We start from the raw sequence: 122,125 nt of genomic DNA on the forward strand, positions 1-122,125 counted from the left end.
CAGTCAAACTCACTGTTGAGAAAGAAGTCAGATTTAGTTTGAAACAGATGCACCAAGTACTTTGCTTTAACTGGTTAATATGTTAGATCTGATATCTAAAGTCTAATGTCAGCTTACCCTCTTAAAACAGTAATCAAAACCAGAAATCAAGACCAGCTTTCAATAGGGAAAATTTTGCACAACTCTGCCTGTGCACATCCAATGTCATGTTGTCTTCTTTTCCCACAGTGTAATTGTTTTTCCAGCCTCCTGCTTCCTTAGACTGCTCACGAGGAGGCTTCCAAGTAGATGCAATAATAGTGCAATGATATCACGTTTGTGCACTTCAGAATCTTTCACTTTGTTTGGTTTGCATCGTGTACTTCCTACTACTGTTCAGCAGACCTCTGGATTCAGCCACACAAAGTATTCTCAGGTGATTCCTAGCAGAGTTCCTGAGTGATGCATGGTTAAACAAATCACTTACTGTTGTCTGTGGAGCAATGCTTTCAGCATCTCATTGACCAAATGGTGTTTTTTTCTTCCCACTTCTTATTCCACAACTTGCCTGTTGGGATTTTGGTCTTGTGCAAGAGTTTTTATGGGAATAAAGTCTTATCTCAAGGAAAGATCTTGCTGTATTTGGATGAAATTAAGCAGATCTCCCTAACTTTCCTCCTCCAAAAATAATAATTAAAAAAGGTTTATTCAAGTAATAATAGCCTAAAAGACATACCTAAGATGTAGCTAAGTTTTCCATACATAACTCCAAACCTCTCTTTGCTTTTACACTGCACTGTTGCAGACATCCTACAACTTAGAAATAAAACCACAATGTTATCTGCATTGGAAAGGTATGGCAATTATTTTTCTGGTTAAACCAGTGCTGGTTTTGAAGATGTCTCAGCTGTAAATGAATGAGGTCGAGTTACAATCTGTTCACCAGCCAAGCCCTCACAGCTCTCTACACCTCTCCTTGCTTGTGAAGAAGTTTAAACCGTCTTCATGGGACAGAATAAGACTATTTCGAGTTTCATTAACACAATATCCTAACTAGAGGTAATTTATTTGAACACAACTCTGTGGCAACTGGTCCTATCCACCTTGTTCTGTCTTGCTTTGCAGAGCTCCCAGATGGGCTTCTCAAGACCCCTGGTCTCAAGAATGAGGTTACAAAACCTGGCAAAGTTTTCCAGCCAGACACTGTGAGAGAATTGAGAGCGGATCTAGCAGCAACTGGGAAAGGTGTGACAAATGGGACCTTTGCAAAAAGGTTATGACAGTTGGTTCACAGTAGATGGGGGAGAATTAAAGCATATAAACAGAAAGGGAAATTCTGAATCAGCAGAGAAGGAAGAAACACATAGAAAATATAAGTCAAATGTTGGGTGAATTTTTACAGTCTCACTGGTGACATAGATATAAATATCTGTTTGGATCAATTTGGAACCCACAGAACACAGAAAAGTCACTTCTTTGAAGAGGCTTTATGCAGGGGGAAGGGAGTGGATGCTTTCCTATCAGTTTGGACTTACACATACTGAAATGCTAATTATTCAGGACTTCTGAGTTGACTCTAATTATCCCGAACGGTTTTTGGATCAACTTGAGTGCCTGAATCCCTCATGTTCCATGAATGAAAATTGTCACAGAACAATTAAACCAGCATAAGCAGGTTCCTGCTTGGAAGCAACTCTTTGGCAGGATAGTTTCATTCACACCAGCAAAGGCAAGCTTCACTGGTGTTCACCTTTTTGCTCTACAGACATTTTACTCTACCAACATTTATGGGATTGGTGATGACAATAGGTGATGCTCAGCAGGTTCAATGTATCCAGCAATTTTTTGGACTATGCTCAGAGAACAACCTGGGTGAAAGCCAGTGACACCATTAAAAGTGAGGTTTTGTACAAAATAATCATTCTTTTAAAGCATTTCTTGCTTTTTCTTCCCCAGCTGTTCTGTTTACTCCATCCTGACCATTGACCCCTCCCTCTGTTCTTCACTGGATTCCTGCCATCTGTTTCAAGCTGTCTGTCCAAACAGGACATAAACTCAACAAAGTTTGATCCCAAGCAGGACATAAACTCAACAAAGTTTGATCCCAAGCTAAGCTTTTGAACTGTATCATGTTTGAATGTACTGGAGATTATGTCAAGGGAATTTAGGCACCCATATTTCATCAAGAGGTGAGGCCTCTCTTCCTCGTTTATTATTTCTAGAACATTTACATTTTTAGAAATAATATTACTAACTAGAAAAATAATCTGCTTTAATAGAAACAGTCATTTCAATGCATCAAAATATTATAGTATATCAGTCAAGTCTGTGCTCCAAAGGATGAAGGAAAATATGAATTGGGGGTTGGAATTTGAAAAAATGCAGTTATTCTCAAAAATAGGATGCAGACGAAGGCAAAATGGTGTATTGTCTTGACTGCTCATGGTATAGGCATAAAAGCCCCACTGTAGTTCTGTTGAAAAGGTGGAAGGTCAAATCTTCATGGGGAAAAAAATTTTATATATATGTTGATTTCTACAGTGAAAGGATCTGGATCACCAAGAGCTGAAAATATTTTTTTTCATCCAACATGTCATGAGTGTGTTATCCGTAGCACACGCAGAAGACTTCAAAGCAGTAACTGATCACTTATAAATTTGGAAAGTTTAAGCCAGATTTTTAATCAGAACCTTAATTTAATTCATTTGTAAATCAATACACTCTTTGAACCTAAGTAGGGAAAGAAGAACACTTTTTTTGCATTCCTGAAGTGAGAACTTGTCCACATTACAGTCACACTGAGAGTCCTGCAGGGATCAGGACTGCACTGTGTTACCTGTGTATCAAAATATGTCTGAAGATCTTCCAGTCAAACTCAACCAAAAATGGTTGAAGACAAGCACAGCCTGGCTCCTTTCACAGGTGGGAGTACCTAAATAAGTGCATCCAAGCACACAGAACAACTATACAGGGTGACTCCATTTGGAGCTTCCTTATGCAGTAAATATCTACTTGCACACAGTTCTCACCCTGCAGCGTGTGTTGATAACTCACACACCATATTTGCAACCAAATACGTTTTGCATTGTCCAAGGACTAATTTGTGCACAAGGCAGGGGCTCTGCACTAACCTCAAGGTATCTTTACTGAATTTCTTTGCAACAGCCATTCCCCATCTCTCCAGATCCCCCTGGGTTAGAAACTAAACTTGAGGCTTTCAGGTTAGCAGCCGGACCAACAATCTGCTACTTGGCCAAAGCTCCGTTGAATGAGACTTCCCTGTATTGTTCTTCAATCCAGATTGCTGCCTTCCTCCTTCCCTTGGATCAGGAAAACCCATGTGTGGCTCCCAAGAGGGATCTGGACCCTAGGATGTTGTGAGAGGGATCACCTTTCTGTTATTTAGCAACACTTAGATAACATTGAAGAGCAGCTCCACATGACAAGACAGGAAAGGAGAGCCCAGGGATCTCAGCAGCAGACTTGCTGCCTTTCTAGGGTGCTTTTGGATACAGCAGTAGGGAATAAATCAAGCTCTCGCCAGACCAGCGCTACTTGGTGCTACTGTTTTCCTTTCTTGCAGTAACAAGTATCATAAATCATGTCTTTATAACTCAACATTATATCAGGCTATGAGTACATTCCTCCATTAAGGAAACAGACCCTTGAGGAGAGTTGCTCTAGACAAGTCCTGTGACAGGGAAAATGCTTCTGGGGAAAGGCATTGGACAGCCCTTACCAGCAGCTCCATCTTTGACCTCCCCAAGGGTACATTAACACGGATGGGTGTAGACAGCCGTATATTTCCTCCACTCAGCTGGTTGGCCTCATTCCAGCTCTGCTTGGGACCTCCACAGCTTCATGTGCTTGAGCTCACAGCTTCCACCAAGGAGCTTTCATGGGCACAGCCCCAGATAGGTTGGCTCACGCCCTACCATGTCTCTCTACATTGACAATCCCAAAGTGAAATCAAAGGCTGAAGATCCAGGAGGTAAGGTAGCTGTCGTACAGTATTCCTCTTTATTAAATTATGAAGACTGATAATAAAACTGTTGCTATCCAATCCCTTGGTCCACTTGAGCTGGCAGCAATGACTCCACTAGGATGTGGGGTATGAGTACTTGCTATATATGCTACATGCATGATTAGTCAACACAAGTAGCTCATTTCCCTTTAGGGTCCTGGAGAAAGCTGTGGCACTTGCAGCATAGAAATGCCCCAAAGAACTAGGTTTAGTGCCTGTGAAGTAGCAAGTAAGGATGGAGCTAGTTTTGCAGCCTAAGGACTGCACTGGGTGCAGTCCATTTCTTCCCAGTGAGGAAGAGTGGCCCAGACCTCGCCAGGCTTTGCATTGTCTCTGCAATATTATGGTTACACTCCAGCAAACCAAAGAGGTAGATGGGACAGACTTAAGCACTCCCTGGGAGCAGATCATAGCCCTTTGCTCACTGTGTCCTGGAGAGGGGAAATAGGCTGAGAGAGATGTAGAGGGGCCATACAGGAGCCCATGGGAGGGTTTTTTTGGCTGATGCAGCAATGTTACTCATGCAGAATCTCTGGCTGCCCACTCCTGACTGGAGTGATTAACAGATAAGCCATTCCCTGATTATCAGCTGCAGAAGTGATAGCCAATTTAACAAGTCAAATACTACATTTTTCTCATAGTGGGAGGATTGTCCCTATTGAGGTGGCTTGGAAAATATCCAAATGGGCATAAGAAAAACAGCCAGGGTGCAGGCAGAGGTCATGTAAGGTAGTAGATCCCCTTTTCCTGGAGTACTTTTAGGTTTTCATCCTCTACTTCCAAAGCACCAGCTAGTGCACAGTCAATCTGAGCAGACTGGGGTGCATGTGGACACAGGGGGAAGGACAGTTTTTTCCCTTCTTTTCTGTTGTCACCATTTTTTCTCTACCCAATCATTGGCAGTGATTGCAAGGCAAAACAAACAGCCTTCCTTCTGGCATAGCTTCCCTCTGGCTGTGTCCTCACTCCCTGTTCAGGTGGGTGGCTCTCCCTGAAGAGCAGGATCTGTGTTATTAATTTTTCCCATAAATTCTGGCTTGAATCACAGTTCACTTAAGTTGTATTGATGGGAGGACAGAGGTCTGAAGGAGAGAAAGTAGCTGTCATTGTAAGAATGGAAATCACAGCCAGCCAAATAATCACCATTATTCCTTGATTTACAGTATTTAAATTAATGGTCACTGATTGAATATCTAAGCCCCTTTCTTCTAAGGTTGCCCAAACCACCACACTCCTATACAATTAGTGGGCTCTTGTAAAGTGTTGGAAATGAGCCTTTGAGGAGTTAATTGAGTGTAGCAGTGTAGGTGGAAACTGAATGTAGAAGCTGTGACTCAGCCGCTTGCTTATATCCCTGTATGGTTTGTATTGCTTGTACTTTTTTCAGAGCTTCAGTTTCCGAAAACTGGCAGCTTTATCCAGCCTAGTAGAAATAAACAAATCTAGAATTAACATTAGAGAAATAAATACCCTAAAGACTAACCAATACATATAACTAACAATTACCCTACATCCTCAGTATAAAAGGTTCTGTTTGTTGGCGAGCTGCTCTTCACAATAAGGTTAATTAAAGGGATAACCATAAAAGGGCCACTGGGGGTTCTGGTTGTGTATCCAAACAGAGGGTGGCAAGAGTCCAGCCAGGGCACCACTGCCAAGTCAGACAGGAAATTTGAGAACCCATTGAGGAAGCTAAAGGAGCAAAAGGGAACTACAAATTAAAACCAGACAATAGGACACTGTTCATGCAGAACGGGGAAGAACAGTGCTTGTATACACACAGTACTTAAGATCTCCTAAGCCACTCATGCTGATATGGCATGGAAATATATCACAGAATGGTTTGGGTTGAAAGGAACCTTAAAGACCATCTAGTTTCAACACCTTCCACTATACCAGGTTGCTCAAAGCACCATCCAACCTGAACTTGAACACTTCCAGGGATGGGGAAGCCACAGCTTCTCTGGGCAGCCTGTGCCAGTGCCTCTCCACCTTCATAGAGAAGAATTTCTTCCTAATATCTAATCTAGACCTGCCCTCTGTCAGTTTGAAGTCCCTTGTCCTATCACTCCATGCCCTTGTCCAAAATTTCTCTCCAGCTCTCTTGTAGCCCCTTTAGGTACTGGAAGGGGCTCTAAGGTCTCCCCAAAGCCCTTCCTTCTCCCAGCTTTCTCAGCCTGTTTCCATAGCAGAGATGCTCCAGCCGTCTGAGCATTTTGATGCCCTCCTCTGGACTTGCTCCAGCAGGTTGACATTCTTATGTTATGGGCCCCAGAGCTGGACACAGCACTCCAGGTAGGGTCTCACAAGAGCAGAGCAGAGGGACAGAATCCCCTCTCTTGATCTTCTGGTCACACTGCTTTTGACGTAACCCAGGACGTGGTTGGATTTCTGGGCTGCCAGCACACATTGCTGGGTCATATCAAGCTTCTTGTTCATCAATGCAGCCAAGTCCTTCTCCTCAGGGCTGCTCTCAATCCATTCTCCACCCAGCCTGTATTTGTGCTTAGGGTTGCCCAATCCAGGTGCAAGACCTCACATGTGGCCCTGTTAAACTTCATGAGGCTCACATAATGAGTCTGTCCAGTCCCTTTAGATGATATCCCTTCCCTCCAGTGTGTTGACAAGCTGTTATGGGGACTAGAGAAAACAGTTAGATATCTCCCATTCCATGTGAGATAGAAAAATACAGTTTCAAAAGACTTCAAAAGCTTTACATCCTGAACTCAAACTGCAGAAGGTAGTTTTTAGTGGGACAACTGTAGTATTGTATAGGAGGTTTTTGAACATGACATCATATGTAATGGTGTTGCATATGGCCTTTGAGCATTTGCATGTGGGTAATATGCATCAATTTGTGAGAGGATACCACAGAAATGAGGAGAAATAACAGCCTCAGTCATCAGCTCTACTGACTTACCTCAACCCTACATGCCAACATGATCCCAGAACCAGTTATGTTGCTTCACATATGTGTCATTCAGCAAAATCAAGGGAAAGGTCACTGTGCATTATCCTTCTCAGCTGGGACAAGAGGAAGTAGAATGGAGCTTTGATCACACACCCTTGCAAACTTGAGAAACCTCAGTGTACAGACACTGAGCTCTAACAAGGCTGAGGAGATCTTATTTCCTTTTTCTCTAAAAAAAACACATCAGGCTGACTCAAAATCATGGCTCCACCTGGGCTTTATGTCCTACCAAATCTCAACATGAAAATTTGCATGAATAGCCATAGGGAACAAGCATAAAGCTGCTGATATCACTGATGACTGTAGATGACACATGTGACAGTTTCCCTGATGCTACTGATGGAGGTGCTGTCATGGGGCTGCCTGGTCCAGGGATCCAGATCCAGTGCCAAAGAATGGCACAGGAAAGCAGACACAGCATTTCGATGCTCAAGTCTCATCTCCAAGCATAAACCCAGACTGCTGTGCACAGCAGGAGAAGGAGAAGACTCCTGAAGGAGAGTTTTTTGAAGGAGGTTTTTGAAGGAGAAACCAAATAAATAAAGCAAAACTTGGAGCTGTAGTTACATTCCAGAGGTATGTTACCCATGAACCTCCTAACCAAGATTATACAATGGGGAAGAGGTTGGGATGCTGCCTGGGTCCTCCATCCAACTCAGCACAGCGAATGGCACTTAGCACTGAGTACACACCCAAAACTTTGGAGTGGGGATCCCTTCACTGAAAGTGGCTTGAAGGAATTTGAATCATTGTTCTCTATTCCAGGGATATTCTTTTTCCCTGGGATTGATATAGAGCTGTTCCTAATCTTGTGTTTCATGAATGACACACAATCCTTGCCTTTGTTTCTGCTGATTTTTGATCTAAATATGTCAAATTTTGCAGCTCAACCCAACTGTTTTATTTGCCCAAGAGAAAATGGCTTTAAATTTCAATTTGATGTAACTTACCTGTTTAATTTCCAGTTTGGCAATTGAACCAGCAATGTGTATGATAGGATTAATTTTCACCAACCATAGTTCCACCAGCTCTATTCTAGAGGGAATAGAGTCACCCTTCAGAGTAGTACACACAGTCTTTGCCAGATCAAGGAATTATTTGTTTGCTAGCAAGATGACATTTACATCTTCCATTTTCTGAGAGGGAAAAAAAGGTCACTTTAAATTTATAGCTGAAAACAATTTTGCAGTAGTCTCAATGAATTATAAAGCAAATGCCTCCAAGTAACATAAACAGAGAAACACCTCCTTGGTGCAGACTACTTTGATCCATATTTCAAAGACTGAACTGTGCTTCCAAAATTGGTTTGTGATTCTTTTATATAGGAGATACCCAAAACATTGTATTTGGATTTGTTTTCTTATAAACAACGCAAAAACCCTACTGATTGTTCCTTATAATAATTTCTCTTTGACTTATTGTCTGTACTTGGAAATGTTTGTTCTGTTTTGACTCCTAGTAGATATGTCTTTGACATTTTCCTGAATGAATTCAGATTTATTTCATTCTAGTTTTGGTGTTCCGTTCTCAAGATGTGACATTTTATGCCTGAAATATCTCATTTACTTCTATAGCATTACCTGAGATATGAAGGAGATCCTGGACTCATACAAGCTTAAATATAACTGATTGAGGACATGTAAAGTGCTAACAGTCAGTCTTAGAAGGATCCAGTATAAATCATTGCACCATTACTACTGGAGAATATATTCAGTCTCAGAGTTTCCAGAACATACAGACAGTGTTCTGATACCGAGAGACAAACATATTACATATTACATATTACAAACATGTTTTGGCTTCTGCAGAAAATGTGAAAGTATTAGAAAACAGTTGTTGGGAAAATTATTTTAGTTATCAAAATTATACTTCCTATTACAGCAAAGTGTTGCCTGTTTCATGATGTGTTGAGCTGGGGAAAACATGAAAAAGGAAAAAACTTCATTAATGAGTGCAATGCCAGCAAAAGTAATGATGTACTGACACTAGTAATTAGAAATATCACCAAGCACAATAAAATGGACTATCAGCAAAAGACTCTTATATTATAAAAATATGCAGATTACAAAGAGGGACTGTTAATGATATATAAAAATTGCATAATAATGTAATGTTTAACGAATGGTCCTCTGAAATCCTGTTTTAGACACTTGAATAATTTCCTTATTTACATAATGGTTGTCTTCTTATTCCTTTCCACAATATTTACTTTCTTTTGCCCTTTGCATAGGTAGTGATGTAACCAAAATTCAAAAGGATTTTCTAATTCAGCTTACCCAAGTAGTCCCTTTAAGTGCCCATTAAAGTTGTGATATGACAGTAGCAGCACCTATAATCCTGAGAGTCGATAAAATATCCTAGTGTCCACTGCAAATGACAGAAATGCTCTTCCTATTGTCAGCGGAGTGGAGTGCTGAATTTTTAACATGTTTTTTGTCCGTCAGACCCTGATTGAAAAATAATAATAGCAGGTAAGAGAGAAGACTAATGATATTCTATCATTTAGCTCTTCCCATTTTGTTTCACTGTGCAGGAATTTTTATGTCACTTTTGAATCAAATTAATCATTAAGGAACTCTGATCGCAGATTGTCACTGACAGGTATTTTTCTCATATAAAGCTAGTCTCTTGCACTTAAGCTGTATGGGCTCACATTTTTCAGAAACGTGTTTTAAGTCATTATTTTGGTAGAGGCTACTTTAAAAAAAAACCAACCAAACAAACAAAGAAACAAAAACCAAAACAACTTTGCAGCAGTTAGGTCTGTAATCTGAAGATCTTCAGGGACACCTTATTAAAATCTTTTTTCAGATCTGAGCTCTGAGTCCTGGTCTAATGATGTTCAGATTAATCCCATCTCACTCCACCATGCTTAAAGCTGGGCAGCTAATTTGAGGTGTTTATCTATAACCAAGAGAGAGACAGAGGCACCTCCAGCAGTCACATCATCAAGAAATGATATTCCATATTTTCAGGCAGAAAGGGTGTTCTTCAGATTCTTTTCCCTCTCCATGGCCAGTAGTAGAAAAGCAGTTTAAATCAGGTACATAACTTTCCAGAAGGTGAAATAAAGTGTCAGATCCAACCAATCATCAGTTAGTGTGGGATTAAGCCATCACTGTGTGTCCTTTCTACTGAAGTCAACACAGCACCTGGTCTAGCAGCTCAGACAAAGTCTTCCAGCGGAAGTTTCAGGAGTGCCTGATCCACCCTAGGAGACTGAATGGGGACTCAGATGACTTCTTCCAGACCCTGGGAGGAGCTGTTAGCTCCCTTGAAGGCAGGGAGGCCCTGTAGAGAGACCTTGACAAATTAGAGGACTGGGTAATCACCAACCATGTGAAGTTCAACGAGGAGAAGTGTCGGATTCTGCACCTGGGTTGGGTCAACCCTGGATGTTCGTACAGACTGAGTAATGAGGAGCTGGAAAGCAGTGCCGTGAGAAGTGACCTGAGGGTCCTGGTCAACAGCAAGTTGAATATGAGTCAGCAGTGCCCTGGCAGTCAGGAGGGCCAACTGTGTCCTGGGGGGCATCAGGCAAAAAGCATCACCAGCCGGTTGAGAGAGGGGATTGTCCCGCTCTACTCTGCACTGAAGCGGCCTCACCTTGAATATTGTGTGCAGTTTTGGGCACCACAACATAGTAAAGATATTAAGCTATTAGAAAGCATCCAAAGGAGGGCAATGGAGATGGTGAAGGGCATTGAGGGGAAGCCGTATGAGGAATGGCTGAGGTCACTTGGTCTGCTTAGCCTGGAGAAGAGGAGACTGAGGGGAGATCTCATCACAGTTAAAACTTCATTATGGAGGGAAGAAGAGGGGCAGGCACTGATCTCTTCTCTGGGGTGACCAGCGACAGAACCCGAGGGAACGGCCTGAAGTTGCTTCAGGGGAGGTTTAGGTTGGATATTAGAAAAGGGTTCTTCACCCAGAGGGTGATTGGGTGCCGAAACAGACTCCCCAGGGAAGTGGTCACAGCAACAAGCCTGACAGAGTTCAAGAAGCATTTGGACGATACTCTTGAACAAATTATGTGACTCCTGGGATGATCCTATGCAGGCCTAAGGGTTGGACTCGATGATCCCTGTGGGTCCAACTCATATTCTGTGATTCTGTGTGATTCTCAACCTGTATCTCTTTAATATTACATGGAATAAAGACCCATTGCTGGATCACAGCCCTCTGCAATCAGTCTCTAAAACTGCCTTTTTCTGTCCAATGGCAAAAAAGTGAGCTCAGACACAAATATTAACATCACATATGTCTCTATTTATTCTGGCAAATCCCACCAATATGGTTCAAACAGAAAGCAATCTAGTGTGCAATTTAGTCTCAAATATTTACAGAGTTGATAGAATAATTGGGTATCTCCTACTTTCTAGCAAAGGAGATACATCTCTGAAACCATTACAATGCATACAACATTTATTAGGAGTAAAACTTCTCTGATATCTGCTATTGAGTGATCAAGTGAGAAGCTGAAAAGCGACCTCACAGTTTATATTTCAGTACACTTTCTGGTTGTCCAGACACCAGATGTTTAAGCAAGCATATGATTAGCACTGAGTAGGCAGAAGGTTTGAGGATGATAATATAGAACTGAAAACTGCACATTGTCCAGAATCTTATGTGACTATAAATCAGAGTGGGCTTCTTCAAACTGCATCAGAAGATAAATTTCATGTATGCCGTCCATGAAAATGAAAATTTGTAGAAGTAAGAATAGTTATGGTCTGGCTTTGACAAGCAGTAGTTAAAAACTAGTGGGATGAAAGCAAATATATTCGAATTTCAAGGTAGCATGAATTTAAAAATCAACTGGAGATCACCTTCTACCACATTGTTACAATGAATTTAAAAGGATAAATGAGTGCAGTACCTAATAGTCAAAGCAATTCATAGAATTAGTCTTCAAAGAAGGCAAAGATTTCTTCCCGTGTGTATGCAAAAGGAGTTAAAACCCTGACCACCCATTCATCAAAATGCCAAATTAGGAGTTAATACAGCATACTTCTTCTGCCTTTGTCCTTCACAATATTATGCTAAATGGACCTCTCCAACAGGAGCAGGGATGGGATAGATCAGTCTCATCCAAAAACGGGTGACCACTTGCACAATCTCAGGCACCTGGTACCTTTTGAATTACAAATGGCAACCATTTCTAGGAACAACAATCTACACTTTGACATAGTTTCAAAGAAATATAACTCCTATTCCACCTCATTGCTACGTTTGATGACATATTAACTTTATCCTACAAGTTGGCAACTTGATATACATTTATCTAACAAGCTCAAAGCCAAATGCCAGTGGTAGCATTCTGCTGTCTGTAGGGGCAAGACTTTTGATTCAAATGTCACAAAAGTTTTCCCCAGTGTTAGAACTCTGGACACTTCTTCCTCACTCTGGACATTTTTGACTCACCTTTAAAGGTTGTGGAATGAATTCTACCTAGGACTGGCTGGCTCAAGCCCTCAGACAGTGTCCTCCAGCAGTCCTCATGAGCCACAGCAACAGCAGCAATGATGTGACAATAGCAAAATGATGTGACAAGAAGAGATTTTCATAATGACTGGATTTACAGACAACAGATTATTTTCCTTTAAAGATATGGAAGATATAAACAGGATCAAAACTTCCTTCCTGCATACATTTACGTATGTTCTATGCTTCATTTATCAGACTGGGCCAATTGACATCAGACATTTGTATACATAAATATGTGTATGAATATTATCAGCATGGGGGTCAAAAAGTAAAAGAAAGCCCTTAGGCAAACAGTTATATATAATCAGGTGGGTAGTTAAGAAGTTACAGGTACTCAGCTTAGCTCTGGTACTTGGCTTGTGCACATCTTACTTTGCAAGAGCACAAGTCCACTTTGACACAACCGGTAGAGGAGTGATTTAAGCACCGGTATTTCATGGCGCAGTCGAGGTAGACTGAGCGCAGGAACAGGCACAGTGGTGGCAGCTCAACAGCAAGCAGTGTTTTGGTAAAGGTCAGTAGAGATGTGCTGTCAAATCTGTGAACCATCTTTCTTCAAACCCACTTTTCACGGGGCATTGTTGCAAGTGATAGGAGAGCTTGTACAGAGGATGAGGAGTGTATTTCCATTTTAGCTGCACTAATCTTGCTGTAGGTTTGGGGAAAGGTCCTGTAAACACTTAAAAGATAAATCTTTCTTCTATCTCAACACTATCTCTTTCAAGAAGCAGCAACACTGGAGAACTGAAGTGGGTAAACTGATATTATCCATAATTTTAAGCACCAGACAAATTATTTTGTTCATCTCTGAACTTATCCCAAATTTTGGCATAATTTGCCAAATAGCTTCAGTGGGAAGGTTTAGGGCAGGTGTTGAAGGTAATCTGACCTCAACCTACCCACCTTCAGCTTAAGATCATTCACCCTTGTCCTATCAGTATTTGCCCTTGTGAAAAGTCCCTTTTCAGCCTTCTTTTTACATACTGGAAGGTGCTGTAAGGTCTCCCTGGTGCCTTCTCTTCTCCAGGATTAACAGCCCCAACTCTCTCAGCCTGTCTTTGTAGGGGAGGAGTTCAAGCCTTGTGATCATCTTAGTTGCCTCCTGTGGACTTTCTCCAGCAGGTCAATGCCTTTCTTGTGTTGGGGGCCCCAGAACTGGACACAACACTCCAGGTGAGGTCTCACAAGAGTAGAGTAGAGGAGAAGAATCACTTCCATAAATCTGCTGGCCATGCTGATTTTGATGCAGCCCAGGACATGGTTGGCTTGAAGAAACCAAACTTTGCTCTCCTGAAGTCCAGGGAAGGGAGCTTGCTTCTCACCCTCCTCATTACCCCAAGGATCCTGAACTCACTTGGTCACACCTAACACAGTTGTCATCTCTACTGCCATCCTATACCAGTGCCAGGCTCTGGCACTCCCTGCAGCCTGAGAACTGGATGGCTGCATGTTTTTGCATGACCTCTGTCTGTGTCATCGCATCTTTTCTGGTGAGTGCTGAGGACACGTCTTCCTGTCAAGCCCCATACCTGGGCTCCTCCTGAGAGGGCAGCGAACACCAATTGTGCTCTGGATCAGCAGGGTGACTGTGGCCTCCCTATACACCCTTTATCGCAAACTGTCATGCAAAGTGGCACACCATGCCCTGCTGACGCACCAAGTCCTGTTTACCCAACCCATTTGCAATGTTCCTGGTCAGTTCCACTTCCTGGAGCCATTTATATTTTCTACAGTAGCCTTTGGCAATGCCTTCCCCATGTCAGCCTCGTTCACAAGAGCTGCTGGTTCCTAGCAGGTCTCTTGGCTCTTACTCAGGTTTCCCTGACTCTGAAAACCTCCTGCTCGGCTCAGTCTAGTGCTCAAATCCCAGAAATTACTGTGGGCACCACTGATGTCACTGCTGATGCTGCTTGCCTCACCATCTGACTGGTGACTGATGATTTGGTAATGTCATAGGTGGCTGAAGACAGGGCAGAACCTGACCGCTGGCTTGTACAGCTGCTAGTGATCACAGATTCACAGAATCCCAGGATCACAGAATATGCTGGGTTGGAAGGGACCCAGATCATTGAGTTCAACCCCTAGACCTGCACATGACCATCCCCAATACTGATGTTCAGATGGAAGTTTAGCCACTTGGGTATGAACGAAAATCCCAACATTGGCAGGTGTTAGTGGTCTAACTGGTGACTCTGTTGCTATTATGCAGGAGCAGGAAACAGGGATCTTCCGTTTTGGTGATGTCATAGTTGATTTGGTAGATGGCAGGGCAGAAGCAGGTCACAGTCTTGTACAGCTGCCTCTGATGTCTTAGTTGGCATAGTAGCTGCTTGGGTATGAATGGAAATCCCAGCTTTGGCAGATGTTTCTGATTTAACTGGCATCTGTTGCTGTTATGTTGGAGTAGGAAGCAGAGATTTGCAGTTTTGGTGATGTCATAGGAACTGAATAAATGACAGAGCAGAATCCTGTCATAACAAGCATAACTTGTTACAGCTGCCTGTGATGTCCTAGCTAGCATGGTAGCTGCTTGAATAGGAATAGAAGTCCTGGCTTTGGCAGGTGATCTTGATGTCACTGGTGTCTCTGTTGCTATTGTGAAGGAGCAGAATTCAGTGATATGCAGCTTTGGTGACATCCTAGGACACTCAGTAGATGACAGTGCAGAAGCAGGCATCTTTCTTGTGCAGCTGACTGTCACGTCCTAGCTGGCATAGTAGCTGCCGGGGTACAAATGGAAACCCTGGCTTTCTCAAGTGTTCTTGGTGTCATTACTGTCTCTGTTGCTATTATGTTCAGAAAATGCAACTACACAAAACGAGCCAGCCTGAAAGCTGTCGCTGGTGTTCACCTTCCCCTTGAAGCCTTTGCAACACAAACACTGACGATATGTGGTTTCCTTCCCACCTAGATGTGCCATCACATTATTTACTTGCGGCAGGTTCCAAAACGTACAGCGACTGCTCCCATGAGACTTTCACGACCGAAAGTTCTTGCTGGGGTTTACCGTACCCTTGTCACCATTCAACACAACCACTAGATGGGGTAAGGCACTTGCCTAACAAACTACATGTACCCTTGATGTTCTCCGACCACAGGGGCAGCTTCAAAACTGAAAACATCTGGCATTGCTCTCACAGAAAATATCCAGACAGAAAGCAGTTCTGACCTTCACTTTTCCATTGCAGCCTATAAACTGCTCTACCAACACTAGGGCTACGTGCTTTCCTTCCCACCTAAATGTACCATCGCATTATTTACTCTCAGCACTTTCCAGCTCAAAAATTGAAAACATCTAGGGACTGCTCCAGCACAAAAGATGCCGGTACAGAAAGCTGTTGCTCACATTTTCTTTCCCTGTACCACCTATAAACTGAACCACCAACACTGGGGCTGGGCTCCTTCCTTTCCCCTTAAATGTACTATCATATTCTTTTACTCTAGTCAGAGCTCAGTTTAAAAAGTGAAAGTGTCAGGCATTGCTCCTGCACAAAAGATGCCAAGACACAAAGCTGTTGCTGCCCTTCACTTTCTCATTGGAGCCTATAAACTGCACCACCAATACCCAGGCTATGCATTTTCCTTCCCATCTAATATTACCATCACATTCTTTCTACAGAACCCCGCTAAAAACTGAAAATGTCCATCAACTGCTTCCACCAAAAGGATACCAGGACTGAAAGCTGTTGCTGGCATTCACATTCCCCTTGCAGCCTATCAATTGCGCACTAGGGCTATGTGCTTTCCTTTCCACATAAATGTACCATCACATTATTTACTCGTGCCAGATTCCAGCTCTAAAATTGAAAACATCCAGTGCCTAGTCCCACACAAAAAGTACCAGTCTAGAAAGCTGTTGCTTGCTCTTTCTGTCCTCATGCAGGCTATAAACTACACCAGCAACACTGGGGTTATGACTTTTCTTTCTCACTTAAACTCCTATTTTTTTAATAGCCAGCAAACAAACTTTCAAACTGAAAAAATTCATTGATTGCTCCTACACAAAAGGTTCCATGTAAGAAAGCTGTTGCTGGCTTTCATTTTCTTATTGCAACCTGTAAACTGCACTACCAGCGCTGTGGCTATGCGTCTTGGTAAACTACACTACCAACACAGACTAAGATCTCAGGTGAACTCAGCCTGCAGCTGTGTGAAACAGTGAAAAAACGAAGTGATTGTACATTTCATTTGGTAAGGCAAGCACATAGCCCCAGTATTGGTGCTGCAGTTTTCAGGCTGCACAGGGAAAGAGAAGGCTACATTAGGAAGGTAAAGGCCAGCAACTTTCTGATCTGTCACATATTGTTTTGCAGCAGTCACTGAATATTTTCAATTTTTGAGTATATTTGATGTAGATAGAGCATGTGATGGTACATTTAGTTGACTAGGCAAATGCATAGCCGCGGAGTTGCTAGTGCTGTTGAAAGGCAACAGGAGGAACACAGAGTCAAGCAACAGCTCTCTGTCACCTTTTGTGTGAAAACAGTTGCTGCACTTTTTCAATTTCAGAGCTGTACTTGGTATTAGTTAGTTTGTCGTGGTATATTTACTTGGCTGGACATATGCATAGTCCCATTGCTGGTGGACTTATTGAAAGGTTATGGGGAAAGTGAACACCAGCAACAGTTTTTTGTCCCATTTCCTTTTGCATTAGAATAGATGCTGGACATTTTCAATTTTGGAACTGGGATCTTGCTATTGTGAGAATATCATGGTAACTTTCATGAAAGGAAAGCATATAGCCTCAATATTGATGGTGCTATTAAAAGCCTACAGCAGAAAGCTGTCTACAAAAGTTTTCTGTCCTGTCACCTTTTGTGTGGGAGCACTTGATGAGTGTTTTTGTTGTTGGAGGTCTATCTCTGATAGAGTAAGAGAGTATGATGGTACATTTAGCTGGCTGGGCAAGTTCATATATCCTTCTTGATACGCTGTTGAAAGGCTACATGGGGAAGGATAAGGCTAGCAACAGCTTTTTGTCCTGTCACATTTTGTGTCAGAGCATTTACCAGACATTTTCAATTTTGGACCTGCACTTGGGGTGAGTTAGAGAGTGTCATGTTACAATTAGGTACTTCACCTTCCCTTTGCAGCCTTTCAACAGGCTCAGGTGATCATGATGATTAGATGTTAAAGACAGAGCTCTGGTTTGGGTGGGACTGGGAAGTAGACTGCTGATGTAAGTTCATGGCCAGCAACACTTTTCAGTGCAGGTCACTTCTCTGTGGAAGGCACATCTGCTGGGTTTATATTTTGTTACCATGCACTAGTGCCAGCCAGAGCTAGCCAGTGGTACATAATGAAAGTCTCAGTGTTAGTGGGGCTTTGATACGGCCTGCTAAGTGAAGGTGACTGGCAGCAATACTTTTTGGCCCTTGCCTATAGTGTGTGATAAACCTAGCTGTGTGCTCTCCATTTTTGTGCTGGGCTCTGGCAATGGTGATAGTTAAGTATTTAGAGAAAAGTCTCGGTTTGGTGGGGCTGTGAAGGGGTTGTGAATGGAGGTGAGGACCGCAACAACTCTCAGCTGTAGACACTTCTGTGTTGGGACCCTAACTAGAGGTTGTCTGTTTTCTTGTTGGGGATGATTAAGTGACAGAGCCCTAGTTTTGGTGGCACAGTGAAATGGCCTGACAAGGGAAGCTAAGCCTGTCTTTGCATCTTGCACCACACCCATGGCCACCACTCCCAATTCCTGACAGTCCCAGGATGGCTGGGGACATCCTTTAAAGAGCAGTGCATGATTGCTGATTAACTACTGGGTAATCATTCCCAGATATAATGACAGTACTCCTGCACACCTTGTGTGGTTCAGCCTGATCTGAGAGAGCCATGTGAAGATTTCATGGCTGCAGCATCCTCTCCAAACCAGCTCTGCTTTGGACTGTGGTTGGAGGGCCTCCTTCCCTTCCGTGCAGAAGAGTCCTGAGCTGTGTGACTGGACTTGTTCTCGTATTCCCTCAGGAACAGCCAATTTTATTACCTCCTATAGAGCCTGAACAAGGGTCAGAAGTCTGCAACACAGCAGTGTAATCCAGGATTATAGTGAAAATACATCTGGCATTGACAGGAGCATGTAGAAACACAGTCCTTGTACTGCAGCACCAGTGCCAAAGGAGACTGGATGGAGACTGGAAGGTGACATAGCCCAGTTTTCAGGATATTCAAATTTGCTAAAATTTTTGCCAGAAAGCGTTTGCTTTTAGCATTGATAAAACTGTATTCACTGCTTTGAGAGAAAGATAATTTGTTCCTGTCAGATTCAGGCACACAGATAATTAGAGCAATTACTAACCTAGGTGAAGGGTTTGGGTCTTGTTTATAAGATTAAATATGCTAAAAGTAAAGATGTATACAATAAAATGTAGGTTTGGGCCACATCTAGATTTATTCTCTTATTCTAGCTGTTGCTGCAACAGGTCTGAGGTGTTTCTCAGCTAAAAAAACGTAAAGCTCCTACTTTGCAATATGCTGCTTCCAGAAACATGGTTTTCAGTGTAAGGACTCCCTGTGTTCAGTCATGCATTACGTGTGAGGATCTCTAGGAAGACTAAACACAAACTGTATTTCAAAGCATTTATTTGCTAATTTATTAACCTTTTTTTGCATTATGGCCTTATTTTTAGGATCTCAGCAGTTAGGAGTGCTAATAAATTTCTAAGATTTTCACTGTGAATAGAGAGAGACTGGGACACTGGTGCTTCTGCTCATTTTTTTTTCATCTTGGGAAAAGACCTGAGTAATGAGTTCGCCAAGAAGTAGTTATCAAATAATGTAACATGCTTTTAAGCTCTGTTCATGTCTTCAACATGCTTTCTACTGAAATGCCAGATAGCAGATAGAGCCCTCTGCTTGTGCTTGAGTCCTTAAATGTGTCTTATAAACGACAGAGTGCAAAAGATTCTTAGAGAGGGCTGAATTTGTCAGCCCAATAGAGGTGAAATTGCTGCAGCTCCTTGTTCCTATATGCAACCAGCAGCAAGACTGACCATGTTATTCCCAGTAGACACATGCACAGTCACTCCACAGATACAAATACACACCACACAGATCTACTCAGACACACAGAGCACTCCCATGATCCCAAATGACATCAATAACTGTCAGGGCTTTGTAGCATCTAAAATGGTTCTCTTAGAAAATGCAAATTCCTTAAAGGAATGACCTGCTGTGTGATCTTACTGGTTGGAAACAATGAGATGACCATGCAAAGTGATTTGATCAGCAGAGACTTTGATCCCTGGCCGCTGGAAGAATAACTGGCTCTTCAGACAAAATGGGGAGGAATACAAAAGGCTTGTTTGTGCTGACTAAGGAGTCACTCTTAAAGGCTTCTCCAGCATCCTGTTGCTTACAGATTAGTTCATTGAGTGCTACCCCTTGCAAAATTACAGTAGGTACTACAGCAGGTGCATGGCCTGAAGCTGCATGTGGCAGTTGTTTCCTATCACCAGGAAGAAAGCCTATAAGCTTTTGTCAGATGAAATAACACACCTGAAAAATGTTTTGCACTACATAGAAATCTTGGAGTTGCAAGGCGTGTCTTGGAGCTATTACTCATGCATTGTTCAAAAGGCAGAGAAAATGACGTCTTAATGTACAAAGAGGGATCACATCACCCCATACAAGATCTCTTCTGTCTTTGAACTACCGATTCTCCTGAACAACAGGAGAACATGGCAGAACATAAGACCATGTTAATTAGTTCTCAGGTTATCCATGAAATCATCTGGTCTTTGTAGTGTTTATGGTTTGAAGTTTCATGGTCAAGATGCCTGGCTACCTGCATGTAGGAGTCCCCTTGTCTTTCTGTTTCATTGGACCATGCAGCTGGGGAATAGTTGCTCATAGGTGCTTGTTCCAACTCAATTCTAGCTGATGCTATAGAGTGAGCAGTAGGACTTTTTCCTGTCTCATGGACCAACCACAGTTTCAACCTGAGCTGATCTTTTGAAATGTCTATTGACAAGGATGATACAATCATTAAGGTTAGAAAAGACCTCTGAGATTATCAAGTCCAACTTTTGACTGATCACCACTTTGTCAACTAGATCATGGCACTAACCGACATGTTAAGTCAGTTCTTGAACACCTCCAGGGATGGTGACTCCATCACCTCCCTGGGCAGTTCATTCCAATGTTTAACAACCCTTTCCATGAAGAAATTCCTCCTGATGTCCAGTCTGAATCTCCCGTGGCACAACTTGAGGCCATTTCCTCTTGTCATGTCAGTTGTTGCCTGCAAGAGGCCAACTTCCACCTTCCTATAACCTCCTTTCAGGCAGCTGTAGAGAGTGAGAAGCTCTCCCCTGAGCCTTCTTTTCTCCAGGCTAAACAACTCAGCTCTTTCAACCCTTCCTCATAGATCTTACCCTCTAGATCCTTCACCAGCTTTGTTGTCCTTCTCTGGACATTCTCCAGCAGCTCAGTGACTTTCTAGAAGTGAGGGGCCCCAAACTGGATTGCTTTAGAGAAGTAAAAGCAGCAATATTTTGGGGGTATCAATCTCACTTTCCTATGATTGCAAACTAATGCTTTGACTGTCAGAGTGTGGATGTTTACAAAAGGGTAAAATGGGAGGCTTTTAAATGAGCTAGTGTGGAGGCTTGTGTATTGCTGTCATCAGAAAACAAAAAGATATGAAACGCAGATGAACTCTTTTAGCCACAGGGACTGGGAGGTTATTCAGAATCTGAATCTGAAGTGAACTGACTCTATTTTCTTTGTAATAAAATCCAAAATTTGAGATGCTAACATTTCAAAAAGGAAGTTCTCAAATATGTTTCTTTATTTTAACTCAGTTACTTTCTGACTGTTTTAAAGCCCAGGGAGTCAGTCAGCCTAAAGTAGCAGAACAATAAGAATAAAAGAACAAGAAAAATAGTGACGACAAGAAAATTTTTCTACTGAAGGAAAAATTATTTTTACCCTTTAAAGGGCTAACTAACACATATTTTTGTCCTTTTTGATAAGGTGAAGTAAATGTTCATGGTTTCTCATGGTAAAGGTCTGTAACAACCAAATCTCAGAGCTGAATCAATATGGCATTTTTTTCAGGATTTTGAGCTAATTCAAAATGTCAGCAACATAATTGCTACATAAAAAATACCTTGTCCATAGATTGTTGGGCATTTTATTTTATTATAAATGAAATTTTTATATCAAGTGGTTAATTTAAATACAGTAATATTTAATACTACTTAGATTAACTAAAACAATAAGTAAATATACTGATTGTTTGCACTGCTCCTGCACTCTTCTTGACCTCATCTTCTATTCTTCTTGTTACTTCGCTCTGTGGATTCTCTGGCAGACTTCCTATTTCTGTTGTTTCTGAAGAAAGACTGATGATAGTTTTGATTGTCTTTACTAATCTTTTTTAAACTTTTTTTTTCCTTGCCCTGCCTTGCTATGCTTACACCCTCGTATATTCATCATTCAGACCAGCAGGTTTTTTTCAAGGATGTCTGTATATATTACACTTTATAGATAAAGAAAAATGGTTGGTATTTCAAGTGTTTCATGACATATGAGGTTGCAATTCTTAATTAATCATGGGCAGGGCTAAAATATGTTCAATAAAGTTGATGTTGAGAGCATACTAGTCAATTTACTGTCAGTCTATCTGTAACAAAGACCTTTCAGGGACTGATTAGTGTGTGACTTGCTCTTCTCAGTATAACAGTGTTACAATGTTTAATATTGCCTGATCTTTAGTATTACAGAAAATGAGTAATATCAGAAAAATATTCCATCCATTCAACATGAAATGATATAGCATACTCTACCAAACACACCATGAGCTTGCTGTTGCCACCAAACATTCTAAGAAATACTTTCACTTGCAAACTTTGCAGATAAGGATATGCGTTGGAAGAGTAGAAGTCTGTGTGGGCAAATTCATCCAAAATATGCAAACTCCAAGACATACACAACACTATTCAGAGATATGTTGGCTTTTCAAAACAAGATGTTTTCTCACAGTGCATTTGATAAATGTGTTTTGGGAAAGCATATCTCAGATATCAATTTCTGAGAAAATCACAGGATAGTAATTAGCCTGGGACTGTTGCTAAGGGCGTTTGCCTAAGTGAAATGGGAGCTGGGGTTCTGCTCCAACATCTACCTGTGTTAGATAAAGAAATCAGGCAATGGAACACGGATTGTGGTGTGTGGGGTGTGGTGGATTGTTTGCACGTCATCTCAGGTGAAGTCATGCCTTAGAAAGTACTCACAGTCCTTGCAATGCAGTGTTATGCAAATATGAAGGGAGCCATAGAACAGAAACAAGTAATTATATTACTCACTCATCTGGAAAGTCCAAGGCTTCTCTGCTAAAAACTGCTCATATTTGTACTGAACTTCCTTTTGACAAAAAGGGAAGCAGGTATGACTCAGATCAGTATTGACCAAGAATCTGAACGTCTCAACTCCACATTCAGGCTATGCAGAATTCTGCACTGCAAATGGATATTATTTGATGGTTTTATTTTCTAATTTGTGACTAAAATAAGTGTCTAAATTCTGCACATACAGCTATACTAGGCATTTTGGGATTGTGTAGGGATATTTGAGATGATCTACACAACCTAATTGGGATACTGGATGTGGATTAGTCACAACCTCATGGAAAGCTCTGTTGTTAGAGCAGTGTATGTGATAAACACTGAAGTGCTCACAGAAAGTGAGTGGGATAAGTTTCAGCTGAAAAACTTCACATTGCCTTGCCAAGTGTGTGTGCCCAAAGGAAAGAGAAGAAGAGGGCAGGTGCATCTAATATAATAAAATGGAGTGGCAAATTCAACTTTATTTGAAAGAAAATTAACTGTTCCTCATTTCATTAAATTTTTAGGCAAACTGTGATATTCAATACTCCTTACGCCAGTACAAAGCAGGAACATCTTAAGGTCCTCAGATGAGTTTATGACTTCCAGGATCAAGGTACCTTTGGTGTGTCTTTCTTGTAACCGCTGCTCAGTGTGAGGTTCATTGTCTCTCCATGTCAAATGCCAATCTTCATGCTTCTAGATGATTAATCCCCTCTAGCTCCTAGCTTCTTAATCATACAACTGAAAGTTTCTTCTTTTTCCCTCCTACAAAAGATAACTGGAATAATTTTCCCCTTGCACTGGGATCTTAAGAGCTATCCCTGACATGGTACTGATGTGTTTTTATCACAAAATTGCTACAATACCAAGAGATCCTCTGAAATCAGTATTTTCACTAAAGTAATGAGTTCAATAGCTTTTTTTCCAGAGAAATGTGTACTTTTCAATTGATCTGAACATAATGTCTTCTAAGATTTCAGTTTTTCAAATGCTTTGTCTTTTTCTTTTCTGTGTCTGTTTATCTTTTTCTGTTCCATTATCAAACAACAAAGCCCTCTTATGTTCATGCTAAAAGTAAACTGCACTTAAATAAAGAGCGAGCTTCCAGAGCAATTTATACCAGGACCCTGGAATTGCTTGCTGTTTCCTTCTCCCTCTTTACTTTCTTTTTGACTGTAATTTCATACCTGCTTAAAGCAAGAGATGGGGTCGAGGCACTTCAAAGCTGCAAATACAAACAGGTCCATGACGTATTCTTAACTGTTTTCTGACATCATTACAACTAATGCAAGCAACTTCCTTTGATATGTGACTGCCCTGTTTGCACAACAACCACCTGCCACTCAAGCATTGGCACTATAAGCTCAGGTCATTCCAGGAGGCTTTATGCAATATTTCTCACTAGTAATGCAGTTGGAAAAGACTGTCACTCCAGCAGCATCCAGGGCAGTTTTCTTTGTGTCCCAATTTGGTCATCAGAAAGCTTTTGGGAAAGATGGGTAGGTAAGCTGGTTAAGCATGAGTAGTTTAGTGCCTCCATGCTGATGGAAAAAATTCCCGTATGACTGAATCATTAGCTACACAGTTGCAGGAATGTATTATATCATGAAAAGTGTAATTGATAGAATCTGGCTTTCAACAGGCACACATCTATTTGTACACCATGTTACTATATAGCCCTCATTTCCATTTCATACTCTTTACTGCTGAAATAACTTTGGGCCCACTCTGCATTGCCCAGTAGTTTTTTCAGTACCCCTAGCACTCTTTCATGTTCCTAATTACTCCTATATTATACTCAGCTTCCTCTTCCCGTTCATCACCTGTTTAGCTGAGGAAGACAAATGGGAAGTGAAATTGCCTGTTACATCCCTGAGGTTGCAGTTACACACTGCTGTTGATTGGCTACCTTATTTTGTTTCAGGTTGGCTTTTTGTTCCATTTCCTTATTAAGAGTGTGAATGCAGTTCCCAATTACCATAGATTATTTAGTTTCCTTGGTAGTATTACCAATATTTTAGTCAACGCATCAAGGAAATTGATTCTTCCCCTCTATTTAGCAGATGAAGTTCTGCATCCAGATTTAGCTCCCCAGTGCAAGGAAGGCATTGATGGACCAGAGTGAGTCCAGTGGACGGTCACTGAGATGTTCAGAGACTGTAACAAACCTACAGAAAAAGACAGCCTCGTTTAATTCAGCCTGGAGAAAAAAAGGGTTGTGGGGGCATAATTTTAGTCTTCCACGATGTAAAGTGGGATTATAGAGAAGAAAGAGACAGATTCTTCACAGAATTGCACAGTGAAAGGGCAAGAGAAAATGGACACAATTTATAATATGGGAAATTCTGATATAAGGGAAAAAATCTTCACTGCATGGATGGTTAAGCAAGGGAGCAGGTGTCCAGAGATGCTGTGGACTCTCCATTCCTGAAGGCATTCAAAACATGACTGCTTAGAAGGAGACATTGGACCACATAATGTCAGGAGGTCCTATTCTGTCTAAATTATTTTGTGATTCTATACCTTGATAATTCTGAAACTTCTTCTCAGTCATATTTACTAAAAATTCACCAACAAACTTACAAGTTGTTTAATGGGGGGAGCAGGGATCAGGGGGAAAAGCAGACTGACAGACGGATGAGTGAACAAATGAAGTCATGTTATCAGATTCCTTCCCTTAGATATATTCTTGTCCTGACAACTGGTGAAAATGACAGACAACTAGCCAACACCATTCCTTGCTTAATGTTAGTGTCTGCAGTAAGAAATCCAGATTACAATTAGGAGTTTGCTTTAGTGCCATTCTGAATGCAGGTATAGCTGTATTCTAATTGATGCTGTATTTTTAACTGTTGAGGACCCCATGTAGACACACAATAGCACTATGTTATGGTTATGTGACATCTATCTGCAGGAGATTGCTGCAGAATAAGGAAATACTTAGGCAATGGCAAATACTGACAAGTTGAAACATTAGGGAACCTTCAGCCAATGACATGACAATCAAAGAGGTAAGCTTCAATGAAACAATCATATGAGCAGGAACCGGTTTGGCTTGCAATACCTCACAAAGCTATGTGAAATACGAGAGCTTTCCAAAGCTGTTGTTTGAGAGTTCAAGGAGTGTGAGAACAGGCAGTAGGGAGGAAAATGAACGTATGCAAATTTTATGTAGATGTCTTTTGTGAGAGTGTGATTGAAGCCATGGAGGCGGAGCACTGTTTCAGACCAATTTAAAAGCCAGAGACAAGCTGTCAACTTGAGATCAGTCTCTCTCCTTTCTTCACAGGTAGAGATGTGGTCAAGGATTCTTCTGAGTATTCTGTCTTTGAACTGGTTTGCCATAGTGTCTTCCGAAACGTAAGTGATCATACATTCTGTGTTTTTATCATAGCATATTTTATTATATTTCCCACCAGCTTATTTCTTCTGGGGCACTGCTATATAATAAACAGGGTGTTGAGAACTAGTTCCTTAAATGTGTCTGAAATGGAAGCAGATGACAGCAAAGGACGGTTTGGAATGATGCTCTCCATCATTCTATGAGGGAGACTGCTATGAAATTTAATTTGAATGACAGAAACTGAAACTGAAGTAGACAAAGTCTGACATGCATGGGTAAAGTGGGAAGGAGATTCAAGACTAGACTAGCAAGTAATACTAATGATGAGGATTGATATAATCAGTAGCACAGAGGGAGCGTGGTGTATGAGGAGGTGCCACAGGCCAGGTAATGCCTGGTGGTAGGGACTATGCTGAATGGCAGTCCTAGCATTATTAGTATCAGTATTTATATTAGCACTGTCAATGTCCTTGTCTTTATACAAACAGAAGATTTCAGCTGCAATTTTCAAAAATGCACCAACATTAGAGCTTAAATCCCCTTATCAAAAGTTCTAAATGAAAACACTGTGAAAGAGAGTTTAGCTTTCTCAGATACACTGTTAATTTTATTAATTTTATTTTTGGTCTTTGCATTTCATGCAGCCTGAACTAAGCAAGTGGAAATAACAATAAAGGCAATATGAGCTAGCAAAGCTGTGGGAGAAAAAAAGGGAAAGGATCAGATTAGAATGAAAAGATTGTGTGGTTTATGTTGTGCTACAGAAGTTAATTCAGTCATACATTATTTGGAAAGACCAGTTTGGGTAGCAGACTGGTGGACAGCAGCAGAACTTTGGACAAATATAGCAAATATGAAGAAATGCTTTTCAGAGGAAGAATTTGGGGAAGGAAGACTACCTTAAATATAGGAAGCAGTATAAATCAAATAGTTCAATAGAAGAAAAAAAAACAAAGGAAAGAACACAGGGAGAAGTATGGAAACAGAGGCATGGAAACACAATAGAGCATAAAGATTAGATTGAGTATTCTCTGAAATATTCTGTGAAATGGAAAAGCAGGATCATTTTGTGTGCATTATGTGAGTTGACTTACGTCAGTTCTCACTGAGAGATACCCAGAGAAAAAGAAATTTAAAAATTGTTGCAGCAAGCAACCAGTATTTTTGTCATTGATCGCAAGAAGAAGCTAAATATCACTCCTCCTTATGGGATGTTACAGAGGGAGGATAAATGCAGATATGCTTGTCAGGTGTTTAGTAATCGGAGATGCATAAATATGTGGAATGGAAAGATGCAGTATCATGCTGGATAAGACACTCCATAGAATGATGCCAGTCTCTCAGATCAGAAAGAACTGTGAGGGGTTAAAAAGTTGGCATTTGCAGTATTTTAGCATATTATTTAAAATTCATCAAAAGAAATGGAGATCCATCCACTGATTTGAGCAAGCTTCGGATCGTGTCTTCCTTCACACCTTTCAGTGGTGTTTTCCTCTCCTGTTTGCTCTGACTTTCCTCCATAACTGAACTCTCTGATCTGGTCTTACCTTCTTACAGACAGTATGTGCTGCTGGTCCCATCAGTTGTGCGGAGCGACTCTCCACAGGCTGCTTGTGTGCAGTTCCACAACCTCACTGAGCCTCTCTTCATGGACATTGTCCTAGAATATGGCAGTATCCGAAAGACTCTCTTTGAGGAATCCGTGACAAAGAATAATTTCTTCAAGTGTGGTGAATTCAAGGTATTTTCTCTTTTGAAACTACTGAAGAGGGTGTAGAAGCTGGAAATACTTCTGATTGTGACTCTCCTTGTCAATGAGAGAAAGAATATGAAGTGCGTTAAAAAAAGATAAACTGCTGGAAAGACTTATAAAATAGGAAAAAGAAAGACATATGGACTGTAGGAGTAAGATAGAAAAAGACTTTCCATTTCCATTCACAGAGTGAATAGAAAAAAGCTTTAGATTGTCATCACAGGTGCATGCTCCATTTGGGACTGTCTAAGGGTCAAGCTGGAGAACCCAGATAGGTGATGCTCATTCCCTTTCCTGTGACTCTGTAAGATCTATGCAGATAAGACAAAAAAGTCCCAAGGTTAGGTCTTCCAGAATGGAGCAGGAGAAAACACTTCAGAATTGAGGTATATGGCTGCATCAACCTGTATGCAAACAGGTAGCTACATGAGCTGAGGAAATTCACAGGACAGAGAATAGCTACAAATCTTAGTATCTGGTGACAGGTTATGGGACTTCCACAGCAGAAATTATATCACTGCCATGATGGGGCTTCTCATGACTTTGTATAAAGTATTTTTGACTCAATTGACTGTCAGTATCTTACTCAATAACCCTGGGCATCAGGGAACATCAATATATCTCATTTACCATTTTTCCTCTGGGGTTTTGTTCCTCTCCAGGTCCCACCAGCTACTTCTGATCCTCTGGCATTCATTTCCTTCTCTGCCAAAGGCAACACAGTTGACTTAGCTGAGAGAAGATCAGTGGCGATTCAGAATGTGGATAATGCTGTCTTCATCCAGACGGACAAACCCATCTACAAACCAGGGCAAACAGGTGGATGATGAGTTTGAGTCAGCTATAGAAGTGAGAAATTAAGTGCAAGGGCAGGTCTAGAACAACAAAAACTTCCTCCTGTGGAATAAAAGACCTCATCTGATACTGAGATCACCAAAAGTTAGTGAAAAATAGAACCAATTTACAAAATTGCCACAAATTAGTAGAGTTCATGTATTTTTACTGAGTTAATTTCATTTACAGGACTTTGAGTTCTGTCAGGTTTACTTGAGGCTAGTCACATAAAAACTATCCTTAAAAATGCAGAAAATAACAGGTCAAGTTTGAAACTAATAAAATTAACATAAAAATGAAGTAAGCACCTTGTTTCCTGTCAACAGCTCTTTCTACTTAACTGCTGATCTATTACAAAGTGCTGATTCCATCACAGTTTTTAAATGACAGTACTAGCCGTAGTGTAGTTAGCTGTTCTCTCTAGCATAATTATACTTCAGTGCTCCAGAGAGTTTACACTTAGAATAAAGACAAATTCTTCCTTCTCTATCTATGAGTTTTATATTGAACTGGTTTGTAACACAGTTTTTTAGGAAATGCTCCAAAGAATAGAGTCCTTCAAGAAGGATTGAAGGCAGGATAGAGTAATTGTATTTACTATAGAGGTTACTTTAGTCCCAGTGGGTCATAATTAAAGATATTTCAGCTGACATTTACTTTGGGTTTCTTTTTTCACTGGCTAAGATAATCAAATCCTTTCTAGTTCTCTGGGGACTCCTTAGTTCTCCCAAAAAGCCTGGGTAAACTTTGTTTTAGTTGTATATTCAAAGTGATTTGTCAATACCAATAAAGCAAATGACAGAAGCATCTGGATATGGCAGTTAGGGATATGGTTTAGGGGTGACTATGGTGGTGCTAGGTTCATGGTTGGACAAGACAACCTTTGAAGTCTCTTCTAACCTTGATGATTCTGTGATGCCTTTTTGTTCTATGTCTTTTTCAGTGTTGTTCCGTGTAGTTGCTTTGGACACCCAGTTCAGACCTGTTCAGGAGACAGTAAGTATGATTGATACTCAAGATTTTTCAAGCACCTTCTTAAGGTACCTGTTCATTGAGGCTCTACCACTTAAAAATTGAATAAGAAGGGCATGGGATAGGCCTTCTGTTATTTTTTGAGAACTGTTTTAACTCCTTAGCTTCACACTCCATCCTTTCCCTACCTTTAGAGAGGGTAAAGGGTCTGAAAGCACTTCTGGAAATCTCTCACAGTACACAGGTTTTGTAGTCACTTTACCTGGCCCAGGTATGTAGAAAAAAAATTGATGTTTTTGTAGAAAAGATGAATTCCAAAACGGTTATCCTTTTAAAATTAGAGACATGAATTTCAAACTATTTGCTTTGCCCAGTTTTCTCTATCCAGAGAAAGCTGTTCAGAGCCTTCTTTATGATTTAGCATTTCTCAATCTCCACAGTGAACTTCTTGATGTTTTGATAATTTTTTTCTCTTCTTTTTTTCCTCCTCCAGTATCCAAGAATCATCATTGAGGTAAGAGATGCCACAAATTGCTTTGGAGAGAATATTTCATCATTCCCCATAGTCAATAGCTGAGGGAGGCTCATCCAGAGCACTCTTTTAAAAGCCAGTGGACTTGGAATTGAACAGTGTCAGTATCCGTTATCAAGCACTAGAGGAGAAAAAGTCAGCACAACTGGAGCTGTTAGTCAGAAACAGCATTAGATTGTTGCTGTATCTGTCATTAGAATTCAAACAAGAGTGTTCAGTCCAGTCTTACTTTGGTAGGACTACAGTAAATGGGGTGGTGAAATAGCCTCATTCTCATACAGGCATAAGAATAATAACTTTCTGCCATGTTCTGCTAGGAACAGGCTAACAATGAATCAAGCTGCTGCCATTTTTCACATCACTAGATCTCAAAGCGCTTTCTGAAGGTGGCCAGTTTAACAGAAGGAGTTGAGTCAGAAAGATTTATCCTGGAAGAGTTACAAATAAGCAACCTGTAGCAACCTGTGTCCCAGTTAGGGAGTATTTCAGTTTAGCTGATTCACAGTTAGACTTAGGGTTGTTTAATCCAGAAGCGGAGATGGATAATTAATGGGAAGTCAGAGCACATGTCACCAGCCCTGAATCACATTCAACCTGTGATGCATTTAGCCAATATATCAGGAGACAATGCTTGAAAGAAGGCAAGAAGACAAGAAACAGGATGATAAAGGCTTGGCTACATCTCTTTCTTCTCCTTTCCAGGATCCAGAGCAAAACAAGATCTTCCAGTGGTTGGAGGTAGCATCTAAGCACGGAATTGTCCAGCTCTCCTTTCCACTAATCTCAGAGCCTATTCTAGGGTCCTACGACATCACTGTGGAGACAAAGTCAGGTGAAAAAGAGTATCACTCCTTCAGAGTGGAGGAATATGGTAAGCAAAGGCTTACAAACTACCCTGTGCTAGCAATAAGGTTGACTCTACCTAAATCAGACAAGATGTACTAGTGCAGAGTTTAAGTCCTTTGAATTCTCCACCTCATACCTGGAAAAGAAAGACATGGAGAGAACTGGGTGGACAAAATGAAGGCAGAAGGGTATTTCATTTTCAAAAGAAATCTGAGAAAGGCAGTATTTGTCAGTGATTAAATTAGAAGTCTAATTCCTCTCTGGCCTTGGCACAAAGTTACTGTGTGACTCTGGGATCCACATCCTATCACTCAAGCCTTACACCCCCCATCTGTTCAGAGGCAAAATGAAAATCAGGCCTGTCCTCCTTTGTGGATGCCATCACTATATGAAGAGCACTCTGCAGTAGAAATCTGAAGATACCTATAAAACAGTTTACAGGACAGGTACCTGTTTGTTACTGGGGGAGGGTGGATAGCCAGTGGAAGTGCAAGATAGAAAGCAGGGGGTAGCGTGGGTGCCAAAGCCCTTATAGTGATCCTGGAATCGACTGTATCAGGGAGTTGCTAAAATCACTTTGATCTTACAAGTTTTCTCATCTTTCAGTGGCTGGTTTTCCTTAGTAGTCCCCAGAGAAATCTTGGACAACTCCCAGTTGTGTGGGTTTTTTGTAAGGGCGTTAAAGCAACTTTCCTGTTTACCCTCCAGAGTACTTTCACACCTTCCAGTGTCCTGTGCACAGGTGCACAAGAAAAGGGCCTTTTCTAGATATATTATCAGTATTGCTGGTGACCTGGGATAAAAAATAAGCTGAAGAGAGGCAGTGTCAGTGATCTTTAATATTCCACTCAATCTGTTGCATTTCTCCTTCACTGGGGCTGGATTACATAATAACTTTTGTTCTCCAGGGCTTAAGTAGTTTGAGACATCAGCATTACTCCCACCCTTTTCTTTAAGAAAAGAGATTAAAGTGATTTATCACAGTTTTTACTGTGTCTGTTATAATTATTAGTATGATTATTGTTTAATTTTAAAGAAGTTATTCCTCTTACCACTGAAGGTTATTTTTTCTACTATATTTTCTACTGTAATATTCTACAGTTCCTAGTTAAACTCTTCTTTGAACCATTTCCTCATCCTTGTTGGTGAAAATGTCTTTGGCAACAGTTTTTTTGCTGTCTTACACACACACACACCTGCCTGTGGCATGCAATTGCTGATTAGTCATATTCATATTGCATTCTCAGTGCTGCCAAAATTTAAAGTGACAACGGCTGGGCCAAAGAGGATTTCTTTCTTTGATGAAGAAGTCAGTGTGAACGTTTGTGCTTCGTAAGTATCTGAAAACAACACATTAGTGCACAACAAACTTGGGATAGAGGATAGTGTGCTGTCCTGGCAAACAGAGATTCTGCTGCCAATTCAGAGCATGAATTAGAGCAATTCCTTTAGTTATGACTTCTGTGATGTAAAATATGATAACTCTTCTCCTGCTACATAGCAGAATAAAAACTGAAAGGGTTTGTCTCTGTCTAAATCAAACATTACATCCTTGTTAGCTGTTGGTTTTTTATTAATACAGAAGAGTCTACCATTAAAATTGCTGGCTGTGACGCTGCCAAAGTGCAGGGTGCTATGAGCTAACAGGGTGAATAGGGATCTTTCTGCAATACGACCTGCTGTGTGCAGCAGGGAATGACATCCCAACCCTGAGTGCAGCACCACTTTCCAGCTTCGGACCTTGAAGAATGACTATGCAAAGACAACAGCAAAGCAGGCTTTTTTAACAAGATGTCAAAAACAACCTAAAAATAGTAGAAGAGACTTCTGCTAGGGCTAGGAGGTCATAATTCCCAGCTGACCTTTCTGTGGTCTGGGCAATCCTGAGGGGTTTAGAATTTGCACTGCTGTGCAATTTTTGCAGGTTTCATGCTAAATCCACATAATTGAATTCTTGTGTCTCTTCTTCTCCTAGGTACACTTATGGCCAACCAGTACAAGGGAAAGCCCAAATCAATGTGTGTCAGCAGCACTTTTATGGTCCACGGTGTGAACAAAACCAGAAGAAAACCTGTGAAGCTGTCACTGGATTGGTATGATACATGATAAGTCCGTTCTTTCCAGTCAGCTTTCCTACCTAACATGTAGCACAGTATTTGATGGCCTTATTCATTTCCAGGGGAACACCAGAGAGACAATCTCAGAGGTGTGTTTCTTCTCACCATCTCACAGGGAATGCTGAAAGACCATGAATGTATCTTTTACAAATGACTTCATCAGAAAACTTTGATTTTCCCCTCAGAAAGAGTCAATAGGAAGGAGAGCAACATGAAACTGTAAATTTGTGATCATTCCTAAAATATCAGAGCTGTATTCTTACCAAATCTAATCAGGAGACCTCTACTGGGAGTCTTTGAGGGTACTCAAACAAATTATTAATTTCTCCTCTAGTTTGGACTCAAAGTGCTGTGGTCATAGAAGGCAGGCATCATGCAAGATGGGTTTAAGAAGGAGCATGACCATAGAGAAGACTAGGGGGGATAAGGAGAGAAGTTTCCATGTGCTGGAGTAAATGGTACTGAAACAGTGATCTGAGAAGGGAGCTGGGGAGTGAGAAATGTAAGGCAGGAGGGGAGTTCTTCGGAGTCCCACTAATACAGATTTAGGAGCAATTTTCCAAACCTTGAGAAAAATGGTGTTTCCCCTTTTGCTGCTTTTTCAGCTGGGGAAGGATGGCTGCCTCAACACTGTCATCTCCATCAAAAAATTCCAGCTTTACCGCAGCTATGCCAGGATGTATGCCAGCCTCAACATAGAAAGCATCGTCACTGAAAATGGGACAGGTAACACCAAGTGCATATTGTGAGTAGCTGATTAAAGCTAATAAATGGAAATTCCTGAGAGGAATCCCCTGGATCACAATCTGTGTGGCAAATAATGAACAATCGTCATTTTCTTTGTGTAGCTCTCCCTCCTGAGCATTACCCCTCCATACAGCTTATCAAAAGGAATAGCTTTCTTCCCATGACTGATTTCTGTTTCCTCTTCTTTATACTGGGTGTGCCTCACAGGTATCCAGATGAAGGACCATGACTATGTTGCAGTCAACAATGAAAATGACGAAGTGCTGTACAGGAATATGGATTCCTATTACAAGAGGGGAATTCCTTACTATGGTGAAGTGAGTGCATAAGAGTGCATTTAGACCAAAACTCTCTGAGGTCCAGCATGATGATCTCCATGTTGCCCTATTTATGACTGTCCCCTAACTGTGCTGTCAGCTTCCCATGATAATGCCAGATAACAGGGACTTCATAGTTCCCTTGTTACATTAAATACTCCTTGAGAAAAAAATAAAATTATATCATACCTGGAGTGTTAGGGTCTCACTTCTACCATAGTCAAAGGATGCCTAAAAGGTAACTAAGTGAAAGGTCATATGACTGGGGAAGAGGAGTCTTCAAGAAAATGCTTCAGCAATAGTTATGCCTAAACTGATGGTAGAATTTACCCTGTGTTGCATCACACAATCCCTGGGATGTTTACTTAAAGAAGTAGAGGTACTGGAGCACATTCTGACTTCTTAGTGACCTACACATGAAGGATAAACTCAAGCACAAAAAGGAGGATGACCTGTACAGCATCATTCAGACATGCAATGGAGACAGTGGGTATGCACAGATGCATAGGAGCTGAAAGATGCTGCTGTGTTCCACAGGTTACCTGTGGCCATGAAGTCATCTGGTTACTTTATGTCTGTTAAACATTGTTCTCCAAAGAATATTCCTCCTCCCTCTGTAGCATATATTTTGTTCTACACTGACGGGAATTGCCTGTCTTTGCCTGTCACAGAACTGGTCCCTCAAAATATTGAGGAGTGTTTGCCTCTTCAGTACATTTCACTCTTGATTTCTACTCCCTGCAATTGTCCTCAGTGCTTGAGTGAGCATCCTCTAGTAAGCAGAGTATTTCTTTGTTGTTGTTAGGTTTGGGTTTTTTTCTGAATCCCTTGTTTGTTGGTTTTTTGTTCAGATCACCGTGACAAATATGAATGGTGAGCCTGCTGCCAACAAGACTGTCCTGCTGGAGCTCAATGAAGAATATCTGGCCAACTATACCACTAACAAAGATGGCACTGCTGCTTTTTCCATTGACACATCCAACCTCTTTGATCCCAGTTTTAAGCTGACAGTAAGTAAATACAAGCTACAGTCTAATTCATGAAGAAAATACTTTGTTGGAGAGAGGGATTAGAAGCAAAACCTGCAACCTGTGTGAAACTAATATGAGAAAACACCAGAAACTCCAGTGTCTGAGAAGAGGCTGTCTGCACCCCAGCCATGTTTTTGGGTTGTAGTGATCTTCAGCACCTCCCTGCTTTTCTCTCCCAATGGAAGCTCTTTCTGCCTTCATCTTCCTTCTCTTCATTCTCTGTGCTAGAGAACCTTCCTCAGAGACTGCACTGCCTTCTCCATCCAGCCTGGATGCATGCCAACATCTTTTTATAGCTGCTACCTGCTTCCCTGGATTTCTGCTCTCAGAAACTCATGCCTATTGCCATCACATGGTCTTCTTGTGTTGTCATGCCTTTGTTCTGGTATGATGGGAAGAGCTAAGAAAAAGCAAATTGTTTGAGAACAGTGCCATTATAATTCACAGTAAATCCTAGCAGTTCATTCAACTGGTCCCAAGCCTGAAAGAGTCTGAAATAACCTCCCTACTGCAATAGGCTGCTCTGCACTGATGAAGCACAAATTTTTCACACCAGCTCTTGCTCTTGGCTTAAACAGTCCCACAAAATCAGCTTGCCAACAGAGTACTTTAGAGGAAAGGTGTCTTTGCCTCTCACCTGCCTCGCTTTTTTTTTATTTTCCACACTGTCGATTTTCCATGTATGATTCTTCTATTTCACAGGTCAGACAGGCACCAGATGACTGTGCAGACTTTATCTGGGGGAGTCATAATGAGCCCCAAGCCTCATTCTTTGTCCGGCGTTTCTACTCACGGACCAACAGCTTTTTGAAAATTGAGCCAGTGCCAGAGAAGCTCACCTGTGGCCAGCAGCGAACAATCAACATTCACTACGTCCTGAACAGAGAGGGCTACAGCAATACTACGCACACAAACTTCTACTACATAGTGAGTGCTAATGTGACTCCCAAAACATCTCTTTTCTTTCACCTTCTCTTGAACACCATGTAAGGCAGAAATCTCCCAAACAGACAGTGGTTACAGACCATGGATCGACCTCAAGGCCTTTGAGGCTTCTCAGAATACCACTCAAAAACAATTATTTCATTGTGGAAAGGAGAAGGTGCTTTTGATCCAGTTTCATGAGATTTTTTTTTTTATGCCCAGGTGATGACAAAAGGAAAAATTTCTCTCAGTGGCCAGAAGCAAGTCAGCATTTCTGGTGGTAAGTTCTAGACCATATTACTACTCATACTTCAGAGCACCATTCTGAATACCAGAAGAAAGTAAGTTTTGTAAGAACTGATGAAAGCAAAGAACTGTAGCTAAATCAGGTACTAGTTCCTAAATCCCATAACCTGTTACCACACACAGTGTCATTTGCTTTTGCTGCAGCAACTAGCCAATCCCTATATCATAATCAAATTTATCTTGTTAATTAAAACATGAAAATTTTGTTGTGATCAAACACATAGGATGTAACATCCATCTGTTTTATTTCTTACCAAGGAGTATTTATGGTTTCATAGTTATTCTGTGACATCTTACTCTTCACCAATTAGAATAATAAAACTTTTTAAAGGGATATTTAGCAGTTAACTCTCAAAATTCATTGCACTTTCAGAAGTCTCCAAATACCCACAAATGGCAGTAATCCTATCCTTCATTCTTTCATTGTTTAAAATAACTTTTCTTGCAGAACCTGGCCTATTTCCAATCTTCAGGAGGTGGCTTAAGTAAGCCTCACTCCACATACAGGACTGGTTTCATACTTACCATCTTTGGTCTTAAGCTTAACTTCCTGTCCATGCACTAGTAGTTTTCATCCATGTAGATAAGAACTTCATATTTCTTAGCATTAAGAGAATTGTCCTTTAAATTAGGAGACTGGTCTCTTTTCTCTGGTGTAGGAAGTTCCAGGTTTGAGACTGAAAGGCAATATTGTGCTCTTCTCATAACAATCATGCATAGATTTCCATGTTCAACTTCTTTTCAGTTTAGACCCCTCTCTGCAAAGCACCTTGGTCTCAGAATCCCCTGTATCTGTTGTCTTGCTGATGGAAGCTGTTCCTCAGCCACTGAGAGATGAATCTTCCAATATCCAATTTCCCTGGGTTTTATAGGTGCTAGTAGGTTATGAAGAAATATGTGGTCCTTCCACCAAAGCTGAGGTTTGCGTAATCTCTTTTGCTGGCTTGTCTTCCTCTGGTCCATCTTCCTTCCACAGCTTCCAGAGGTATATTCTCCATCACACTGACTGTCACTGAGAAGCTTGCCCCCAGCGCCAGACTGCTGCTCTATACAGTGCATCCCCATGGAGAGATAGTGGCTGACAGCTCTTGGATACACACTGATGTATGCTTCAAAAACAAGGTGACAACCTTTGCTTTCTTATTAAGGGAGATATATATAGATATAGATATATATAGATATATATATAAGCTGCCTCTCTGCTAAGAGAGCAGTTAGGAAATTACTTCATGAAGAGCCCTGCACAAGGGATGGCCTTTAGGAATGGAAAAGGTGCAGATGGGGCTGGAATTGTGAGAAGCTGTCCCTGGAATTGACACATATGGTCAGACTTAGACAATAGAGTGGGGAGAGGGAGGTGGCTAGGGGATTACAGAGGTGGGGAATTTTTCCAAACAGGGATTCAGAAGGGCCATCTAGCGGTGGGAGCTTTGCTCCACGGGGAATAGAATGAGTGCTGTTGAAAAGTAAGATTTAGATCTATATATCAATCTGATTCTCCTGCTTTCCATGTAATTGTCTTGGATTTATTAATTTCCAGGTCCAGCTCAAGTTCTCTGAGAAGAAGAGTCTTCCAGGCTCTAAAGTTGGACTCCACCTTGAAGCTGCTGCCAACTCTTATTGTGCCCTGCGAGCAATTCAGAGTGTCCTTCATCAGTCTAGGCAAGAGTTTTCTGCTGAGAGTGTAAGCCACATCCACAGTCCTGTGTTCTTTTGAGCTAGGAACATCCAGAATAACATCCAGAGTTCCCACCTGTGATCTCTCTGCTGCTGACTGTATTTTTATTTATTTTTGCAAACATATTTATTTTTGCAAACAAAATATCTGTGATTAAAGAAATATCTAAGGCAGTTGTACATATCAAAGACAAAAATTGATAGCAGCACACTGCCTTTGGAAAGCATAACAGTGTAACACATATCCCAAGAATATGCCTAATGTAAATCCTTGACAGCATATTTCCTCACTGTGGAGTGATTATGTCAAAATTGAATTTTTATGGCTCAAATAGGCCTTGGGTCGAGAGCAAAAGTGGTAGATGTCATCCAGTATCATGTAAAACTCCAGTCTCCCCTTGGCTTAGCTAAAGAGTGTATCTCCATGCTTTTTGGCTCAAGTTCACTCCACAAAGCCATTTCAATTCAGAAGAAGGAGAGTACAGTCCAGTCCTTCTTGTGTATCACCAGCCAAATTGCTTATTCCTCTCTAGGTAGGCATCAGTAGGCAAGCACACCAAAATCAACAGGATTGCTCAGGGAACACCACAGGCTTAGAATATATGTGATTTTGCACCTGCCTGAGACCCTCCTTGTGTTTACACTCATCATTCTCATCTCCTAGGTGTACTACCAACTTCGTGTGAGGGATTTATATGGTTATTACTACAATGGGCTTAACCTTGAAGATGTCAAGCCAGAGGGGTGTACCCCAACCAAAACCATCTTTTTTGATGGCTTGTACTTTGAACCTGTGAATGTCAGTCGTGATGGTGATGTCTACAGTATTTTCAAGGTATGTGGTCTCTGTGGCTCTTTAAGTGGGAGGTGTTCCAGAAGAATTCGTGTACACTAGCATGCAGCTTTCTCAGGTTCTTACTGCTAAGAGAAGGCAGCTGATGCCTGAAACTGCCTAAGGTCTCCAATCACCCAGTTTCTGCTTTCTTATCCACATCATTTACTCAGGAGGACTGAAAATCACTACTGGATACATTCACTGGGATCCTGCCTATGCTTCTTAGTAGACATGTCTTAGTAGACATTTCCTAAGCAGGACCATGGCCTTGGCTCATGACTTCAGACATTCCTTGTAAAGATTTTTGTCCCTGATTCAGGCCACTTGGTTCCTGATATGCTTGATTCCACCTCCCACTGGTCCCATGGCCTAGGACATAAGGCTAATATTAGACCAATTATTACTGCTCTTCACAGAACACAAGGTGTCATTGCTCCATAAAAAATGCACAGAAGGTTGGGGAGGTAGAGTTATGACATTCAGGGCTGAAAGGATGGGATGGGATGGGGTGGGATGGAATGGGATGGGATGAGGGAGGAGGCAGATAAGGTAAGGTAACCAGTGATATGCACTGGTAGCTAGTGTGTGCCCCGAGTGACTTGACAGATTCTTTCACATTCAGGGTATGGGTCTGAAAGTCTTCACCAACTCTGCGCTACGGAAGCCAGTTCTGTGCAGTGAAGAAAAATTAGATGTGGAAGATTACCCTCACCTTTATGGTGCCCACGCCAATGCCAAGGTCTCAGGTAAAAGAAAGTTAATTCCATATCTTCACTCTCAGCCTACTTGGTCTTCAAAACTGTTGCCTGTATAAAATAACAGCCAGTATGCTGGGGGGTTTTTTTTGGGGAAAAAGTCTATGCGTTCCAGTTTGCATTTAGTAATCTCTTTCTGACAGTCCTTGCAGTAGAGTCAATTCTCTCTCGCTTAAGTGCACAGCGGATGTAGAAAAGACATGGAGTACTGGCATGCTACTTCTTTCATAAACTGATATTAGTTTTCCAGGGTTTTTCAGGTCAGAAACTTTCATCAAATCATAATTCAATTATGTATTTAAAACAAAATGTCAATTCAGAAACATAATGGCAATTCCCAATGTCAAGACTTCACACAGCACATAGCCTCCAAAGCCTTTATAGGACAGCAAGAATTATGATTATCTTTCTTCAAGTCAGAGTGCTCAGCAAAAGAGCAAAAGTAGCAAAATAGGTTGCTACAGGTGAAAGTATTACTCAATGCTAGGAAAAAGTTCTTCCTCATGAGCATTGTGGTTCACTAGAAGGTGTTCTCCAGGAGGTTCCGGAGTCTCCATCACTGCTAATCTTAAAAACTGAGCTGGACAAGGCCCTTAAGCAACCTGATCTGACTTTGAAGCTAGTCCTGCTTCAAGAAAATTGGACTAGAAAACTACAGGGATTGTTCCCAACCTAGATTGCGTTCAATGAGTCTGTGGTTCTGTGATTCTAGGTCCAGCAGAATGAGAAAGTATTGTTATTTCCATGATACAGCTATGAAAACTGAGGTACCTCCATACTAAATTAGTTTTCAGGCATCACAAGTGAGTCCATAGAAAACTGGAGAGATGACCTTTGTTCCTAAAATCAGACCTGTAGTACGATTATAAGAACAAAAGTAGTTTTCCAATGGACTTGATAGTCAGCTCCAGTTTTAACTACTGAATGGAGTAAAAATTAATAAGTTTTCAGGAAGGTTTTTAAAGCATTCTAAACTTTGGTGGCAATATTGGCCACTGTTGCCCATTTGCAAATCAGAGAGCTACTGGTAGAGGATGCCTTTCTAATTGGATGATGAGACCTTTCAGTACAAAATGAAGTGAAATGTCTTGTGAAATAGCTAATTTTTCTAGGTTTTTTCCCATGGGAAAAGAGAATAATTAAGAAATTGTTGCTTCCCGTACCCTTGATCTGTTAGAATTTTCCTTTTTTTGGTGGGAAGAAGAAAGAAAAAAAGCTCAAACAGAATACTTGGTGTTCATTTTTATGGTGTCAAGCATGTCTGACCAAAGTTTAGATTCTTGTGTTCTGACCTCTCTAATATTATACTTTAACCATAGACCCACTTCTAGATGAGTCAAGGATTGTTGGGGGTAGTGTTAGCATTGTTCGGAAATTCTTCCCTGAGACCTGGATTTGGGATCTGGTTCACACTGAGTGAGTATGTTCATCTTCACTGCTTTCCTCCTGTGTGAATTTTTGAGTTGATTCATGTAGCTAAAATGGATTCTGTGAAGAAACCATGGAACATATGCTTGCTTTGTAGATGTGCATCTACTTTTCCCATGTTGGTCAATGACCCCCGAACTCCCAACCTTGTACACAGTGACAAACCTACTTGAACTGTGAATGACAAATATTCTGTGCTCTGTCCCCCGTCTTTCTGTTGGGGAGAAATAAGGCTGAAGAGTAACATAAAAGTGTTTTTTAAGGAGAGAGCAGGAGAGAACCTTGTTATTTTTCGACCAATTTTTAATTCAGCAGCAGAAAACTCGGGTTATTTTGTTTTTCTTTCAGGCAATCACAGCATCTGGAATGAGAATATCTCCATCTTAACTGCCTACAGGCACTTGTCTAGAACATTAAATTTATTGGCTCCAATCTGTGTGTTTGGGCATTCTGGTTTTTCAAAAAATGATATTTCTAAATTTAAAAAGTTGAGTATTTGAGTGCTTTTTAACATGTAGTTCACCAGCACCTTGATCTTTACTTCAAGAATTATAATTTTTTAAAAAATTTGGAGAAGTATCTTGCAGAAAGTGAGATGAAAATCGAAGTACTGACTCCAGTAGAAAGTCTATTCTATAATTTGTCTTGAAAAATTCCTAAGCTTATTGCCCATTCCATTCTTTTTATTCTCTTCAGTTCTAGAGGAGAGGTCAATGCCATTTACACCATTCCTGACACCATCACAGAATGGAAAGCCAGCGCTTTCTGTGTGCAGGATGATGCTGGATTCGGCATCACCTCACCTGTTTCACTGACAGCATTCCAACCATTCTTTGTGGATCTCACCTTGCCATACTCTGTCATTCGAGGGGAAAAATTTAATTTAATAGCCAACGTCTTCAACTACCTCAACAAGTGTGTCCAGGTATATCAAGTTCCTTTTTACTTCCTATATGTTTTGCCTGTTTCCCAGAGATCCCAGAATTCCCCTGCATAATACACCAGAAATGCAGAAGTGTTTAACTTCCACTATATCCTCTGCCCGGTCCGTTCCCTCTGTGGCTGGTCCATGGATGATAAGAACTTGCTCTTTATCCCTACATAACTTAGCTCTTCTTTTTGCTCTTGAAGGAGGAACTTGAGCAGAGGGTATGGACATGTACTTGCAAAACACAATAAATACTGAGTTATGCAACAGTCTCTCAATAAGGCAACTCAGCTGATGAGCACAGACACCTTATTGTACTTCTGTCAAAAACAGACCCTGACAGCAGGCAGAAAAGAGATGGATTTGCCACTTCCTCAGAAAAATGTCTCATCCCTCTGTTCTGGTACAATCTCGCAGATGCAGATGACAAATAACTTCTTCAGCAAGTTTCCCTTGCTTTGCAGCCTAAATTTAAGGGCAGTTGATTTCATTTGTAATCTTGCTCCTTCTTTCTTTGTCTCAGATCAGTGCCATACTAGCAAAGTCGAGTGACTACAAGGCAGAAATCCTTTCACCAGAGGGTAACACAGCAAGGGTGTGTGCCAATGAAAGAAAAACCTATATTTGGGCTATTAGTCCCCACAAACTCGGTAAGATTGTCTTTTCATCACCTTGACTTGTCCCTGTTTGATCTTTCTACTTCCACCCTTTAATGTAGCATCAATAATCCACAAGCAGGCTTTTCTGGACAACTCCTTTGCAAATTTAGTACTGTACTTCTGCTAAAGCTTCCTTGGATGCACTGAATGAGCAATGAATTGTTCCGGTATTTTCTCTTTTCTGATTTTTGGTTAGTCCATTTCCTGCTCATTTTGGGACAAACTCTTCACTTGCCAGATGTATGAAACACTGACAGTTTTTCATGTGCGTATGATCTTTCACCTAACAGTTTTGTATCTAACCAAATGTATTCAGTAAGAATATAATCTGCTAATAATTTTGGATTGGATTCTCAATGGGCAAAGAAGAAATTGCTCTTATCCAATTCTACAGCTGTGTTACTTCACACTGCCTAAAAGTCAACATTGCCTTTTTTTAAAAAGCAGTTACAATTACTTGCATGTATAAGTGCTCCAAGAGATGAAATACAAATAAACTTTTAATTAGCAAAGGTTTTCTCAAAATGAACCACAGATGGACCTTTTCTTGAAAAGATTGTTTCTGAAACCCTGTATGACTGAATTATTTCAAACTCACTGAGAAAGTTGCGAAGTTACAGGGAGATGAAAACTGGATATGCATAATAATACTGCAGAACTGAAAAAAAGAAGGCTGCTGTCTCACCGTGATAACTCATAATAACACATTTTGCTCCAAGTAAAAAGCTCCTTTGGATTTCCAGTATGCAATGATAGCAGGGGTGAGAGAGCAATTCTGCAACTTCAGGGTTGGTCCTCAGTGCTGCTGCAGCACTGAGGCTGCTCCTCAGTGTTGTCCCTCGGTTAATCAATTCCATCTGAAGGAAAGAGGCACAACTAAAGCAGAACAGAGCTATAACCAAATTACTGCAACATTACTCTAGGCCAGAAAAAGCTCAGCAAAAGGCTAAGAAGAGGTGGAAACTAGTAGTGAGAACTGTCAATTTTTTTGGCCAGGATCACCCCTATTTTTTAACTCATACTATGGCCCAGTGGACTATGCCACTAGTGGACAGATACGGAGTCTTCATGCACTTTGTTTCTGCTGAACTGTCTTTAAAGAAAATACATTTCTCAGTGGTTCATCAGCCTAGAAAAGACAGTGAAAACCAGGGGTAACTGTAGACATTTGAAGATAACTTCCTTTTCTTGCGCTGGTGCGTGGCTTTCCAGGTGAAGTGAAATTTGTGATTACGGCTGAGGCCAAACTGAATACCAGAGGTACTGAAAACAGCACATCTTCAGAAGAGGAAACAATTTACAGGGACACTTTGATTCAAACCCTTCTTGTTGAGGTATGGTAGGAGATCTGCATGTGCTTTCTGCCTCATGGAAACTGTTATCTATAGCTGTGGACTAGAAGCAGTCAGCTAGTGTAAGGAGGCAAGGCATCTGATGCAGATGGAGCTGTGTACAATAGGGTTCTCCTTATGAAAATGAGACTAAAAAAATCACAGTGGTAAGTGTCATCCACTGTCCTCCTTCCACTGTCTCCTTCTTGGGAACATGAGTGCACATACTCTGACAACCCATGGATGTCAGTAGAGATGTTGCCGGAAGGGAGGAGATTCCATACCTGCTTTTAAGTACCTTTAACCTATGGCTTACAAACTAGGGAGGGAGTTGGAGGGAAGACATAATAGGAAAAGGATCTATCTTGATCATCGTAAAGCAACAGCTACATACAATTAGTTGGACAGAGTCTCTCTCAGAGGCTGGAAATGCCTATTTTATAACTGCTTTTTAAGAAGGAAGGTGCTCTGGACAGGATGTTGGATAAGAGAGAGAGAGAGTCATGGACCAAGAGATAGTGTAGTGGAGATAGGGTAGGACTGGGTACAAGAGGTGCACTGTTTGGATAGTCACATTTGCATATTGATTCACATCCTTGAATTGTTGTGGTTTCATGGTAATTTTCTACACTTTCCTTCCTCTTCCTGACCACTTCCCTGCAATCAAACAGCCTGAAGGTGTTAAAAAGGAGTTGACTCAGAGCTCCCTCATCTGTGCAAAAGGTAAGGCAAGTTCATTCATTCGTTCAGTTATTCATTTATTCATTCATTCATTCATTGCAGTGAGTCAGTGGAACTACTTCACTGTCTTGGAGATCTTGTCTCACAAAGCCAGAGACCCTTCCAGGAGAGGAAAGAGGTTCTCAGGGTCATGGTGCTAGGCTAAAATTCAGGGTTTTCAGAGATACTTTTGACTCTTCGGGCAAGTCTCTGTGGCATTTTCTTTACCAAGACTGCAGATTCTAAAAGCCATTGTAGTTATGCTTAGAAAGTGAAGACTTCTGGAAAAAAACCATGGGTTTAACAATTCTTGTTGTTACCTTTTCTCATCAGGCATAAAGATTTCTGAACCAGTGCCTCTCAGCTTGCCGAGAAACCTGGTGCAGGGATCAGCCAGAGCTTATTTTTCTGTCGTTGGTAAGTTTAGTCCTAAGAATAAAAGTGAATGGCACTCCTCTTGTGCTGCACGAAGTGCTATCATGTATATATATGTAAACTTAATGTAAAGTTGAGGAAGTAATTAATCTTGATTTCAGAGTATAAGTTTTCTTCTTTGCAAAATGGAAGTGAGAGGCAAAAGTTGCTCAAAGTCCTCTCATATCAAGAGAAGACAAAATAGTCCAATTATTTCAACTTATATTGCATTTCAGATTATACTGCTTTAGCATATCCTGTTCTGTAGAGTAAAACAGCTAATTCAGCTGAAAAGCAACATAAGGCAGACTTCTTTGAAAAAAATTATCTTGATTTCTTGGAAAGAAGGCTTCAGAACTTTGCTGACTGCATAATTTCAAATTTATAATTTTGCATAATGAAAAACATTTGTAAGTCAATAAGCTCCCATAAAATAAAAGTTTCAGATCCCAATCAAATCTACTTATCTGAAAGTCATTATTAAGACTTGAGAGTTCTCTTCAGTGAATTTTTTCTGAGGTTCTGAATTCAGATTGTTTTCTAAATACAATTTACAATTGTTTTTCATACCTGTGTCTGTGTGAGACATGCTGATAATGTGCAATATAGCCTCTGTAGCCCATCAGCATCTTACCCACACAGCATTCTCACATGTACATGAAAACACAGGAAGCAGGTTGTAAAGGGCAGGGAAAACTAACCCTTTTAAGGATTCATAACTGTTTCTCAGAAGCCATACCAGCCAGTATTCATGCTCATTCTTTTTCTCTCAAATTCTCAGTTTCTTCCAGATGTCCAGCATTCAGACAAGACATAAAAAATGGGGCATTATAATGCTTTTCTTCTATGTTGTGTCTTTGGTTACTGTGATTACTCTATATTAGTCACTGCTCTTGGATTCATGGTAATATAAAGCAATGTATAATGATATGCAATAAAAGCAAGTTTGAGGTGACTTCTTATATCTTTCATTCTTCAGGAGACATTTTGGGTACAGCCTTGAGGAACTTAGATAACCTTCTCCATATGCCTTATGGCTGCGGAGAACAGAACATGGCCTTGTTCACACCCAACATCTATGCCCTGGATTATCTGAATAAGACTGAGCAGCTGACTGAAGAGATTAGAGTCAGGGGTACTGGATATTTATCCACAGGTGAGAGGTTCTCAAATTCTTCCATCTTATTCCCCAGGAAAGTGGTCACAACATCAAGCCTGACAGAGTTTAAGAAACGTTTAGACAACAGTCTCAGGCACGTGGTGTGATTCTTGGGGAAGTCCTGTGCAGGGCCAGGAGTTGGACTCGATGACCCTTGTGGGTCCCTTTCAATTCAGAATATTCTGAGTGAATTAATACTGTGATTGTGTGTACTGAGCTCTTAAGCTCTATGTGGTGAGCACCAATCTCTGAATTCTAGCACCCTGTTTATTGCATAGGATCAGGCAATGAAAGCAACCCAAAACAACATGTCATTCTTCCAGGAGTAAAAGCAGCTAGAATTCATAGTGATTGGCTATATTCAGCAGACATACATTACTTGATATTAAATCCAAAAGTCTTACTGCTTCATTTGAACAAGCAGCAGAGTTAGTCCTTTTCTGTGATTAGAAAATGTGTCTTCTTTATTATGTTTTCAGGTTACCAAAAACAGCTGTCATACAAACACCAGGATGGATCCTACAGCTCCTTTGGGAGACGAGATAGGGAAGGGAATGTATGGTAAGTGATGATAACTTCTATTTCCCTAACACAGGATCTTTAGGCTTTGAAAAATGATCAAAGTATTCAGTGATTCTTATTTTTAGTAGTCGAAATGGATATAGCTCAATTAATTTGAATTCCCTAGTAAAGGAGAGATTAATAAACTGGAAAGAGTGCAACAAAAGGATGGTATGATGACTGGGAGCTGGAGTACATAATGTTCAAGGGGAAATTGAAGAATCTGAATTTGTTCAGCCTGTAGAAAAGAAAACTAATGGGAAATCTAGGTGAAGCTTTCTGCTACCTAGATGAGGACTGTGGAAAACACAGGGTCAGACTGTTGTCAGGGTTGCACAGAGTAAGGACAAGAGTATGTCCTTACTCAAATGGCAACAAAACCAACTCTAACTGGGTAGAAGGAAAAAAAATCTTGCCCAGGAGAAAGCTGCAGCACTGAGACAAATGCCCAGAGAAGATGTGGATATCTCTATTCTTAGTGACTTTCATATGTCTGGAGAAAAGACTGAGCAACCTGACAGAACTTTGAACTTCTGACCCAGTTTGTTTCATAATTCTATTAACTAAGCTTAGAAATTGTTGACATCAATCACTGAGCTGTGTCTATACTTTAACCCTGTTCTCAAAAATGATTTCAGGACATGGTTTTTTAGGAGAAATATCAAGTCTGTATTTAATATCAGGATTTTATCTAAGTTATTTATTTAAAACTTAGAAAACACTTGCTGCCTTAACCTCAAACATTATGAAATTCATTTTATGTCATTTTCTATGCACATCCTATGCACTGGTAAATCTTCTTGGTCTTGTTCACACCATACTTGCTTTCTGCTTCTGGACCACCCGCAGGCTCACTGCCTTTGTGTATAAGTCATTTGCACAAGCCAAACGCTACATCTACATTGATGACAACGTCCAGTCTCAAACTTTGATCTGGCTGGCAAGCAAGCAGAAGTCAGATGGCTGTTTTGAAAATGCTGGGTCACATTTCAACAATGCTTTGAAGGTAACTGAGTATAGTCCCAAACTTCCAGTCCCACTGTTAGGATTGATTTGGACAATTTCTTACAGACACAAGCTTGCCACTACACCCTTACTCTTCCTAGTACTGTTCTCTTGTGTCTCTCATATACAAGCAGAGCATGATTCTTATGTCTGCAATTGATGATGAAACAAAAACAATTCGAACTTTCTGAGTTATAAGTCTAAGACTTTATTTTCCATTACTGTGTTATGTGCTTAGCCATAGGTTATAATGTGCTTTATCACATATATGCAAAAGTCAAGAAAACACATTAAATAATTTTAACTTTATATTAAGTGAACTTGATCTTTCTTATTCCTGTGCACACAGGGAGACAGAAATTACTTCAGATCTCAAATCTAACTGATATATGAGCTATGAATTAATTATGTTGTTTCTTTCTAGGATATTTGTACTAACCAATTCTTTGCTTGTTTTTCATCAGGGTGGAGAAGAGGTTGAATACTCACTCACAGCCTACGTGGTGGCAGCATTGCTGGAGGCTGGACACTCTGCTGCAGTAGGTATTTGGTGCTCTGTTAGTACAGTCAGCCATTTGTCAAAGAGTCCACAAGTCATAGTCCTCACATCTGTATTATTTAACAATGTGGAACTTGAATAATGATTGTAGGACAGTAGCAGTCTGTAGACAGTAGTTTCCAGAACCCTGAAGCCATAAGTGTTTGATGAGTGTAACAAATCAGTTATGTATCTAGTAACTATGGATTAACTTAAAAAACCTCTACGGAATCCAGTTTTAAGTAATAGTAGTCTAAGTAGGTGCAAAATCCAGACTGAATTTGCCCACCCCATCCAGAGTCCACTTTGGAATTTTCTCTGAATTTGCCCAGTCCAAAGTTCAGGCTATTCAAACCTTCAGTCCTGCCAAATCACTCTGTACATTTGGATCCAAGCTGTGTTTCCATTTCCCTGTGGAATTGTTAGTAATGGGAGGAAATGACGAGTTGCTGGTGGGAATACTAGACATAGGGCAATGACATCCAAGTTCTGTTCTGCATAGTATACTTCCTGCATTTCCTTGTCACCCTGTTTTTATGCTGACTTTGTTCTTTTATAATGGGGAAGAGGAGAGTTGTTCCCAAACTGACAAATATGTTCTAGATGTGCTGATTTTTTGCACATTTCTCAGTTACTGTGGTATGGGACATCATTTAAGTATCTGAGACCAGGATGAAAACATTGTCCAGAATAAAATAGTTCTTCAGCAACATTACTTTAGTTTCCAGTATCTTAACAAGAACCTGGTGCCATATGTTTAAGTGAAGCTGTGTAGATAAGACATGGTAAGTAGCGTGCTGGTAATGTCTGAGATGAAGTAGATCTCGCAGAGATAATACTGAAAGGTTTGATACACACTGTAGGCCCTTAAACATGCCATGGATAATGTATATTTCTAGAATGAAGGGGCAGTGATTGCAGCTTAAACAGTGATGGAAGTATTTAAAGAGAAGCAGAGACACAAACCCAAGTACCTGACAAGCCTACTGTGTTTTGCCTTATCAGCATCCTGTCATTCAGAGCGGCATGAACTGTTTGGAGACTGCATTTACCAATGGGGTCCACAACCTGTATAACCAGGCCCTCTTTGCCTATGCTTATGGCTTAGCTGGCAAAGAGAAAAGACACCAGTTCTTCCTGGAGAAGCTGGACAAGACAGCTGTCAGAAATGGTAAGGGCAGTATGGACATGGTACAAGCAATACGGCCGACGGAATGGCCTGTTGTGTGATGTAAGCTATTCTGATGCACAGTTTTCACATGCATGCTGCTCCCTTCCCATTTCATGCCTGCTATGCTACTGAATTTATCTCTAGGAGTTTTTCTGTCTGTCTGGTCGGGCTTCACAAAAGTTTGAGCTGTGGCCTGATCTTCTAAGAATTATGAGACAATTTAGGTGAAGAGAGAGTCCCCCACAAGTCTCAGTCCAAGGTACTGGAAGACTGTACCTAATTTCCTGATTAGGTTCCTCTTCTACACGCTGAACATGCTCAATTCCCTTCACTATGTTATGTGCTTCTGTTTGTGACTGCCTTAGCATCCTTCTGCTGCCCTGCCTTCACTTCAGTCTCTCTCTGATTTATACAGCCTCCTTTTATTAATTCTCTTTCCATCGCTTTCTGTTTTCTTTTCCATAAATAAATAAAACTTACCAAGTTCAGGACAAACACAGCTTAAAAAATTTCCTGAATAGAGGGAGAGACAGAATTGTATGTCTATTTCCTGCAATGATACTGCAATGAATAAAACAGCAAGTAATTTTTCCATAATTTTTACACCCCACTTTTCTGTTTTCAGGTGGTTCGATTCATTGGCAGAGAGAAAATAAGCCACCAGCAGAACATTTCCCTGACTTCTATTCCCGTGCCCCTTCTGCTGAGATTGAAATTACCAGCTATGTGCTCCTGGCTTTGCTCAACAGAACAAAATTTGCTCCAGAAGACTTGTCCCATATTTCCCGCATTGTGTTCTGGCTTATCAAACAACAGAACCCATATGGTGGTTTTTCCTCCAGCCAGGTAACAATTGGGTGTGGTAAAAAGAAAGCTTCATACATAATTTAGTTTTAGGTAATGACAATTTACCTGAGTTCCAAGTTAGCAGTAGACAGCAGTCACTGTTGCCACAGCATTATACCAGGTCTTTTGGGTTAATTGAAATCTGTTGCCCCAGAATCACAGAATGGGTCAGATTGGAAGGGACTTCAGTGGGTCATCTGGTCCAACCTCACTCCTCAAGCAGGGTTATCCTAGAGCACACTGCACATGATTGCATGCAGATGGTTCTTTAATATCTCCAGTAAGGGAGACTTCACAACCTCTCTAGACAACCTGTTCCAGTGCACAGTCACCTGCACAGTAAAGAAGTTCCTCCCTGTGCTCAGGTGGAACTTCCTGTGCATCACTTTCTGCCCATTGCCTCATGTGCTATTGCTTGGCAGCACTGAGAAGAGCCTCGTTGCATCTTCTTGACACCCTCCCTTCAGATATTTATAGACATTGATGAGGTCTCCTCTCATTCATCTGTTTTTGAGGCTGAACAGGCCCAGCTCCTTCAGCCTTTCTTTATAAGAGATGCTTTATTCCTTTAATAATCTTTGTCACCCTCCTTTGGACCTGCTCCAGGAGCTCCATGTCTCTCTTTACTAAGAAGCCCAGAACTGGACACAGCACTCCCAATGTGCCTCACTAGAGCTGAGAAGAGGGGCAGGATCAACTCCCTTGACCTGCTGGCAAAGCTCTTCCTAATGCGCCCCAGGTGGCCTTCTTGGGCACCAGGGCACACTGCTGACTTAGGGTCAGCTTTTTGTCCACCAGGACAAGTTCTACAAGGAACTGGTATCTTGTCTCCTTAGCTCCTTGCAAAGCCCCTCTCCATTTATAAGCACTGATAAAGCATCAAGGAAATAGGAGCTGTGCTAATCTCACGTACCATCTTACACTTGGGTATCTAATTAGGGATCATTCTCTTTTCAGGATACTGTTGTTGCTCTCCAAGCTTTAGCCCAGTACGGATACCTCACCTTCTCAAAAACAAATCTTAACACAGTCAAAGTCCACTCTATGGAGTCCCCCAGTAGGATTTTCCAGGCGAATGACAAGAACCGCTTCTTACTGCAGCAGGCTTCCTTGCCTACTATTCCGGGGAATTACAGTGTGGAAGTGAATGGCACTGGCTGTGTTTATCTGCAGGTAAGCAAGCTGGAAACTCAGCACGACCTCTCTAAGATATAAGCATGGGGTTCTCCATACTTTTTTCCTCTGCATATGTCATGCCAAAGACACAAAACCCTTTAAGTCTGTTACCATCTCACACTTTCCATCTCTTTTAGACCACTCTGAGATACAACATCCATTTGCCAAATAAAGTTGCAGGATTTTCTCTCTCCGTAAGGACAGCGAATGTATCCTGCACAAGCAACTCTCCACCAAAGTTTGACCTTGTCCTCTTCGCCAGGTAACTTTCTTTCATTGATCTACCCTCTTGCATTCACAGTTTTGTAAAGCATGCAAGGAAGGATTTAAATACAAGTAATTTGCTGCTGTGCAGCTATAGGAAGAAAAACAGGATTGTTGGAAGCTGAAAATGTTATTCACTGATCTCCTTTCCATTTGCAGACCAGACTAACAGAACTTTTCTCATTTTAGTTACACAGGAAAGCGTAAAGTCTCCAATATGGCTATTGTTGATGTGAAGATGCTCTCAGGTTTTGTTCCTGTAGAATCATCCCTGAAAAAGGTAAAAAATGGAACCAATGTAAATTATAAACCCTGGAAACATAAGAAGCTGATAAAAATAGTCTCTGATTAGCAGATTGGAGCCCCATGGGAATATTGTAAAGTCCCTGGGCAAAGCCTTCTGTCACATACTCTGTGTCTCAGACTTGTAGCTGTTCATCTGTTGGAGACAAATCTGCTAGGAGTTGCCAAATCCAGTAGTCCAAGAGAAGTGAGACTGCTGCAGCTTCATATCCACATTCATATCCAACCAACAGCAATGTTCAGTGTGTATTCGCAATAGGCAGGCATGCACACTATACATGATATATTCATATATACGTATATACATATATACATATATACATAAATACATGATGGTCACACAGATCAGTAAAGACAGCACTTCCACAAAAACAGATAACACAAATGGCCTTATCCTGTTCCCTTTTCTGGCTGATCACACTAAAAGCTCATTGTGGAAAAGATAAATAAATAAATATACACGTGTGCACGCACAAGCAAATGCAAATACACAATGTGTCTCCTTCTGGTAACTGACCTAGGACACTCATTCTACCCAGTAGCTGGCCCGGGATCCTTGTTCTATACAGTTGGTGGCACCTGGGCATATGCCTCCTCAAGACCTCAGCCCCAATTCAGCACCTGGAACTGAGGGCTCCATCACCACATATATCCATGGTGGATTTACACCTGCTTCAGTAGCGGGCTACCAAGTCCCTTTACTAACTCACCAGCTAGTCCAGTTTGGTATTCACTGGCTACCACACACTGACATACACACCCACATACAACAAGCCTGAACCTTGGGGTCTCTGGCACCCCAAACACACAGTTTCTGTTATCTGTGGTCCCTTCTTCAGTGATGGGCACTGCCTACACACACATCCACACAGAACAGAGAGCCCTTCACCCAGGAAAATAGTCAGGAACAGAGACTAATAAGAAGGCAGGAGAGACTCTGGTGACCAGGTGCAACTGACATCTTTTATATAATTTTCCACTGTTTTTCATTCCAATTGGACTTTATCCTTCTCTTTGTTACTTCTGGTTCTTCCCCTAAACATCTTGTGATAATTTTTATTGAGTCAGCTTGGGCTACAGAAATTAATTGTAAATTTTTGTTGAAATGAAAGCATTCTTCAGTTAACAATAAAAGTCATAAGCATCAAAGCTGCCTAGTAAAACTGTTTACCACTGTGACTGGCTTGCACACATCGGTTATGAACACATTCCGCTTGCATTTCTTTTTTTGGCGACTAGATGGCAGGGTGGCATAAAAGGAGCGTAGCAGCCACTTTAAATGTTATGGAATCTGTAAATCTCCTCGGCAAATCTCTGCACTAATATTGCTATCTTTTGCCTTGTTTAAAGCTTCAGGACGAGAATTCTGTTGTGGATCGTGTAGACATCAAGAACAACCACATATTCTTCTATCTTCAGAAGGTAACTTTGGGAGTTTTCCTTTCAGTTTTATGAAATTGGAAATTTAAAACAGACTCACAGACAGAAGAAAAATCTCATTAATAGCAGATTAACACTACACTTGCCTTAAAGATGTAAAGGTACTTCACTCAGTCCAACATCAAATATATATATATAGTTGTGTGTGTGTGTGTATGTGCATATATATATATGTACTCAGTATTGTAGTCTACAGTGAAGAGATATGCATTTATTACTTTTTTGTGAAGCATGTTGTATGATTAAATAGCATTTCACAAATGTAGCTAAGTTGCATTCCATATTGCAAAAGTTCCTAGTCTACATAATATTCCTCAGCCTCTATGTGATGCTTCTTATCAGTTCATCTGGGAGTGCTTCACAGGGAGTCAGTATCATCTCCCTCCCTTTCAGGGAGGTTTCTGTATGAAAAGAATAATAGAATTATAGAAATTATTCACCAAATAGTCTTTCTTCAAATCCACGTCTCTCCAATTTGAAGACAAGGATGTCATGTGGGACTGTTTCAAGGCCTTACAGAAATCTAGGTAGATGACATTGGTCGATCTTCCCTTGTCAGCTGTTCAAATATGATGAAGAGTGCCTTGGCAACAACATCAGCCAGTTCTCAGGACCCTGAGAACCCTGTCATCCAGTTCCATAAACTTGTGCCTATTCATCTTCATCAAATGGTCTCAAACCTACTCTTCACTTACTGTTGGAGGAACTTTGCTCTCTCAACCCCTCCTGCAGCTTCAGGGACTTGAGAGACATGGGAAGCCTGACTGCCAGTGAAGACTGAGGTGCTCATTGACTACCTCAGTCTTCTCCATACCAGTCACCACCAGTTCTCCCTTCTCTTTTATAGAGATGGTACACTCTCCTTGGCCTTTCTTTTCTTTCCCATGTACTTATAGAAACCCTTCTTGTTATTCTTTGCATCCCTTGCCAAGTAATGATCCATCTGTGCTTTGGCTTTCCTGATCTCATACTTAAACATCCAAACCATACCTCTGTACGCTCCCTCAGTCACTTGTCCTTGCTTCCACTGGCTATGCATTTCCTTCTTACTCCTCAGTGTGAAGAGCACGTCCTTGCTCAGCCATGCTGGAGTCCAGCTCTGCCTTGTCTGATTTCCTACACATGGGCTCTATGAAAAGCAGCCTTAAAGAGTTGCCAGCTCTGGTCTAAAACTCTGTCCCTAAGAGCAGTTTCCAGGGGATCTCATTCACCAACTTCTTAAAGAGCTGGAAATTTTCTTTTTCAAAGCTCAGAGTCTGAACTTTGCTCCTCACCAGGCCCATGTTCCTTGAGATAATAAACTCACCCTGAGAACTGTCACAGCCAGGCTTCCTCTGCTCCTAACCTCCTTAATGAGGTCATCTGCACAGGGAACCACCAGGTCCAGTAATGCTTCTCCTCTTATTGGCTTGTCCAATGCTTGGATCAGAATTGTTCCTCAGTGTATTCCAGTAGTCTCCTGGGTTGCCTACAGCCAGCTGTGTTGCTTTCCCAGCAGATGTCCCTGAAGCTGAAATCCCCCACCAGGATGACAGCTTGTGAGCATGATGCTTCCTGGAGCTGATGCTGATGCTTCCTGGCCTTGTCAACAGGCTCCTCATAGTCAGGTGGCCTGTGGTAGACCCCAACAGCCAAATGTCCTTTGTTGGTCTGGTCCTTGATTTTTATCCACAAACTCTCAGCCTGTTTGTGACTGTTTCTCAGAGGCAGCTCTTCACAATCCATCCATTCCTCAATATAGAGGGCAACACGCCTGCCTGTCCTTCACAGCCTATCTCTTCTGAAAAGCCTGTAGCCCTCCTTGTAGAGAAGTGCTTGTAGAAAAAATAATAGTCTTGCTGCATCAATGATGTTAATAAAGGGAATGAGAGAGGAGAAAAATATACTTCAAACCAGAAGGGATCTTAAAATACAAGAAGGGAAAGAGAGGTGAAGCAAAAAGAAATAGTAATCATATAGATGTCTCAAATGGTAATTTTTATAAGTTGGTCTCCAAGGATCTAATAAGGAAGACTGTAGTTAGTATTCTGTATTCACAGAAAAGCTGAGATGTTGAGATATGAAAAATTTACCCAGAAGGGCACCAGTGATGGAGACAGTTATCCGGAACCCCTGTCCATTGCTCCATTCCTTTAAAAAGGTCAGCAAGATAAAATCACAGAAAAATGGAGAAGAGAACAGTGACACCATCCCAGGCATGCAAGAGAAAGCTTGAAAAGCAGAGAAAGAGGAACAAGGAGGAAAGTTTGGGACATTTGGCTACAAGAGTGTGGAATGAGGAACAAAACCACAAGGAAAATGTAGATATTAAGTTCAAAGTTATTAAAGAGAGAAAAGTATGGAGAAAAGTACTAGGGATATTGAAGGTGATTTTAGTTGGGAAAGGCAAGGAAAGAAACAAAGAGCAACTTTCAATTACAGGATGAATGCTGATGTGCTGAAAACCAGGGAATGGTTGAGCTAATTTGCAATGGAAATATGAAGAGAAAGAAAGAAAAGAGCACACAATTTTAGCAGCAACAAAATGCATTTAGTAGGAGCTTTTAAACAATTACTTGATTTGACATCAAGTTTACAAACTGGAGAGAAGTGCACAATGACACATTTTGTCACACAGTCTGATAGAGAGATGCATCTGTTCAACCTTGGCCTCAGGGATAGTTATGAAAAGATAAGTTTTGATGCATTTTCTTGTCTTGCCATTTCCAGGTTTCCCAGAAAGAAATCAACTTCTCCTTCAGTGTGGAGCAAAGCCTGCCTGTATCAGATATCAAACCAGTGCCTGTACATATGTATGACTACTACGAAACAGGTAGGTGACCTGAGTAGGCCTCAGTAAAAGGCCTTTGAAACCAAAGGAGAGACAAATGGAGACCCACTTAGCAATTCTGCTGCTTTTTGATTGCTAAACTGCAAAGGGTTTGCAAGACAGTTTTCCCCTCCTGTGTTTTGATTTCTTGCTTCCTTTCAACATAAAGCAGATTAGAAGGTGGTACATCAGGAGTTGCTTTCTTACAAACCATAAACAAAAAGAAATGTGGTTCCACAGTTTGAACCCGATGCTTAAAATCAATAATTGAAAAACAGCAATGTTGCTAACTTCTCTGATCTGGATTATCTAATTTTTTTTTTGCTTAACATTGCCATAGTAGGCTGCAATCAAAAAGATTTTCCTTAGAAGAATTTAAATACTTAAGTAGGAATGACAGTTCCCCTGAACTAAAAAGGAGTTTAAGTAACTAAAAATAGAAAATTAAGTGCCTGACCACCTCTTTTGAAGTGATCTCGAGGAAGTATGGTTGCATTAGACATTACTCAGTTGTGGAATTTATGTTATTAAAGCTTTAGCTCAGGTTTCCCCAAGCTTTTCTCAAGCTTTGAACAACCTTTGAGTACTGCATCCTAGTGGATTAGCAGGAGCAGCAATCAGAGAATTGACCCTGGAGTGCATTTTCTGCCAGCTGATCCACATCTGGCATGGTCACAGCAATGATTTGCACAGTCAGAGGAGAGCATTGGTCTCTAACTCCGCACTTCTGCAAGTGGGTGCCTTGGCAACTGGAAGACTACCACAAAATTTATCATGTTTTCTGCTTCGTAATGTGTTAATCACAGGTGTACGTAGAGTGCAGTTAGAATGATTTCTCACTCTCATGGAAATGTCTTCATCCTTTCTTCTTTCCAGATGAATATGCCCTTTCAGAATACAACACACCGTGCTCCCTGCCTTCCAACTGAAATCAGATATGTGCCAGAAGACGTAATGATTCAAAAAGTATCAGGCAAGCATTTTTAGAGGAAGAAGTGGATAAGAGATTTTGTTGTTTCTGGGAGTGCAATGAAAAGCAGTAGAATAATAAGGAATTAGCAAATCCCATACTGCAGTAGATCAGAATGACCCATTCTGGCCCACACTTCAAAAAGAACTTGGGGTCAGTGTGGATTAAAAACTGCAGATAAAGTATTCTTCCTAACAAGGGAGATACTGTGCAATTGTTAACCCTTACCATCCATCTTCTTTGAAACTCATGATATATTCCAGTGGGAGCTTTATGTAAAGGTAAACACCTGAAATGTGTGTTCTTAGCCATAGATTCCTCTTAAGAAATCCCAATCTCAGAGAATAATCAGCTGTTGCTGCTTCTGTAGATTTTGTTTTGGTCTTTACATTATCCAGAAGGAAAATCCTGAAGAAATTACTTTGATCCTCACCTTTTTCAGCAATTGAACTGAAAAATTTACAGATGTCAGAACTCTAGTCAAAGGACAACTTTTATGTAACTTTTGTCTCTATTTAGAAAGAAATGTTTTCTTCAGATTCTCATCTCATATTTTACTGCTCTTTGTAATAAAATATTCTGACTGGCAATGCTGTTTGTTCCAGTCTCCACTCCTTGTTCTATCTAGAAATGAGTGATGTAAGGTATTTCATAAGCTAAAACATTCATACCTTGGACAGGTCAATCAGTGACATCTTGACATCAGTGACATCTTGTGGCACAGGCAGAATGGGGGACCCTGGCCGATGTGATGAAAGCTTTCCACCCAAAACCTAATGGTGAGAGAAATGAGAGAGCTGTAACACAAAAACTCTATAAAAAGGGGTTAGAGATGAATGGTAGATCCAATGGAGCCCTTGAAGTTAGAAAATGGAAAAGGTGTGGAGGGGTTGAAAAATAGAGCCACAAGGAGCTTGCGATGGAGAGACAAAGTACAAGAAATTTCCTACCGTACTTTCTTCATTTAATGAACAGGTACAGCAGACAGCCACACACTGTGGCTACTGTCCCTCACAGCCTGCAGTAACCTGACATGACCTTCACGCTTACCAGATTACACTGGTGGAAGGAGACAGAAACCGACTACATATCCATAATAATCTGAGCAGACATTTACCAACTGAATCATATCACCAAGCTGTTGCTTCTTCAGTTGGGGTGTTAAGACACAGTCACAGTTATAGTCTTGGAAGAGATTTATTTATCAAGAAACTGGTCTGCTCAAAACAAGTTTTGTTTCCTACAAACACTTTACTCAACAGCAATGTGCCTGATGTGAGACAGACCACACAACAGCAAAAGACATGGTAGGAGAGGAACAGTCCATTGTACATCCTGAGAGCGCTGTTTAGTAAGGTGTCAGCCTTGCACAGAGATGGCTCAGATGAAACAAATCCTGTTTCACTGAGCAGTGCAGGAACCTTCGTGATAAGGGGCAGTCATGGCAGAAACCTATAGGCTCAATGTAAACCCAGAAAGATGTAAAACAAGTTTGGAAGCTGTAGAAGCACCTAAATGTTGGTTTGGAAGGGACTTGTGGAGGACATCAACTGAAACCTCCTTTTCTGAGAATCACTCAGTAGAAACTTAGAATTTCTTCCTAAGATAACCAGAGGGAGTTAGGGTTGCTCAGTATGGAGAATAATCCAGGGACAGTTTAGTGCAGCCTTCCGTTACTTAAAGGGGGCTTATAAAAAAGAGGGAGTGACTTTTTGCATGGGAAGATAGTGATAGGACAAAAGGGAACGGTTTTAAACTAAGGGAAGGTATGTTTATATTACAAGTTATGAGCGAATTTTTTGTCCCTGACAATTCTGGTGGAATTTCTATCTTGTGAAAAAAGGACATTTTGAGAAAATGATGTTGTGAGGGGAGTAGCTTTCAATTCTCTCAATTCAGCTCAAAACCTAGAGTTCCTATCCCCAGCATTTCTCTTCCCATCAGCAGCAACCGCTGAACACAATCCTTGACCCAAAAGCAACGTTTTCATGTTTGCATGAGACCTGTGGTGACTTTTGCTACAGACAGACACATGCTGAGAAATAAGTTATGACTCTAAAGAAGTTAAAGGGCCACATTGTTTTTCACTGACCCCAAACTCCCCTTTGCTCTTCCATTCCTGTCAGCAAAAAAGATTGTGTGAGCTTCAAGAGGGGTCAATCAGGCTACTTCACCTTCTTCAGCTGTGTAAACTCAGCCTACTGTTAAACAAAAGCCTTTGTTTAATGCCATTCCAATGAATGGCCAACTGCAAGTCTGGTCAGATGGAAACTGATACGAAATGCAGATTCTTTCAAGATCACAGCATTTAAATTTTGCTACAAATTTTCAAAACACTAGGCTGAGAGGGAGTGGCTGGAACAATGCCAGAAGTACCTAGCCAAATCTGCATTTTATAGCCTTCTTTTGCCTCTATAACTCTTAACTCCAGTACAACTAGTGACCTTTTTTTTTCCTTATGAAGGTTGTGAACCTCAATGCAAGTCAGATAAAAAGATATAACAACTGACAGGAATTTCAGATACTGAGTTTTTAGGATCATGTGCATCAATCATAAAATTGTAAGGGCTGCTTCCCATCTCCAAAAATGCCAAATACAATACATTTACACTCAGTTCTTTAGTTAACACAGACACTAATCTGCTGTGTTTGTATATTTTTCTATTAAAACAAGTCCTTGAAATCACCTAAAAAGAATGATCGTCTGATCCTTTTAGCAGAAACATCTGATTGCCAGGCAAGAGAAGAAATGCCTCCAACCCAGTAGCCAGCAGTATGAAACTTTCAGCACCCTGTGGAACCTCTTGATCAGTGCTGCCAGTAGAGGACTCACAAAATAGCTTAGAGAACTATAAGTCTTTTGATATGTATCGTAAGAAAAAAAGACTTACTGAAAGCCAGAGCAAAAGGGACCCAGAGAATCAAGAAGAGAGCAAAATGCCCAAGAAGCCAGTGAAGTATTATGTTGAGGTTTAGGCCTTGCATGCTGGAGGCTTTATAGAGAGCACATATGTGGGATCCTACAGTGCCTAGATGCTACTGCACTTTATTTTTGTTAGATAAAACAAGAAGATTCACCATGACTTTACCTTTTAATCTGCACCGTTTATTTAACAAAGTGAAGTCAGAGCATTCTGAACTCAGAGCCATTCCTGGGGAATAGCCACAGATTCAGCAGGAGTGTAAATCATATAGACTCTGCCTGTTCAGCACAGCTCCAAGGAGTTGCCTGTCGTGGGCTTCAGTGTTGCTTTTCCACACATTTCCAAAATCTGAATCCTACCAAAGCCAGTGTGAATCTTCCTTTATATTTCCCTGGGTTTTATCAGGATTCAAAGTCTGGTGAGCCCCTATGTGGAACAGGTAGGACTTATGGTTTTGCTGTCATAGCTAAATGTGCCATCAAGTTTTGTTCCCAGGTGACCTGCTCCATCTTAAAAAGGTCACCTGCATCGAGTGTTCTTACTCTTCTATAGTTAGAAAGGTACTCAAGAACCCTAAAACTACTGTGAATCGACCTTCCCTTTAATTTTCCATGTGCAGAAAGGTCATCCAGCTGCTCCAGCTCTTTCAGCATTTCCTATGGGACCCATCTGCTGCAGTCCATGGGAATGTGACAGAATAGACTTGAAAGGCTTTGCTCAGGTGTGAACAGCCAGGACTCTGCCACTTTGTGTAACAGCAGAGCACTTGTGTTACCTTTGAACTATCAACTATGTGTGACATTAGACATGGATGGGATACTCCAGTCATTCCCTCATGGCCACACAGTGCTCTCCAGCAGAGAGTTTTGCCTAGCACTGGTTGTATGTGAGTTGGTAGTCTTAAAAATATAAGTTCTTCAAAAGAGAAAACTATGCAACGAGGACTTTCTCTAGCTCCCTATTTGTCTGAGGTCAGCTTGCTTGACCTGCAACAACTTGGAGACTTCAACTGTTAAGAAATATAATAAAAGAAAATAAATAATGGCCGGTCGTCATCAAGGACACATGCTCCAACCTCTTCTGTACAGTGCTCAGTAGTCCAATATATAGCTGCAGAATATATTTTCACTGGAGACAAAGCAGAAATAACCTTTATGTGAGAGGAATAAATAAAAAAAAAACGTTTCAGGCATAAGGTCAGGGGTTGAAGGCACAAACAGGCTCTCCCTGGGGGGCATCCTTAAAGTAGCACAATTAATATATCAGGTAACACAAAAGTATTGTTGTGCTGCCAAGTAGATAATAATAACAGATAAAGGGAGAGAAAGCTGCATGCTCTGAATAGCATTTGTATGCCTTCCCTAAAGTGTCTGGAACAAGTTCAATTCCTGGTATGTCATGGTGGAAAGAAAAAGCCTTTGCAACCTCAAAAAATGGATTTAGAAGCTACATGTTGGTCAATGGTAAAAAGATCAAAGTACTCATAAAGAGACAGAGCCTCCAGCATTTGGTGTTATTTAACCAGTTGCGAGAAACTCTTAAGTCCATACTCCTCCTCACAATAGAGCCCTAGCAATACCATGTCTACATTGAAGACAGACTTGAAAAAAATGAGAAAAGGTAGCAACTGCTCATTTCTCGGATTTAACTCCTGTGAACTCTTGGTTCTGCTAACATCATTTTACAACCTTGAAGCGAGATCCACGCTTTCTTTCTCAGGGCAGTTGGATTAGGCATATAGCATTTCCCCAAAAACTACATGCAAGAAATTTTGTTTGGCCCACAAAGCTGCACTCCTGTAATTACATCAGAAGAACTGTGTAAAGATGTTGCTGCTCTATAGTTCCCTTCTTGCAGACTGACCTGTACTTCAGACAGATGTTTGGATCTGTTATGTCATCAGAAACCTCAACTCCATGAAAGGACCTTACAGGTCCTTACAATTACATCAGTAAAACCCTTGTGAGATCTGTAGTCCGATGGCTGAAATTCCAAGGGGAAGCAGAACTCCTGTATGACCCCTCTCAAATCACATCAGAAAAGAAGGGGAACCAGCTACTGCACTGGAAACTAGTGGAGGGAAGGAGAGGAAAACAAGAGTGACCTATGGTGCTTTGAACACCTATAAATCTGTTATTACAATGCATTTATGGGGCGTTTCTGCAGAATGAAATTTAAAAACAGGCTTTCCATATAGCAGAGTAAATTGCAATATGAAATCCTCAGAGAGCTACTTCTTTCTGCATGTGACTGTCATGTGTTGTTACTGAAATTAAAGCAAATGCTTCTACCTACAGAGAGCAGACTTTACAGGTCTGAAGAAAAGAGAGTTGTGTGCAGCTGTGGAATAGAAACAAAGGTTAAGGATTTGCTTAGAGGCTAAAAGGTCAGCGAATGAGTTGGGCATCCTTCAACATGGAAGAGATGGCCAGCCTCAAGTACGTTTCTGGTAGCCAGGAGAGCAAATACATGGCAACATCATGTACAGCTTGTGTCAGCTTTTGGTACACAAGACGATTTCTCAGCACCAGATGTGAGTTGATTGTTAGCATGGGAGGTTTAGGGAGAAAACACACAGTCAGACTAGTTGTCCCACTAGAGGAGAGTGCTTAAATAGTTATATTTTTTTAATTACATGTCAAATGTTCCCCCTTGATACTCATTATTAAGTATTTACTTTTCCCCCTTTAATAAAAACTTGATTTATATTTACAAGTATGAAGAATGAACCTACTAAGTACCAGAGATTTCTGGAGGCCTTATTCAGATATTTTATTACTGAGCTCTTCACATTGAATGGAACCCTTGCTGCTGCCTATCAAGACCACAAAGAAAGGAGGACTGAATAACCCTTGTTCCTGTCCATGCAAGGGCAGAAAAACTGCAAAGCTCTCCCAAAAGAAGCGCAGACTATCTTAAAAGCCTAAGTGTAGCACTGGATTTGTACCTTAGCCTGAAAACTGCCAGGTAACCTGTGTATAACTAGGAAAGATAATTTCAATAGTATAGCAGTATCCACCCTAAGGCTTATGCAAGTGCAGCAACAGCAGTCAAATTCCTGCCTCACTCACCTTTGACTGGCACATTTGTCACCAAAACTGCACAGCAAAGACAGTCTTAATACTTTAGTTCACACAGTTATTCTTGCTCAGACTTCAGCCTCTACACATATATGGATAAAGGTCTCAATTTTGAAAACAGGTTATGGATGACCCATCCACACTCACCAGAGTCACTGGCATAACAGAATCCTTGCAACTGGTTGACTTTTTATACAATTGCCTTCTCCAGGACTGAAAACATCATAGTCCACTGAAATATACAGTTCTCATCACCACCACATTTCATTGAAAAAAAATTTCATCACTCATTGAAATCACTACAAGCCGTGAGTATTCTGCTAGGGATATACTTTTTTTCTTTAATGACCTCACCATCCTTTTAGCTTGCAGAGCTGCTAGAGGATTTTGACAAGGTTCACATATCTTAGAACAATGAAAGAAATCTTGCATGCTTAACTGGAGACCCTATTGACCAAGCTGGACTTTATCTGTAATTACCATGATTCAGCATTGTTCCCCAACCACCTGGGCCAAACCAAGCATTTCGACCTTTACTATGCCTAAACATATTGTTACAATCTAATCTACTTAAAGAAGGTTTTATAGGAAGCAGTCATAGTCAAAGTCACAGATTGCTTCAGTGCTTTTCAACTAATTTTTGCAGCTATAATGACCAAGCTCCTTTGTGTAGATCCTCTTCTGAATGCAGCAATTAACCCATTCACAAGAAAGGTGACGGTGTCTACACCACAAATACATGGCTACAGTCTTGCAGACACATCCAAGTTGGCTTTAGAGTGCCAGCTGGGGTGCTGGCAGGAGGGCAATAATGAAAATTCTCATATGAGCTTTGCCAGAGGTCATGCTACTACCCACTGCAATGCTAAGCTGGCTGGTTCAAAGCTGCTCTGCCAGGCTGTGCAAACACACAGAATTACCACCCCTTCGCTGCTGCCGTCAAGAAAAAATGATGCTTGGGTGATGACAATGAGCTGCAGGAGTGAGAAGGAGTACCAGAATGAAAAGAAATGTGAGCACAAATACTGCAAAAACAGGAAAAAACATGGAGCTCTAGACAGTACTACATCATAAAATGCCATTTTATGATTCCCACAGGAAAGAAGTAGAGGTCTTTTCAGTAATTGTGAGTGAAATTTGAGGTCAGGTAATTCGTAGAGACAGAAATCACTGTGGTCAGTTCTCTATGAAAAAAAAAAATTGCATTTGAGTAGTATTACTATAGTCTTTCACAACAGGACAGATTTTATTTGTAAATATAAGCTTTTACTGACAGAATATACTTACTGCCCCAAATAAACCAAACCACAACCATAAAGGTACGATTTTTACAGTCTAACTATGCCTGCAACAGGGCTGTTTCAGTGGCAGAATGCTATCTATACTAAGCTAGTGGGTCATTTCTTAACAAAGAAACTAAATCAATCAGCTTATTCTGCTATTGCCAAGATGCTCTCTCATTGCTCTCCATCCGCAAACACACAGATATCTCTGTGTATGCTATTACTAAACAAAGGTACCTGAGGTCTGAAGTTATGGCTTTGATGATATTCAAAGCTAGGCTGGCAAACAACTCATTTTGAGTCAAGAACACAAGATAATCCATCTGTGTACAGATATTTCTCTAACATTATTTTACAGTTCCTCATATACACCCAGAGAAATCAGTAAGTTCTTCTAAAAATCTCCTGGAAAGCAATCGTAGTATTGCAAACACATCAGCCTTGAGACTTATCTCCAAGAAACCTCAGTGACAGAGGAATAAGGAGAGAATCTTACACATCTTCTGGGTGGGGGGGGGTGTGGTTAGGAGGTTTAGGTTAACTTAGATGCCAGTCATCTGAATTAATTCTTCTATGAGGAAGAAAATGAACCCCCAAAAAGTATGCCTTCTAGTACCTGACTACAAGAAAGATGAAGAGAAGTTATTTACAAGGGAATGTAGTGGTATGTCAAGGGGGAATGGTTTCAAACTGAAAGAGGGAAGGTTTAGATTAGGAAGAAATTTAACAGGAAGAAATTTTTTCTTGTGAGGGTGGTGATGTACTGGAACAGGTTACCTAGAAAAGCTGTGGATGCCCCATCCCTAGAAATGTTCACGGCCAGGTTGGATGGGGCTCTGAGCAACCTGGTCTAGTGGAAGGTGTTCCTGCCCATGGCAGGGGATTTGGAACTAAATGATCTTTAAGGCCCCTTCCAACCCAGGCCATTCTGCGGTTTTATGAAATAGAGTCTTTTGACCTGGTGATGAAGTAGCATCTCTAATTTCCCTATGGAGCAATCTCCACAAGCTTCTTACACATATACAGTTGAGTTAAACAGAATGCTAGGATTTGAAGAACAATGATATATAGTCTTACGGTTAAAGTCATGAACCCCAAATGTCAGTCGCTTTGTAAATATTTGCCCTGAATTAAATCTTTTTCTTATATCAAGTGGTATGTTTTTTTCCTGTGATAGACAAGAAGATGGGATGCCTTCTAGTTTCCTTTGTTGTGATAAGGTACAGTGGCTTTTTTTCACCCAGGGTATTTGATTGCAATCATACTAATGCAATAACTTCTCTATTACAGATAATTGCATTTCTTGTTTGTTTATTTCATCACCTTCTTCATTATGGTTAGTGGAGGGCTTAAAGTAGTGCAGTGAATTATCTAGATATAGGAAGCTTGAGTTGGTTTTGTCCTTCATTTGGTTACTATTCAGAAGGTATGTGTGCACAGAAGACATCATGACTAGTGCCAGATCTTGGAAATACAAGGGTGGACTTTCTGACTAAAGTCACAATAGACTTTATATTTGGTGCCAAACCTCTGCTCCTTATAACAGTAAGTTATAGGCAACTACTCTCCTCCATCTCTACAACCTTTGAATGTCACCTAACCCACTTGACTTTTAGATTAAACTTTCAAAAGTAGCCTTAGAAAGCTTCTTGCAGCATAAGGATATGGACCGTGATGATTATCAAATTGACTTATTCGGAATTAATAGCTTATTATGTTGCAGTAAATTTGTAAGTATCTGAGAAAGCCACTAAAAGCAAGAACATGCAATGCTGATCGTCTCCTTTTTTCACCATGTCATCTCAAGTTCAAGCCTTTGTCAGTGAATTTCTCAACAGCTCCTGGTATGGGTATCCCATTGCAGAGAAGATAAAGCCTGATTCTAAGTGAAGCTCCTTAACTGCAGAATCTCTAGAGATCCTCTTCAACAGAAATGACAGTGAGGTGGGTTTTCAAAACAGAACATCAGACGGTTGTCTGTGTTCTGAGCAGCCACAGCATGCCACAGAGAGACCTCTGGAGAACCACTTATTGCTTCTGCCTGTTCCAGTTTCATATGGTTTGATACTTCTGTGAAAATTTTGAAGGTATACGTGAAAAATATTTCATAGTCACCCTATGCCCTATGTTTCTATTGAAGAAAGTTCAGTGCTGCCCAGTTCTCTGCATTACACACTAACCAGAAACTAGAAGAGACAGTCATACAACAGATCAGGATATTAGAGAAAATCATGCTCCCATGCAGGTATATGGCCTTTGAAGCCATATATCTCTGGCCTCAGATCTACAAAATTTAGCCATTTTGATAACATACAGTGGTGTACTGACCCCAGTCAGCAGCCAAGCAGCCATCCTGTCTTTTACCCACTCCCCTTTTCCAGGATGGAAGTCAAAGAGACCGATGGATTGAGATAACGACAGTTTAATAAGGAAAGCAAAAGATGCACAAGAAAAAGAAATCATAAGAGGGATTTATTCAGTATTTCCCGTTGGCAGACAGATGTCCAGCCACTTACTGAGAAGTAGGGCCTCAGTACATGTAGTGATTGCTTTGGAAGACAAATGCTGCTAACACAAATATTGTTCCTCTTCCACTTTCCTCCACCTGTTACTGTTAAGCATGATGCTATATAGTATAGAATATACTTTTGGTCAGTTTGGGTCATATCTCCTGGCTGTGGCCGTCCCAGTCTCTTGCCCACCCCAAAAGCATACTAGCTTTTGGCTGGGAGGTGGGGGAGATAACCTTGACACTGTGTAAGCACTCTTCAGCAATAGCCAAAACACTGGTGAGTTATGAAACCATTATGGCCTCAAATGCAAAGCACAGCAGGCTAATGTGGAGAAAACTGACATTCTAACTTCACCCCAGACAGATCCAGAAACAATATTAATGTAAAAAATTAATCACAGTTATCAAACAACTGCTTTCCAGCATTGTTTTTCTTGTGGGGAGCAGCCTACAGGTGCTTTATTTTGTCATCACAGCACAACAACAAAAGAAGAAGGTAATCTTTCTTTATCCAAAAAGGTCTGGATGGATGAAAGCAGACTTCTTTCCTCCCTAATAAAAACTTCCAATTAGCTTCCACAAAGGTTTGAAAACTAGAAATCCAAGGAACTAACAAATTCACATGGACTCATCAGCTGGCTAATTTCAAGCTGAAATGAATTAAACTTCAACAATGCTGCCAAGTGCTCAAAGGCTAAGGTAGAAGTAATTAAGACCTTTTAGATCTCTTTCTGTTTCTGACCTCTATTATTCCATTTCATCAATACTCAAAATATCTATGAAGCAAGGGAAACGAGAGGCCACAGGATAGGAACAAACAGGGAAGAAAATAAGACTGGTTGAAGGAAAAAGGAAGCATAGAAGAGTAAGACAGTAACAGACAAGTAGGCACTTTTAATAGACATAAGAGCAAGAAAATGTCCAAGAAAGGTAATGAAAGTGGTGGAAGTGAGGTGGTATCTCTTTGTAGCAGCCCAGTTCACAGGTATCTGTGCAACAGATTCTGAGCAAATGACTCCGAGACCAACAAGCTCCCTTTGTTTTTCTTTTTCCTCACAGATTCCCCCTGTCCATTCTTCACCACTGGCTTTCATTTCCTTCTCTGCCAAGGGCACCACAGTCAGCCTAGAAGAGCGGTGGTCAGTGATGCTCTGGAACACAGACCACATTGTTTTCGTGCAGACGGACAAGCCCATCTACAAACCAGGACAGAGAGGCGAATATCTACTTTGTTTATAATATGTGCCTTAGGAAGCAATTTCTTCCGATAGAATTTCTCGGCCTGGTGTTTTTCAGGCTGAGCTACAATCTGGGCAGTCCCTTCAGAGTTTCTGTTAAAACCATTGCAATTATTTACTGTGGAGCTCAGAGAGTCATCTTCAAAACGTCAGGAGACTGTCATCCCATGGTCTCTATTATTTTCTTTGTCCTTTCCTCCCAGCTGGCAGAAGCCTTCACTGCTGCTGTTTTATTACTGGTGACGGGTCAGGATAGTGGGAAGAAGTGATTAGACCATGGCATGAAACAATGCTTCCATTTGCTTCTGGCCAGCATCAAACACAGTCTAAAAACCAAGAGTTAAATTTAAAAAAATATATGAGTTGTTAAACACAAATTCCTGCTATTTACTTTCTGGATTGTGATGAGTTTGGACTTTAGATTTTCATGTTGTTGTATTCCTGCCCTTATGTTATTCCCCTGTCCAGACTTCTCATCTGGACATCAAGCAGAACTCTGTGTAGGCAAAGAACCATTTATCTAAATCCCTTCCTTAACTAATTATTAGGTTTTAATGCTTCTAGCACACTGTAGGAAACTCTACAAGAAAATTTCTTTCCAGAGATTAGTCAATTAATACAGCTATTAGACTAGATTAGCTATACTTTAACTGGGAATGAGTTCTATCTACATAGATTTATAACAGGAAGGAAAGCTTACCAGTCAGAGTTCAGTGCTACCAAGGTGTCCAACATGGTCTGTTTATTGGTCAAATGGCTTGGTGCTGGATTGGGGAAGCAGTAGACTAAATTAAATTATGAAAAGGCAATGCTTCACAAAGACATTTTCAAAACATATTTTCATGTTTTTCCTTCTACACTAATTCATTGTTCTCCTTCCAATTTTTCTCGTATTAAAAAGCAACCACAAACACACACACACACACACACACAAAGAAGAAAAAAAAAAAGGCAGTTTGGCAAAAGCCTGTACAAGATGAGAACAAACTGAACTAAGAGGAGTGACACTGCATTAGGAAAAACTGACACTTCACCTGCACTAATATTTGGAACTTTCATGTGTTTGAGGAAATAAACACTGCTTTAGAGATAGGGAAATGAAGAGGAATAAATTTACCTACATCATGCAGGTGACCACAGAAGGAGTTACAGCCACTGAAGGAGTTACGGCTGTCACTTGAGACTGCCTGACCTACACAGCAGTTCTTATTTGTTCAGTCATTCCCTTTCTCTGTGGTTGACTAAATTTCTGTGAAAGAGTGCAAGAACTCAATGCTGAGGAAAAGTTCCTTCCTCAGAGTCTGTGTAGGTTTCTTCTGCCTTCAGATGCATTTTATTATGTGCATCCTATGCAAGTGGAACTGTTAAAAGATCTTGTGAAACTGGGAGTATTAATGAATGTGAAACATCATGCTGAGCCAAACAAACTATGGTTAATGCTAACACCCTGTTCCTTGCCTTTCCAGTGAGGTTTCATGCTGTTGCCCTGGATTTCAGTTTTAAACCTGTTCAGGAAACAGTGAGTAACCAGTCATATTCCCCTGTATTTAAAATTTTTGGAAGACAGCTTCTCAAATTTTCAATAAAGGATTGATGGGGATAAAATGAGATATTGCAGACACTAAATGCTAAAGACACTAAACATGATTTCCTAAGCACATGCTATAATCCACTCCTACATTAGAGTCACAGGGAAGAAGGCAAGGGTGTAGCCATTTGAATTCCTCACAAACCATCTTCTGCTATCACTGAGAAAGGGTTGAAAAAAAACCCTCCACTTTGCTACTGCAGACATTATTTTAGCTCTGAGCAGAAAGCCCATGGTTCAGTCTCCTGTTTTTACTGTTCAACAATTGTTCCTTGCAAGAATCAATAAGTCATCCACCTGGCACTTTGCCTGTTTTAGAAATGGGGGAAATGAAAAAGAAAGCTGCTGCCACAATTGTTTACCTCCTCAGAGGCACTCTCTTCATCACCAGCAATCTGTCTTCATGCTCATAGTACATAAACCAATAGATGGAAGGGTCTTTACTGTCCTCCTCTCATGTGGTTGTAATGCAGAGGACAACACTTCTTTTTTACAAAAGAGTTGGTGCTAATAAGAAGCTCAAGTCATGGTTTACATGCACCTCTATAACTCTCACTCAGATGTTCTGGGATTGCACTAAAACCAGTATGATCAGAAACTGTCCCAACATTCTCATTTCATCTCTCCCCTTTATGTAAGCTTCTTAATGAAGTAAAACTGCTATTGCAATGGTTAAAGTAAGAGACTGGGATACTAATGATATTATACTGACTATTGGTTTTATATGTCTCACAGTCCTGAGAAAAAAATAATTTGTGCTTGATCAGCCACCTAATCTCTTCTTCCACTGTTTTTTCCTCTTTCAGTACCCCTTGACTGCAATTGAGGTAAGAATTTTTTGTCTTTGTACTACATTATGCATATAAATAATAATAAAATCCAGGGCACATGTGCTCACATCAGTTTATATGTGTCTACACACCGAGAAATCTTGCTCCTAAGTACACCACCAGAAATTAACAGAAACATCACAAAATCCAACAATGCTTTTTGAGACAGACTAACATGTAAAGCACACCTATATTTATTTCAGCAGTCAAAAGTTTTAGTGTTCTTGTGTCTACGTTTGACTCCTCTCTACTTCCTCCAGTTTCTCAACTTATTTTGGGATATACCTTTTTGTAACTCAAGTGATGATAAAAACTATTAACAAATATAGTCTGTGAATACGATTACTAACTACATGTTAGTACTTCCATGGCATTTTCTGGTGGTTTTAAAAATAACAATTGCAGTCCATGTCTAGATAGCATTCTTAAAAGTTTTCATGTTATACCATGAGGTCAGATGACTTTGCTTTCTTTATAGCAAAACATCATATTTTGAGTTCTCCATGTGTTTTTCTTCAAGTCTGTGCTTTAAAGAGTCAAGGAAATGGTGTGAATGTGTTTCCTTTAGTCTAACTAGCCATAACATATACTGAGAGGCAAATGCTACCCCAGTGAATGCAGAAGAAATGCTCCAGTCCTACTCCTGGTAGCTGAAAAACGATACTGGTGTTGCTAAAGGCCAAGATTTGTGTGGGATAAACTTGGCTGAAGGAAAATTGCAAAGATTTTCTTTCTCTCACCTCTTGGCACAAATCTAGAGCAACATATACTAAAGACCAGGAAAGAGCAGGAAAGAGTGGTATTGTACAACTTTCCCTGATAATTGAGACTAATAAGTAAAGTGGCAGAGGATGTCTAAATCTGGGAACAATAGATAAGAATCTAGCTCCATTAATAATAACATGAATAATCAGAGTACAAAGGCATAATTAATCTCAATGCACGTGCATTAAGCAGCTTCTCCAGTGAGTTAAAACAACTTTAATTTGCTGAAGTCCTGTTTTCTTCTTTGGTTCTAGTTTTGTGTGCTGGTAGCAAAAGATTTCCAAGGCAGACAACCTGTGAGTCTGTATTCTTTTTTTTATTCAGGATCCAAGGGGCAACAGGATCTTTCAGTGGCAAAATGTGGCATCAGATACGAACATTATCCAGAAAGAATTCCTACTAACTGAAGAACCTGTTCTGGGGAACTACAAAATTATTGTAGCAAAGAAGTCAGGAGACAGAACAAACCATTCATTCCTTGCGGAGGAGTATGGTAAATGCCATCCATTGTTTTTATTCAGTGTAGAAAACATTATTAGACATGAGCCCGTATCAGTCAACCGTTTTGACTGCTAAAACTTCAAACAGCTTCCTGGCAAATGCGGCTTCAATTACTTGTCATTAAGAATTGTAGAGATAAAAAAAGAAAGAAAACAGCAGAAAAAAAAAAAAAGAGAGAGAAATTACCCATTTTGCACACACTCAGCCAGCAGAATAAAAATCTGCATAAGAAATCAGCAAGAGGATTGCAAATTTCATTGAGACAAACTAAACTTTTCCCAGCCATGTCCACGAGCTATCTTGGCCAAAGCTCTGCATGGTATCTAGGCATGACAGGATTCACCTCCCAAGTCCTGTCTTCTCTTCAAAGTTTTGTAGAAATACTTTAGTAAGTCTTTGTAGACTGGGCCACTTCTTTATCATCTTGGCACCTATATTCTGAGATCCCATTTCATCTGACTAACACTGATGATATATCCTCATTTTTACTTCATCTCAGGAGGGTCTGCAAGTTTACAACGTGCCAGTGTTGTTTTTTTTTCTTTCCATTCTTTGTCTTAGTCTTGCCAAAATTTGATGTCACAGTCACTGCACCAGAAAGCCTTACAGACCTAGATTCTGAGTTCACAGTGAAAGTCTGTGGATTGCAAGTACCAGGTGCAGAGTTGTTAGGAAATATGCTGAAGAGGAAGAACATCCAAGGACTAGGAAAAGAGACAGGGCTTGGAGAAAAAGTCAAAATATGTAGGGCCTCAGAAGAGGTTGATTGAGGTTGACTTGGTGGTTGGAGCTTTCATTTACTTGGTTGCTTATCTCATTTTATTGTATGAGTATTCTGTTCCAGGGTTCGGTGAATTGGATAAATCTTTTGAGAGGTTCCCTAGCAAAGTAGGATGTGTTCACTACCAATAACCCGCTTCAGAGGGAGACCTTCATAAAGTAGAACATCATTAAATTCTAGTAGGGATGTTAGGGTTGCAGATGTCTAACTCCCTCTCCCAGCTTGGTCCTTCAGAAGGACCTTGCTTACTTTAATACCAAGATCTTGTAATATAAAATCCGGAGTTGAAATCCTGATTCCCTTGCAGATATGAGCATTTTTATTTCAGTGAGTCTAAAACTCCAGTCTAAGCTGAAAAGTAGAGACAACAGTCATAATTTGGTCAGTAGCCATGTCTGTTCATCATGCTTATACTTTTAAGGTGTGTTTTTTGTTCATGGGTTTAGGTGTGAAAAAAAACTCATTTTGATTTCTGAGTTGTATTTTCTGATTTGTAGAAGCAGAAGAGTTAGGAAAAAGCCTGTGGAATTATTCCATGCTCTGGCTTCCCAGATCACTGCTTGTCCTGTATCTATTCCTGCATATGTTAACTTATGTCTATTTTTCAAGCATCAGCTCATGGACATATTTCCTCTTTTCCTAGGTACACCTATGGCCAGCCTGTTGAACAGAAAGTCCAGCTCAGTGTGTGCAGGCATTTTGATTCATATGGGAGGTGCAAGAAAAGCCCAGTTTGTCAATCATTTACCAAAAATGTACGAAACACAATTATTATTCCTCTTCATGCTTGTCCTGTCTCCTGTGTCTTTGCTTCTCTCTCTTTGCTCATCACACCTTTCTTTCTCCCTTTGATGCTTTGCCTCACTCTACTCTACTTGCTTGTGTCACAAGCTAGGAGCTCAGGACACCTCATTTCTCTTCTTGGTTTCCTGCAATAGCACTGACATGTTCCTTTCTCATGACTTAGTTTCCCATCTGAAAAGTGTACACAGTGATGTCTCTATTAGTCCTGTATAAATCATGTTAAAAGCAGTGGGAAAAGACTTCACTCACTAAAGAAGGGTTCTGTGTATTGTGAAACATCCTTTGAAAGCTATGATCCTTGATAATGGGATTTGTTTTCTTCCCTTTTCAGATGGAGACAGACGGTTGCCTCTCCCAGGTTTTCAGCTCCAACATCTTTGATCTAAATTGCACTGACTACATGAGGGATCTTGACGTGAAAGCCATCGTCATAGAGAAAGGAACAGGTAATCCCTTCTAGACAGTCAGAAACAGAAACAGGGATGTGGTCAAGAAGGAGAGTAGGAGATATTCAGCCTCTGCTTGCTGACTACAAGGATGTCTTCCTGAGGAAGGTCCATTTTTACAAGCACAGTAACCATTCATCTTCAGGTAAACGCTAACTCTGATGAAGTCATATGCAAGACAAAGTATATCTTCTCTTGACTCTGGACATGTCTTACAGGCCTGCAACTTACAGCTACTCAGTTCATTTCCATAACTCGAGTGATGAGCAGCATACAGTTTGAGAACATGGATCACCACTACAGAAGAGGAATTCCTTACTTTGGACAGGTCAACAAGAGAATAGAGAGCTTGTACTGAAGATGATTCACAGGCAATCACATAACAACAGTGATAGGAACATCTAGGGGACTGTTTGGGGAGGGGATGTTCTTTTCAAGCATTTTATTACATACAGTGCCTACTGGTAATTCTGAATACTGAAGACTATTGATTTATTCTGAGTTTGATTCTGCCAGAAATAATTTGAATCAAAACAATGAATTAACTAGCATTTTTCTAACTTGCATTTAAAGCTTGCTTACAAATCACTGCCTCTCCCTTCAGAATCGACCCTCATATTCCAGCCAGAGATGAATAAAAACACTGGCAGATAAGGGAAGAAACAGAGAAAGGAATTTAAGACACACACAAAAAATAACAACAGTTTCAGTCTCAAAAAGATTCTTCACGACTTTATGTTTTATGAGAAATCCCACGTAACTGTGTCAGTGGTTTAAAGGGTGGGGATAAATCTTTCTCCTTCAGTTCAGCTTTTGTCAATGATAAAAGGATATGGACACATCTTGCCAGTTGCACTGAAGGGACAGAAGATATCATCTTTCAAGGGGGTTGTTTTTTCCCCTCAGGGAGATATCTGTGTAATTTTCTCACTTGGTCGCCACACCCACTCTGTACTTTTTCTGAAAAAAAATCAAAATGAACGCTCATTTCCAGCAATGGAGAATGCACCTAATGGTGCCTGTTATTTTCCTATTTGTTTGTTTAACACATAAACATCAGAGATGGTGTAGACAGAATCAGATAAGTGTTCAAATCAAAGATATGGAGAAAAGGCTTAAGACACTGAAAGTATCAGCAGCAGATTCTCAAGACTAAGAAAAGAAAAAAGGAAGGGAGGAAAGGAAGTATACTTTTAAACTGGAAATGTGTAATCAGAAGGGACTGACCAGGAAAGAGATGAGACATGAGAAGTTCTTTCTCTGCAAAACGACATTATCAATGATGTGGCAGATGTTGAGGAGGCTTCTGCTTGAAACCTCATAAGATAGCTGAGATATCTGGCAGAAAGTGATGAGAGACATTTCAGTTCTCAAGTATTGCTTTGAAGAAAGATGAAAAAGCAATTCTGCTGTTTGGAGAGCAAAGGAGTCCAAAACATCACTATCATTCCTTGAAGAGTTACAGAAATCAGCAAAGGAAATTGGTGAGTTTCAGCCATTTTGGGAATTTGGGAAGTGGGAAGGTGGAACAGATCTTACTGACGGTCTAACATCAACAATATTGAGAGTATGAGCATATGAACCAAACTCTGCAAATAATCTACAGAGTTAATCTATGCTACATCCACTGTTTTTCAGAGTGTACTTTTGAGGAAGAGGTCAGGACACAGTTAAGCCTCTGAGGCAGCACAGAGCAGTGGTACCTGTAATCAATTTTGGTTGCTACTCAGCCTCTCTTTGCTTATTCAGATGGCTCACAGCACTGGGAGCAGGAGGAGAGGTCTCCATCAGAAGAATCTCCCTCCTTCCTTGACCCTGCCCCATCAGCTGAAGTTGAGATCACCAGTTACGTGTTGTTGACACTGCTCTACAAACCCAGCTGGAATAAAGAGGATCTCATAAAGGCCTCAGGGATTGTGCAGTGGATCACAAGGCAGCAGAATCCTTATGGAGGTTTCTCTTCTACGCAGGTGCCAAAACTACCTTCCACTCTCCACTCAGTCCTAGGAATTGGGGCACTGTTTCAGGGTTCCAGCAAGGCTTTGACTACCTAGTCTTATTTCACTTTTCCATCTACCATCTAAAACACACAGAGACCAAACACCTCTCTTTTAGAGAGACCAAAATACCGCTTTTTCCCCCCTCTTCTTAACTATAAAATGGTTAAAGTCACACAAGAGTAATTTGACTAGCAACAAATACAGATATTTATATCGGGGACAAGCCTAGAAAACACCAAGTCCCAGCTGTTACATGACCAAGAAGTTCTGTGCAGTTCCCCAGAAAACACATGATTCACCACAATGAAAAACTCTAGAAGTGTGCTCTAGTGCTCAGATTTTATGTTCTGAGACCTTGGTAGGGGGAGAGAGAATTCTTCCACCCTAAAACACACATGACAGAATGAAATGACTCCTTTTGTATGGGAACCATAGAACTATACACAGATTTAAGCTTTTTTTAGCCAGGATTAAGTGACTGTGATTCATATTGGAATTGTGACTTTGATCTCCTCTGCACTGGTCACACTGCGTAGCTAATTGTCTTTTATTATTTTCTTTTTCTTCAGGACACAGTCATTGCTCTTCAAGCCCTCGCTGCTTATGGTGAGGCCACCTACAACTCTGCTACACAAAATGGAGTCAAGATCACTTCCAAAAAGCCTTTTGAGAAGGTATTTATTGTCAACAATGAGAACAGGGTCCTGGTGCAACAGACTCCCCTTCCTGAGGTCCCTGGGAAATACAGCCTAACAATGAATGGCAGTGGATGCGTATTTATGCAAGTAAATGTCTGCTCTTCTCTTCATTGTGTCTCACTTTCTGCACACAATATAGCCACAGTTTTGATCATTTTCTAGCTGACTTCTCTTTATTTTTCCTAATTACTTGATTTCCCTAAACTATTTAAATACTCCTTTCTCCATCCCACATTTTGACTCCTATGGAGTTACGGCATGGAGAAAGAGTCCTTTCTAATCAGCATCTAGTTTCTTTCTCAGAGGTGACCCTGGGTACAAATACCTTCATTGTCAAACAGCAGAATTCTGATGTGTTCATCACGGATGTAAGCAAGGATCTTCCACATAAAAACAAGTGCAAAATTGCCAGAAAAGTTCATAAGTCTGACACCTGTTTTTTCGGAATACAAAGAAATACCCTTGACATGCTTGAACAAAAGGGTTTAGTCCTCTTCCAGACAGCTCTGAGATACAACATTCACTTTCCAGAGGAGGCCTTTGGATTTCTGCTTTCAGTAGAGATATCAAATGCTTCCTGCCCACTAGATCGACCAGCAAAATTTGATATTATCCTCATAAGCAGGTAATGCATCATCAACAAACCAGTCACACAGATGACACGACACACAGAGAACATTGCTGTGTGTTTTCAGTTCTGCTTATGAAGTCAAGAAACATGAGCTGACCAATATGTTGATGATATCAGCCTGTAAGACACAGTATTCCAAAAGACCTTGTGACAGTAACTAATGGTGGCAGCACATACTTGGCCCCTTCATGCTGGGGGCCTCACCAGTGTCTCCCACCTGAGTCAGTCAGCAAGTGTGTGTGATTCACACCAACCTCTCCATGCTGTATGAAACCAGAAGAAAGGAGCTGAGGTTTGCTTCCCCAGGCATGATCCACACTGACAGGGGCCTCTGTTGTTTCAGTTACATAGGGAAGCGCAGCAGCTCCAACATGCTCATTATTGATGTGAAGATGCTCTCTGGCTTTGTTCCTGTTAAGTCTTCCCTGGATAAGGTAAATTAAAAGAACAAGATTAAATTACTCCCTGCAGGGACAGAGGAGAAAACTGGTCATGACAGAAACAGAGGTGTGGTTAAGAATCATTCAGCCACAAACCCTGTGAGGTGTTTGCATGGTTGCACTGTCTTTATTACTGGGTGGAGGGAATGCCCTACAGGGAGCTTCAAACGCACAGACCTTCCCACATTAAAACCTAGGAAAAGTTCCAGCTCAAGACTGAGCAGCAGGCAGCTGCAACAGGGAGCTGACACTGCCCAGGTAGGGAACTGTTGGGAAACCTGTCAGACTAGCCCTGAAAAATATATCACACTAGAGTCAAGCAGTATTCCTCAAATGAATTGCAGTGACTTGTGCATTTGGGAAGTGTTCATACCCAAGATTAAGTCAAGTGGTAGGTTTTTCTCTATCCTTTCCATCTATTCAAAAACAACTCTAAAAACCAGCTTCCAGCCCTTGATATTTGGCTAGGAGAAGAATGAATCCCACAACCATGCAGTGATAAGGGCTGAGGTAGCACTTGTTTTTTAATGTTTTATAAATATATTTGTCTTAATTTTCTTGTTTTAAAGCTCATTGGCAGTAATACAGTGATGCAAGTAGAAAACAAGAACAATCACATTCTTCTTTATCTGCAAAATGTAAGTTCTGGTCACTGTCTATTTGATTACCACGAAGAATGGAAACAGCATGTAATAGATACAACTACAATACGGTTAAAAGGCATTTATCATGTTGTCTTCCTCATCAGTTTTCCCCCATAATCACTAAGCAGATTACTTCTCAAACTGCATGTAACTTTCCAATTTTCCAACTTTCCAAACAGCTTCAAACAGACATCTGCCCTACTAGCCACTAGAAAACAAAGTTAATCCAAAAAAGCACAAAGAAATAAATCAAAACTCTTTCTCCTTTCAATCAAAAGCAGATAAACATAAGAAAAGAGGTTCCCTTGTGTGTACATCTCCTTGGTAGGTTTCTCATAAACCTCAATCCTTCCAACAGGACATGAAACACTGCTTTCGTTCTCCTCTGGAAAGATTTCCATTACTTCGCTTGCACTAGTTCACTACAAAATTTAACCTGTAATCTAATCCCTGAATCAGAATTTACATAGTAAATGTCAAAGTAAATTTGCTTGTGGCCCTGTAGAACTAAGAAAAGAAGCCAATATCCCAGTGATGTACACTGTAAATTGATTCCCAATTTCTTGGTGGAACATAATGTTCATGTCTGAAATGGGAGGTATTGGAATACCAGACTTTATCATCCTGACCATTGGAGAAATCATGGAGAATTAAACTCAATCCCTTTGGACAATTTTTCCTTCTCTGACAGTAGGATCCGTAATAATTACAGAATCAGGTAATACAAGCAGGATAACAAACGCATAGTTCTTCAGCTCAGGTTCACCTTGGAGTCTCCAAACATGTTTCACATAATTTCTGTACCATACTCTACATGCGGCATCAGTGGGATTTGGAATACGCAAGGTTACCCCCTCGTCTGCTCCAGATGGTGTTGTACAAATAAAAAGACATGTAGTCTCTGTCTCTTCATTCCCAGATCTCACAGAAGAAAAGGAAAGAAAACATTTTCTCAGTTGAGCAGAACTTTATAGTGACCCACCACAAGCCAGCTCCTGTGCAGATCTATGATTACTATGAAACAAGTAGGTCTTTGATTTTAACCAGTCTGAAGTTTGGGGGAGGGACAGTAGAAACACTGTGTGCATTAAGGGAGACCCAGACCCAGCCCTGTTGGAAACAACACTCCTCTGAACTCCATCAGTATCTGAATCTAGGGCCAGAGGAGAGACTCATTTCAGTTCAGTGAGTTTGGTCTCATGCCCAAGGTGTTGAGTGAGCATGACTAGAAAGTTAACAAAAATGCATGTGTCAGAATGAAGGACATTTCAAGGATCTCCAGCTTAAGCATGCATAAGGTATATCCGCTTCCAGGGAAAGGCACAGGAATTGGCTAATTGGAACATTTATTTCCTTCTTCTCCAGAAGAGTATGCTGTTGCTCAATATACATCACCTTGCAAAGAGATTGTTGAAGAAATGGACTAATGATTTAAAAAGGTAAGTGAAAGCCAGAAAAAAATCCAAGCAGGTAAGGAAGTGAAATATAAAGTAGAAAGAGCAGTGGGATTGAAAGAGTGGGTAAAACATAACTGTTCTCAAAGACATAAGGTCTCCATGAGGCTTCTCAGGGAGCAGACAGAGACAGTAGCCAGATCCTGTACCATGGCAGTGGGACTCCAAGTTGAGACCAGGTTGCTGTTCATAGGAAACGCTTAGCTTCTAGAATGAAAGCCAAAGTGCAGAATAATGGAGAGATTGGGAAATACCTTCTAAATTTTCTCAAAAGCATGGACACAGTCTACCTGTAGCCATCCTTGAAATTCTCCCCCCTGAAGCCTGTGCTTCAGAGGCATAGGCAAGGTGTTTCACATGGACTTATAGAAACCTTCTCATGGACAGTTATCTGAGGAGATCATGAGGTGGCATGAATCACGGAAGCAGTGTGTTAAATAGTCAGAGGCACAATACTGCCTTGCTGTAGAGCGAGTCCAGTCTGCAACCTGCTCAGCACAGCAGTTATGCTGGTTGTTATTTGCTGAGCAGTTTCCAAGGGGTACAGGCATAGCTTGCTGCCAGACTTTGGTCCAGCTTCCACAGAAGGAACTGACTACCCTGTATCTTGAAGTAAAATACCTGTATTTTGTATCCTGCAGCTGTTGGTTTGTTTTCATTGAGGTTATTTTCTTTTGGATTTTCCTCTGCAGGACCACCATAAACATTGAACAAGTGGCCAAGCATCCTATTTGCTTCTGTCATGAAGTCCTGGAAAGAGCCATTTCACCTTACAAATCACAGTGGGATTCTATGGTCATTTGAGCAAGTGTCGCATTCTCTGTTTCCTTTCACGGCACATCTCTCCAGATATGTAGCATAATCATGTATACCTTTCCATCAATAAACCTCCCTTTTATATTGGGCATTGGCCTTTTTTGAGTGTCACAGAACAGACATTTTAATGATAGTCCACATACTATGATTGCTGGCTAGGGGAGGATGAAGAGAGGAACATACCTGTCCTGCCTGCAGCACTCACCTCCTCTCTAAGCTACACCTGATAACTGCTGGCAACTACCGCAAAATGTAGCATGTTCAGTCTCTCCCACCTCCAGAGGTTGGCACCCATTGCTCATGGCTGCTGAACAGCCCTCCACATTTCCCCAGCCCTGAGAGGGCACTGCCTCTGTGGCATAAGAGTAGGGGTTTACATATGGACATCATGGAGTGACACTGCATCATGCTTAGTACAGGAGAGGGTGAAGAAAGGGGCCAGTTGCAGTCCAGGCCTGGTGAGCACCTGATCCCATATCTTCAATCTCAGCGTTCCAGGCCCTCCAGTCCACAAGTCTGGCCAGAGTTTGTCCAAAAGAGATCACGATGGATCAAGATGCCCTGTCACAGCCACCAGCAACAAGCCTCCTCGTTTTCCTGAACCCCTTGTTAATCCCTACTTCCTTACACTTGGAGTCACGGTGATTTCTGCAAACACAAAGCACTATTGGGCTGCAGCATGCCACAGGTGGTGGATGGATGGGAACAGCGTGAGCCAGGCACTACCGGAGCAGGGAGGACAAAAGCACAGGGAGGCATGGCTGGACACGAGGCAGCAGAGCTCTGGAAAGAAACATGGATGATGCTCCTCTTATCGGGGGCTACCACGACGCCAGCAGCCCTCTCACGGCCGCGGCTCCTCCCGCACTCGCCAGGCGGAGCTCTCGCTCCGCGCCTCTGGATAGCGGAGAGAGATGGACCGGGCACGGATCCAGAGGAAGGTGGGAATGGACTGGGCCTGGATCTGGGGGAAGATGGGGACGGACTTCGCACGGATCCGGGAAGAGACAGGGATGGAGCGGGCACGGAGGTGGGGGGAGGCGGGGAGGGACCGGGCACGGATCCTGCCGTGTAAGGGCCCGAACGAGAATTTCAGTGACGGTGCAAACTGCTTAAGTGCTGAGAGCTAGCATGTGTTTTGAAAGGATCCATCTCACCGGGCGATTCGCTAAAGTCACGCGCGGGCTTGTTTTTTTTTTTTCCTCCCCCAGTGAAAATTAATCATGTCAACGCAGAATATCCCTCTTCCTGAATCAATTTCTTTTGAAAAACGTACTAAGCAATTTTAGTTTTAGAATTGTGCAGGACTGGCCACCTAGGGTATGCATGATATTGATGTTATAAAAAGCTGTTTTGTTAAGTTCCACAGATGAGGAATTTGTGGGGCATGAAATAGCTTTGGGTAGAGTGCTGGTTTCCATGCTAAGTTCCAAAATTAAAACTTCTCTGGCAGTAGGAGAAAAGCTTTTTTTAAAAAAAAAGGCTGTGAATTTTGCTTTCCTGACACACCCCAAACTGTAGCAACTGACTCGATTTACATGAGCATAAGACTGGACTAAAGCAAGAGAAATCAATCGTTACAATAACAAGGTTGAAAAAGAGAGCAGGCTGAGTGGATGTGGATGCAGGATGTGTATCTTTCTGAGGGATTTAAGGTCAATTAAACTAAGGCTTCAGTACACTGCACATGGAACTCATAAAAATCCCCTAAGGTCTGGCCAAATGTTATTCTGTTCTGCCAAACATCATTTTCTGGGAAGAAACAAGGTCCTGGGGAAAAAAAAAAGAAGTGTGCATTTTTATCATTCTTTTGGAGTCCTCTCTTCCTGGAAGGCCAAACCTGAATATAAAAACATCAAGTGCACATTTCCCAGTGCAATCCCTTCCTCTGCATGCTGAAAATGTAATGTTTATTACTCATTTTTATCCTCTGACTCAGCTAATTGCTGGTTGCAGTCAAGTCTAATAAACATCCGATGCTCATACCATTCCTCCAGATATATGCATGTAGATCATGTCTCCCTGGCTCCCACTCCCACAGGCAACAGCAATATTTTTAAAACACATTCTGACACCGCCAAGATTTCTGGAACCTTGGCTCTAGGTTTTGTGCCACACACCTGAAACTGAAGTATATTAATTGTGGACTTAGCAAGACAGGGACACCCACTAGACTGAATGTCATTTTTCCTGATAATCCTGAGGTGTCATATCATTCAATCTGAGATTTGAGGAGGGAGTGCTCTAGGCATCAGAAGGTCAGAACCACTTGAATTTTGGCAAGACATACAGGCTAAGCAAACTCTGTTGCCCATATGTGAGAAAATCAGGCTCACTGGCCTAAGAGTTGCTACAGACTATCATACTGCTGCCAACTCAAAGGCACTGAAACTGGCTTACTGCACTCAGTATTGCACATCTAAGTTTAAAAGAGCTGAAATTCTTGTGCAGGTCCTTAAACTGAGTCAGCAACAGTGTGAGAAATGGGAAATTCCCAACTCACTATGGTTGTCTGTCAGTGTCCTCGCACCTGCTCTGCAGCTTCTGGATCTCCTATGGGTCTGTGCATGGCTCTGTTAGAAGTACATTAAAAGCTATTCTGAAATTCAATTCTTATTAATAAAAAGAATTAACAAAGAGTATAATCACATGATAATATCTTTGACTATAATGCTCTCTAAAGCTTACTTCCCTTTGTATTAAATACTTCTTGTAGAGTTTATTTATGCCATGGGAATTGTTTTACTGTTCATGTGGATTTCACACTCAAGGATCTGCAAAGGGCTGATGTCATAGCCTAGTGAAGAAGATGACTTATATTGACGATACTTACTTTGGAAAGGGAACATAAACTTTTTTACTGTAGATGGTGAGTCTTATCCACAGTGCAGGCAGCAGGATGCAAAATCTAGTGTAAAAAAATTGGATCTCTCCAGAAAGATGAGCTCCACTGTAGAATCATTTTCTTGCTTAGGCCCCTCAATTGCTTAGCTAGCACTCTTGTTAGACAGAAGAGTCCTTGGTCCAGGGAATTTAGTTGCTCCATCTTTTGGCTCAAATATTCTGTGATCCCTGCATTGTCACACGTAATAGTGCCAAGCTATTAAACAATGGCACAGAGAGATCTCAGCTGAAAGACTTCTTTTATTTTACAGATGTTCTGGTCTTCTTCTCACCACCTGTGTCAAACACGAAGTGTGAGTAATGACCAACCAATTCTGTGATCAAAGACCAGAAAAGTGCCAGAGGAACCTTCAGTCAACAAATGGTGATGTGTCAAATTGCTCTGAGGAAACAACTCAGCCTTGTTCTCTGATTATTTCTTTGAGTTCATTTGCAGCCTACCTGGTGGACAGTTAGGGAGGTAGGGCTCTGTTTGCACTCAAATGACCCTCTGCATCTGATTCATCAGGCAGGTAGCAGAGAAGCATGGTCACATCTCTGGCCCCACTGGCTGTGAAATGCATAACACAGAGAAGGATTTCTTGAGAACATCACTCATGTATATTTCAACTTCTTATTCAGATCAACAATTAAAATTTTTCTTAAAAATTTTTCAAGTGAAGAAGCAACATTGTGTAAGCTAATCCTGCAGCTCACAGAAAGTGAAAGCTTCTTTCTGCTCGACCTCCTAAAGGGCTACCTTTTGAGGGTCAAGAAAATCCTAAAAGCAAGGCATTGCATTGAATACAGGACCTAATAGCCTCCTCCAAGGAAACTTCTTACTCTTCCACTTTCTGATACTCTCACAAGCTCAGCACACTCATCTCCTGATGCCTTTTGATCCTGCCCTGGAGTCCTCCGCTCCATGTTTCTGCCACAGCAATGTTCCTGCTGGGCAAACCAGCACCTCCCTTGAGAACGTGATTTCAGCAGGGTTTCTGGACTCCATGTCATCAGACTGTGTATGTAACCTGACAGTTGGGAAATTTAAAAATTCCTATTTGAGATTGAAGGGAGAGTAAACTTAAACAAGGTAGTCAGAGGGAATAAAAATCACCATACAGTGTACTGGCAGGACTCTCTGTGCATGCTACTAAATTGCTAACCTTGCACATTTTTTTCAGCCTCCTACTCTTTGGCTCACTACCCATGGGGAGGTTAAGGCTGAGTTAATCCTGGAAGCAATTGCATAACTATGCCATGTGTTTTCTACTTCACTTAACTAGAAGTGACTAGCCTTAGGCCCCACTGGTTCCCTTTGCTGTTCTCCTTGTCAAGGCAAGGTGTGTCCACATTACACAATAGTAAAGCTCATCTGGAAAGTCCTGTATGTTGAGTGTGGGATGCACAGGTGGCTCTCTCTTCAGAGCCCTTGGCTGCTTAGGCAAGGTCTTGTCCTATTCCCTTCTAACCACTTGTTTCCAGTGCAGGGTACCCCAAAACAGGTGGGAAGTGCAGTGGTGTAATGCCACCAGGGCAGGCTCTGTAGCAGGACAGTGTTCAAAGGGGACCTGATAAATGGTATGTTCTCCAGCTGTGTTGCAGTGTCACAGCTCATACACCTTTCCCTGACATGAAAGGTCAAACATGCTCTGCCCTGCCTATCAAGGTGCAACAGGACAAAGCAGAAGTGCAGGGGAAAGGATTAAACATGAGAATATCTGATTTCCTTGCCTCATGCTCCATTAGGACTTTATTGTCTGGCTTTCCTGTAGCATCCTCCATCTCAAACTGAACAAACACAGCAGCTGAATCCCAGCTCCTCTCTGCACTGGGGAAACACCTGTGTCTTGAGTACCAAATAACATCTGGCTTAGCTGTAGCGCAGAGAGAGCCCAATGGACTTGCCCTATGTTACCCAACAAGTCATTAACTCAACTAAGCATAAACTAAGCATAAACTTCAGCCCCTTCAGCTCAGACTGCAGGCTCCGGCCTGAGGCCCCTGTGGAGGGGGCCAGGACCTCCATCCAGGACTGCTGAGGAGTGAGACCCCTTGCACATCTCTGCAGCAAGTGGATGTTATACCAGACAAGTACAGCGTGGTCTATGCCACTGCTTTCTGCTCCCTTCTTCTAGCAAAGCTGTTCAGAGGGGGCATTGATTTAGGGTTTCACTTTTTTTTTATAGCTATAACTGAACATCAAATCCAAACAGGAAAGATCAGATCTTTGAAATGCCTACACAATTTAAGTACTTTTTTTCTGTACTGGCACTCTTGCTCATGGTGTTGTGCTATGAAGTTTGGATGGTCTCTGGGGTTGGATATCTCATGAGACCTGTGGGTACCTATTCTGTTATTACATAACCCTTGGGGGAAGCACTTTTTTTCTTTCATTTGCTCAGAATTTCTCTGTATGCAGCTTGGCCCACTGCCTGTGCTCCTGCCACTGTGCACCTCTGAAGAAAGTCTGGCTTCAGTGCCATTCAGCCTAACTTGAACATCAACCTCAGGGCCAGCAGAATGATCTTTATGAGATGCCTATACTTCATTTGAGGAGAAAGGGAGCATATAACAGCTAAAGCTAAACACAAATTTTATGTGCATTTAGTATGTCTTTTTATATGATAAAGCTTTATCTGAAAAGCACAGTCATATGACTCAAGAAGAGCATAGATAATTGTCCCAAGTGCTGTTCTCAGACACATTTCTAAATGCTTTGGCTTTTTCTCTCCCCTTCCTTGGCAATAGTATGAGTAGTACAAAAGTAAAAATGAAAATAGCTTGTCATTCATTACTACATCAGAGAGTATCCTCATTTCTCTATAATATCCAAAAAATATCTGTGAACATGCAAAGAGTGTCTTGTTTATATATTTTAAAATTATTAGATATCTCTCACTAATTGCCTTTAATGGATTTAACAGTGGGATTCCAACAACTGTTACTACTCTGTGTGTACTGTGCACTGTAAGTATCAGAGAGACACACTATAGGTCTCTCATGCCCAAGAGTTAACAACATTGGTTATAGCCTTTTTTGCAACACACAGTCTAGGTTTCTTTTAAGAAAAGGCCAAGTTTATAAAGTTTGTTATAATATAACTGAGAAAGGGAGATAAACCCTACTTTGTGTAGGGCGTACTCTACAAATGGGCTGCCTTATATCCCATAAAATATGATCACAGGACTATTTAAAAATGCAGCCACCAATCTGGTTTGCAATTTAATCTACAAAGTGCATTAAAATGAGAATAAGTGATTGATGCCCTTACCATGCCTGAATTTACTCATCTGTTCATATGACACCACAGAAATATGGATTATATCTGGCAGCCCAGCTGTCCATGTCTGAAAAACAGTTCGTCTGCCACCAGGCCCTTCTCTCAGGTTAAGATATTCAACAAGCAACCAAAGTGGATCCTCTTTATTAGTTCTGACATTTTCAGTTTCATTTGAAGTTTAGCTGATGAAGCCTTTTTATGGCATTTCATTTCATTGCATATCTTCCTTTTTCTGCTTGTTGCAACTTGTATAATATTCCTATTTCCTGAGGTTTGTTGACAAAGGACCTTCTCTTCACTGTGGCCTGTGAAATATTTTGTCTCCCACACAATAATAAACCCTTTCTTATGTCTTTGGGTGTTGCTGTTACTTCTATTGATTTATACAATTACTTTTTCTTGTCATATTTTTTGTCATTTGAAATATATTGCTTTGGATTTCTTTGCTTTAAATACACAGATTGGGGAAACCAACATCATTATTTGGACTTCCTTTAAAATAATTTTTTTGGGTTTTTTTTCTTTCCTGGAGTATTTTTTCAGCCTTTAGCTGAACAGTCAGCATAATTTTGTTAACCAGAGTTGTTAATATAAGTCTCAGGTTTTACAGTGATTCTTTTCTCACCTGTCACCATACAAAGAGGATGTAGGTACTAGCAAGAGACATTACTAGAGCTGCTGGTTTCCAACAGAGGTTCTTAGGTGAAAGGACATGGACCTCCTTAGGCACAATACCAGTGTTTTCAAGAATCATTTCCTCAATTTTTTAACACATGCCTATTCTTCAAAGCCAAAGGTTGAAGTTCAGTTTATTGCTTTGCTTTGGCTTTGAGGGTTCAGCATTGTGCTACAGTCCTTCAGGAGACAGAAGAGGAACATATTAAAGATGCAAGTGTCTTTCTTGGGATTATCTACCTTTGGTGACAGTGGTTCCAAAATTGCTTAAGACTTCTGTGGCAGACAAGGATTCCCACATATAATACTGTTGTGATAGTACTGAGAGTATTTACACCCACTCACAGACACCTTTTCTTCCTGCAATTGCTGTCACCAGTGAGCCACTCTGTTATTCGATAATTGGCAGTCATCCACAAAGCTAAAGAATAGAAACTGGAAAGAAGTCAGAGGAAGCTATGCCAGAATTAAGGTGATTAAAATGACACAGCTTAATATCTTACATTATTTTGAAGGGAAAATGTGCTTTCCGTAGTGATCATAAACTTGGGAGTTTAAGGGTTTGAGTTTTAAACTTGGGAGTAGGGCACATCAAATTTTTCTGTCATCTTTGCCAAGCAATGCACTGAAGACTGTACAGCTTAGAGGAAACTTTGGAGGATAAAGTGTGCTGTGACTGGAATTTATCAATATTCATCATGGCCTGTATTAACTTTTGTGTCAGTCAGTCCAACTCAAAATAATACATTTTAAAGTGCTGATGAAAAGAAACTGTGAAGGAAATATTGTGGAACTTTGAATGCTTCAGAAAATAAAAAATAGTCGTAACGATACACTCAGGAAAAGTAAAAGTGCTTCCATGGCATCTGTTACTTATTGACCTGGTGTCTTGCTCCATTTAAATACAATAATATCTGTAAAGGAAATCCAGTGTATCAGCACATATAATTTACTGGAATATAACACTTACTGTAATCTCTATGAGAATTATCTAGAATTAAGCTAATTTTCCCAATTGTTCTTTGGAACAAAACAAAATTTCAGAAAAATGTTATAGTTTTAATTTAGCATTAGAAATATATGTTTCAAGAACCTCCTATAAAACAGTCAAAAGATGTGCTATCTTTAAAAGTGAGAGTAAACATATGTAATCATTTATTTTAAAGCAGGAAGAACCAAAATTAATTGCTATCATTTAGTATAGAAATCCACTCTGCTTGGAAGGATATAAGAAATTTGATTTAGGCATTTTGGTTAGATTTACTGTGATATGGCATAATTTAAATTCCTTGTGATCAACAACCTTTTGTATCAGCTTAATATGGGGACCACTCACTGAAGATGTTAGGCACAGATTTTCTCTTGACCTGCCATGTGCACAGTGACCGCAGACACATACGAAGTATTATTGCATGAGGAAATATCTTTCCTGTGGTTAAAATTATGACTGATAGGTCATTGAAACCACCACTGTATACAGCAAAGATGTTGTGTGCCTTTTTCAGCAGTGATATATATAGCCTTGTTGAAAGAAGTAGCCAGTCTTTCAAACACACAATCTCCCCTTCAGGACTGAAAAAATACCCAAAAGCTTTCAAGCTAAGTACAAGTTCAGACCACTTGTTCTGAGCTCTGTTAGAGAGGAGTCAGCTGAAGCAGCAACTGCCTGAGCTAATAGGGTCGTTAGTGTTTGTGGAGCAAAGTGGGAATTAGGGTATCAGAGAGCTGGTAAGTGGTTCTTGGAGAACTGAGAAGCAGGTGGTTTATACCTTGTGAATGGTAAATTCATGGAAGAAGATGATAGCAAATATCACCTTGAATCACGGGGATCGATGGTTCTGTAAATCTATGAATTTTGAATTATTATATATCATCTTTAAAGTGTACTTTGCATATGTCCATTCAGATTGGGTTTTGGTTTCAGTTTTCAGCAGTCTAAATGACAACAGACAATTTGGCATGAGTCATGTTTTCCAGCAAATGCCCAGGACCCTATTTCTTTGAAAGCCACTATTTTGCACAATTTATTTATTAAAGTAAAAGATGGGAGAGGACAAATGACAGGGGCATTTCTGGAAAAAGATTTGTTTGGGTTTTATTACTTGGCAGTTACACAACCCCGTCTTTTTATCAGTATTTCCATCTCTAACTGATAGTCTGCTAAATCTTCTGGTTTGAGTGAGTATGTGTTCATTCCTTCTCCATATGACATATATTTGTAACACTTCCCACAAGCAGACATTGGCTGCCTCCTGACTGTTTTCCTAACTTTTGCAGTTTACAAAAGGTGATAAATTTAATTCTACAAGAGTCTGAGCCTGATTTTTGAACACCATCCTTAAATTTCCTTTTATCTACAGACATTTCTCCTGGTCCTCTGCAGTGCTCTTCCCTGCATTTTTCTGGCTAGTATGTCAGAGTCAAGACATGCTGCTATAGCTAACATTTAGTCTTAACATTCACTCTTTTTCAAAGCTTGATCTTCAGACAGAGAGCAAATAGGGCTGCCTGTGCTGTTGTGGTCTAATAAGCTCTCTTGTGCAGAACAGAGAACCTCTGCTATTAACATGGTTTCACAAAGGCACATTCAAGGTGGTTTGTGCTGCAGCGTTTTCTCTGCTGGGTTAGTTGTACACAACAGAAATCTTCACAGAGATCATGAATCTCCATAAAGAGTGTTACTGAATCCTTTCACTGCACAGCACTGGAAGGCATGCTGATAGCACTATGGTTGCAATTTTAACAGTTTTCCATGGACTGATGCAAACACCCCACCTAGTTAGGCTGGTCAGGAAGTGCTCATAGTTTGGACTGAATATTTTTGTTTAATGATCTGCTGGAATTTACCTAACTTTTTTTCTCACTAGATTCAGCTTCTAGATAAGCTCCTACAACCAGAGGTTTGCAGAAGACCAAGTCAAGTGAGCAGCACTATTCTGAGCAACATCTGTTACAAACATGACTCAGAGCAGCACAGATCTGAACTGGCAATGGGAAGGAGGAGCCACCTGGAACATTTGCACTCCAGGTAACACTGAATGATGGAATATGATCACCATTCTAGGGAGGCAAGGATGTCTCCCAACATCATTGTGTAATATTTGTACATATTCACAGTGGAAACAAAACATATTTCCATATCTAGAGCAGCGGCCCACCACATTTTGGGTTATATTGCTGACAAATTAATTATCTAACCTAGAGCAACTTTGTCAGCAAATTATGGCAGTATTCTGTTAACGTTATGAGCAGTGTTTCTGTCCATGGGTTTTCTTTTGTTCTTAAAATACCTATAAATCTGGCTTTTGGCTTAAAAGATCAGAGTACCCTACATCAGAGTGCTGTGAATCGATGATGCTCACAGAGAATATTACCTTATGTTGAATATAGTTTGTGTCCCCAGCACTGCAGATTTCTGATGGTCTAGGGAAAACAGGGGACAAATCATTCAAAGATTTATAATATAAGCATTATCCAAATAAATACCCTTCCCCCACTTGCAGAGTCTCTGGCCAAATACTGTGCCTCTGTTCCAGCTCCTCCTTACTGCCTCTCCCTGTTTCCGGATGGGCCCTGGCCCCAAGCCTTTATCTCCTCCAGCCCCTGGGCTGTTTGCAGAGAGCAGTTATAAAGAGGCTGACTGAGCAGAGAGTGGAGGAGAATTACAAGGTGCAGGAAAACAGCAGCACTGGACCAGACTGGGTGTCTGCTTCACTCACCACGACCTGCTCTGCACTATGGGGAAGAACAAGCTGCCCAGCAAACCAAACATCTTCCTCCTTCTTCTCTTCTTCCTTCCTGGAAATGCCTCTCCCAACGCAGAACCGTAAGCTGCACAGGCGGAGGGGGGAGGGAGGTCTTAGTGCTCCCCTTTTCCTTAAGTTTTCTTCCTTCCTGTTTGCCAGTTCTTCCATTCCTGCCCTGAATCCCACTAATAACCAAGCCCTGTGTGTCCTGCACAGCTCTTGCAGTGCTCCCCATTCCCACTCTGTAACCCCCTGGTTTTCCAGCCCTGGACCCCTCCCCACTGCCATCTCTGCCAGTGCCCCCCTTCCAGCCCTTCCCCCCTCTCTCCCCAATCTCTGTCAGCGCCCACAGTCCTGCCCTGCAGCTGCCTGATAGTCCAGACCTGGATCCTCACAACATCTTTGCCTAAGTATGTTTCTGCCTAAGAACCTCTCAGGGCCTGGGGGTTTTGGGTATGATGACAGAATTCAGACACTTTCCCTTCCTAGAGTATCCTTGTTTCAGTCACTGAGTTACTTCTCCTCATTCTCCTGTTGCTTTCAAGCTGGTTTGTTCCCCTTTCTCCTGCCAGTTTGTTTCCCTTGGCAGCATCAGATGTACTCGTTCTCAAAGAGGATCTGTGACCTAGATTCGCTTCCTCTGGCAGAGTCTGGTGCCAGCACCATCCATTGGACATCCGGACCAGGGCTTTGCAGACCAACAGCACACACTCTGCTGATGGCCCCAAGGAGAGGGGCAGCCTGGGGTGGCACACGCTGACTGGAGTCTGGCATGCCCACCCCAGCCTCCCCTAGCAAAGAGTGTTGCTCTCAAGTCTCTAATCTGGGTGGGAGCAGTCTCCCTCTTCAGACCCCAGCTGCTGTCACACACTGTTCCTCTTGCTGTGCTGACAGAAGTGCAGCTCTCACACACAGGTCTTGTAATGCTTGCTGCAGAGATTTCATGCCCAGAAGCACTGCCATAGTGCTAACAGGTATGGCAGAAGGTGCAGCATTACTGCTACCACCCACTGTGTGGTCAGAGGTGAAGTGATGACTGGCGCAGCCTCTAGGACTTTTAAATCATAGTGTACTGTCAACTCTTCATTCATCTACCCTGTATGGATGGCCCCGGGATAGATCAGCCAGCCAAGTCTGCCTTGGGGTCAGGCAGAGGTCTCTGGTCTCCCTACAGAAATCTGATGTAACTAAGTAATTAAGTAATCTTAATTCATCCTTGCTCAGCATCAGGGGGAAAGGGAATAAAACCATCCTGTTCGGACCTTTGGGCAACACAGAATCATAGAACCTGGCCTGGGTTGAAAGGGACCTTAAAGATCATCTGGTCCCTGACATGGACAGGGACACCTTTCGCTAGACCAGGTTGCTCGGAGCTCCATTCAACCTGACCTTCAACACTTCAGGGATGGAGCACCCACAGCTTCTCTGAGAAACGTGTGTCAGTGCCTCACCACCCTCACAGTAAAGAATTTTTTCCTAATATCTAATCTAAACCTACTGTCTTTAAGTTTGAAGCCATTCTCCCTTGTCCTGTCACCATGTGCCCTTGTAAATAGTCTCTCTCCATCCTTCTTGTAGGTTGCTCTTTGTCCCGGATCTGAGCCCCATTTTGGGAGGGAAGAAGGAGGAAAAGATGAGGTGGGAGAGACAGGAGTGTTGTTGTGTTCCCCAGAAGGAAGATAGGAGCCCAGCAGGGAGGCAGTGGAGTCTGAGCTATGAATTGCTAGTTAGTATAAGTGGTTTTAAGTTGCTGCAGGGTAGATCAGGTGCTGGGTACAACACAGACAGGAAGCCACCCTTGAACTGAAGACAAAAATTAAACTTCCAGATAAGACTTGCTTACTGTGCCCTGTGCAAGTAGTGATATCACTTCTTTGGGCAGCAGCAGTTGCTATTTCAGATGCAGCTGGCTGCACGGGAGACGCAATTAAGGTTCAGGCTACATATTAGAAAAAAACTCATTCACAGAGTTAGTGCAGCACTGGAACAGAGATGGTAGAAACTCCATCTATGGAGTCCTTTGCAACAGTGCTGTTCCAGGAGAGAAGTTGGTCTCGAGACATCCAGAGGTCCTTTGCAAACAAAACTTTTGTTGTTCTGTAAGATACTGAGCAAGATATCTTTTCTTTTGCTTCTTTTTCTTCCACTGCTTTTCTTTCTCTGTGTTGTTCTGGAAGAATGCAACAGAAGGTATTGTTCTCCTGTTCTGTAAGCTGTTTTACAATGCACTGTACAATGCACTTACAATGCATATGGTCGGAATTGCGAGGTCATAATGACACTTGAATTGGCAAGTATGGATTTGGGCTGATGGAGCTGATGAAATTCACTGCCTTCTTTGGTTAGGTGCTTGTTCTAGTAAGTAGCTGAGGGTCAATACACAGACAGACATGATTCCACCTTAAGCTACAGTATTACCTTCTCTGTATAGACAAACTCATCATTTTTGCCTCACCCACTCTCCCTAGGGTCTCCTATTCCTCCTTTGATGCATGCTTCTGTCAGAGCCACTGCCTCTCTTATCAGAACAACTTGTTGCATGCAGGGAAGATGCTGAGGTCTCTTTAGGCAGCTTTTTTGTCTGGAATGTCTACACGTGGATTTTGTGACCCAAGTTACTTAAAGCCCTCATAGTACTTTAATTAATCTAGCTCTTTTCACCAACACATCCCAAAACACCTAAAGAGAGGTCTATAAACAGCATATTTTATATCTTTGTTTCAAAGGCAGGGAAACCAGCTAAGGGGAAGTTCTGCAAGTTGGCCAAAATTTCAGAAGAACAGTGAACAGGAAGAGAAATGAGGCCAAATTCCCCATGAACTAGGTCATACTGTCCCTTCGGTAGACTGGATGTTATTGTCAGATTGCCAGTGCCACTGACAGGGGAAATGGAAAATGAGATTAGGGGAAGCAGGCATGGGGTGAAGCTGTGGTGAGAAGGCTGTGGAAGAAGGGAAATACTGGAGAATGCAGAGTCACAAGTAGTAAGTCACTCCTTGGGTGGCTGGAGTTCCCTCCTTTCATTGCTTCTGAAGCAGCACGGGCTGAGCAGAGTTGCTGCCAGGCTCCTCACCACACTTCATGCTATTGCCTGGTGGTGAAGGAAATTGAGGTACTGCCGGGGTTTTTCACTGCCTCCACAGTAGCTTTAGGATTTCCCAAAAAGCCCAGAGCCCAGGCAATAATGTAGCTCTGGATGGACAAAGCTGTATTTGTCCTCTACTCCTTTCTGAACACTTTCCTACAGTCCTTTTGTTACTCATTACTGAATGGGAATTTTCCAAGAGTGATCAACAGTGCTCAAGTCTGCGTGGTAATAGCCCACTTAGTGATATTATTTTCCATTTATGAACAGTTCATTTGCCATTTTTGCTACTCAGTTCTACCATATAACAATACTTTTTCACAAATACATAAGTCAATTTTAGGTATTTTCTTACCCTGGACAATTATCAGAAAATTTTACTTCCCGGATCATTTAGAAGCATACTGAAGAACAAGGATTTCAACACAAATTCCAGAGATTTTCATTGGTTCCTACCCTTTCTGTCCTATCTTTTAACCAATTAATCCTGGTCAGAATTAATAATTCTGATTTATTAGTAAAATGATCCCTTTTATTGAATGATAGATGAGTTTAAGGGTCTTTTGTGAGGGACCTTTGTCAAAAGCACTTTGAAGGCACAAGTACACTTGAGTTGCAATAAAACACTACACTCTGAAATCCTTTGTGTGCTCATCTTAATAAGGTCCCAAACTGCTCACATCTTTGCTCAGCATGTGAAAGATTTGGAAACCTGGATAGGCAAAGACTGGAGCAGCCACACAACTGGGTGGGGTTTTTCAACTGTTTTTAGCTAGTGCCTTTGAGTCTCAATAGGAGATTGTGGGATATACAAAATTCAATTAACAGCCTGGAACGTTTCAAACCTTCCTTGCTCCCTGCTGTGAAGCCAAACAAAACATCCTTTGTAAAGCACTCTCTATTAGCATAGAAATTGTTCCTTCTACTGCAAGCATTTTCCGGCTTTTAGGCTAATTAGTTAGGGCGTTTAATATGTATAAACTCAAAATAAAATGAATGCTCATGTTATATGCACTGCAGTTCACAGGGATAGTAATGGATTAGACATGCTGATTTGTTAATTTCCTTTCACTTAATACTGTTCCATTAAAACTGTTTCACATTTCTGATCTTTCTTGCTTCCCTCTCTTCCTAGGCAGTATATGGTGCTACTGCCCTTTGTGATACACACGGATTCTCCTGAGAAAGTCTGTGTTCAGCTGACCCACCTGAATGAGTCTGTGACTCTGAGTGCCACACTTGAGCATCAAGGGGAGAACAGGAGCTTGATTGATGATGTGGTGTCAGAGAAAGATGTGTTCACCTGCATCCCTTTCTCTGTGAGTACCTCATCCTTGTGGGATGATCTCTTGTGTTTATTGACATGATGTAGTAGATCCAAACAGTCCAGAAATGAAAAGTAAGACACACTGCAATCAGCCTTCTAAGCTAAGACAAACAAAAAATTTAGTTTGATGTGGATATCTAACTGTGGTAGCCTTATGAGGAATAATTTTCCACCATTATCAAATTCTGTGTCCCACATGATGTTTCTGTGCATGCATGACTTAGAGAGGTCTTTTGGAACTTTGACAGACAGAATGTATCCCATTTTTGTTTGATCTATATAAGCCTCAGAGGAAAAGTTTTGAGGTGGAATCAAAACTGTAGAAACTGGGGAATGGTTAAAGATAGTGAGGTTCATGAGGTCATCTCTCTCCTTCTGGAGCTTATTCACAAATTTTTACTGCAGGAGAGCGGTTGCTGAGTAATGTAAGCAACAGGTTTCACCCCCTAATTAATGAATCTGGGTTAATTTTTGTTTTGATAAATCACTGATACAATAGAATAAGATCAGATTCAATATTTCTCAAAAAAAGTGCATAAATTAAGGAAGAGAATAATGTTTTTCTCTTGTTTCATGCATTGAGTCTTTTTTGTCCCTTCAGGGAACTTTCTGGCCCAGCTAATACTCCGTCCTTCAAAGGCTTAGGGCAATGGGGTGAATCTGTAAAACAGTTTTCCTCTTCATTTTCCTTAGCTACCAAAATCCAATAGCACATCCGTGGCATTTCTCACTGTGATGGTGAAGGGGGACACCCTGCAGTTCAAGAGCCGCAAGTCAGTGCTGGTCAAGAATTCTGAGAGCTTGGTCTTCATCCAGACAGACAAACCCATCTACAAACCTGGACAAACAGGTACAGGGAATTGGGTTGGTGTTGACTATGACAGCAGAAAATCTCAAGGACTTAATTCCCCAGAGGCACTATACTTTAAAAGTTTTGGGAAGTTAAAATTCTCAGTAAATCTTGTATCTGTCAGCTGAGATCTAGGGCATGTGGTACCTTCATCATTCCTATTTTTCATCCTCCAGGCACAGCATCTCAGCCAGATGTAGACATAGGCTCAGATTCATTCTACTTAACTGGTGGCACAAAACTGGGATGACTTCAAAGCATAGTCTCCCTTGGCTGCACCTGAATCAACAAAGCAGGACAGGCACTCCCTAGGGACAATTCAATTCAGCCAAGACCTAATTATCCTTCTAAATTTATCTGCCCCTCACCATCTAAAAAAGAAAGAGCCTGAAGTAATTGCTTCCATTACTGAAAGATGTCAATTCAGAGACTGTTGATCCATGGAATGAATCTGAGTTATAAGTTATTGAAACACTGACATTTCCTGGTAATGGCTAAAAATTTAACAGTGGAATTTCCTTCTTTTCCGTTACACCCTTCAGTTATGTTTCGGATCGTCTCTCTGGACAAAGACTTCTACCCACTGAATGAGAAGGTAGAGTCTTAATTACTTGTTGTTAACCAGGAGTTTTGATTCCCACTTAACACCATTATTGTCATCATCCAGACCCACTGAAGACAACCTTTAAAGCATATGATACTCTCTCACACCATCCTTCCCCCATTTCGTATTCTGTCCTGGGACACACTCCACCTGTCTCTATTGGCTGAAAAACATGTCCCCTTTTTCAAAAGCATACAGATGTTTAAAGCCAGATTTGCAAAAGCCTGTGTGTGGCTAAGCATCTGGGCAGGGATCTCATTACTGAAAATGTGGGTAGGACAAGTTTCCATTGGAAGTGACAGATGTGCAGTTGTTTCTGGCAGTGGGTGCAACCACAAGCTTAGAGACAGAGAGCAGAATGACAAGAACTTTGTTCTAAGGAACTGGTCAGGGGTGTAAGTCCACCCTTTTAGCTTATTTGACAATCAGTTCCTCATGCAGACAAGTTCTTTGAAAATTCTTACTTTATCACGTTTTTATACTGTGGTAAGATGAAAACTCAGGGCCCTAAAATATTATAGAAAAATATTCTCTTAACCATCAAGAACCAAGGAAAAAGAGCAAGTACAAAAAGGAAAGAACCCAAAGGACTTCTTAGAAGATTGTTCTTCTGTCCTTCAGTTCAAATCTGGAAATTACTTCCATCCACATGTAACTAAGATGTCTAATACTGATTTTTCTTTGCTCTTTCCCCACAGTTTCCATTTGTCTACGTTCAGGTAAGTGGATAACCATGTTATTATTTCAGAATAATGTGCAGGCACAGAGGTACTTGTCTCCAGCAGTGTTTTCAGGCTGAGGTGCAAAGGAAAACATAGGACTTTTGAACTTTTTCCTTTGAGTACAAGAAGGCTGAGTAGCTGGACATCAAAAGAAGTTCCAACAATGGTTCTTTGATTGCAAAATGTGCTGTAGGAACAAAATAGTTAATCAATGCAAGCCATGCTGTGAACAGAATTACACTTGCCTAGAGGTGTATCAGAACGGCTTATTCCTCCTTCCAATCAGAACTAAGATTTTCTATTTGCCAAGTGTGGTTGAAATTGGAGAACTGTGTTAAATAAGCTAAGGACCAAAGGAAAGAGTGGCAGGAGTGAAGAACGGTAACAACCTAAAAGTCAGCACTGCTAAAGAAATAAGTATCCATCAATCCAGATCCTTAATGTCACTAATTTATCTTAGTCAACCACCAAGGCAGAAGTTAGAATGAGCCTACTATTTCTGAACTGTTATCATGACCTATTGCTTATGTCATTTAGAACTAAAAAAAAAAAAAAAAAAAAAAAAAAGCCTTTCTGAGGAAAAACACACTGGCTTTCAGGCCTTCCCTATAGATACATCACGGCAACAAGGTCACAAGCTCAGCTGTAAACATTTTCTTGAGTTCCTCTTCCAAGGAAACCCAGTGGTGTCATTCACATTAAGGGGTGAGCTTTTTAGCCAGGTTGAAATGTGATAATGAAGAGGATTTGGTCAGAGCACTGATTGTTCTGTCCTCCCAGAGTGCTTCTTGGGAAGACAGCCCCCGCTTCTGCCTCCTGACTGGTGACCTCCAATTGGGAGATACCATTCACATCCTGGTTTTCCCTGAGCACTGAGATAAGATCTCAGTGAAGTAAATGCACGTAGTCACATACCTTGAGTCACATACCTATCTAGAGTAAATGAACTTTTGGTGACAGACAAGGTACAAAGCAAAGAGCAGGCAGAAAATGAAAGACTGTAAACATTAACTATACTACTGAGCAGCCTGGAAAGGGGCATCAAAATACGTAGCTCCACTGTGCCAATTCAGTGACTTCTACAAGAAATTTGGGGCTGAGTGAATTAATTATTGATAGTTCATAATGAACATTACACAACTGTAGTAGTGGTGAGACTTCAGCTCCAGCATTAGGAGCAGGGAGATACAAGAAAAGAGAGCTCCGTATGTGGGGTACATTTCCCTCTGTTCATGTTCCCACTCCCCCAGCCCACTAGTAACTTTGGACTCTTACACATGTGCATTTCTCAGTCCCATAGATATATCAGGCATCTGATTCCTCATCAGATTGTGTACTGGTACTTCAACAGTCTTCATTCCAGGCAGGGAAAAAAACAACCCTTTTTGCAGGCTGTATAGCCAGTCAAGGAAGCTGAAACTTCCTTCCTAGGAGGGAACGTCTAGATCTTCCCTTCTCTGTGTTCCACTTCTGATATCAATTTCTTTATCTTGCTACCTTGCCAGTCTGTCTTTCCTAGATTTCAGGCCCCATCATTCGTAAGCATGCAGGTAGAGCTGAGGAGGAGACAACACAGAACCATCAGGGTTAAAAAGCTTTCTTGCATGCTAGTTATGCAGAATTGACAGGTAAGTGCTTACAGATCCTCACAGATTATTGAATAATTACAGACAGGCCTATCTCAGCAAGGACATATAAATTGGGCACTGCACTGCTCTGTCCCCAGGAGTCTCCTGTCTTGTGATGTTTTTACTCTCACCTGTAGGATCCCCAGAGGAACCGTGTGTACCAGTGGCAAGGGGTGGAACTAGAAACAGGCCTTATACAGCTCTCCTTCCCCCTCACATCAGACCCCATCCAGGGCTCCTACAAAATAGTTGTGCAGAAGAGCTTCTCATCCCCTGTGGAACATTTCTTCAGCGTGGAGGAATACGGTAAGGAGAGGAGGTATGGGCTGCAAGTGGGGTTGACAGCAATGCCTTTTACTGTGACCTCTCAATTTGGAATTTCCTGGGAACAGCATGTAGAAAAGAGGGACTGAATATGCAGGCAATGGGATTCATAGGGGCTGAGCCAGAAGGTACGAGTATCAGAAGTGGCTGGCTTATTTGGTTCAAAGTCAGGCATGGTGAATAATTTGACCACAAACAAAGTTATAGGCTTCAATGTGCCATGGTGACAGATGGTCTGTTCCTCATCCCGCAAAGATCATTCTGAACACCCCACAAGATCAAAGAAGTATGTCCCTTTTCTAGCCTTACACTAGGCTAATTTTTCTTTTATTTGTTCTTGAGTCATTTCTGTGAATCTTTCCTCTTACAGTCTTTTGAGGAAATGTGATCTGGGGTTGAAACACTGAGCCTTGCCTCCCATTTTAGAGACAAATTTATGTCTAAACTGTATAACCCAAGGTTATTTTCCACTTCCTGGGTCTGGATATGTACCCACCCTGCTGTTATTTCCTTGCAGTATGAAAAACACCTCAGATGCACCACCTGGAAGCAGGCCATTAGATACTTCAGTCCAGTCCTGGGCATGAGTAGTTGGAGGCTTAGGGTTGTAGGATGCAATATGGGAAGAGGGATGTAATTTAATACTCAGGAGCAAAATATGTCTTTTACTTGTACCCCTTTATATTGAGCTTTATTGCTACCTCTTCCCCTTGAAAATATAGCCCTGAGAGTCTGTGGCTAGATTCATTAGAACTCCCTGGGCATGCAGGACAGTATCCCATGGTACATATTAGTGAGCCTAAGAGCAACTTCGGACCTCCTGAACAGTAAGAATCAACCAAGAGAATCAATGATTCAAGACATTTCAATGTATTAAATTACAAAGGTGGCGAATGTGCTGCTCCAAGTCCTAGTTGCAATTATGAATTGTGAACACAACACACAGGACCAATGTGTCCTTCTCAATGGACACACATAAGGGATCTACACAGCTGTCTGGTACCAGTGGGATCACTTAAGCATGTGCTGTAAATAAGAGAAGGTAAGGACTACAAACTTCCTTAATTGCCTTTGAACCCAAACAATGGCAAAGGCTGAGAAAACCTAAGGAAAGGGTAGGGGATCCTTGCTAAAGAGCACGAAGAGGTTCCTATTAAGATGATCCTGGCTCTCTGTTTGGGTTGCTGTATAGTACACAGCTGTCATTCACTCATCTCATATCAGACTTTCTGTCTCTCATTTAGTGCTGCCCAAGTTTGAGGTCCTGGTGAAGCTGCCCAGGATGATCACGATTAAGGACGACGAGCTTCCAGTGTCTGTCTGTGGTCTGTGAGTTACAGAGCTCCAGTAAATCTCTCTTGCTTATCCTTCACTCCTCCTTTCTACCAAGGACCAAAAGAAGAACTGGTGAAGGCTTTTTATACTTTTCCCAGGCATCCATTGCAAGCTTATTTCACTCTGTCGATCCTGAGCTTGCTACTTGGTCTGAGCAGTCAAAGTGAAGGGTCTTCTCTGTGTTCCTTTAAAGATGATGTCAAACTGGTCCACAGCTCTCACTTCCCAGTTCATTGTATATTTTCTCTTTCTGTCCTTGCATTTCTTCAATTAGAGCTTCTCTGCCAATCCTGAACCCTCAAATACTCAGAGATATCAGATCAGACATAATTTACACTGGTGATGCAAACCCAGTGTTCTCATTTTTAACTCATAAATTGCTCCTTCTGAGCTCCTGGTTGCCTTTCCATTTCTTCACTGAATCCGCAGCAGTTTATAATACAAGAATATTCCTGGCTGAAATAATTTTCCAAAGTCAATCTTTTTCTACAGAGACCTCCCCCCTAGAACAGAATGGATGTTTCTTCCATGTATAATGGCAGAATCTTACTATGGAAATGATGGAAATATAATCACTAGAATCATTAAAATATCAGATTAGTCAGCCTTTAAGAAGAAGTATTAGGAAATCGTCCACAGAGGTCTCTAAGGAGATGCATTTGAGTGTGACTGTGACTGATTGTCTCTTCATCTGATACATTAACACGTTATGATTATAGGTACACCTATGGGAAACCTGTTCCTGGTTTGGTGAATGTCCAAGTGTGCCGTAAATTTTCCCATTCTGCTTCAAGTTGTTACGGAAAAGAGGCAGAATCTGTGTGTGAAGAATTCACTAGGCAGGTGAGTCCCAAGATTAACATGTAGTATTTTTTCTTATGGTTAATGGGCAATGTTATCTTAAGTGAGGCCAAATCTGTGACTGTTGGGAGATAGCAGAACATCAGAGATAGTGCTCTGTCCAGGGAAAAGCAGAGAATCTCAGAGGAAGGCAGGCTTCAGAGAGGGGTTGTTAAACTGGAAATGGAATTGATGATGAAAACTCCACAACTGGAATCCTGACCCCACTGAGACTAGTGACAAATCTGCAGTTATCAGCCATGAGGTCCCTGCTATTGTTCCAAAAACCAAGAAAATAATCTGTGAAAGAGTTTTGTGACTGTGAGAGGGAGTGTCAGGGAGTGAGGAACAAAGATGAGGACAAAACAAGAAAGCAGTATAGAGAACAAGGAACAAAGAAGATGAGGTAGTATTGTACATGGGTCAAATACAGGAGAAATGGCAACAAGGAAAGCAGTGAAGACAATGGAAGAAACAGGAAGAAAAACAAAACTAAGGTAGGAGGAAGTTAATAGGGAAATCAGTGTGTGCCTTAGAGAACTGTGTGTCAGGTACCTCACAGAACAGAGAAAACGTACAGATGAAACACTAGGAAACAGGACGAACACAAGTTCTGGTCTTGGAGTCATAAGTCTGGGATTTCATGGACAGAATTTAGGCATGTTGGGTTTGGGGTCTCTATTTCAGTCCTTCATGGCACCAACTTTGTTCACAGAATTTCAATTTTCTCTCCAATGCCTTGCTTAGTCAGATGCTCGTGGGTGTGTTTCTGGTCTAGTGAGGACCAAGGTATTTCAACTCCAGCGTAGGGGATATGAGATGAGCATTGAGGTACAAGGCAAGATCACAGAAGATGGCACAGGTATGTATCACATGGATATGGCAAAGTGGTGGCAGGCCCTAACAGGAGGGCCTGGCAAAGACAAGAAAGATGGACCAACATGACTAAAAATTCATTAATAATCCCTCTTTACTGGGCTCTGTCTCAGGAATAGAAATGACTGGAACAGGCTCCTGTGGTATCACACCCATCATGAGCAAAATCAGCTTTGACCTGCTGGACTCTCAGTACAGACCAGGGATTCCACTCTTCGGGAGGGTAAGGAACTTCTGAGACCATGGACAACAAATGGCATAGCAAACACACAAGAGTGTAATCCCATTAGATGGAGGAGCAGTGAGTGCAGGTTACATGGCCCACCTTCCTCTGCCTTTGCACAGGCAGATGAATTATTGATAGCTGGGGCACTCTAAGAAGCACATGACCCTGACACTCGAGGCAGTCAGCCCAGTACAGAAGAGAAGGCACATTATTCTGACAGGGAGCAACAAACATGGACTATTCCACAAGGGAATGTTATCCAGGTGCAAAGGGTGACCACAACACAGGTAGGCATAGTGATCTCATCAACAAGAGCACAGTCCCAACTACTCAGCCAAACTGAGCAGAGCAGGAGTGGTGACAATAACAGGTTCCACCAACAGTCTAGTGACCACTTGACAATGTGAGATGATGAGTCAGGACTGAGCCCAGTCAAAAAAGTCCACTTAACCAGATGGGAACAGCAGGAGAAAGAGCTACATGTAGGTCTACCGGGACAAGGCACAAGCCAGAACATAGAGTTCCTGAACCAAGAGGTAGATGATAAGTAGTGGAGTCCCAAATGAGGTTGGCCAGGGGAATTAAAACTACTGAGGAACTTAGGCTCCTGATAGATTATTTCCATGGGCCAATCAGCCTGTTTTACTGAGAATTTTCTCAGTTGTTCCCTCAACTCAGGACTTGCCTCACACATATCCACATTCTTTTCTTTTGTTCTTCTCTGTCAAGAAACATCCTGCCCGGAAAGAAGGAAAAAGAGGAGTGGCTTTACTACTTGGGTATTAGTTTCTGTTGCTAGTCTAAAACCTGAAGTTTGTTATTGCTGTGTTAGGTGAAGCTGGTCGATGGCACTGATGCTCCAATTGCCAATGAAACCATCACAGTTTCTGTGGATGGAGACAGATACAAAGGGAATTACACTACAGATGAGCAGGGACAATCCTCGTTTTCCATAGACACTACTGCCTTCACACAAGCCTCCTTGGAAATCCGAGTGAGTGACACAGACAGGGGTAAGCCTCTGTCTTTCTCATCAACAGGGAAATATCTACCCATGGGTTGTCAGTCTTTCTGCCAGCTGGAAAATAAGGCAAGTTTCTTGGCAGGTGACCTCTCTTGTCTGTGTCTTCTGTGCATGTTCTCTACCATCTTCTAAGAATGGGAAATACAGAACATATCCAGAGTTTTTCTGTGGACTTTTATGTGACTTGTTACCTGGTTTTTTTAGCTATGAACTTTTTTTCCTCTTTCTCAGGCAGATCATAAACCTGAACTGAACTGTTATGACAGCAACTGGATCACACCATCATATGAGCATGCCATGCGTAGAATAAGTCGGTTTTACTCCCCCAGTAAGAGCTTCCTCAAAATTGAGCCAAAGCATGAGACATTAATTTGTGGCTCCCTTGCAGAGATCCAGGTGCACTATATCTTCACACGGGAGGCCATAGGGGAGCAGAAGAAAATTGTCATTTACTACCTGGTAAGAAGTATTTGTGGCTACTTTGATCTATGGCCACAGAAAGTACTGTGTCATCTATAACTATGTTCCATGATGAGGAACTACTGCACTGCTATATAGCCATTAATGGTAGGGAGGGTTTGAAATGGAAAGTGTGACCTGCCGCAGTGCAATCTAAACACATTTCCTTAATATTTCTCATTTCTCTGTCTTCTGTGAGCAGATATAGGTAGGGTGTACATGTTTTACTAAGAACAGAAGAGAGACAGAATACTGAAGAAGAGAGCACTGTCTTTGGCACAGCCACCCAAGACTCTCATTTCATGATAATCCACTCCCAGTTTCCCCCATTCCAAATTCCAGTTCACATATGGCCACTAGTTAGAAACCAGCACCCTACAATAAGAAGATAGAAGATGAGAAGAACAAGTATCTTCTACTCCATTTTGCCCATTAGTAGTCATCTGACTAATGAAACTAAAGCAACACCTCTAACTACACTACCAGAAAAAACCAATAAACTTAGAGCTTAGGCTGAACATCAAGCAATCATGGAAGGTTCGGGATACCACAGTGGTCAAAATAGACTATAGCACGCTGGCATTGAGAACTATGAGTTTGTTCAATTTGGAGGTCAGAGAAGAGAGACTAATTGAACTGTAACCAAAAAATGATATCCCAGTTTTGCTTGGAAGAACAGGAAGAATCAGGTGAAAATTCAAATAGGATTTCTTTCTCTCTTTGTTTTTCTGGTTCTCCCATTTAATGACACTAGCAGAATGATAAGAGTACCTTTGGAGGACCAGAAGAAATCAGTGGAAAAGACAATTCCGTTCTGATGGATTGTACAGAACACTGCAGGACTTAGGCTGAGATTCAAAAAAGAGAATAGAAACCTTTGCTAGAGACACCTATGTGCTTATTTTCAAGACTGCTAACAGCTAATTGAAGGACAACATACCTGCTTCTCCTTAGAGCCTGGGAAAGCTGGTCTTAAGTATGCACATACAGAGGTAAACAAACAGTGAGATACCTTCAATTTTTATAGGAGTGGATCCTACATCTCAAAATTAAAATATGGTGCTATGGAATATATATATGTCCTCTGGAGAGTAATTGTATAGAAACCATTTTTGACTGTGAGAAAGGAATCATCTTCTAGAAATGAAGAAATTACAGGTAGCATTCAGGCTGTTGCTTACTGCTTGAATTCAGGTACCTTATTCAAGCTCTTATTATTTGCAGCCTGTACTCTTCTGTCCCAACTCTGTGGAGTTATGAAACTAATCCTGATTAAATTTTTCTTCAGGCTATTTCACAATGCAACTGAGAATGCAATTAGGAGAATTTTTGACCCTCAATCTGTTCCAGATTGTTAGAAATGTGCATATGATCCCCAGACTTATGTGGGGTCAGAGATAAAATGCATTCAAACCTGTAATATGTACAAAAGCAAGAGAACTCTGATCAGTGAGAAAATACTGGTCCTCCTGGGAGTGAATACTTGTCTCCCAAGACCCAGTGAATTCTAGTCTGGCACTTGCTTAATACCTTCTTGGTGTTGCTCACAGTTGGCAATGCTATTTATACTAACAATCTACAGATAACCCACTGACTGTTCCTTCTCCTTCCTTTCAACACCAGTAGCAACAATTACAGAAGGTTTCTCTGTCACACAGGTGATGGCCAAGGGAGAAATTATATTAGCAGACACCCATGATCTGACTGTGAATCCTGGAGATGGTGAGCAGTACTATGCATTTTCAGTATTTCTAATGATAATTTGGGGGCGGGGGGACCTAGATAAATTATTTAGATTTAAACATTTAATTTAATGTTCAATTCAAACATTAAATGTAATGTTTGAATTTTCAAAATTAGATCTTTTTGATGAAGTGTCTTGGGTTAGTTTTGTTTTCTCTGAGTTCTGTTAGGTGCTATTTTTTTAATGATAAAATGTTAAAAAATTTCACAAAAATAAGCATAATGTTTTGGCCATTTCCTAAAACCAGCACCTTCTGATGACCACTCTACCCTATTCTGACTGCTGATGCTGACCAGTGTTGTGGGATGACATGTACAGTGAACAGAAAGAAGTGTGTCTCTTTTTCTTTCTCTCTCTTTCCTTCATTTTTTTGATATTGTTCCTGCCTTGTAAGCATGCAAACCCAAACATACCTATATTCTAACCAATACATTTAATTTTATTCATATAAATGTCTGAGGGTTACACATTTCAGTAACTGAGACTGGCTGTAATGCAACTTTAAATGTCTTTGGACAATAAGACCAGGAGATATTTTGTAAGTCTATGAGAAGGAGTTGCGCTGCAGTGGCTATAAGCAGTTTATGGAAGTAAAAGGTCTTGGGTGCTGTATGTTCATACAAAGTTCTGCATCCTCACTAGTAGCAGTTACTAAACTAACACCATGGCTAATATCAAGAGATGTTCTGTCGCCTTGTCCAGATTGTGACATAAAGTTCAGGCCCAGATAAAAAGAGTTTTAGAGCACAGAGGGGCATTTTCTATTGTGCTTGGAGCAAGAGTTTAGTGTTCCAGCTAAATGCTTGCTTAGCAGTAACTTTGCCAGTTATTCTTTCAGCCGCTCTGCAGCCTTGACTGCTGCCTCCCTTTACAATAGTCTGTTACCTTTTTTTCCCTCATCTATTTTTGGTAGATCTTGGAGCTTGAGGGAAACAGTGGTTGAGAACATCAAGAAATTATGCCAGATGTTAACTGGGGAGAATCTAAAAGCTTTCCAAACTCACTCCATTTGGCTATTCATGATCACTCTTTGAATGCAGGTATCTTCAGCAGCAGCCATAGGCTTCAATCATGTATCAGTATTCCTGCCCCTGCTGACTAAAAATGTTCAGCATGAGTGAACTTGACTGTTTTATCTAGGAAAGGAAAATGCATATACTGGGACTTCTTGTGTGTTGATCAGCTTTTTTTTCTCTCTGTTAGCTTATGGGACATTTCAGCTGACCCTCTCTGTTGAGGCAGCAATCGCTCCCCTGGCACGGATGCTTGTTTATACCACTTCGCCAAGTGGGGAAGTCATTGCCAGTTCAGCAGATTTCCAGGTTGAAAGTTGTCTCCCCAATAAAGTGAGTATATGTCACAGTTTATGCAACCCATGTTTGTCTTGTGACCAGTAGTTCAGTTACGAGTTCCAGAACAGAGGCAGAATTCACAATGTGTTCAGTAAGTGATCTGAGCAGATATTGACTGAGGATTGTTGACCAGAATAAATTACAAAGCTATAACTATAAAAAGTGGGGCAAGACAGAATAAAAAAGCAAATTGCTCATCATTATTAATTACATTGGTCAAAGCTGAATATATATTATGAGAATTGCAAGACACTAGCAGAACTTAGTTCACAAGGCTAGAAACATCAGTATAATAGCATGTAACAGTGTCTGGAAAAGTGGCTGTTTGAACTTCTTTTTGGTTTGCAGGTGAGATTGAATTTTGTACCCAAGGAAGGTCTTCCTGCCTCCAACACACACCTAAAACTCCATGCCACACCAAGGTCCCTGTGTGCCCTCCGTGCTGTGGACAAGAGCGTTCTCCTTATGAAGCCCGAAAATGAGCTCTCTCCCAGTTCTGTAAGTCTTGGCTACTTCTGGTAATGAGCAAGTACAAGAACCAACCAAATACCTATTAACACAAGTATAGACATGGGGCTATGTATTTTTACAGGTACATTCACTGCACTTGTTTTTCAGAAGCTGGCATTTACCAACGGAGTGTTAGATAGTATCTCCCCCTATAAGTGCTGATCTGCAACATTTTCCCCTCGTTTTTTTGCATTTACCTAGGTGTATGATCTTCTTCCACTGAAGGAAATCCGGGGTTATAGCTTCAAGGGCTACTACTTGGAAGAAGACAATGTAAACCCTTGTGTGTCACTTGAGAATATGTTACTAAATGGATTTGTCTACATACCCATTTCTCCTGATGGTGAAGGTGATGCCTATGACATTCTCAAAGTAAGCATCAGCCTTTCATTTTTCTTTTGGTCGCTTTTTGGAATTGTCTGCTCTCCTCATCTGTCTTCAAGCGTTTTTTAATGAAAACAAAACAAAACAAAACAAAACAAAACAGAAAAACTCATTTGCTGTAAACTTACTAACTTTTGTATGCAAGAAAATAACCAAGACCAGGCCCTTCATACTTAGCCCATCACTGGTGCCTGAGTGTTTCTCTGAACCATTAAAACTTTGAAAGGTCTCCTCATTGCTAGTAGAGATACCTGCAAATGGGCTCGAGTAAGGAAACAGTCCTGAGAAATTATTTCTAGTGCCATAATATTAGAAACTCTTTCTCATTCTTTCATGTTTTCTCTCTCTGCTTTAAAGATGTCTTCAATAAAGTGTCAGTTACTTTGATAACCCAAAAATCCACCTATACCCATCTAAAGTGTCTTGCACAAGACTTTTTGGGTCCCTTCAATCCCATGTGTTTCACACATATCATTTTCATACAGGCAGCTGTGCTCAAAGTAGACCTATGGCCTTAGTATTCCATCTGATCATGCCAGAATTTAGCCATAGTATGAGTGTAACATGATAGAGCCTCAGCATCTGGGTTAAACCTGTCTATCTGGAATTTATATACAAGCCTTTGTTATTCTGATCACTACCAGACTTAAGTACATCTGTTCTTGACATACTAAATAAAGTTTATATCCAAACCAGTTTTTTCATATTTTTTGTTCTTCTTTCTCTTTGTTTACTAGGAATTGGGCTTAAAAGTCTTCACTAGCAGCAAGATCCATAAACCTGAAGTCTGCCAGCATTACCCAGGACACATGATGGAAAGGAGTTACAGTGGTTCTAGTACCTTCTTGATTTCACCTCCCACACAACTTCCCAAAATTTACTACCCTGCTTCTTTCCTTCCCTTTACATCTTTGAATATTAATTACACCAGTCAGATCTGATTCTGTTCAAATATGCTAACCTAATTCAGGATCAATCCCTTCTGGACTCAGTCCTGAAATATGAAACTGCTCTACCTCTACCTGCATCTTCCCAGCTAGACAGATATGTCTGGCTAGAACTGTGTGTGCTTGGTGACTCCCATGACAGCCTCTACAGCAGAGATCTTGTAGGCACTAAAAGAGTCTTTCAGCACAAAGTAGTGGCTTTTTTTTTTCCATCAGACTTGAGTTCAACTGTGGAAACCTAAAAAAGGAGTCTCTACTTCTAGGCAGCCACATTCTAGCAATAGCTGGAGGAACAGCTAGGGCAACAGTGGGCCAAGACAAATGGTCGATATTTTACCACTGGAAGATGAGAAATTTAGTTCTGTTCCCAGCTCTCCCACTCACGTGACTAGAAGGGGCTGGGTATGTCACATCACTTTGCTGCAGATTCAGTGACTATGAAGATATAACAATGATACTACTTTTGTTTGTTTGTATGTTTGTTTTCTCGAGTAGTTCTCAGGCTAGAAAGGCTATATAAGACTCCCACCTTTGTCACTACCAGTTACTGACTTTTCCAGTGCAGTATCACAGTTCTGATTTAAAAAGGATAGCTTTTGGTCCAGTGATAACTTCTAGCCTTCTATTTATAACAGATCAGATCTTTGGTTTTGAGATGAAGGATTTGTCATCAGAGTATGGCCCAAGACAGCTGTCTCCTTTGAGAAGATGTAAAATCTTCTAAGGCTGATGGAAAACCTTTCAATAAGGCACAAAAGTATGCAGCACTGTGAGAAAGCATCCTCCTATTTGGTTGCAAATGGCCAAAGATGTAAAGACCCATATTCATCTAAAAAAAATCCTAGATGGAGGGCTAAGTGTGGCTTCTGTTTCTGGTTATCTATAAACTTAATCAATTCTTCATCCAGATTATTAAACTATCTGGCACAGTAATATCTGGAGACAATAAGTTTCATGTTTGACTCTGTATTGCAAGAGAAATATACCCTCAATAGCATCATCATACATGGTTCTTTTGGCACTGCTTTGTTTGCTGGTAGTGAGGGAAGAATGCTCCACTACATCTAATCTCTGTAAGAAGAGCAGCAACATCAGGAAAAATTAAATACTGAGATGGCAACAGAGAATTGCGTTTGTTTTCAGTGGCCAAGATTTCAAAGCTGTGCTTTCAATTTTAAAATTTTATCTAAGAATAACCACTACCTGGAAGGAAAGTATCTTCCTGATTTAGATTAGAATTTGACACATCTTTTCCTTTTTTCCTGTCATTGAAAAATTTCCTAGTCACTGCAATGAATCTGCTTGAAGATTTGGAGTATGAGATGGAAGAAAGTATGGTTGGTGACAATACTGTGGAGACTGTCCGGAAGTACTTTCCTGAGACATGGATCTGGGACATAGTTTCAGTGAAGTAAGTGTTTAAGGGAATGTAGAGTGTGGTCACTAGGCCAAAACCTTACTTTTTTTACTAACCTATATATTAAAGCCTCAAAGGAAGTATCAGTATTTCAGTGAGAGCGGTATTTCTAGTAGATAGAGGGATTTTTTAAGGTCACTAAGTATAGGATTCTTTGGGGAAACATGCGAAAGCCGGTGCCCATATCCCAGCTGGTCAGGAGTTTGCTGTCAGCAGATATTATGCAGTAGGCTAAGAAGAACCAGAATATAATTGAAATCTTGTTCTCTGTCCCTAACCAGCTCTGAGGGAAATGCTGATCTAGATGTGACCATCCCTGACACCATCACCGAGTGGAAAGCCAATGCATTCTGCACTTCAGCAGACACAGGCTTTGGCCTGTCTCCAACAGTGTCCCTCAAGGCCTTCCAGCCCTTCTTTGTTGAGCTCACCATGCCCTACTCTGTAGTGCGTGGTGAGTCCTTCACGCTGAAAGCCACCATTTTCAACTACCTGACCGCCTGCATCAGGGTAAGAGACTTGTACAACTTTGCTCAGTCCAGCAGCTTAGGGAAGACTACAGTGGGTCACTTATAGCATGGTTTCCCAAGCCAGATGACTGATCTCTAACTATAATTTCATACAAGTGTACATGTATAGGAATCCTTGCAGTATCAATAAAGAAGAAGTATGTTTTCCTGCCAAAGTTTAGAAAGCTCCATTAGATTCAGAACCTAAAGCTCTGCTAGTGAGATTCCCACCTTTGTCATTACAAATTTATGTCACTGTCCTATAGAAATATGAGACTTGGGTTATTCACAGACCATTGCGTCATTGCACATGGAAACTCCAAGTTCACCAGGGTGCATATCTGTGTTCAACCTTTAGTCTTATCTCACAAAATATCACAGCAGATTTGCTGGAATATGCCGACTTCCTTTGATTTGTTGCATCTGTCCCTAAGGCACAGAGCAGAGCTATACAGCTTCACTATTCTTGTCTGCATTTTTTCACCAATGAAAAAGTCAACAGAATTTGGAAAATGATTGGTATGAAATCTCAACCACCTTTGCTAAGGTTTTTATAAATACAGATTTTTATTCTAAAAGGAATGAAACTGAAAAAAGGAGGAGCACTGATCCAGTCATTCCAATGCGCTCTCATTTATTTCCCTGTCTTTCCTGTTTTGTTTGCTGTTTTCAGGTTCCTCTAATCCACTTTTCCTTGTTCCCTTACTTGGTTTCCCACCACTAGTGTTTTATCGTTTCACCTAACTAATCACATGCAGGGTCTTTAATTCATGGTACAAGTGGTCTGTACTATTAATTTTCCCAGAATTGATTTTCTTTCCAAAGATCCTGTTCCCTACACTTACCTTATGAGTTTACATATCTCAGTCATTTCCCTCTTTATCAGGCAGTTCTTTCTCTACAATATTCATAAGGTTCTCAGTCCCACAGTATAACAAGCTCCACTCGCCACTTCCATGTACTGCATTGCCTCCAATAACTTCAGCTTCTCTGCAAGTCCAAACTTCATGTCACCTGTCTGTGCAACCAACAGGTCAGTGTGTCCCTGGCTGAATCTACTCATTTCCTGGCTATACCAGCAGAGAAACAGGAAGAATCCTACTGCATCTGCATGAATGAAAGAATAACTGTGGCTTGGGCAGTAACACCAAGATCTCTAGGTAAGAAGCTAGACAACAAGAACATACTGAGATCAGATATCTGTGTAGGGCATTAGGTCTTTGGTGTGAGGAGCTAGGTAATTCAAAACCTGTTTGGAAGGATCTTCTCTATGTCAGAAGGGAGAAGTCCAACCCCGAGGCTGAGACACTACACTGGATGTAATATTTCCAGTCCTAAACAAACCGTGTAAGTGTTGCAGGCCATTGCTTTCCTAACATGTAAATAGAAATCACAAGTTCCCTTAATACATGCAAAGTACTCAGATATTCCAGTTGTGGAATTAAGAATGCCTTGGCTTAATGTTTCTGGGTCTGAAATTTTTTAATCAAAGCTTGCTTTGATGGTCCCAGAACAAGACCATTTGATTTACAAGACCCGCCCCATCATTACTCTTCTGGCTGATGGACCACCTGCTTGTATGGCCATCTTGAAGGAGGTGCCCTGGAAGGCTGCATGAGGATCAAGATAAAACACTGTCTCAAATTTAGCTCTCCTCTTGGAAAAGCTCTGTAATATAACAGGAAGTGCCTAGCACAAACACAAACCCACATTTCCATGGCTCTGCCGGGCAGGGCTGACTGCCCCTGTTTTCTCCAGGGCAGGTGGAGTTCTTGGTGAGCACTGAGGCTCTACAGAACCAGCAACCCTGCGGGAATGCAGTTGTGGAGACCCCTGAGAAAGGGCAGAAGGACACAGTCATCAGACAGCTGCTGGTGGAGGTATGTGTGATGCTAATTTTGGTGGCACAGAAAAGTAGCAATAGCAATAGCAACAGTTGTGGTATGATAAAGGTTTTCTCTTTTAGCTATGAGAGCAGAAATAAAGGCTTGTAGGACTCTAATTATGCAAGCTGTTATAAAAGAAGCATTGACAAATCTAGCCCAGGCCAGTAGAGCCCATAACTCATAATGTTGCTATCTCATAGTAAAAGCAGGGTTTGACGTTACACAGTGGGACAGAAATAATAAGGCAGGCCATAATGACAGGTTTTCTGAGACATCATATCAGAGATAAGTAAGAACTCCTTGGTTTTACCTGTAATAAATCACAGGGATAGGTTGTAAATGGAAAACTAGTCAGAAACCTCATGCTTCTCCTCCAGCACATGGCTAGGACTCTGAAATATGGAACAGTCACCACAACCTACAAATATTTCTAAACAAAACTACCATCACTGTTTCAAACCAGTTTTATTACACTTTCAAGAATGTTCAAAACAGTGTAACTAACCTTTTATTTTTTTCATTCTTTTGTACGCTTTTTTCTTAAGCAGTGTTTTGCTATGATAAAAGCACAGCTTTTCACGTGATAAATTACCAGTCATAAAATTAATCCACAGTATGACTCCCTGTGATGCTATTAGCAAACAAAGAGTACTAGCTTGTTGTGTAGTGAAATCTATATAATAATAATAACTCCTTACATTGCAGACATTCCTGTTTGCAGTAAGGCAGAGCTAGGACTCATGTAACTTCAGAAAACGTTTTGCTAACCTGAATGTATCTGCTAGTCACTTTTTTTTTTTAAATATTTACAGATAGGTTTGTATGTATAATACATGGATAACTGTTTAACATTTCAGGAAAATTTCCTGATTTCATATATACCTTCAGGAAAAAGACTTTATTTTTTTCTTTGAAGTTACTAGAAGATCAGCACTGTAAAGTCTTTTCTCCCAGATGGCAGGGGAATGGAAATTACTGAACAAGTATTAAAGATGCTTCTGTCAGGGTGTCTGAGAGATTGCTCATCCTATCCTATTTTTTTAATGTGGTAATTAATCTACAGCAAGCCCTGACTGGATGGAGTCAGAGATTAGCATCCAAGGCTCAACAATTAATTAGTAGGGGTGGATACAGTGAAACATGCTTGGGGTGAAGCTGCATTGTCACGAACATATGGATGACAATATTCCCTACAGTAGGCAGTGCATCCCAGAGAGAGAAGGGACTGTGCCAAAGGCTCTGGGGCATCCTTTTGCCCTTCCAGAAACCAAGCCTTGCTGAGAGGTCTTTGGGAAATAGGATGGTTTTTCACCCAGGAATTTCTCATCTGGAAAGGAAAATCTTTCAAATAATTACAGTGTGTGTTTTAATTTCCTGTTGAAATGTTCAAAATCAAACAAAACAATGGATTTCTCATTTAGTTGCATATCACAAGGATATACTGAAACAAACATGAAGGTACCTTTGCAAACAGAAGCATTTAGTTCTGCCATACTTTATCCAAAAAGCTTTTTCTTTTTTCTTTTTTCTCCTACTCTTTTAATACTTTTCTGTCTTTTCCTATTGAAGGATGAGAGACAATGAATTGTAACTATGTGAGAAGGTAAAGACAATAACACCATTGTTTGCATGCTGGAAAAAATTTTCAATGGGCAAAAGTTAGAAAACAGTAATGAAGCAATGGGAACTCTCCTATTTGGAGGTTAAAAAATTATGCCAGGATCTCCCTAAAATAAATTCTGACAAAAAATAGTTTATAGTAAACATTTAATTCCTGAGTTTTTTGCAAAATATTTTCACCTATCTCAACAGAAAAGAAGGATTCTTTTCTGACTTCAAAAAATAGGCTAGGAGTTTTTGAAAGAACAGGATAGAATCACCAATTGACTATGGCATGTATTTAGATTTTTGTTGTTGCAACATGTCACATGTGGGTGCATTGGAGTGCTTTACCACCTGTAAAAGCTCTTGCATACATATCCTACCAGTGTCCCCAGCACCCAGCCATCACTGCAGCTACACTGGGCCATAGTGGGTAGCACCTTGGAAAACAGGGTCCTGTGGCTCTGTTAGCACTGTTGGTAACAGCACCTTACATGCTATTTGCATCATAACCTGTGAATCTGTAGGACCTCTCTCAATAATAAGAAAGGAAAGAACATGTACTACATTTCATACTTGTAATTAGCTGGTATGTTATAGTCCTCAATTACCCTCAGTTTAGCACATGGAGAAGAAAACCTTGTAAGTCATTTCCAAAAAGTCCCTTTTAGTTTCCCTTTTGATATGTCTTCCTTTTCTTTGTTGTTGTTGCTGTTGTTTCTCATTTTTTGCTTTTTCTTCTTGCCCTTTTCCCCAAGCCGGAAGGGACTGAAATGGAAACTACGTACAACTCTGTGCTCTGTGCATCTGGTAAGAGCCATCTGCTTTCTAAGACTTTCTTTGCTATGGTAGAGACTAAAGACAAAGAGAGAAGAAAAGGTTTGTGAATGCTCCACTATGAGAAGAAAGGTGTAGGAAAGTTATAAAATTAAGCAAATTAAATGTATGTCCAACTGTTAGTGAAATCAGTTCCTCCTAGAGGAGGAGACCTGAGGATGTAATAGTGTCAACAATTACAGAGATAGAAGCTTATCTCTTAGGAACTGAGGCTGGCCAGGTCCCTGCAGGGAGAGAATATTTGGGATTTAATAAGGTTATCTCTAATGCCTTTCATTCAACAGGTGTAAAATCACAAACCAGACTCTGCAGTAAGCCAGGTCAGCTCACCAAAGCAGATGAGGCCAGAAAAATAGGCTGGCAAGTGTATTTGTCAGTCAAGGCCAGCTGATAGTGCCATGTAGATGTCCACGACAATCTGTGTGTGAGGGTATTGAAGGCCCAACACAAAATTTTCAGGATGGGAAGCATCATCAACAAAATTACAGATAAATGGATTTCTTGAAGGCAGGAAAACCGTGTTCAGGGGATAGCTGCTACCCATGCATATACATATATCTGGAATTGTAACCAAATTAATCTGGTTTTTTATCCCAGAAAAGTCAATGACAGAGACAGTCTCCTTGGTTCTTCCAGAGACTGTGGTGGATGGCTCAGCCAGAGCGTATTTCTCAGTGCTAGGTAAGTGAAGCATCCTTAAAGTGTCATGTGTTATTTTGAAACACGGTGACTTCAGGCTGTGCTCAGTCTAATGGCTAATTTACACTGTAAATTGTCTCATTCCCCAGGTGACATCATGGGCACTGCCATGCAGAACCTGCACCAGCTCCTCCAGATGCCATTTGGCTGTGGAGAGCAGAACATGGTCCTCTTTGCACCCAACATCTACGTCCTGGACTATCTGAACAAGACAGAGCAGCTGAGTGAAGAAGTCAAATCCAAGGCCATTGGATACTTAGTGAGCGGTGAGACAGGACACAGCTTTTGCTTTTCTGTTCACCCCTTCCCTTGGCAACTGGATAAAGACACTATTGTCCACTGGCATGTATGATCTGTTGGAGGCTGTCTCTAGAAGGGAACATGATATTGGTAGGTGAGATGTATATAATACAGTATCTGTAAGAAAGAATCCTATGTTCAAGTGAAGGTACAGCATGAGAGACAACAGAATCCAAACAGGAACACAGGAAAAGTCCAGAACTGGCAATAACTCAAGATTTCTTTCTGTAAGAAAAAGGTTATATGAAAGACATAAATCAGATTATAGCCACTAATCATGGCAGCTGCTTATGTAGATCTCGAACCCTCCTTGGGATTGAGATTTAGAAAGTATTGCTCACCTTTGACCAGGGCAGAATTTGAACATGTTATCTAGGGCATATTGATAGACATAACACCGGTACATACGCACATAATGGGTATATGCTACTAGAAAGGGACTGGTTTGACTCAGTTATTTTTTCAGGAATATTGCACTTCCTCCAATGAAAATTACCCTATTTTCTGCATCCCTATCCTGTGTAGGGCTCACATTTTTTATCAGTTCTCCTCTGGGAACCATTCTCTCATTTCTCTCAAGTCTGAGATTCATTTGCCTCTCCTCATCTAGTCTAAGGCAGAGACCAGCAATGACCACAGATACTCAGTTTCCAGGTGTTTTAGGAGAGTGGAAGAGCACAAAAACGGAGATACTCAGAGCTGTGGGTTTGCCTGAACTTCCATTGTGTTCCTTAGCAACGTAGCTCACACTTCTACCATTAGTTAAGGGGGACATTTTGTCCCATATCTGCTACATTTCCTTTGCATGGCTCCTTGAAAAGTACAGTGGCAACTGAAATATTTTTTCACTCTCCATTTCAGGGTATCAAAGGCAATTGAAGTACAAACACTGGGATGGTTCTTATAGTACCTTTGGGCCACATTATGGGCAAGTTGGAAATACCTGGTAAGACTTCAGTACCACTGGATTTTCATTACTGCTTTTCATGCCTTCCCTTTCCTCAGTGTTCTCTTGTGCTTGGCCATTGTTGAGGTTGAAATGGAGTTGGAGATGAAGTTATTATCATGACATCACAGAATAATCATGTGAGATAATGGGGGAAGAAAGGATGTTAAGGGAGGTGCCTTTTAGGTTTGCAGTGCTGCACTGATAGCTGCTTACCTCCTCTGACACCCTTCTTCAGCTCAAGTGAGGGTGGCCTGAAAGATGGTATAGCTAGTTCTTGTTAGCAGAAGATGATGATGAATCCCCACAGTGCCATTACCCAGTGCCATTGCCTGCAGTCCTCAGGGCTATGAATAGCAGCTTCCATTTAGCATTAGTCCCTATCTCACTGGGTTGCTAAGCTATCTCATAGTTTCCAACCAACCCCCTGTGATCAAGACTTGTAGCCTCTACTGCTTTCCTCCAGAACAGTAATGCCCATATGGGCCCTATGACCTCTGATGGATACAGGACCTGCTCAGAATGTCTTGGTTCTGTCTGTCACTTTCAGGCTCACAGCCTTTGTCCTCAAGTCTTTTGCCCAGGCCCGGCCTCACATCTTCATAGATGAGAAGCACATCCAGGATGCTTTGATCTGGCTTACTCAAAAGCAGAAGGATAATGGCTGTTTCCGCAGTTCTGGGACACTCCTGAACAATGCTATGAAGGTAATGTGTCTGCCTGGTTGGCTCCATATGGCTTTTGTCAGGCTGCAACTTGACCATAAGTCAATCTGGGATCAATGAAGCTATTTTGTCACTTGGGGGTTGGAGAAGAGTGAGGAGCTATCACAGAAGCATGAAGAAGTCAGCAGCATCTTCTGAAAGACTTACCATGAGCAGGAGACTAGGAAGGATTTGTCTCTGCAGGATGTAAATACATTGCATAGAGAGAAGCCAGTGGTGCTGTGTAGGATCAACAACTACGTTTGTGTTTCCCTGCAGGGTGGAGTGAATGACGAGATCACACTGACAGCCTATATCACTATTGCATTGCTGGAGATTCCTCTGCCTGTAACTGTATGTGTCCGCACCCCAACCTGAGCCATAGATGGTACTAACCTGTCCTACTAGTGTCCCTTCCCACCAGATTATCAGGTCTCTTTAGCTTTTGAAAGAAGAAATCCCACCTGAATAGTCTTTCTGTCTAAGCCTAGACTAAACTAACACTTTTCCTCCATTTTCCTTCCCTGTCCAATCCTTTCTCCCATACGAACATTTTACTTAACATTTTTCTGAGTTCTTTTGTGGACAATAATTGATTGGTTCCATAAAGATTGGATTGAAAGTTAGTTAAATAAGATTTAATTCTCTGAAGTGAGCCAAAAAGTTTTCTACTCCTACAAAAATCTCCTTTTGTTTCTTGTACATTCCTGCTGAACCGCTTTTGTTGTGCAGACACAACAGCATAGGCATGTAAAAAAGAGTCGCACACTCAGGGTTCATTCTTATTTTCTCTGCCTCTTCTAGATTTTTTTATGGGAAATCCCCATCCTTAATGCTTGAAGAATAAGGTATACCTATAGGTAATAAAGTAGAGCTATAGAGAGTACCATAATGTCACTCTGTGAAAAGCCTGAGGCCTATTTAAGAACAATGAGGGTTTGGTTATTCTGATCCCCTCACTTTGAGACAAGGCTGTGGTGCAGGTAAAATTGGGGTATGAATTGCAGCAGAAGGCCTGCTGAGCCGGGGTGGTTGCCAGGCTCCTGTAATTCCTCTACTCCAAATGTGGTAGGGACTGTTTCGTTTTCCAAGTTTTTTCCTGTGTAGCAAGAACCAATAGAAGGAATTATTTTGTCAGTAAGATGACATGGATGGCATTAACTTCACCAGAAAATTGTTCTTTCTTTGGTATGTGTTGTGTTTAGGAGACAAGCTTTCAGGCAGAAACTGTGTTGGATAACAAAGAAGTTTTTCAACTCCCTGTCTGAGCCTAAAACCACCATTGAATGTGAAGGAAGGGGGTTGTCAGAATTTGAGTGAGATGCAGGTGCATTTCAAGTTAAGCTGCATGAAATCCTAAATTTAACACAGCCCTTAAGTCATTAAGGCTATTGACAATCATACAGAATATTTCTATAAGTAAGCTATATTAAACCCTCATAAAAATCTTATTAGCACTGTTCTGACCATGTGTGTCTAATGCCACATCCTGTCATTAGACTGAACTCCTCCCCAACACTTACCTTACAAATAATAGTAAGCATACAAAACCTTAGGTGAGGCATAGACACAACTGATTTTGGTTTTATTCTTTGTTTTCTCAAACACAGTTGAATTGCATCTCCAAAAATGATCACAAAAGATTTCATCTTCCAGTAGACACCCAGTGAAGGCAAAGGACAAAGCCGCTGAAAAATACATCTTTTACTTCTAGATTAAGCTGTAAATGTGCTGTTGGGATTCAGATCATGACACACTGTCTCTGCAGTATTATTGTTTCAATTTTGTAGCAGTTTTCCATCACAAATGAGAAATAGTCATGCGTCTGGCTGCAAGGACATGGAGTCACATCATCTGTTAGTCCATTACTTAACACTGTGTAAAGGAGTTGCATTTTTTATAATTGCACTCTCAAACCATACTTGAGATTCTGGCTTGGAAAAGACATACATTGTTAATGTTAATGTCTCACAAAAAACATTCCAGAAAATATAAAAAAAATATTCTTTCTTATGCAGAGATAGTTTCCTGCCAAATTAATTAAATTTTTTTCAGAAGGTCCTAAAAAAGGGGAGCTAAACAATGAAAAGAAAAGGACAGAACAGAGGGTGAAAGCACAGAAGAGTCTCAAGGCGATAGCTGAAGGAGGAAAGCAAGTATTCAGGACATCTACAGAAAGGAAGTAATTCTTCTCAAGACAGAAGGATTGGAGCCCTGCTTCTCAGTCTTTAAATCAAACTGGGAAAAACCATTAACAAGATATATTAGAGAAACATTGATACAAGATAAGGAACAGCCTTTGGCTGCCCATTTGTTCTGGGACTATTGGGACTGGAAGGGAAGGGATACACAATAGTACAATATTTGTCAGAGCAGACAGTGGGGTTGCCAAGGGTCCATAGGTACCATCCGATTCCTGATGTTCTAAGATGGGCCTCAGTGTGATCTCTGGCTGCTCCAACTCAGTCTCTCTCTCCTCCCAGGACTCGGTGGTGCGGAATGCTCTGTTCTGCCTGGAAATGGCGGCAGATCAGAAAGAAAACCATGTGTACACCAAGGCACTGCTAGCATATGCATTTGCCCTGGCAGGGAAAAAAGACAAGAGGAAGACATTGCTTGACTCACTTGAAAAGGAAGCCGTGAAAGAGGGTGAGTACTCCTGGTGGGACATCTCTTTTATTGGCCTTACATCTTCCCTTGATAAAATGGCTTTTATTGGTGCCGTAATTGTTAATGTAGGAACTGGCTTCTGTGAGTACGAAAAGGTAGAGGGAAAGGAAAGATTTGTGCAAAGGGATTACCTTTCTGAGAACTTCCTCTCAGTCCTAAGTCTTAAATCTCTGCTTTGAGGGAGTTCACTGGGAAGCACCAGATACCATTCCCTCAGTAATGAACTAAAGAATAGCTCTGCTGGCATCTCTCCTTAGTCCACTCCTCTTACCACACCAGGCACCACTTAGCAAAGGCTTAATAATGTTTACGGGCATTCCTTCCAGGGCACGGGCTCAACATAGAGCAAAGTTGACCTTGCACAGCACAAGGCATGTAAATCAGAGAAGTGCTGGATGTGCTGAGGGAGAAAATGAACATACAGGTCACTGTGGAGGCCACAGCATTAGCTCAGAGTCTTCTAGGAATTCATGTAACAATTCAGAAGCATTCTACTTAAATCAGACCAAACAGTGGATTTGCTCAAATGTTGGGTAGCAGGGTATTGAGGGAAGTATCCCCCCCTGCAAGTGATTGTCAAGCCCTGGTCACATTCTTTGAGCCATTTTATCTCACAGATTCTGTCACTGCCTGACCCCGGCATCTCTACTCAAAAAGGGAAAGAGCAGTATCCGTCTTAGGTCTCTGGTTCCCTGAGGTGCCCAAGCCCATAAGCATCTATGTGAATCTGGAGTCTAGAACAAAGTGGTATCTAGGTGTGAGGCTCGGCATTCTCATACTAGCTGTAAACCCGCAA

The 122,125-nt window shown here is 41.1% G+C and overlaps 2 protein-coding genes and 1 long non-coding RNA gene across 3 annotated transcripts; 2 read left to right on the forward strand and 1 right to left on the reverse strand.

Annotated features, from left to right (window-relative positions):
* Positions 1 to 26,084: 26,084 nt before the first annotated feature.
* Positions 26,085 to 57,579, forward strand: LOC113940244 (ovostatin-like). Its single transcript, XM_027631394.1, has 35 exons — positions 26,085 to 26,149; positions 27,690 to 27,873; positions 28,548 to 28,704; positions 29,663 to 29,715; positions 30,185 to 30,205; positions 30,926 to 31,094; positions 32,317 to 32,401; positions 33,045 to 33,162; positions 33,792 to 33,912; positions 34,141 to 34,250; positions 35,102 to 35,260; positions 35,984 to 36,208; positions 36,428 to 36,485; positions 37,488 to 37,633; positions 38,052 to 38,195; positions 38,853 to 39,023; positions 39,646 to 39,769; positions 41,110 to 41,194; positions 41,903 to 42,131; positions 42,658 to 42,784; positions 44,006 to 44,127; positions 44,796 to 44,847; positions 45,178 to 45,261; positions 46,238 to 46,414; positions 46,897 to 46,978; positions 47,828 to 47,984; positions 48,448 to 48,522; positions 49,527 to 49,692; positions 50,318 to 50,538; positions 51,496 to 51,711; positions 51,852 to 51,976; positions 52,168 to 52,258; positions 53,632 to 53,703; positions 56,431 to 56,533; positions 57,407 to 57,579. The coding sequence occupies exons 1-35, from the start codon at positions 26,085 to 26,087 to the stop codon at positions 57,457 to 57,459; spliced, it is 4,347 nt and encodes a 1,448-aa protein (XP_027487195.1). The 3' UTR covers positions 57,460 to 57,579.
* On the reverse strand, positions 51,703 to 91,589 carry LOC113941352. The gene is made up of 3 exons (XR_003525661.1): positions 91,496 to 91,589; positions 58,172 to 58,273; positions 51,703 to 52,249 (listed from the first exon to the last, which is right to left on the reverse strand). It is a non-coding gene; the product is annotated as an uncharacterized LOC113941352 (long non-coding RNA).
* Positions 91,374 to 121,549, forward strand: LOC113940336 (alpha-2-macroglobulin-like). The gene is made up of 28 exons (XM_027631498.1): positions 91,374 to 91,602; positions 95,743 to 95,926; positions 96,628 to 96,784; positions 97,327 to 97,379; positions 98,087 to 98,107; positions 99,876 to 100,044; positions 101,307 to 101,391; positions 102,117 to 102,240; positions 102,985 to 103,099; positions 103,227 to 103,336; positions 104,172 to 104,333; positions 104,595 to 104,822; positions 106,481 to 106,544; positions 107,770 to 107,912; positions 108,267 to 108,416; positions 108,630 to 108,800; positions 109,550 to 109,649; positions 111,044 to 111,170; positions 111,458 to 111,686; positions 112,719 to 112,845; positions 113,444 to 113,565; positions 115,932 to 115,983; positions 116,608 to 116,691; positions 116,799 to 116,975; positions 117,871 to 117,955; positions 118,506 to 118,662; positions 118,939 to 119,013; positions 121,143 to 121,549. The coding sequence occupies exons 1-28, from the start codon at positions 91,514 to 91,516 to the stop codon at positions 121,506 to 121,508; spliced, it is 3,726 nt and encodes a 1,241-aa protein (XP_027487299.1). The 5' UTR covers positions 91,374 to 91,513; the 3' UTR covers positions 121,509 to 121,549.
* The last annotated feature ends 576 nt before the right edge of the window (positions 121,550 to 122,125 follow it).

The sequence above is a fragment of the Corapipo altera genome, unplaced genomic scaffold, assembly GCF_003945725.1.
Source record: "Corapipo altera isolate COAL_440 unplaced genomic scaffold, ASM394572v1 0, whole genome shotgun sequence".
NCBI classification, from domain to species: Eukaryota; Metazoa; Chordata; class Aves; order Passeriformes; family Pipridae; genus Corapipo; species Corapipo altera.

Bases quoted from the DNA above. Each gene is read 5' to 3' on its own strand.
- LOC113940244 (XM_027631394.1), top strand. From the start codon at position 26,085: ATGTGGTCAAGGATTCTTCTGAGTATTCTGTCTTTGAACTGGTTTGCC. The intron at 35,261-35,983 runs GTAAGTAAATAC...TCTATTTCACAG, and splicing joins ATCCCAGTTTTAAGCTGACA to GTCAGACAGGCACCAGATGA. The intron at 47,985-48,447 runs GTAACTGAGTAT...GTTTTTCATCAG, and splicing joins ATTTCAACAATGCTTTGAAG to GGTGGAGAAGAGGTTGAATA.
- LOC113940336 (XM_027631498.1), top strand. From the start codon at position 91,514: ATGGGGAAGAACAAGCTGCCCAGCAAACCAAACATCTTCCTCCTTCTT. The intron at 96,785-97,326 runs GTACAGGGAATT...TACACCCTTCAG, and splicing joins CTACAAACCTGGACAAACAG to TTATGTTTCGGATCGTCTCT. The intron at 109,650-111,043 runs GTACCTTCTTGA...AAAATTTCCTAG, and splicing joins AAGGAGTTACAGTGGTTCTA to TCACTGCAATGAATCTGCTT.